General features: G+C 35.8%; 2 protein-coding genes across 2 annotated transcripts; one reads left to right on the plus strand and one right to left on the minus strand.

Moving 5' to 3' along the window:
* Positions 1–3064: 3064 nt before the first annotated feature.
* LOC149808351 (conserved oligomeric Golgi complex subunit 2-like) lies at positions 3065–76873 on the minus strand. The gene is made up of 18 exons (XM_089975975.1): positions 76673–76873; positions 70941–71102; positions 70281–70346; positions 66884–66964; positions 65545–65657; positions 62425–62530; positions 55398–55577; positions 49895–50019; positions 47855–47978; positions 44212–44351; positions 43822–43883; positions 40933–41099; positions 31967–32167; positions 25432–25504; positions 23840–23985; positions 19467–19603; positions 12646–12817; positions 3065–9728 (listed from the first exon to the last, which is right to left on the minus strand). The coding sequence occupies exons 1-18, from the start codon at positions 76760–76762 to the stop codon at positions 9627–9629; spliced, it is 2247 nt and encodes a 748-aa protein (XP_089832101.1). The 5' UTR covers positions 76763–76873; the 3' UTR covers positions 3065–9626.
* Positions 76874–125806: 48933 nt separating this feature from the next.
* On the plus strand, positions 125807–133429 carry LOC149808352 (uncharacterized). Its single transcript, XM_089967557.1, has 2 exons — positions 125807–127865; positions 132066–133429. The coding sequence occupies exons 1-2, from the start codon at positions 126225–126227 to the stop codon at positions 132390–132392; spliced, it is 1968 nt and encodes a 655-aa protein (XP_089823683.1). The 5' UTR covers positions 125807–126224; the 3' UTR covers positions 132393–133429.
* The last annotated feature ends 10750 nt before the right edge of the window (positions 133430–144179 follow it).

Here is a 144179-nt window from a genome sequence, read left to right on the forward strand (position 1 = left end):
TCTTTGCATTATACCTAAGATATACAAGGTCTTTTTTAAATAGCCAGTATAACCAGTGAGGAGAGCTGGGGAAATTCTTTTTCTTTAAAATCCTAACCCTATGCAAAATACGAAACTGTAGAGCGCCACCTAAGCTCTTGTAATGGTGCCTAATACAGGGAAAACAAGAAGCCTTCAGCATGAAATCATTTTTGACGAAAGAAGTGTGTCTGTGAACACAGAGATTCAAGTTTTAAAATAGAAACTGTGTATAGTCTTAATTTTGAATTGAGTGGAAATAGGACAGACGATAATTGCAATGAACACGATAAATCTAAATATATAGAATACAGATAAGCTGAGGGAAACATCAAAATAAATAGTTTAAAATATCCATATACTGTTTTTAAATAAGTGATAATATAAAAAAACAAATATCTTTACTTTTTTTTGTTTATGGGGATGAGTGAAGAAGAAAGGAAGGTACTGAAAAAGACATTGAGGCAATGACAGCTGCTGCTGCTGATTATGCATTGAAAGCAAACATCCATAGGAAAATTCCTTTATCATGACATCAAAATAATTTGAGGAAAAGTGAAAAGGACAAAGTTGCTAAACTTAGAGCTCTTGAAAAACAGCTTGATGACAAGCTATAAAAACTGAAAAATTCACTCTAAAATATTCTGGACTTTATAAATAGCGTAGTGTAGAGAGAGTAACATGAACTTTGTTCAGTGACTACATTATCCTAATGCCCAGATGTATGATGTTTAATATTAATGGGAAAGATATCAATGATCATACTACTGACTTCATGTTTTATTTTTGTTTTTAAAAAAATAAGTTTGCAAGAAATGTTCCTCGTATGGAGTAAAAGTATTAATTTGTGTTTACATACATTTTCATTTATGTATCCTTTAAAATGAATGTAATAATACACCTTGAAAAACATGATTTTTAACCTTGAAAATTTTGAAAGAAATGTGCTACTAACCCTGCATCACGTAAACGGTAAATGTTTACTTTAGAGGAGATACTGACTTGATGGCAGTAGGGACAGTTCAAGAGTTGTTGCCAAAATATTTTGATGTTGGAAAGACTCAAAAAATCATCACAGCAGAAAAAGCATCAAGAACCAATAACGTAAATTCACTTGAAATAAACATGTTCTTAAGCACCTTTTGACAATTAATGTTTACTTTTAAATAAAGATGTTGAATATTTTTAAGTTACATGTTGCTTTTTTTAACTTCATACATGTAAATATAATTCTCAGAAATATAGTCCGGCTCTGTAAAGGCTACCCCAGTTATAAATAAGGCCTTTTTCCTGGTGCAAAAGGAGTGGACTTATAAGAGAGGGACCAATGTTTAGAGTTCCTATGTTAAAATGATCCAACTTCCAATATGATTACCTTGATAGCCATCATGAAAATCTTTTTAGATCTGTTTATTAACAAATAGTTGTAGCAAGTTTAGAAAGAAATTGTTTTTCATAGTGGTAGTCTTGAAACTCCTGACTGTTAGTCAGCTTGCAAAAATGTTAATGACATGGCATTTTCTCTAAAAAGCTTATTGCAATAATGTAATTGGTTCAAAATAAAAATGGTGCAGATCGGAGCATGAACATATAAACACTTTTGTTAAGGATTTTCCGAACTAGACCTAATTTATCTTATGGGTCAAGTCAAAGGTCATAGCCTGTATTTTTTTTCTTCATGGAGCTTATGTATAGTGTGACTGGCACATATACAAATGATTTATGCATATCAGGTTCAAGGTCAGAACATACAGCTGTCCTTTTCAAGGATGTTGCCAAAGAAGTTTGAAAATACTGGATAAATTAACTATTATTTTACAAAGATAGTAACAACAGTGGGGCAATGCCAAGGTTGATATTTGCAGTTTTCTGTCAGCCCTAGGAAGAGTTATTGTCCTTCACCAACTTAAACACACTGCTTCTTCACTATAGTGCACCAAGATAACCCATGTACCCATTCACAACGCCGTAGTAGATCCCAATTTTTCTAACTGAAAATGTCAACAAAATTGGTCAATTTTGGTGATGTATTAAAAAAAGTGCAATCAAAATTGGTAAAGAAAAATTTACATATCACTCGTAGCAAAAAATGTCAGTGCCTGGAAATTCGAATCAACATTAAATGCATGACTTTTAATAAGTCATAGTTTGTTACATTTTCTGTATTAAAATCTGTACATTTTAAATAAGTATATGAAGAAATTTTCTATCAATTAAAATGTAAATAAATACTGGTGGCAACACTTGAAGCAATAAATACAAATTAAGTTTTGTCAAGTGAAATTTGTGTTTAAGTATTTGCTTTTACTTAGTTTCAGTGTGATGATCATAAATGTGATATGCCCTCTTGTATTCAGGTAATTGGAGTAATACAAAGTTGAAAAGTATGCAGATTCTCTCCCATGTAAGAGCTAGTGATCAGATTTAAGTAATTTCATTTGGTTATTTGAACATCAAGAACGAAAAGTATTTGTAACATAATTAAAGTATCTAACATTAATCAGTAGTTTATCATACTGATTCACAAATGTAATCAACAAATGGAAAGTAACCAAGCAACAGGTATACTAGTTGCATGAAAAGCCTAGTTTCACAGACAGGATTCATTATCCAGAAGCAAGTTCCAACATTTACAGTGACCTTAAAATTCCTGAACTGGCATTCATAGGTTTGCTCATGGATGATCTGAAATTTCACTCTAACCTGCAATAAGATCACAGTATTAGTAATTTACTAAAACAAATTAAAAAAAATATAGTTTTTATGTTGTTGTTTCTCTCAATTACTATCACTTTTTTTTAAAATAAAGAATCTTGTTTTATAATGAATGACAGTAATACTAAAGTGCATCCACATTCACATGCAAAAGGCATGATGTAATTATAGGTTATTGCATTTATATTAGAAAATATAAACAAGTTTTTTTTCTGAGCAGCATGGCACAACCTTGGAAGGGCAGTATTACAAATACAGTAACCTTTTTATTACATACTCATTTTCTTTCTCTGCCTACGAGTTAATAATAAAAAGAACACATTACAAGACACAAAGTAATTAAATTTATGCTATATTCCAACATAAATACACAACCGTAGATTCATCAATACGCTCAAACAATATTAATGCACATGTAGCACAGCCCACTGACCTATGAACTTATCTTGCGCTCCTCATTAAAAAAGAATTTTCAGTTTGGTCTACTAAACATTGAAAATTAGAGTCATGTTGTGAATGAATGCACATTGAAACAACTTTTTCAGTTGGTCTGGAATGGATGGATTTTGTCTTTCTGTAGATCCAACTCAATTCTATTTTTCTGCTTGTGATGGACTGGATTTATTAGCTCAATTCTGTACTATGTACTTTTGTGATTTGAGCAGATGAATCATCTAAGCCTGTGTTTCTGTTCTGCATTGTTTGGAATCATAATGTGGGGAAAATATGAATTCTTTTAATTGAAATTATAAAAAAAATCTATGGAATATCACATTCATTTTGTTTAGAGTGCAATAAGGAGAATGTGATTTCAGCTGGAAATGTAGTAGAAATTACTGTACAATTTCACTGTGTACAAGGTTTTCCATGACAAGGGTAATGTCTTTCAGATTTGCAGAACTAAGAAAGTACATTTTGAGGAAATTCACGATGCATAAATGCAAGTATATTACTATCCTTATAACCAGCTAAAGAAGACATGTTTATGCCCTGTCACATGCTCACTGTTGGAGGGAGCCCTGCTATGACCTGTATCATAGTGTATGGCTTCTATCGCTAGCCTAACACTGTATCAAAACAGTTAAATGGAGAAAATTGCAAAGCAGTTGTTGTGTACCAGTGATTTAGCTAGTGGAAATAATAGCTTTAAATCATCTTTGCTTACTGGCTCAAATGCTCTTAGTTTCCTATCAAAACCTTTGGTTGCATTATTTTCTCGAATTCAGTGTTTTGACTGACTTGCCAAATGGTATGTGTTAGATATGTGATAATCCTTGGCCTCTATATGCTTTTCTCTGCAATTTTTATAGAACCTAGACAGCACAGGTCATAGTCTGAACCATTGTATTTGTGAAAAGTTACGAATACTACTAAATGATCAGAATGGTCTCTCTCGTGTTCATTTTTGACATTGTGAATATCATGTTCATATGTTTGCTTACAGTGGTCCCTCTCTTATACGGCCACCCCTTCTGCACAGGGAAAGATGGGTGACCTTTCCAGAGGAGGACTACATTTGTAAGATGTGTGTGTGTGTGTGTGTGTTGGTATATATATATATATATATATATATATATATATATATATATATATATATATATATATATATATATACACACATGTGTATACAGTAAGAAATCTACATATACTTAAAGCAGTTAATATCTTCATTTAAAAGCAGCATTAATTATTAAAATATTCTTTTTGTCTTAAAAACAGACTTATTTCTACATACATTGTTTTGTATTTAAAATAATTATCTTTCCATTTACATCCAACTCCGCTTATATTATGCATAGCCTTGGGACCGGACCCAAGCTATGCATATAAACGGAGTATGCATTTAAGTGGAATTCATGTATATTTAAAATATAAAACAGGACCGTACTTTTGCTATGCACTTAAGCGATCTATGCAATTAAGCGATATGCATTTAAGTGGAGCTGACTGTACTCCATTTTCCTACTGCTACAGAATATTCTCCTTATCTGTTATGATGTCATTTATTTGTCTTCCCAACATGAAATTTATCAGCAAGTGAACTCTCCCCACTGTCGTCAAGTCAAATAACTTTTACTTTTCCTTGTAGAGTACTATTTCTTTATTTAGGTATTAAAGTTCATAACAATTTATTCCTATGTTGCTAAATGTATAGTATTTTGCGATTTAATTATGCAGACGAAACTTGTAGAGGAAACAAAATTCCTTGTTTATCAAGGATGTTTATACTGTCACATGATTTTACGGTCTTTGTCTAGCACCTGTCTTGTTCAAAGTTAATTAGTCTGTGTGTGTTAATTCACAAAATCTGTATGATATAATTATGTCCAGTCCTAATCATTTTTTTTTAAAAATACTGCTGTGTGAAGCCTCAAACTATCAAAACATTGCTGACCCCATTTACTCTAAAGTTGGCATTAATAATACTAACCTTAGTGGTACATGTACTTCCGCTACATTTCTTTGAGTAATGAAAAACTGACATCAGGAAACAGACGTCAGAAAGATAAATTACTTACGTTACCATAGGAATGAAATAATGGTTCTGGACACATTAATGATAAAATGTGACCACTTGTGAGGGGTACATTTTACATTTTTGCACTAATATGTTGTCAGCTGGTCACGTTAGAGGGGTGACCTTTTTTTGAGGGGTACTTTTGAACACAAGCTCGTTGGTGCCAAGGGATTCTGGCCATAAAAAGTGTGTGGTCGCTGGTCAGGGGGGCTGTTCATGAGGGGGACCACTGTATGTGAACGTTTCATTTGTGACTCGGTGAACATGTCCACATTGTGAACTTTATAATCTCCTCTTTCAATTTGGACGAAACAGATTGCTTAGTTCATCCACAAAGAAATGTAATAAACCAAAAGCTAAAGCGTCTACTACATGAGCGTACTATGTTTGTTTACAAAGCAGTTCCTAATACTCTATACTGTTTTGAGAAACATGTGTCAAGCAGTACAAAACCATGTAGTATGGAAAAATAATGCACAATTCTGATTTTGTAAAGTTAACAGATAAAAAAAAAAAATAAGCATATAACAGTACACGATATTTTCGATGGTACACATGATGTACTCAACCACTTAACCTGTAACCCCAATCACAACAGTGTAGATGTCGATCTCATTAATTTTTCAGTTTCTTTGGTAATTTGCACTCTTGCTTACACTATGGTCTATGTATTAGGATTCCATTATCTATGAGTTCTCAAGTATATTTCTATATGTATTAGGATTCCATTATTATCTATATATATGTTTAAATATGTCTGCTGAAAGTAATGTAAGCTATCAATAGTATGATGACCTCCACTACATCTTGCCATTCAACCTCCACTACATCTTGCCATTCAAACCTCCCCTACATCTTGCCATTCAAACCTCCACTACATCTTGTCATTCAAACCTCCACTACATCTTGCCATTCAAACTGTATATAGTGTCACTATGCAGCTATGGCAAAAACTGAGGATCCTTAAACCTTACTGCTCAACACTGATCTGGAACTTGAGACTTAGGGCTCTGTTCACTTTCACAGTAATAGAGAAAATATCACAGACAAAGTTGTTTTAAAGTAAAATCTCTTCTCAATATACACGGATTAAAGTCTCCAAAAATATGTCCATGTGGCTACATTCTATACTTTATTGGAAGTTGATACCATAAATTGTAAATCTACACAATAAACCATGCTTTTACAGTGTACCATTGGATAAGATATGACAGCTGAATAAATATGTAATGGTTGTTCCCCCATATTCTTGTACTATTAAATAGCACATTTAGAGTGACTGGGTTCCATGTAAAGTATGTTTAATGTATTGAGCCAATGACAAATTACTGCTCTCAACATACAACATAAAACTTTGCCTCTATCGTGTTCAGTTATCTCCAAGGATGTGGTTACTAACTGCAACTGACAATATGTACATATAAAGAGTTAAAACATTAAACATTATTAAATAGCCACTAAATATAAATAATTGCAACAAATATAAAGGGGACATGTCAATAATTTTATATGGCTGACCTCTGTACCCCATTCCCCTTCTTCTGGGCACAGCAAAAATGTTGGGATACTTAAGTCACTGCCAACTACTGTGCTACAATCTAATCATGATTTTCCTAGTAGTAATAAGCATATTATGGGTTATTAAGTTATACAGTATTCAACTACAGACGTTTCATGTTCTATTCCTTCTGTCATATAAAAATAGTTTTGGAATTTGTTTATAAATACACATTAAAGATGATAACTAGAATTTACTGATGATGTTTCCAGATGCATATGACAGAATCTTGTGTATTTTCATGGTTATTTATAATTAATAAATTTATTTGTAAAAATCTTACAGAAAAATTAAACTTAATTATGACAATCATTATGCTGTAATAACACGTCAGGTCCATCTGCAAACAACATACCACCTGATCTGCCATCATATACTGTACCAGAATATCAGGGTCTTTGTTTTTCTACTGACTAATCCTAAGAAACTGCATAGACTCTGATAGGGTTTGTGCAATTTGCAGTTGGATACAACCTGTAACAGAGTATAAATGGTAATCCTTGCTTTTTTAAAGTGCAAGACTTGAGTGATGGTATGGCTAAGGCAGAGATCTATAAATAAAGGGAAGTAATTCTTGTCTGTATCTGGATGCATGGAGATGTTACATATAAGCCATTATTTTCGAAACTATGAGCATTTGACTCAAAGTACTGTCAGGAACTTCATTAACTCATAAACAAAAGTTTAGGAATATGATCAAGTATCAAAATATAAAATCCAGTATTCTGTTAAATCAAGATCAAACGACTTAAAAGCAGGGTGCAAGTAAATCACATAACAGCTGGTAATACACAAAAAGGTAAAAACAAATGATTGACAAAAGTTAAAATCCAAATATCTAATTTATGATTCAAATATACTTTGATATTTATTATATAGATAAATTTGTTACTCTATGGTTTATCATTAGTGGAATTTATCTCCCAAAAGAAAGCTTGATTTTACTTCATCAGTTTCACAAGATTTGTATCGTTTTTTTTATGCAAGGGAGCTAACTGCTACTACTAGCAGATTGTTTGTAAACAACCTGCATAGCAAACAATGTCAGCTCAGAGATTCATGTGTTATTCTTTCAAGAAACAAGTGTATGTAGGTTTATGAGGTAATAAATATATGATGTCATAGTTTACTGTGGAGTATGAAATGTTATGCCTGTCTTGAACCCATACATCCTTCCTATGGATCAGGATTATGGAGTTCAAGAAGGTCATAACAGATGATGAACGGTGTAAGGAATTCAAGAAGGTCATAACATTTGGTGAACGGTGTAAGGAATTCAAGAAGGTCATAACATATGGTGAAGGGTCTATGGAGTTCAAGAAAGTCAGGACATATGGTGAAGGGTCTATGGAGTTCAAGGTCATAACGTATGGTGAAGGGTGTATTGAGTTCAAGAAGGTCATAGCATATGGTGAAAGGTGTATTGAGTTCAAGAAGGTCATAACATATGGGGAAGAGTGTATAGAGTTTAAGATGGCCGTTAACATATAGTGAATGGTCTCTGGGGTTCAAGAAGGTCATGTATGTTGAACAGTGTATGAAGTTCAAGATGGTTATAGCATATGGTGAGAGGTGTATCAAGTTCAAGAAGGTCATAACATATGGTGAAGAGTGTATGAGTTTAAGATAGTCATAACATATGGTGAAGAGTCTATGGGATTCAAGGTGGACATAACATATGGTGATGGGTGTAATGGATTCACAATGGACATGTGTGTGTGTGTGTGTGTGTTTGTGTGATTTGGATTTTTAATGTATCTTTAACAATTTTTCAGTCATGTCTACAGTGTGACAGTTTATAGTGATGACTAGCACTGGGGCATCATGCCGCAGACATGTAGCATGATGTCCCACCCAGTCACATTATCCTGATGCCAGGCCGACCAGTCCTAACACTAACCTCTTAATGATGAGCGCCAAGCGAGGCAGCTGTTTGTACCATTTTGTAAGACTTTGGCATGACTTGACCAGGGATCAAACCCACAACCTCCCACATCCAAGGTGGATGCTCTAACCACTAGGCCACCGGAGTGGTCCAGGCTGGACATAAGATTCTGTATACACCAAAAACTTACAGGTAACCAGTCATATCACGAATAACTATTTTCATTATTCAAACAAAAACATTTGGTTTGAAACTTGTACATTTAGCCCCTCTTGTGGACTTCATCCAATTTTGTCAAGTCTATATTAGGACTTGGCATTTTGAATCTGAAAGCATATATGTTCCACCCCCAGAGTTTGGAACTATATTTAAGTTACCTTTGGTAACTTTATCAAAAGCAGATTAATTTGACCTGTCCATAAGGTTTAAATGATGGGCAGACTAGATTCAATGTTGTGTATGGAATACTATGAGCAAACATACTGCAAATTCAATGTTATGCATGGAACACCAATGACCTGATGTATGGTTGATTCATTGTTATGGATTGAATACCATATTATGGATTTGTTGTTGTCATGAATTTTGAGACCAAACAAGTAACCGTCTGTGCAGTGAACACTCTTCTCTATCAGTAGTGCATCCATGACTATTAGTGCTAATGTAAATGCTCCTTTTTTTGCAAAGTCATGAAAATTTAACCTATAAAGATAAATGAATCCACAATACAGCATTTTACACAGAGAAACAATCATATCTTGGCAGATCAAAAAAAGAAAATCCACATAGAAAATGGATCCCACAAAGATTTCATCCTCTTGATATGTACACATTAATAACAATGGAAAAACAGCTGTTCTTTAAGCTTATCTTCTGTACATAACAAATGGGAATTTCATTGAATTAGATAAATCTATTCCGCTCTTTAACTCTCAGCTTTGTCTTGACGTCATAGAGGATTTTGCCTCATCTGATAGTTCTAGCAATTTCTGAAAAGATTCCAGTTCTTTCTTCTCCAGTCCAAAAGTGACCAACTGAAAACAAAATAAAAAAATTAGTACATTTGTGACATGCATATAAGCCAAAAATTGGCAAATAAGACATGCCTGGACAATTAGAATGCAAACTGTTATTCATTCTTACAGTGAAAAAGTTCATTTCCAATTGCATCTTTTATGTCAATCAAAACTTAAGGAATAAGCATAAAATTATTTTGATGCAAAAATGAAGTGAACCTTACCTGAAAAAAAATTATTTGATGTAAATCAGTGGTTCCCATCCTTTTTTGACCACAACCCTAAAAAACTGTTTTCTGAGCCCCACAACACTGTTTCAATGTTTGGATAAGTTTTACCACCTTAAAAAACAAATCCTGGTGACCCTCCAGAATGTCCTCTTGACTGTTTTGGGATGTGACCTGGAGGTTGGGAATCAATGATATAAACTAATACTTTATTTAAAAATTGAGTGCCTTTCTGTGTCAAAGGATAAGTATGATTTACATTCACTATATGGGCCATGGACTGCAAAATTAAACTTATTATTAAACATTTAATGGCAAGATAAGTTGAAGTGTATTAAACATTTAATGGAAAGATAAGTTGAAGTGTATTAAACATTTAATGGCAAGATAAGTTGAAGTGTATTAAACATTTAATGGAAAGATAAGTTGAAGTGTATTAAACATTTAATGGCAAGATAACTTGAAGTGTATTAAACATTTAATGGAAAGATAAGTTGAAGTGTATTAAACATTTAATGGAAAGATAAGTTGAAGTGTATTAAACATTTAATGGCAAGATAAGTTGAAGTGTATTAAACATTTAATGGCAAGATAAGTTGAAGTGTATTAAACTCGGATCATCAACATCAACAAATGGAAAGATGAATAATAATACACTGGGACTCTATTCAAAGAAAGATGAATAATAATACACTGGGACCCTATTCAAAGAACCCTCAGAAAAGAAGCCATCCCAAATGCAAGGCCAAATATTGTACCTTTCTGCTCCCACTGTGTGAAGCAACCCTTAATAAATTACACAATGTATCTATGTATGTACACATACCAGGGCTTTTATTTTGCTGTATCAAAGTTTGGCCCTTGCAGCTAAAATAACCATGACAAGCCATATGATTTCAAAGAAAAATATAAATTTAAGAAATGAGACAAAAATTAACTTGAAATAACAAAATGTCCAAGGAATTTCAGGAAGATAGTGAATACTTTGTTGTGGAATAGGACACAAGGGGCATACAAAATCACATGGAACATTGATTTAATTAATAGGTGCTGTATGCTTTATATCCTTTTCAACATATAAATTAGTGAAGGATCTTGGATGGTACTACAAATTCACACAAACAACTCCATATTTTCCCCTTCAGAAATGCTGGTATGTTAAATCATTGGACATATCAGAAAATGGCTGTGCTATGGAAATGTCCATTCCAGATCTTGTTCTCATTGCTATGGAAATGTCCATTCCAGATCTTGTTCTCATTGCTATGTAAATGTCCATTCCAGATCTTGTTCTCATTGCTATGGAAATGTCCATTCCAGAACTTGTTCTCATTGCTATGGAAATGTCCATTCCAGATCTTGTTCTCATTGCTATGGAAATGTCCATTCCAGATTTTGTTCTCATTGCTATGGAAATTTCCATTCCAGATCTTGTTCTCACTGCTATGGAAATTTCCATTTGAGATCTTGTTCTCATTGCTATGGAAATTGCCATTCCAGATCTTGTTCTCATTGCTATGGAAATGTCCATTCCAGATCTTGTTCTCATTGCTATGGAAATTTCCATTTGAGATCTTGTTCTCATTGCTATGGAAATGTCCATTCCAGATCTTGTTCTCATTGCGATGGAAATTTCCATTCCAGATCTTGTTCTCATTGCTATGGAAATGTCCATTCCAGATCTTGTTCTCATTGCTATGGAAATGTCCATTCCAGATCTTGTTCTCATTGCTATGGAAATTTCCATTTGAGATCTTGTTCTCATTGCTATGGAAATGTCCATTCCAGATCTTGTTCTCATTGCTATGGAAATGTCCATTCCAGATCTTGTTCTCATTTAATTCTTCTATTCACCCAATATCTGCTGGTGTCTTCTTCAACAATTTCACTTTTTTCCCCCCAACTTTTTCTTTAAAAACTAATATATCTTTATTGCAAAATTTTGCATTTTATGAATCTTCTTTTCTTAAGAAAAGAAGTTTCTATATTGTTTAGAAAGCCTAAAAATTATATTACACTCTAGGTTAACAGTTACTTTCCAAAGCAAAATTTATGGACAATAAAAGAATCAGTCAGAACTTATCTCATAAAATAATTTGTTCTCAATGAAATGAATAACCTTCTCAAAATTTTAATTTTATTTGACAATTTAACCAATCCCGAGTGCCAATATAGCAGGTTACCATAAAATACTGAAATAACAATGAAGTAGTGCACCTGATTCCCATAACAGAAGTACTGGTAGTGCACCTGATCCCCATAACAGAATTAGTGTACCTGATCCCCATAACTGAAGTAGTGTACCTGATCCCCGTAACAGAATTAGTGTACCTGATCCCCATAACTGAAGTAGTGTACCTGATCCCTATAACAGAATTAGTGTACCTGATCCCACAACAGAAGTAGTGTACCTGAACCCAATAACAGAATTAGTGTACCTGATCCCCATAACAGAAGTAGTATTCCTGATTCCAATAAAAAAAGTAGTGTACCTGATCCCCATAACAGAAGTAGTGTACCTGATCCCCATAACAGAATTAGTGTACCTGATCCCCATAACAGCAGTAGTGTCCCTGATCCCCATAATAAAAGTAGTATACCTGATCCCCATAACAGAATTAGTGTACCTGATCCCTTTAACAGAGGTAGTGTACCTGATCCCCATACAAGAAGTCGTGTACCTGATCCCCATAATAGAAGTAATGTACCTGATCCCCATAACTGTCAATATCTAGAATCAGCTGTTGTCTTATTTTGTCATCATCTGACATTCCCAGAGACCCAGAGGATTTATCTGTTCCCCGAACTTTCTTCAACCGCTTTAGGCTATCTTCCATTTTCTTTACAGATGTCAAAACATCAGATGTCACTGTGTAATATCTAAAATGGAATGAATATTTACAATTAAAAATGTAACAGACTTGCAAAAGACTCGGTAATGAAATAGTATTTTGTTTAAATAATCAAGTTGGTTCCTGTTGGATTAACAAGCACTTTTTGCGCTTCTCACTCATTTCAAATACAGTAAAATTATTTCTTCTTGAGGGATACCAATTTTATGAATTTTACAGCCGTCACAAGTCCCCCTCCCCATAGTGATCAATCTGCTAAAATAATAGCATCTTTTCCTTCAATCCATGTATATAAGTACCACTGAAAATGTCTTTCCATTTTGCAAACTATGAGATTCCATAACCTCACAATTAAAATCACAGTATTAGAATAGTACATACTGATTCATTTTTGTTTTTCCCCCATCTTGTAAATAGGGTGGCTAAATGGTCTGTCCCCTCTCTCCTAATGATATGGCACTGCATACATTTATGTCTGATATTTTTATAGGAAATTCCCAGACTTTGAGAACCACAACTGAATGTAATATTGTTTATCTTCATGGGTAATATGCCATTTATTTAAGGCTGCAATTATGTTGGTCCTGTGAATGCAAATATCCAATAGATCTCATCTGTGTGCATGTCCTATTGACACCCGTACAATGTTGTTGTTGTAGTTATGGGGTTTAATGCCATTTTTCAGCACAAGATAGGCTGTACATGGCAACCATTATAAATGGTGGAGGAAGAATCTGGGAAAACCCAGGAAAGAACCACCAACCCACGAGAAACCACTGGCAAGCTTTCTCATTTACCCACAGTGGCTGAGCCCGAGACTCGAAACCATGCAGGCAGAGGTGAGATGGCAGTGATCCATAACAATGAGCACTTTAGACCACTTGACCACTCAGGGCCCCAACACCCTTACAAAGGCTGAGTTGGAATGACATTGCATGCTCAACAACCTAATTCTTGACTTTCTTCAGTGGCCACCATATTTGTAGACTATTCATAAACTATTATGGCAATTAATCACGTGTAAATAACTATCATCATTATATTCAAATGTTTGCTGAAGATTTTGTAAAGGAGTTGAATCATCAAGCTTTGCCTTCTGACTCACATTTTTCCTTTGTGTTCTAGCAAACGTTGGAACTTGGCAAACTAGAATCACATTATCTGTATATTTAATAAATAATGAAGATGTTGATTAACAAACAGGCACTGGGGAAAAAACCCTGAAAATTGTTTGGTATTATGTGATAATAAAAAGCTATCCCTCACCCCTCTTTTCTAATTTATTTGTTCCTAGAGATCAACAAAGCTTGTTAATAAATTGTCATTTTTGTAATCTGGTAATAAAATATTATCGTTTACAAATTTGTTTACTTTTGCACGAGCCGCAGTTGTCCATTCAGCATGAATCACTTGACTGATGAAGTTTCAAGTAAAGTCTAGTGGCTGAAGTCAAACAAAGGAGTGATTACATTGTTTTTCAATTTAATCAGCATCTTTGCACTATGATGAGCTCTGAATACATCAAATGATGACAATGCTTGCTAATTTCCATGAGCAAAAGGGCAGTTGGCCACATGTTTCATTCATAGATCTATACCAGCCTCTTGGGTACTACAAACAGCCTGGAATAATATCCCAGAGATTTTGACACTCTTCCCACTGCCTGCTTATCAATAGTGATCAGATCTCCAGGAAAATATCTGCCTTCTCTGGATCAAGTGGAACGTTATGGAAGGAGAAAAAAAGTGGCAGGGCTGAATAAACAAAATTTGAAGCCCCTCCAAAACAAATTAGATCTATTCATTTTGCAGAGTAAGGTTAATCCAAATCTTCTGAAAACAAAGGAGTCTGGTACAGATAGGCAGCCTGTTGGAGGAGAGTGGGGCTGGCAATTCACTGGCAGTTGCTGGAAGACTTGGGAGGAAGGAGAAACCTTCTTATGCCCATTTGTTAAACTGGCTCCTTAACTGTGGAGCCTGCTGCTGCCTGAAATTAGACTGAGGCCAAAAACTATTTTCCCTCTTGCCATCAACAATGATCTTTCCACTGCTGTGTTCAGTAATCCGTCTTGCCATCAACAATGATCTTTCCACTGCTGTTAAGCCTTATTCAGCCTAAATGCTGGTGGAAGATTCTAGGGCCATAATGCAATGGTAGACTAAATAGTGTACACTGCACAGTGAAAGAATGATGCAAATAAAATAGATGAATGTAGGAAATCATCTCATCTCACCAGATCCAAATTCACTAAACCTGTCAGGACCTTTGCCAGAGAATGATGTATGGTCTTGCTAATTACTTTCACAAAGTGGGCTGTGGACACACACACACACATAATAATGTGAAATATTGCTAGAGACTCCAGATTGAGTACTGAGGAAATTATCACCATTATTTGACACACAACCTGTAGATGGAGTGAAAAACATTTTGACCATCCTTATAAAAAAAACAGTGGGGTGAACATGTTCATCATTGCAATGTATATATCTAAACTCTGGAAGTCTGAAATTAATGGGTTTGTGTGAGTGCATACTAACAGGATGGAAAAGATGCCATTAACTGAAAACTTTCTTTTCAGAAGGCCCTCATGTTCTCCAAGTCCCACATTTTGTCCAAAAGTTATTCAATCATCCCCCTGATCTTCAATGACTGTGGCAGAAGAATGAAGCATAGATGCAGGTCTTCATTTTCAACATGAACTTCAAGCCTTTACCTTACAGGCTAGGCTCAAAGACATAGCAGTGGCAAATCCAGGTGTGGTAAAACCCTGTAACTCTAGTCTGTACAAATCAGGCTGACAAATCATCATCATTATGCACACTATATGTACTATCAAACTATGTGTATAATGGTTGAATTTTATACATGTATGTATACATACAGAGTCAAGTTGTGTTTCATCAGCAAAGATAACATCATTTTAGAATGATACTATTCACCTAATTTTTTATTTGTGACAAGGATCAAACCTAGACGGAGGTGTGATTGCTATATTAATTGTTTCTATTGCTTGTTTATGATATGATCCTTAAATAAAAATGTCACTATTGGGAGAAGCTGCATGATGGAAAGTGGAGGCATTACCTCCCATATGCAGCTGCCTTCTGGTCATGTGACATGGGTAGAGTAAGTTAGCAGTATGCTATGGCACCACAAAGTTTTTCAGCTAATGCAGTCAGTTCAAATGATATTGTCATTTAATGCAGCCATGATCAAGCTGTCATCAGTGTTGTACAAGTTCCTGGTTGTTAATACTATACCATACAACTGTCATTAGTGTTGTACAAATTCCTGGTTGTTAATACTGTACCATACAACTGTCATTATTTTGTACAAGTTCCTGGTTGTTAATACTGTACCATACAACTGTCATTATTTTGTACAAGTTCCTGATTGTTAATACTGTACCATACAACTGTCATTGTGTTGTATAAGTTCCTGGTTGTTAATACTGTACCATACAACTGTCATTATGTTGTACAAATTCCTGGTTGTTAATACTGTACCATACAACTGTCATTATTTTGTACAAGTTCCTGGTTGTTAATACTAAACCATACAACTGTCATTATGTTGTATAAGTTCCTGGTTGTTAATACTGTACCATACAACTGTCATTGTTTTGTATAAGTTCCTGGTTGTTAAGACTGTACCATACAGCTGTCATTATGTTGTATAAGTTCCTAATTATTCTGTAATCAGCTGAGGCATTATGTTTACAATGGAGCTTGGTTCCTGGTTGGATTCTAATGCCATCTACTGGACTGATGTGTGGCATCACTGTTTCTGTCAGTTCGTGCTTATGTGGCTGGTTTAAAAGATTCCCAATATAAACTGTCATAGGTGAAACTGATTGTGGAGGTGGGGCAGGTCTGATTTGAATCCATTTGTATTTTATTACATTCTATTGGTTTAATGATATTCTTCAAATGAAATTCATTGATCCAAAATATTGATTACTTCATTATTCTACTAAACACCAACCCTCCCCCTGGCAGTTTGCATCCTCCTTCCTTTTTAAAAAATGAAAAGCCCAAACAATATTAAAAAATGTACATATCTCTGACATTTCAGTCATTAAATATCATTTATAACCTGACTGTTGCAGGGGGTAGGAAGTGGGGGGCATAACAGTGTCATCTTTGTGTTTCAAATCAAGTTTTCAATGTAAACAAAAAGAAAACAACCAGCTCATAGTCGTTTTCAGGTTCCTGGAAAATTCCATTTGCAATAAAGGGGTGGGATATATGGACTGCACATACAGTATATAGATGGTAAAAACTGTATTGTCTACATTATGTATTTTTAATGTGTGGTTCTAATATTTCCCAAAGAACTGAAAAAAATTTAAAGTGAAAGATATATCCTTTAATTTGAAAAAAAAAACATTCACAGTAAGTAGTTCGAAAAATTGTATCTGTATTGTACAAATTCATAATAGACTCGCCAACACAAATATGAATGTCACATTAATATAGAAATTCCCATGTGGTTTTGTGGTGGCACTCGACAGTTTCGTATATTGCATAGGGTTAGAATTTTAAAGAAAGAGAACTTCCCCTAGTGTCCTCATTGGTTATAATGGCTATTTAAAAAAGACCTTGTATATCTTAGGTATTGTTCAAAGAGCCTTTAATTCCCCAAATTTTTGTATATGATTGATGGGTGTAATATGAGTTATAGAGCATACAGCTTGGCCTTACTCCAGATGTGCACCTTTCAAAAAACTGCTAGCCCCATTTGGTCATTTTCACTTCCTGGACTTCAAAAGTAATTGTAAAAAAAAACAGAGCCAATAACTTTTTTAACATTTCATATATTCAGTAATTCATCCATTGCACTTTCAAAAGCTGGTTATGTCTAGCTTGGCAAAATTCATTTTCCCTATTTTAATAGGTGCTAAAGATAGTGTACTTAATACTAATTCAGGCTGATTTTTTTTGCACTATCAAGCAGTCATTTTAGTTACCAGTGTGTTTTGATCATGTACAATTTCCAATGAAATGTCAGCCACATTACATCAAAGTAGCATAGAGGTATGCCAACATTCTCTCCACTGTGCATGTTTTAAAAGCAGACAACTTCACCTTATACACGTCAAACTCTCAAAGAACATAATAACTGGTGGTGCCCTCTAAGAAGTGTAGAAAATGATGTTATAGACCCTCTAGCAATAATTGGGTTAGAAATTATAAATGAATTAATTAATGGCTAAGTATTTTGTACCTATTTTATCTAGTTTAGGGAGTTCATTTTCAAAATCAGAAGTAGGGTACAAATTGCCGCACAGGGAGGTTGGCTGGTGAATACTACAGAAGTATCTGTAACATCCAGAAAAAGTCCAATATGTATGAAAGAGTGTATTCTTTGTATTAACCGAATCATCAGTTGAATCAATACAAGATTACTATCAGAAAGAAGAAATCTGAATTTATAGGCAATATACATGTTGTCCTTTCCTCCCTGTTACTATAATGGACTTTACACTAATATCTAAGTAAGGTGCTCTTCTACATGTAGTTCCTTTTGCTGAGATCTTGCAGAACCATACATATCACATTAACATTTTTAGCACAGATCTTGGAGAACCATACATATTACATCAATATTTTAGCACAGATCTTGGAGAACCATACATATTACATTAACATTCAGCACAGATCTTGGAGAACCATACATATTACATTAACTTTTTTTTAGCACAGATCTTGGAGAACCAAACAGATTACATTAACATTTCAGCACAGATCTTGGAGAAGCATACACATTACATTTACAGTTCAGTACAGATCTTGGAGAACCATACATATTACATTTACATTTCAGCACAGATCTTGGAGAAGCATACACATTACATTTACAGTTCAGCACAGATCTTGCAGAACCATATATATTACATTAACATTTCAGCACAGATCTTGGAGAACAATCCACAGAACATTTAAAATTCCGCACAGATCTTGGAGAACCATAGACATTACATTTACAATTCAGAACAGATCTTGAAGAGCCTTTCATATTAATTTACATTAGAGCACATGTTTTTAAAACCATACACATTACATTTACAGACTATATGGGCAGAGCCAGCTTGAACACACTGTCATGCTGTGTACGTTGCATGGTTTAAGTCTACTGGATAATATTCCCATTTTAATGCTTGCAAATTTATACAGTTTTCTGCACTTTTAAATCAATTCTCTTACATTTTTTTGCATCACTATAAAGACACAAAAAACACGGCAAACATTATTAATTAACACTTATTAATGCACCTCCAACAGACCAACTACCCCGAGTGGCCATCTCACCTCTGTCTGTGTGGGTTCGAGTCTCGGATTCGGCCAGTGTGGGTATGTGAGAAAGCTTGCAAGTAGTTTCTCATGGGTCAGTGGTTCTTTCTGGAGTTTTCCTGGTTTCTTCCTCCACCAGTAATACTGGCCGCCATGTATAGCCTATCTTCTGCTGAAAAATGGCGTTAAACCCTACAACAACAACAACAGACCAACTAAAAATTCTTCATGGAACCTAAGTCCCCCTCCAAACAAGGACTAAGGTAATAGTGTCATGTGCCTTCAAAATTCATGGAAGTTTTTGTTCCAATTTTCATGGATTATACAAATGTTGTGTGAATAAATGTCTGGGTTATTTAAGCTTTCAACTTGTATACTTACTGTTGTGCAAGATTGGTAAACACTTGCTGACAGATGTCAAATTTCCGTTTTTCTCCAAGAATATCACCATGCTCTTCAACAAACATCCTGAGTGGCTTCACAAGGTTGCTAATATAAGCTGAAGGTTTACTTGGTACCTTAACAGTAGAATAAACAACTGATTAAACATATTCATTCCAAAGTGGATGAAAACTATATCTGCATATTTATCTTGATTACCATATGTGATGCAATAATTTAAAACAGGAGGGACTTGAGATATGTTTTATATCAGTGAATCTTTCCTGCTGAATCAGATCAGATCCTGAAATTCATAAAACATTTTGAGCAACCATAAATTAAATCATTAGAAATTAGCTACACTTGGGATATAAAAAAAAAAAAAATTTGAAGGGATATTACTTGAGCAAGTGAACAGCACAATGTATATCTGCCATGTATTTAATATTCCTCTATGTAGATAACTCAAATTTGTCTGCAGACACCACTTATCTTCCTTTAGCCACAATGACCTTGGCCTCTGACCCCAAAATCAACAGGCTTCTTCCTTACTCCAACTGCGTACCATCCAAACTAATGATGTAGAACTAATGTTTTTGTGCAGAAACCCATTTTTATTCTTTCATTAATAGTGACCTTGACATTCAGCATCTGCCCCCCCCCCATTATATAGTTCTTCCATAATCTAAGAGCAAGCCATCCACAAAGTTAGAAAACAACATATGATGGAGAACTTTAGCTATTGTGCATAAACCAATTTTTTTTCTTTTTCAGACAGTGACCTTGAAACGTTTTACCATGAAATTGACTGGCTTCTTCTTCCTTACCCCAAGTATAAGCCAACAAGTCTGATAACTGTAGATGGTGAAGAACTTTAGTTACAATGTTCAAGGGGCACAGAGTGTCCGAGTGGTCTAAAGTGCCCACCGTTATGGTTCATTGCCATCTCACCTCTATCTGTGTGGGTTCAAGTCTTGGGTTCGGCCAATGTGGGTATGTGAGAATGTTTGCCAGTAGCTTCTTATGGGTCACTGGTTTTTTTCTGGGGGTTTTCCAGGTTCTTCCTCCACCATTTATACTGGTTGCCATGTATAGCCTATCTTGTGCTGAAAAATGGCGTTAAACCCTACAACAAATACAACTAGAATGTTCAAATGATTTTTCTTCTCTCAGCCAGTGACCTTTGATCTTTTGACCTTGAAATCAATTCTCTTCACTTCAAGTGCAAGCCATCCACGAAGTATGGTAATTGTAAATGGTGTGCAACTTTTGTGCAGAAACAAAATTTGTAACAGACAGACAGATGGCTGCATGGATAACATCATAACAAAATACTTAATATTTAAGGTTGGCATATAAAGAAGTAGTTAGAGCTATATAAATTTACATATATTTTATCTTTAAATGCTTAGTAAAATCTACAGCTTAGTTTTATGACTTAAAGACCAGGTACTGTATTCTTGAAAATATTTTAATTAAAAAACTGAAGATATACATCAAAACAATTTTAACAAGAATAAAGTCACATGTCACTTTGCAATCACCTAACTTATCTAAACTTTGGTTCCTCTTCTGCCAAGCTAAATTTTAAGAAACTAGATTTATTCCAAACATGACACATTAGTGTTTTGAGCTTGAGCTAGAACTTTCACTCAAAATATTTAACAAGTATGGTGCCAGAAGATTGTCAGAACCCATATTATGCAACAGACATGTGAAGGTTCCTCCAAGGAATTAAAGCCACAACTTATCATGCAAACAAGTAAATAAAACCAGGTTACAAGCCATAGGTTGCACATGCCTGTCATACAAGAAAAGAGTACTCAGAGATGTATGCAAAAACCTGGCACAATTTCTTTCTTTCCCTAATCATTCTAAAAGTAAGTTTTAGCAAAAAATCACATAAAAATGTACTTGTTGGGAAAAAGAAAGGCTAACGCATGTCTTTTTTTGCTTGTAACTCCATGCATAAAGTAACTTGTTTACAAAAAGAAAGTTCTAAATGTTTATTTGACATTAATAACAGAATTCACAAAAAGTACATTTTTAAGTAAATTATGTTCCTCCTAATTACTTACCTGATGACATTACATTATAACTTTCTTTGCTACCTCTGAATCCAGCCCTCCCAGAAAGATGGAAAAAATGTATTTCTGTCTACATATTTTATAGACAAAGGGAAGCAACTCTTACAGGTTATCTTTCCTTTCTACCTGCATGGTGGATACTGATATATCTGATTCAAAATTTTGACTTGAGCGAGATCTTAAAGGATGCTCCCAAGATGAAGAAAGGTGGGAAGGATTATTTGGAATGTGATCAGGTAAGTATTATAGGAACAACACTGTTTACTATAAAATTTGCTTTCTCCTGCAAATACATTACCTGATCACATTACATTCAGAGAATAGATAAGAGGATGAGGAAATGCTGAGTATCTTGCCTCTACCAGTGTCACCCAGAAGGAACATGCATGCTCTACTACTGGATGAAATTCTCCTAATGTCAGTTTAGCACAACAGAAGACACTTAGTTCTAGACATGACGTGACACATATGATATTCTGCATCTAATTGGTCTCATCTTTAATATTTTTCCAAGGAAAATCCAGCAAAAGTGGTGAAGATCAACTGGTCACAAGACTGTACAGTCATAAGTTGGGAATGGTTACTGTCTGTGCAGCTACCACTGGTCAATGAGGTTCAGTTCTCTACCTGCAAGGCCATGTCCTGCAGATAATAGCTGCAGAAAGTGGTCTGGACATGCCATTCAACTGACTATATCTCAAATGGAGGCTAATTTCTTGGTTTCATTGAGAATGATAATGAAGTTAGCTAACTGAATAATGGAACCAGATAGTAGTGTGACATCACTGATGTGACAATAGTCATTAAAAAACCTCAATTTCCCTTCAAATGCCTTTAGAGTGAAGGGCATTCTATCTGTTGTGATCCTCTCCACAAGAGCCAGACATGAAGGAGGAGTTTCTCTGGACAGTGGCGATCTGGGCTGCTTGAGCTGGGTTGGGCTCATCATGACTTTCCTAAGTATGTTGGTCACCAGAAAGATCAATGCTCCAGGATTTGTCTCACACTGCAGGGGCCATCATAACTATCTGGCAGTTCATGTCCCTCACTTTCTGGGTTACTTTTGGTTTCAGGACTGATGTAGGGAAGGCCCAACAAATAAATGTGATGCAGAAATCCACTCCACCCGTGTTCTTAATGAGTCGGCTAAAATGCTAAGCCATCCTAGTACAGTGGAACCCCGCTATAACACGATAGCTGGGGTCCAAAAAACTGGATTGCATTAATAGCGGGGACGTGTTAATGTGGGGTTTTACAGTATTTTTCTTTTCTCAGAGAACAACGCATTGGCACACATATGTTTATTCATGTCTAATGTATATTATGAATAGAGCATCAACACCATTTACTATTGTGCCATCGTGGCACCCAATTCATCCAAAATGCAATTCCATTGAAAATTGGCACACAGATTTAAAATATTAAATAATTTTGTCACAGATCATTGTGTCTGAATTCAACATCTGATATATAACATTTGGATGCAGACAGGATATTATAGATTTCTTCTATTTCTGCCCTAATGTTAGATTCTGTCCATTCCATTGTCCGATTATTAGACTCAGTCATTTCCATTTCATTCCCTTTCTCTAGCTTGGAATTGTCCACATTTTGTGCACCTTGGGTCAATGGGTAATGCATTCCATATGGCAATGATGATGCCATATTGTCGACATGCATTATTTTTTCCGTAGGACATGCCAGTAGAAGTGGTGGTATGTAAGAATGAAGGTCCAACATGGCAATCACGTTATAAAAGAGTTATAATACCTAAAGACAGCACCCGAGAAATTCCACCAGTGAAAAATATGTTGTTGTTCAAAGTCAAATTTGACAAAAAACAAATGGTACAATAATTTAAAAATAGCAATAAATTCCCTGGATTTTACTAAAATGTTTTGTACACCATATACAACATCTTTACTTGATGTACCACTGAGAAAGTAAAGTGGATGATTCAACTTAATCTGGCAGAATTAACTGGATGTCTAGAGAAAATTGTAGCAAGTGTGACAAAAAGTGAAAAACCGGTTTAAACCAGATCTACTGGTAGCCACCTAGTGGATAGAAAGGGTAGATAACCTTTAAAAATTGTTTCCCTTTGTTTATATATTTAAAAAAGATGGGTTTTTTTCCACCTTTCAGGAAGGGCTGGAGTCAGAGGTAGCAGAGAAAGTTTTCTTAATGTAATGTGATCAGGTAATGCATTTGCAGGAGAAATTGAGCAACACATCAGACATTTTACTGGAAACAAATTTTTACTTTATCCCATTCTTACTGACTTACATCTCTATTTGTCCTTCTGTAAAGGCGTGGTATGTCACTGACTAGTTTGAGATGGACACTGCACAGATTTCTCACATCCTCAACAATGTATTCTCTAAACTGTGGCAATTTACTACTCACAGCTTCACAACAATCAGTAAAACAGTCTGCAGAAAGAGATACAATCCGTTTTCTCATATGTAGAAAAGATTTTATCCTGATATATAAGTAAAATACACAAAGTATATTAAAAGATTCAATATCCTTGAAAACTTTTTATTAAGAAAATAATTAAAAATATCCTTGAGATTTATTTTACTTATAACATGGTTGCAAATTATTTAAATTATAATACAAACATGTAATATTTTATATAAAAATTCCACTTTATATGACTTAAGTCATAAAATGAACTCATGTTGAGGCAATTTCACTTTTGCAACATACCTGACAATAGTGGCCACTATTGAAAAAAGCAAAACTGACCTTTGAATACAGGTGACCTCAGTACACATATTCACCATTCAAATTTGGCTCTTAACAAATATCGTGCACCAAATATTATTATAGAGTTATTATCATTATTATTATAATTATTGTTGTTGTTGTTTAATGTGAACTATTCAATGTAACCATAACATATGCATATATGTTGATGTCTCACAAATTTATGTTCGATACAAGATTACCTGCTGACTTTAATCCATCATATAAATTAAACCAACACTGACTTAAAATGGACTTAAAAGTTTGGCTTGGTAACAGCTGTGCATGCTTTAAAAATGGATTGCTGAACTCTTATGTGAGAAGCCTGTCATAAAAGGAAATCAAATGAAGCTATATATGGCTATTTGTTGCGAGCCATGAACCGAAACTTCGCCTTCTTTCAAAGACAAGTTTTAATTACTTCATGACTCCTGAGTCTAATGAAAAAGTATGTAACTCAGATATCTTCTCCAAAACAAATTTTATTCATTGATGATGACCCCAAAATATATCCATCACACTGCTACAAGAGGTATTTTACATTTCTGGTGTGATAGCATAACTACTTTTCCCACTATCCAGCAAACATTGCTTCAACCCTCTACCCCAAGGGTAAAAATGGTCTTGCTTTCAAATCCGACATATTGACACCTTTGTATAGAGTACACATGAGATAAGAAATATTTGCACATCGATTCACACTGATATTCCCCCTTTAAACAACCATTTCCTCATGAAGTAAATGTTTAGTCTGCATAGACTGATCAGTCAATATAGATATATGACAGTGGCCACTGAAGGCAGCGTGAAACCACTGTTTGGTTAAGAAACACCTAGCTACTGACTGTTGAAGGCTAGTAACCATACAGGACATTTACATCAGAAATTTGCCCTGTGGAAATTAGAATTGTCCATTGTAAACAGGTGACTGTTAGAAAAGGTTGGACTGTGTTTACTTATTAACAAGGAACAACATGATTTTCATTTAAAACAAAGATAATTTTACAGGAACTTCTCAAACTCTACATGAAAAATGTAAATACATATTATTATACATACATATTAGTGTACGGACAGAATAATGTACATATGAACTATGTTGCAAAGTCAATTATTTCTAGACATACCTCGATAGGTATCAGCATCACTTTCTTTAAACTGTAACCTAGGTTTTATTTCTTTATCAAACAGATCTGGAACCTGAAAAGGAAAAATTAAGGCAATAAAATGATGATGATGATGATGATAATGATGATGAAAAATGCTCTATGCAATTAATCTAGTCAATCAACAAAATAGTAAATAAACTAAGGTCATCTTCAAGGTTTAATTTGTTTTTACCACATTTGTATTATTTTAGGATACATCGAAGGATGGAAGTAATTAAAGCTTCTAGCAAATATTGTGCAAAAATAAAATAATTGTTGTTGTTGTGAGCTTATGCTATTTTGCAGCACATGATAGGGTATACATGTCAGCCAATATATCTGGTGGAGGAAAACCCTAGAAATATCCCACGAATAACCACTGACCCACAGGAAGATAGATCCATCTATCCTTGTGGGGTGCCAAGTGTCATGGATTTTTGTGGTTGCTACATACCACAAAACAGAAAGACCCAACAAATAAACTAGCTACATGTGATGCAGAAATCCACTCCACTCCTGTGTTCTTAATGATACATTCCTAATAATCAGAAGGATCTGTGTTCTGAGTGATACATTCCTAATGATCAGAGGGACCTGTGTTCTTAGTGATACATTCCTAATGATCAGAGGGACCTGTATTCTTAGTGATACATTCCTAATGATCAGAGGGACCTGTGTTCTTAGTGATACATTCCTAATGATTAAAGGGACCTGTGCCACATATAGTCTAAAATGTGCTGAAAAATGAGGTTAAACCTCACAAAACTAAACCAAATTCTAATGATCAGAACAAGCTAAGCTGTTTGTTAATTCAGCTTGATACCGTAACAAAGCATTATCTTTTACAAGTTATTTTAAACCTTTAAAAAAAACACTTAATTATAATGGATTTTATATTGTTCCAGTCTGCATGTATGTATACAGTATCAGGTAACTTTCAGAGCCTAAATTAATGTGTTGTGAGATAAGAATGGATAGAGGGGACCAGTGACATCATCATATGTGTTTGATCATGCTTTCCAATGTAGAACACTGGCGCATGATAACTCTGTCATCTCTTCAACATTCTTTCCCCTTGCTGCCACTAGCCATGGAAAGTTTAAAGCTGAGGTAAAATTCAGTGAGAATACACATAGCAGGGAGGCTGGAGGGTTTAAAAGTAATGTGATCAGGTAAGTATTCTCCAAGAAACATGGTTTACTGAAAAATTTGCTTTCTCCTTCAAATATGTTCCAGAATAAGATTACTGTCAGAATATCTAAAAACAGGTGGGAATGCTGGGCATCCTACCTACACCCATGGCATCCTTTGAGGAAAGAAAGACTGAATTCCCTTAATGAAAAATAACCTGCTCTCCTACCTTGAAAATAGCGTAACCAGCATTCAAGTGACCCATGACAACAATACCAGGCAAAGATGAAGATTACTTAACTCTTATTGGCAAATTTTTTAGTTTCATGGGCAAATCCAGGGAAGTGAGGAGGCTGTGTTGATGTCAACTGGGTCTCGTGATCATCTGGACAGCAGTCACTGAACCCACAAGATTCAAACATTGTCTGCACAGAGCTACATCTTGGAGATAAAAACTCATGAAGGTTGACTGTGCATGCCAACCAATAGTGTCTACTATCTCAGATTATATTTGACAGCAAGGTTCACAGAGATTGTTCTAATTTCATAAGTGAAATCTTCATGAGGTGACTGATCTTTTGAGACAGCAGAGTGTGCCAACTGTATTACTCACTCAGCCATGGTGATAGGGCTTGAGGAGTGATGTCCTCTTTCCCAGATTCATGACTTTTCTCTGTGCACTTCAAATAATGATTGAGGGCATGGACAGGATCATGCATGGTTGCTTCTCTCAACATCAAGAGGGTACACATGACAACTCTCTGAATGACTGCTGACAGTAGCCTATTCTTGGCTACAAAACCTGGTTGTATCATTTGAACTGCAGAACCATCTGATTTGAACTTGAAATAGTTCAGGTCCACTGAAAGAGCCTATAACTTGTTCAGCCTGCATAATGAAGTCAGAGCTGTCAGAAAACATGTTTTTAGTTAGTAGCTTCAGTGAGGTTCTGCCTAAAGGCTTGAATTATCTTAATTAAGCCATGTCAAAACCCATGGTTAGGAATTTTAGTCTATTCAAATCAAAATTGACTAGTAGGTCTAAAGGATCTTTATCATGACAATATCCCCTCTGCCTGAAAGTGTCTGTTATCATGGAATGACAGCTTTAGATGGTAACTGGGGCCAACTTTATCTCCCCATACAGCCAGAGAAAAAAGACAGAAAGCTGTGGGATTGAGGCACTCGAAGGGACAGTGTTGTTAACTATACACTAGTCCCTGAATACATGCCCTCATAAGCCTTTAAAGTGGACTCAGTACCAGTCCCTGAATACATGCCCTCATAAGCCTTTAAAGTGGACTCTGTACCAGTCTCTGAATACATGCCCTCATAAGCCTTTAAAGTGGACTCAGTACCAGTCCATGAATACATGCCCTCATAAGCCTATAAAGTGGACTCAGTACCAGTCCCTGAATACATGCTGTCATAAGCCTTTAAAGTAGACTCAGTACCAGTTCCTGAATACATGCTGTCATAAGCCTTTAAAGTGAAGGGCCTTTTTGCTCATCAAATTCTCTCCACAGTTAAAGGTTTAAATTGTTTGTTGGCAGCATTTACAAAAGCCAAGCATGATGGAAGGGTTGGTCTCGACAGGGACTGAATACCTGTTACCATGGTTGTTTGAGAAGATTTGGCTTGGCTGGAACTTTCCTGGACAGGTCTATCCCCAAACTGAGTACATCACTGAATCAGGACTTGTCCCATCTAAGAGGTGCTATCAGAATCAGTTCTGGCCGCTCAATTTATGGTACTAAGACCGGGGGGGGGGGGTTCCAAGTGGCTGAGTGATCTAAAACACTCGCCTTAACCAATCACTAACATCTCAACTCTATCCATGTGGATTCGAGTCTTGGGCTAGGCCAATGTGACATAGCATGCCAGTAGCTTCTTGTGGGTTGGTAGCTTTTATATTTTTCCTGGTTTCTTTCTCTATCAACTATACTGACCACTGTATAGCCAATCATGCGCTGAAATATGGCATTAACCACCAAACAACAACAACAACAACAACTAAGACCTTGAGAAAGTAGGCAACAACCCCTTCCAACTGAATGAAAGTGCATAAATGGCTCAAGCTTCTGGTTTCAAAACGTGGGCAGTTTGTTGCAAAAAGATTGATCATCAGATACCCCTAAATCTGAAGAATGAATGACGAATTGACAATTCAGTATACAAAATTTGATCCTTTCTTGAAAAACAGTTTACTGGGAGTTTGAGTCTGCAGGGAATGTGTCTGATTTATAAACTGATACTGAGTTATCAGCACCAACTCAGAAACTGCCAAACCAGAATGAAAAGGTTGAGTGATTTGCTTTCCCCGTTTATGGAGGTATATCACCACCATCAAGTTGTCTGACATGATTAGGACTATATTCCTGCAGAGGTGGTCCTTCCAAAAAAGAAAGACATTCATTATGGCCTTAATTACCAGAAGTTTATGTGAAGGGGCAGTTCCTGTGGCCCCCACATGCTGATGACACAATCGAAGCCCTGCAACATGTGGGCTCCTCAACCATGTGTAATGGCATCCATATATACTGAAACATCTGGCTGGGGCTTTTCCAGAAGAATTCCTGCCATGAGTCAACCATGGTTGTACCACTGGTACAGGAATGATACTAAAGTGTTCATAATACAGACCATTTGATCGAGTGGACTGGAAAAACCATCGAGGTCATTTATAAGAGCCACATGAAAAGACAGCTCAGAAGAATTCAATCTGCTACCACAATGAATAATCTGAGGAGTTGCAAAATCTCTCATGTTGTAGTTCATTTTCTGTTCGAGTTCACTTCCTGTTAGAAATGTCTCTGTCAGTTCGACAATCTGTACAATGTGAACATGAGGAAGTCATAAAAGATTGAGATGGGTGATTAACTCCATACCCAGACTGATAAAATGCTGGGATGGATGGAGATTAGACATTTCCCACTTTACTTCAATGCTGGGATGGATGGAGATTAGACATTTCCCACTTCACTGCAATGCTGGGATGGATGGAGATTAGACATTTCCCACTTCGTGGGAAAACCAAGATGAATCAAAACAGATGATTTCTGCCTATGACAAGAGGAGAACTTACCATATGTTTCTGGAGGATGTCCAAAATATGCTGCTGTTGTGGATGAAGTCGACTGGAACAGGGTGATAATGCAGCTCATATTCTTTGCAAATGCCCACGCGCTGATGTTTGGACCAAATGGAAGAGCTCAAAACTGGTGAGTACTCCCACAATATGCAAATCAAATGAATCTACACGTTCCAAGATAGACTGGGATGAGAATGCATGCATCGATCAGATTACAAACTTATCCTTCTGATTTAGATTCAGATCCATTGTGCTGTCTCCATCTTGAATTTTGGAAGAACTATGTATTGATTGATGCAGCTAAGGTTGATGATCAGCCTGAGCTTGCTGTTGGCCTTTTCACAAGGAAAATCCTATAATAAATCCCTGGACATTGCAGTTTTTGAACAAATTCTACTGCGTACTTGTTGATTAACAACCAGATCCCTTACTGCATAATTCTGTCCTTCTCCAAATCTGATGGTACATCCATCATGAGTGGAGAGGATGAAGGAAAAAGGGAACGGATAAAGGAAATTCAAAGCTCATACAAAACAACCTGGATCTCCCACTCATTCTCTGGAAATAGAGTTAACCAACAATAACTTAAATGCAGAAGTCAGGCACACACATACAGACTGACTGCAAACAGTCAGGGTGGTGAGTCAATGGCATGAGTTAGGAGGCTTGGTGAAGGAGGAACCCTGTTTCTTGCACCCTCCATAAGGCTGCCTTCTAAACTTGGTATGTTGTTGTCTCCTGACATATGATCAAGACCGATTCTGTGATTGGGCAGTAAACAATCCCTTATTTCCTGGTCTCCAATCATCTCTCCTCTGTGTTTGAGATTGACTGGGTTTATACGACTATAGAAGCTGAACTGCAATTTGGATGGCATTTCCTGAGCAGCATCTCTCCTCACTTCCTCGATTTTGCCTCCAAACAGCAATAGCGATCCAAAAGGTGTCTTCTTCATTGTCAGGGCATGATGCAGATTAAGTGATGTCAAACACAGATATGTGTCTTGTCACACCAAGTCCAAGTTAGTCAAAGCATTCACCATGGAATGATGTGTGACTCTGATGATGACTTTTGTAATTTGGGTCACTGACTCCCATGTCTGATCATACCCGAGTTTTCAGAAAGCTGGAAAATTGCCAATGATGCTAAGTCTAACAAACAATGACATGACTATATCATGTACCAGTTTCATTGAAGCATGAAAAACAGACGAATTAGAAGCAGTCATATTTACAGCTGTAAACTTCTCACTAAAGGTCAGAAGCACAGTAAGAAAGGTATCCAAGTGTTTTTTGTACCAGTGAGATGAAAAAGTCACTGGTGATTGACTTTCTGAGAATAAAGCTTTAGAACTGCCTGGATTGCATATTTTGTTAGATAGACATATCTCAATTTCTTTAATTTATCACAACTGTGAAAAAATACAAATGGAGGGACTCTCTCCCTCTCTCTCTCTCCTCATCTAAGACTAAAAATGCATTGACATTAAAAACCTGAGTGGTGGTATGGGGTGGAGGGCATTTTGAAGTCAGCATTACCCACAACCTTGAAACAAATCTCAGTTCTCTCCATTGTCAGATGAGTATATTATATCTTCAGCTCTAGCTCCATGCATTGATATCATCCCTGTACGTGTTTTTCTAATCTTATAACCATGATTACTGTTTTGCAAGCTACTCAGTTATCTACCTTATTATCATGCTTATCACCAGTGCAATGCAATGGTGAATGCCCAGGAATACTACTTAATAACAGTAAATCTGCTACAAATGGTCTCACAGTCTAATCTCATTTCTCTGGCTCAAATAGATCTCAAAATTATTGGATCAATCCAATTGTTCAATAAATGGAAAAATAAAAACACTGGATAATCTAAGCTGGCTCTAGAATTTCCCAAATAGTAACCCCATTTTCCCAGAAAAATACTGATATGTTCTATTATTTGTGAAATAAAAACAAGCTACACAATGGAATTTTCCATTCCAAATCCTGCTTTCATTTCAGTGTAGTCATCACACATAATCTGTTAAGTGTTTCTTTAACAATCTCCTGCTTTCTCTGAAATATTTTCCCCTTTTAAAATAACAAATATGCATTTCTCCCAGACAAGACTTGGAATCCAGCCTAATAAATTTGTCCAAAAGGGTGAGTTTATTATCAAAGATATCCTTATTGCCAAATTTGCCAAATTTTCTGTAAGGAAATGGCTTATTATCAAGCAAATGATTGTCAGCAGTTAAATATGGATTTTAAAAAAAACTGCAAAAGTGAAAGAAAAGAGAAAAACATGTACCAATGTGACCAATTTTTCTGCATCTGTGATCAAGCTAAGGATTTGACGAATAGTGACTGGTGGTGTAGCTGGTGGAGTGGGAGTGCTGCGGCCATCAATCTGAATATTACTAACAGAAGACATAATTTTCTCGTTTGGTGTGGAAGGTCTGTCATTCTGTGTCTTGGCCTTATGATCCTGGGAGTCTTTATGAATTGTTACCTAAGAAAAATTATCAAAGAGTAAAAGTTAGTACACTGCCTTACTATACACATAAATATTCATAAATTATTAAGGTATATACTTGTTTCCAAGTAAAGTCTAACAGTACTGACCCAGATCAGCCATTACTTAATACTTGGACAGACCTGAATCTATGCAGTTTGTTAAGAGTAATCAAACAAACAAGACAGATCCTGATCTGCCAATGCATTATGCAACAGCAGATCAGTGTCTATGTTGTTTGCAGTTGGACTTGACTCATAACTGTGTATACACAGTAATGAAAAATTTAAATGTACATGTCAACTTATCAAAGTGCTGCCTGACAAATTATGCTCATGTTAAGTTTGACTGTTTTCCTTAATCTTAAGTTTTATCAGCAAGGATGTGGCAAGGTACTGTATGTACCTCATCAATGTCTGTAATTTGAGTTGCTATACTTGTGACATAGTATAGAAACTGACCTAAATATCCAGACAATAACAAGTTATTTCTTTTCTCTATGTCTGGAAAATTTGTGCACAAATAAAAATTACAATTTTTCCTAAATATTTCACCTGGAAAATTAATATTTCTATTACCAAGATTTTGTTCTATTGTACATAGCAAATTCAATGCTTGTTAGAAGTGGTATAATGAAACAAGAATGCATTATATCCTTGCTTGTCTATAAAGAATACTCTCATGATGTTTCAGTGTTTTCTTTTACAAAAAAATAATCCTGGATGCATCTCTCATGTTTGCTTTTCTTTGTTTAAACTATGTCAGTTTGTTTATGTACCTGACAAATCTGACCATTATCCAATCAACACCACTGACTGGCAATCAATGAAAAACTTACATGTATCTTAATTTCTGTAAACTCTGGACATGTTCTCAAAGCAAGAAATTTATCTGCTTTATTTGTTAGAATGGACATATTACTAAAATTAATTAATTAAAACCTAACAAGCCCCAATCATTGCTGTTGTGACACAGATTATAATAATTAATGCCTGACTAAAATGATTTTAATACTGAGATTGTCTCATGATACAAAGATATTCTTTGACAATAGAATACATCTCTAAAATAATGTACATCTATTCATGTTATCTGAAAATGTGTTTTTTTGGGAGTGGGAGGGAGTAGGTAATGACTAATTTTAATAATGTAATACTTTCCTACCAATACTGCATTGCCACAGATTACACATGACCATACATGATTCCTTCCTCCTATTAGGATGGAAGGTTCTAGAAACTGAGAAAAGAACCTGGTCCCAGTCTGATGCCTGTGTCACTGCCCACTGCATGTTTAACTTCTTTACTTGGACCTAGACGAAGAGCATCTAAGTGGTGTAGGCGAAGAGAATCATTATAATACTGGTAGGTAAGTATTACATTAACGTTATTAAAATTAGTTTTACCCCTTTCCAAACTAAATTTTAATAGTACTAATACATTACCTACCAAGAGTGAACTGTGCTAATGAATATGTCAGTTAGGTAGGAGGCTGATGGCCTCAGAAGAACTAGGAGTATTCACTACCATAAGCTGGTAGGACGTTAAGCCACAAGTTGTGCTGTTATAGTAAGCTAAACTAATAAAAAAAATCATCTTCTTTCTGGTGCAGCAAAGATCTAAGATAATGAAGGTAGCATGAGCTCTCCTGAAGGTAGCTCGCAAATGATTCCAAGATAAGGATTCAGATTAGTCTAAGAAGTAGCAATTGCTTCATGGGCCAAATTCTCCTAAGAAGGTCAATTTGCATAAAGAAATACTGCGCAAGGAGTCCATTTTGGTATCACTGAGACTGGGAATCTTGACAGAATGTTGAGCTTCTGAAGGTAGCTAGTTCATGGTCTGGAACCAGGTTTGGCAAGGAAGCAAAACCAAGCCATAACCACAACTAAAGCATCAACCACCATTTGCTTCTCGAAAGGTAAGAAGCTAGCTCCTCCTCCTAGTCAAGGCTAAAATGACCAAAAGAACTGACTAAAGGGAGAGACTTGAAGGAAGCCTCACTCAGCAGTTTCTTAGTTTTTTTTAGTTTTTTTTTTAAAGGCACAAAGAACACATGACAGATTCCCTCTTTACATTAATTAGTGGGAAACGAGTTTCTGTAGTTCAAAGTATATGATGAGATCAGAAGGATGAGGATCTGGTCCAATGGCAGGACCTCTACAGAATTTAGTGTGCAGGGCTGCCCTATACCCTTTAACAGTGGGCACATCACTCTGCTCAAATGAAAGATAAGAGAGTTGGATATAGCACTCATGACAGACAGCTAGAATAAAGTGCTTCCTACTGTCCCAACAATAAAACTATTCTCCAGACTGTCATGGTTGATAGCATGCCAGTGATGAATCAAGTCTTCCATGAAATACAAGATTCCTAGGAAGGAAGGTAAAGACAGGTCAACAAAGATTCTTGTCTCTGATGGCCATTTTGAGAGGATCTTGTTGATCCTGACCAGGAGAACACAGACTCCTGAGGTTTGTAAGGAAATTCATCCTCAAATTCTGTAATGATAGTAAGTCTTGGGATAAGAAAAAATTATTATTTTTTGTGTCCCAAGACTTGTATGCACATAAAAAATCTTTTTCATGTCTCAACATTTACAGACACAAAAATGTCAAAAACAAAATCAAGACCAGTTATGTCACACAGCAGTGACCAGCTCTTTTTTCAATAACCATGTCAGCAACTACTAGCCTAGGATTGATTTTATGTTATTATTTTGCATGTGCATATTATCTCTCCAACATGAAAAAAAATAAAGCTAAATAATTAATTCATAACTCACATGCCACTTAGAGTTTACCAGGAGACCTGTACTACAGTGTACAGAACTTACACAGTACATATTGTACTTAGCATCACATATATCCTTGTTCATTCCTAAAGAAAATGATATGCTGAGTTTGCTTTTTTTTTGTTGCTTTTACCAAATTTCATTCTTCCACATCAGATTCTAGCTATACATCCATTTCTGTTTTATTGGCTTTGTTTCACATGTTCAAGAGTTACCTTTTACAATGATAAAAGCAATCCTATAAAGTAATGTAATATATATATGAAAAAAACATGTGTAATGAATATTTATCAATATATTAGGCACTTAACCACATAAATGTCATATGTTCATTGAAAAATTACCATAATATAGGTCAAAACTTGGCATACTGATTGACTAAATCATCATCAAACCATGTTAGTTTCCTTTTTGGCCTAACACAAAATCCTAATTTTCCACACATTATTAATTTCACTTACAATTTGTGGAAAGCTAATTGTTTTGGTATCCTTTCAATAATAATTGGTGGATTTGTCCTTTGTTTTTCAACAACATCCAGGCCAGTTAATTGTTTGAACCATGAAACTAGTGTTGGTATGGACTTCTGTTCACAGGCAATACCAGTAATCATTTGTTCTACGCAGATTAATTCTTGTATTGCCTTTAGTACATAATATTAGCACAATTACCATAACTGAGTAAACATATACTTATTTGAGGTTGCTTACATCAAAGCAAACGATTCCTGTGTTGTTAATGCAATAATGTTCAAAGCAATATTTCTGATACGGGTACAACATCCATGCTAATGCTCAATGCTTATCATCGTTCGATGGAATTATACATATCTGAAATACTAGTAGGTAGAAATGAAAAGAAAGCAGAGAACAATTTAAAATTTGTTTACACAAATTACATTAATTTTTAATATTTCAATCTAATAATTCATCATGATAGTTCCTTAATAAGTCTTTCTTTTTTATAAATAACTTTATGATTGATAAAATATGTTGAGTAATCTGAAGAAACAAATGTCAAAGTTGTTACAAGGCTTACAGTATAAGTGGGATCCTCTGAAGATGCTGAGCACCAGCAGTCGCCAAAGAATGGAAAATAAAAACCACAAGGGGCCTCAGGTGGGCTGCTTTGTAAATGCTGGGGGGTTCACCTATATGCAAAAAACCCTGAGTGAAAGTCCCAAGGGGTACTTGGGATTATCAAGCAGCTTGGCTTGCAATGGGCCAGGTGAAACTTTTTAGGAATCAGTGTTGCTGGTCCTCTAAATCCAGAGACACAATGAAGATGATGAGAACATCTCCACCTCCAATTATGCAGACCTTAAAAGGTTCTTGCTGTGGTCCAGCAAGAATGTGGAAGTCTCCAAGGCAACATCCCTGCAGAGGTATATCAGCTCCACAGGAAGTGCCATGGATATCGACACACACATGTCAAGAACTAGTAACCTGAGTCCTGGTCCCAAGCACCAATGCCTCTCAGGTTTATTGGAAGAAGGGGTGATCACAAACAAACATTAAAGTTGGCAGCCTAAACCAAATATCAAAGCATTAAGGGGGGGGGGGGCCTGTGCACCAATGCCTCTCACGTTTATTGAAAGAAGGGGTGATCACAAGCAAACATTAAAGTTGGCAGCCTAAACCAAACATCAAAGCACTAATGGTGGTGGTGGTGGGGGGGGCTGTGCACCCTTTCTGCTGCCTGGCAATCTCTTCCCTTCTTTGAAAACTTCTGTGAAAACTTCTGACCTTTACTTAATACTGAAACAGCAAAATATCTGGGCCCCCTTTCAAGTCAACTCCTCTCAGGAATGGATGGGACAGCCCAATTTACTAGCAGACCTTTTAGGAGGACGATAATGCCTCTCATCCTTCCTATGTCATCTAGATAGAAGATGAATGGCCCCTCTCCTTCAAGCTTCAACAAGAGGGAGTGTATTGGTCCTGATTCCTGTCCTCAGATTGATGATGGAATTCTACTGATTAGTACTAGAAGACCAGTCACCAATTCTGAAAGAATGGTGACCAGTGTCAGAAGACTGGTAACTGATGACCAGTGCCGGTGTCAGAATACTGGTGACTGGTGTTAGAAGACCCATGATCAGTGCCCAGTGATGGTGTTTGAAACACAAAGATAGTGCCTGGTTCCCAGTGATCAGCAGGTAACTGACAGACTTTTGGTTTTTGTGTGGTTTAAAAACTTTTTACAGCATATGTTAGGCTATACATGTCAGCCAGTATATTTTGGTGGAGGAAGAACCCTTGGAAAGAAGAACTCTTGGGAAGCTACTGAAAGCATTCTCACGTACCTGGTTGAAACACAGCATGAACTCATGTCGACAAAGGTCAGGTGTGTGAGTGATGTGTAAAGGTGAATGTCTTAGGAGATGCCCTCCTCAGAACTTAGAGAGTGTGATCACTGCTGTCCATTTCAGGTAGGTACAATCTGCTTGCCTTCTCCAGACTAAGGGTCTTGAGAAGGCACTATTCCTCCATATTCAGGGTTGTGACTCAACTTGGTTTTCTTTTTCTCCCTTGGTACTGACCCTGGATCAAACCCTGTCAAGCAGAGATTGTCTTGATACAACTATCAGGGATCCTTGGGCCATGCAATATGATTTTATTATTATTGCAGTGAAAGAAAGCGATCGCATACACCCCAGGGACCAAGGAGTTTTAGTCTGTATCCCACAGGACTCGAAATGATTCCACACCCTCCTGGGTTTGAGGAGTACTCATTCTCTTTAAAGAGAAAAAAATCCTCCTAAGAGTAAGGAATTTTCTTCCAGATCCTGATGGACTCAGAGAAAGATACCATCCCCTCATGGGATTGTGGAGACTTTTTCCAAGTCCTAATTGAGGAGTGCCTACCGTCATAGAGTTCTGCATCTATTCAAGAGCATTATGTCTCTTGACCTAACAAGAGACTAATCCAATATGCTCCTCAGACCAAGGTGTGCCTACCCTGATAGATTTCTCTTTTGAAGCAATATATCTCTTGACTTAACAAGAGATAGATCCCAGTTGCTCCTAGGATCAAAAAGTCTATTTTGAACCCGTCCAGAGCAGTATTTTCCAAACAAGAAAATTATATACCACTGAAGCAAGTACACTCTGAAACAAAAATCTTATAAATATATTCAAATTTAAATATGTACTGCTGAAGCAAGTACTTATAAAAAATAATTTTACAACATTAAATATACAGCCAAAGCAAGTACTCTGACAAATATTGTGATGTCATCTTGGGGGGTGGGTTAAAAAAAATGAAAAGAAATTTTTGGAATGACCAAAAAAAGGGTAGCAGTATGCAAGTACCTATCCAAATTTATATATAATCTCTTTCCAAATGGAATGGAATGGAAATACAACGAATTCTGTGTGTACTGCTGTAGAACATGCTTATACAATATTGCAATCTTATTTCAATTGGAAAAACATTTGGATTGCAATCAGGTTGCAACAATATTTGTGTAAGCACTGCCGGCAATATAACAATTTGTAAAACTATGAACAAAATCCCTCTACTAATTACATTAAATACCTGAAAGAGAACTGGAGATGCTCGATGGAAAAGAAACTTGGATAAATCAATCTGACATAGACAAAAGCAGCCCATGAAGCAGCAGACTCCTGGGTTGGAGAAAACTTGTGGATGCCTCATGTGCTACACATGGGCATGACAAGAACTGAGATTAATTAAATAATAGCGTTACTCATGCTGTCACCAAATATACTTACCTTGTCACCAAATATACTTACCCTGTCACCAAATATACTTACCTTGTCACCAAATATACTTACCTTGTTACCAAATATACTTACCCTGTCACCAAATATACTTACCCTGTCACCAAATATACTCATCCTGTCACTAAATATACTTACCCTTTCACCAAATATACTTACCTTGTCACCAAATATACTCACCCTGTCACCAAATATACTTATCCTGTCATCAAATATACTTACCCTGTCACCAAATAAGTGGAAAAGGATAATAATAAGTGCACCAACAACAAAATGTATAACTGTCCACAGCATGTAACCTGTACGAATGAAGCATGACGCTATCCTATATCTCCTCACTTACAAATTGCACACTGAAATAATTATATAAGGAACAAATGTCTGACTAAAAAATGGGTAAGAATGACTTACCCATGCTTAATAATATAAAGAGACACAGAGTAATTACCATCCCTCATAAAAAAGGGAAGATCTTGTTATGTTTTTCTAATTAAAAAAACTGAAGTAACAAACAGATGATAATAATCAACTGTAGCGATGACTATGGGACTGACGCTCAAACAAAATATACACACTGATTGTCATAAACACCTCAAGAAAACCAACAGTAAAAGCAAAACCACCAGGCCAAATAACACATTTGAAATCAATAGCATGTCCAAGAAGAGAGGACATTAAGCAAGATTTGGGCTGTGATGCAAGTGTCAGACTGGGACCAAGTTCTTTTATCAGTTCTAGAACCTTCCATCATATTAGGAGCAAGGAATCATGTATGATCATGTAAACTCTGTAGCTTGGACATGGGATTTAGCGTCCCTGATTTTAAAGCCACTTTTCAGCACACAACTGGCATACATGGCAGTCAGTGTAATTAGTGGAAGAACCCAGGAAAGCCCCCATAAGAATCACTGACCCATGGGAAGCTACTGGCAAGCTTTTTCACATACTCACATTGGCTGAGCCCGAGACTCAAACCCACATAGAAGAGGTAGCAGTGATCAGTAAACATGAAAGCTTTAGACCACTTGGCCAACTCGGGCCACTCCCTGAAATAATTTAAATATCACAAGAAAAGTATCACATTAATAAAATCAGTCTTACTCATTCCCATCCTCCCAAAAATAACTAGTGTCCTAGAAGGTAATGAAATCCAATATCACTAGGTATAATATATTACTACTATTAAAATCTTCAAAATAATCCACATCTTTCTTCCAAAATGTTTGAATTGATCTTAAAACTACAACTCCAAATAAATCAATAACTGATGTATATATGTAAATGAGCCAAATTACTTACAATGGTTCCAGAATTACAAATACCATCATCAGTAATGAGGTTATGAGGGAGAGATCTGTCACTGAATAAAACTGATGACAAGAACTTCAAGAATGTCATAATCTAGGCAGTTTGGAAAAATGGCTTATACTGAACTAATTAACTGAGTCATTTTAATGTATGAGTGACAACAACTGATAGTACAGTTATCAATGTGCTTCTGTAATTAATTCTGTCCACTGTCTTAATATGAAAGGTTTTTCCTTCATGAACACCCATAACAGCTTGCGACTCACTTTATTTAGGCAATGCTTGGTAAGAGTTGTGGAACATGTCAGCTGTTTTTATCTTTTTTACTGGTACCAACTGACAACATCAGCTAATCCACCTTATAATTTGGGTAATCAAAGCAGCTTCATGGCCTGATGGTCATCCATTCAAACACCTGTGTCTGAGTATGGGTAAAAATTTCCGTAGTTTACATTCCAACTTTTAAATTTGTCAGTTCCTAATGTTGAAAATTATTACAAAGTTTGAAAATGTCTGGAAAATTGGAAGGTATTGATATTTACAGCAGATATCTTTTGTGCCTCACCCAGTAGTGTACTGCATTTCATCTGCATTTTCATTGTTTCTTTAAATATCCAGAACTAGTGACATGACAGGACCAGAGAATATTGGTGTCTGTACAATATATTTGAAGGATGATTTTAAAAAGAGATCTTGGCACATCATCTTGGATGAAAAATAATCAGGTGGAAGATTTACAAGAGTAGATCCTAAACCTGAGAAATCTTCATGATTTACAATTTTTCTAAGATTGGAGCCTGTCTATATCGGGAATGTGGGCTGCTTTTAGTCCCCGAGAATCCCTATGAAAATTCTGGTCCTATATGTTATTTGTGTTTGTATGCATATATATTTTTTCTTTCTGTGTGTTTTTACCTCTTGTGTGTATGCTTCATCTAGCCAGGTACTGTATCTCATCAACATCTGTACTGAGAGTTTCCAGAACCTGTGACACAGTGGGAACAGGAATACATCTTCATCCCAACAGCGCCGTAAACTGGACCACAAGGTCTCCGTGGAATGTAACAAAAACTTTGATGAGTCTGTTAAAGATTTAAACTTTATCAAACTAGATGCAAATCATTTAAATTTCAAGCATGTTTAAACAATCCTGTATCAAAATTAAAATGACATATCCATTAAACCTTACATATCAGATTAGCATATATGTGACAATGAGCCTATAATGTTTAATTTTTGGTGGCTTTATTCGATAGAAAGATCAACTCTATTCATCACAAAATGTTTAAGGCCATTTTCAACATTGTACCATCATTGCTGTAATACAGGAATAAAAATTGTTGGTCAGGTCATCTGTTCTGGAGAAGTAGCTTTGACAAGGTTTGATGAATTATAGAATGTCACATTGGCATCATTGTCATCTAGGACCAAGTACATATAGAGACAAGTGTTTTAGTAAAGATCACATTCCAGTATTACCGTCTCTTAATGAGGACTAGTGGTAACAGGATCTTCAAGATGACCACTATGCTGGCCATACTGTAAGTCAGATCAACACCAACCAGTACAACCTGACATAACAAAAAGTTTCAAGATGGCCACTAGTAAAGATACTGTAAGTCAGATCAACACCAACTAGTACCAAATTGACATAACACAAAGTTTCAAGATGGCCACTATGCTGGCCATACTGCAAGTCAGATCAACACCAACTAGTACCAAACTGACATAACACAAAGTTTCAAGATGGCCACTATGCTGGCCATACTGCAAGTCAGATCAACACCAACTAGTACCAAACTGACATAACACAAAGTTTCAAGATGACCACTATGCTGGCCATACTGCAAGTCAGATCAACACCAACTAGTACCAACCTGACATAACACAAAGTTTCAAGATGGCCACGATGCTGGCCATACTGTAAGTCAGATCAACACCAACCAGTACCAACAGCACATCACACAAAGTTTTTTTTAGTGAAAAACTGAATGTAGTTATGGCCCTATGTTTAGAAGTCACAATAAAAATCTTGTGGCCACAATGGGGTCTGCATTGCACCATTTTCATTAAGTACCATGTACACACTATTGGTCTGTAATTAGATGTGATAAGTTTGTTAGTCAATATCCCTTGTAGATACAACTATCCATTCAGGACAATTAGTGATAACAATATTTTCAAGATGGCAGCCATTGTGGCCATATTAGATGTCAGATCAGTGCTATCTTCATTTAGGCCCAGCTAGACATTAAACAAAACCCTATCAAATCTCTTCATTTAGGCCCGGCTAGACCATAAACAAAACCCTATCAAATCTCTTCATTTGCGCCCAGCTAAACTATAAATAAAACCCTACCAAATCTCTTCATTTAGGCCCAGGTAGACCATAAACAAAACCCTATCAAATCTCTTCATTTAGGCCCAGCTAGACATTAAACAAAACCCTATCAAATCTCTTCATTTAGGCCCAGCTAGACCATAAACAAAACCCTATCAAATCTCTTCATTTAGGCCCAGCTAGACATTAAACAAAAGCCTATGTCAATATGACCATCAAATCTCTTCATTTAGGCCCAGCTAGACGTTAAACAAAACCCTATGTCGATATGACCATCAAATTTCTTCATTTAGGCCAAGCTAGACATTAAATAAAACCCTATGTTGATATGACCATCAAATCTCTTCATTTAGGCCCAGCTAGACATTAAACAAAACCCTATGTTGATATGACCATCAAATCTCTTCATTTAGGCCCAGCTAGACATTAAATAAAACCCTATGTCAATATGACAATCAAATCTCTTCATTTAGGCCCAGCTAGACATTAAACAAAACCCTATGTCAATATGACAATCAAATCTCTTCATTCAGGCCCACCTAGACATTAAAAAAAAACCCTATGTCAATATAACAATCAAATCTCTTCATTTAGGCCCAGGTAGACATTAAACAAAACCCTATGTCGATATGACCATCAAATCTCTTCATTTAGGCCCAGCTAGACATTAAATAAAACCCTACGTCAATATGACAATCAAATCTCTTCATTTAGGCCCAGGTAGACATTAAAAAAAACCATATGTCAATATGACCATCAAATCTTTTCATCTAGGCCCACCTAGACATTAAATAAAACCCTATGTTGATATGACCATCAAATCAGGAAGAGTACTGATAACAAGATTTTTAAGATTTGGTAGGCACCAGTTTAATTTGGACCAACTAAACAGCATTTAAAGACTTTCAGTAAAATAAAGTGATATGACCATCTGTTCTAGAGAAGCGGCACAAAAAAAGATTTTCATGATGGTCACTGTTTCAGCAATATTTGAAGTCTGCGTGGCACAATTTTCATTAAGACCCAAAAGACCCTAGAATGAATGTGTGAGTGTAAAATTTCATTGCAATCATCCAAGTGGTTAGGAAGAACAACAATAACAAATGTGTGCTAAGTGACAAACAAAAGTAATTCCATAGGCTCTTCTAGTATGAGTGGTAAAGCCATTAAACATTTAGTCAACAGAGATGAAAGAGCATTCTATTCACTTTTGACACTTAACCTGGAGTCGAAGAGAACTTTGGAAACCTTACTGCAAATCTGCACACCAGAAGTAAATTAAAGGTCAACTTTAACAGCTTTTATCATGAACAATAAAGAAGCTTTTACATTTACAAGAAATGTGATGGTTGTGATGGATGGACAAACATGCGTGCAACTAATATATCTACCTTTATCCAAAAATCAGTAATTATAAACCACACAAAAGTTCACAGCAGGTATTCCAATACTAGCTGACTTACCTGTTGATTTACTGAAAGCTGACGTCAAGGAACCTTCAAAGGCACCCGCTATTTCCTGGAATCTACAGAAACAAAAAACATAATATGACAACACCAAACTGAAAATAGTTGATTTATAGCTCTATACAGCATATCTGAACGTATTCATACAAAATGCCAAAAATAATTTTCTTAACAAATTTTAACCCATCTATGGCTGTTGTATCATATTATTGTTATTTCATAATGCACAAACTGACTGAAAAGACATCAACTATCATTGTTTTTCTAAAATATGTACCATACTTGACAAAATATACTCAAGTGAAAGTTATTAGTGATTCCAATATGCCAACTGATTTTAAAAAGTCAAATTACAAAACCTGATTTGGTAATTTTGTTATAATATACCTGATCTGGAAATATACTGGTAAACTCCATTTGGTCATAAAGGTGTGGTAACTGGGATGGTCTCTAAGTCTCTTTACACTGGCCTGAGACCCACACAGTCTCTCAAACTGATCCAAAAACTGCATACTTGTCAGAAATTTCTGAAAAAGAAAATATTTTTATCTTTTAAGGTAAAACATTGCACTAATTCTGCTTCTTGGAAAATCTGTCCAAAGGACTTTTAGGAGAAAAATTTTACTTTTGTCATTTATTTTTTGTTTTGTTTGAAAAATTGCATTTTTATGGAGAATAAGCGCCCAAAGCTCTATTGGCTGAAAGAATGTCCAGGAATTTATGATAAGACCATTTCTTCTTTTGACTGCTGAGTGTTGAAACCATCTCTGATATTACAAAAAGATAAGACTTTAAATAAGTCACTACTGCTGCCATATCAAATGTAAGATAAGCACCATTTTCATTTCAGACAAAGTGGACACCATCAGAAGACTTTCCATGAAAACACCATGTTGAAACGATAATCTTTTCATGAGAATTAATAACAAGATGTTCAACATTTTCATTGTGGCAGACTTACTGATATCAGATCAGCAACATGTTCAATGTGGCAGACTTAGTGATAACAGATCAGCAACATGTTTATTGTGGCAGACTTGCTGATATCAGATCAGCAACATGTTCATTGTGGCAGACTTATTGATATCAGATCAGCAACATGTTCATTGTGGCAGACTTACTGATATCAGATCAGCAACATGTTCATTGTGGCAGACTTAGTGATATCATACCAGCAACATGTTCATCGTGGCAGACTTATTGATATCAGATCAGCAACATGTTCATTGTGGCAGACTTACTGATATCAGATCAGCAACATGTTCATTGTGGCAGACTTACTGATATCAGATCAACAACATGTTCATTGTGGCAGACTTATTGATACCAGATCAGCAACATGTTCATTGTGGCAGACTTACTGATATCAGATCAGCAACATGTTCATTGTGGCAGACTTACTGATATCAGATCAGCAACATGTTCATTGTGGCAGACTTACTGATATCAGATCAGCAACATGTTCATTGTGGCAGACTTACTGATATCAGATCAGCAACATGTTCATTGTGGCAGACTTACTGATATCAGATCAGCAACATGTTCATTGTGGCAGACTTACTGATATCAGATCAGCAACATGTTCATTGTGGCAGACTTACTGATATCAGATCAGCAACATGTTCATTGTGGCAGACTTACTGATATCAGATCAGCAACATGTTCATTGTGGCAGACTTACTGATATCAGATCAGCAAATTTTCATTCAGGACCAACAAGTCTTCTGGTGAAAACCCCATGTCAAGATGACTTTTAATTTAAAGGTAGAAATAGCAAGAATTTCATACTAGATGTTAGATCAACAAAATACATTTTCACTAGGTGCCAACTAGACATCATTAGAAGTCTTCTTGTGACAACCCAATGTTGATATGACTTTCTGGTTTGGAGGAGTAGGGATAAGATTTTCAAAATGGCACTTTGACAGCCAAACTGGATATAAGATCAACACAATTTTATTTACAACCAACTAGACACCATAAGACTGCTGATGAAAACCCCATGCAGATGTGACATTTCATTCAGGAGAAGTAACAATAACAAGATTTTCAAGATGATCACTGTGATGGCCATACTGGATATAAGATCAACACAATTTTATTTACAACCAACTAGACACCATAAGAATTCTGAATGAAAACTCCATGCAGATGTGACATTCCATTCAGGAGGAGTAACAATTAAAAAATATTCAAAATGGCTACTATGGTCATCATAATGGTCATCAGTTTAGTACCATTTCCACTTAGAACCAACTAGACATCATAATGGTCATGAGTTTAGTACCATTTCCACTTAGAACCAACTAGACATCATAATGGTCATCAGTTTAGTACCATTTCCACTTAGAACCAACTATACATCATAATGGTCATGAGTTTAGTACCATTTCCACTTAAAACCAACCAGACATCATAATGGTCATCAGTTTAGTACCATTTCCACTTAGAACCAACTAGACATCATAATGGTCATGAGTTTTGTACCATTTCCACTTAGAACCAACTAGACATCATAATGGTCATGAGTTTTGTACCATTTCCACTTAGAACCAACTAGACATCATAATGGTCATCAGTTTAGTACCATTTCCACCTAGAACCAACTAGACATCATAATGGTCATCAGTTTAGTACCATTTCCACTTAGAACCAACTATACATCATAATGGTCATCAGTTTAGTACCATTTCCACTTAGAACCAACTAGACACCATAATGGTCATGAGTTTAGTACCATTTCCACTTAGAACCAACTATACATCATAATGGTCATGAGTTTAGTACCATTTCCACTTAGAACCAACTAGACATCATAATGGTCATGAGTTTAGTACCATTTCCACTTAGAACCAACTAGACATCATAATGGTCATCAGTTCAGTACCATTTCCACTTAGAACCAACTAGACATCATAATGGTCACGAGTTTTGTACCATTTCCACTTAGAACCAACTAGACATCATAATGGTCATGAGTTTAGTACCATTTCCACTTAGAACCAACTAGACATCATAATGGTCATCAGTTTAGTACCATTTCCACTTAGAACCAACTAGACACCATAATGGTCATCAGTTTAGTACCATTTCCACTTAGAACCAACTAGACATCATAATGGTCATCAGTTTAGTACCATTTCCACTTAAAACCAACCAGACCTCATAATGGTCACCAGTTTAGTACCATTTCCACTTAGAACCAACTAGACACCATAATGGTCATCAGTTTAGTACCATTTCCACTTAGAACCAACTAGACATCATAATGGTCATCAGTTTATTACCATTTCCATTTAGAACCAACTAGACATCATAATGGTCATTAGTTTAGTACCATTTCCACTTAAAACCAACTAGACATCATAATGGTAATCAGTTTATTACCATTTCCATTTAGAACCAACTAGACATCATAATGGTCATTAGTTTAGTACCATTTCCACTTATAACCAACTAGACATCATAATGGTAATCAGTTTAGTATTTTGGTTTAAAAACCATATTGATATGACTTTCTGTTTATAAAGGTGAAGCGATAGCATATTCTTCAAAATGGTTACTATGGTGGCCACATTGGACATCAGATCAGGACATTTTCATTTAGGAACAACTAGATATAAAAAGAAGTCTTTTAGTGAAAAACCCATGCTGATATAACATTCCATTCGGAAAGAATAGTGATAACTAGAATTTTCAAGATGGCTGTTATAGCTGCCATATTAGATGTCCAAGCAGCACCATCTTCATTTAGGACTAACCAGACCTTGGAGTGAATGTGTAAAGGTTTATGGCAATCGTCCAAGTGGTTTAGGAGGAGTAGCAATAAGAAACTTGTGCTAATTGGCCAACAAACTATGAAGGATGGAGAACAAGCCATCCCATAAGCTCTCTTGGTCTATGACCAGTCAAACTAAAAATGGTTTTATGCATTTATGATTCGAATCCTATTGCAATTTATATCAGAATTTAATAAAATTATCCATTATTATGTTCAATAAAGAGAAACATCTCAGACAAGTCTACTCACTGCATGGAATACATCTGGATTTCCTGGAGCAAATATAGATGGAGTTCTGGCTTCAATGTTGCTCACAACTTCCGGCCACACAGCATTCACTAGAAAATCAAAGCCTCTCACAACCTCTGTGCTTCTGAAGGCAAAATAATGATACAATATGAGAATAAGCCAGAAAGTCTAATTATATAAATGCATTTTGTGCACATATCGAAAGATGCACCCATAGAAATATAGTGACACCTCTTCTCTCTACCCTCTGCCCCAAAATTGCCTTTTCTGTATGGTTTACCTCTTCTTTTCCGAACCTAAACATGTGGGCACACTTAATGCCTATTATTATTATGATCAATTTGTTATAAATGTTAATTTTTGTGTTTTATGAAATTTACCCATAAAATAGATAACAAACAGTATGAAGTTTCAGCAATACTGTCCTTCCTTCCCCTCTTCCAAATAAATTTCATACTAGAAGCAATGTCACAGAATGGTATGCACAAAATTACAACTGTATAAATATATTGTATGGGTCATACTGTCATGTACACCATTACCAATGGTGCATGTCATAGTTCTGTCAAAGGACTGTAACATTTTTAGTTTTGCTTGCTAGGCTGACTGACATCCTGTGACACATGAAAAGTTCTGGTGGTAGATTGACTGACTTACCTTGACATATGCAAAGTTCTGGTGGTAAGATCTCATTTAAGTAATGTTTTCTGTCTATGATTCCCACCACGTACCAGTATAAAAAATTACAATTACATTGCATTTAGGCCATGTCAGGATGCTGTCTCTTTTACAATAGAATCATTCAGCTATGAAGCTGATTTCCAGAAATACTGGATGGAACCAGTGGTGCAGGAGAGAAAAAGTCTGGTAATGACATAGCTCAACATCGAAGGGATCAACATATCAAACTCCAGCCTTTATTTTTGCAAAAGTTTTCATGCAGGTTCTTGGGCAGACTGGAAGGAATACCATAATGGATCATTCCTTGTTTGTGTCATACTACTGTGCAAAAGAGCAACTTGATGCTCATTGTATGAATAAAAAGGTATTATAATTTCATGCCTGTTATATGAACATGTCATACCTTCATGTCCATTATTGAATTGTATATTGTCCCTAATTTATACAATGTTGTTGTTATGAAAAGCACAATACAATTCCATAACGGTCTGTTATGTGAATAGAATAGCTGTATAAGTTCATAATTTCAGCATAGACTCAAACATGTCATGTACATTAGGTGAAATGAATAGCTTAAGAACTTCATAATTTCAGCATAGACTCAAACTTTTCACATACATTAAGTGAACAGAACAGTTTCATATCTAAGAGAACAAAACAGCGAACAAAACAATGTCATACCCGTCAATGTGAACAAAACAATTTTGCATGTTAAGCTAACAGAATATTATTATAATCCAAATCTGTTATATGCACAAAACAATGAATATTGTCCAATAGGCAGTGTGTGGAAAACTTCTCAATACTTCATTTAGATATCAACATGACATCAGAATGACAGTATTTAGTGCATGTGTAAGACCATCTGTACAAAGGACCTGTTTCATCTAAATTGTGCACCAAGTCAAAATTTGATTGTGGAGGCTAAGATATCAGAGTAGATCTATATTTATTGCCGTATATATATATATATATATATATATAAACACTGTGTTCCATTGCTTCACTGATCTTAAAACAACTCTTTCTATATTCTTGTGACACAAAGAAGGCAATCATGCAGAAACAGGGCAATAATGTTTTTTTTTAAATATTCAGATCTTAAAACAAACTTAAAAATATTTCTGAAGATTTGTGTTCATAAATGGACACCCTGCACCCAATTTAAGCTAAAATTCATAAAATTACAAAACAGTACCTTTAACTTTTCTCCCAGAAAACTGATCGATAGCTTTACGGAAACTCTATCATTAATACTAGAACTGAAATTAACTTAAAATGAGACTTAGGATATAATATCTTTGTAATAACAAATACCTCACCCTGAGGTATGTTTTGAAGTTATAAAAAATTTCTCACCCTGAGGTATGTTTTGAAGTTACTTCTCGCAGCAGACGACAATGTGTAGGAATGAATTCAAGGATCTTTGCATACATTCCTTGTAGTCCTTGTTTGTTGGATTTCAAAAACTGTTCACTGACCACCTATTATGAAAAATAAAAGGTCTTCATTTATTCTAAGTTAATATGAAGTTTGTATACGAAGTTGAACCACTTCTTTTACCTGCTTGCTTGGCCTTATGGCCTGAAAGCATTATTTTCATATCAGACTTACTATCACCATGACCTCTGACCCTCAGATCCCAGAATCTATAGGTTTCTTTATTACACTAAGTGCAAACCATCTACAAAGTTTAGTCAAAGATCTTGCTCTAGTACAATAGTCAACCTTGATCTGTGACCTTGTCATCACTAAATTCATAGGCCTCTTCTGATCTAGAACAAAAGCTAAAATTCAGAAACTATTTTTTTTTCTTCAGTCATAATGAACCCCAAAATCAAACAGGCTTCTTTCTTACTAAATGTGCAAGTCATTCACAAACTTTGGTGAAAGTACATGGTTGATACTAAAAGTGTTTGGTGCAGAGACCATTTTGTTTCTTCTTCTTTCAGTCAAAGTGACCTTAACCACTGAGCTTTTGATACCAGTATTGACAGGCTTCTTCCCTGCCAAAAAGTACAAGCTATCCACAATGTCTTGGTACAGTTACAAGATGCTGAACTAATATTATGGTAAAGAAAAAAAAAGTTTTCTTCTTTCAGTTATAGTAATTTTGACCTCTTACCTTTTGACCCAAAATCAACAGGTTTCTTGATGAGAAAGTCAGTCAGAAATAAAGACATAATCAGGATACCCCAAAAAGGAGAGATTAAAATACAAAATGGGTTTATGAAACTACATATCAATGAAATCAAGTGATATAATGTACCATATATACTCCCATAAAAGCTTGTTCACCACAAACTGAACAGGTACACACTCTAAAAAGTGAATGGCCCATGTATATGCCAACCCACAAGTCTGGGACAACATCACAAGATGCACACGATAAGTTCTAAATGCATTTATTTAGGCAAACTTATATTAGCAAAAATTATGTGTATACCTCTCTCGGGGTTGGCAAGTTAGATTATTACATAGAAATGGTATAAGTTCATAAATTTGTTTGAAAAGTCAAGAAATGTATTTAATTTTCTGTTTTACTACTGTTTCTGCCTAATTCAGATTGGTACATAATTTGATCAGATGATGACAAGAATTGAGTATTTGTGGGTTGCTGTAACACTACCTCTCTCTTCTGGCTCAATTATTGTTTGTTTATGCGTTATTGCATATGACTTTTTATATCAATGCACCAATAATTACATTTTTATTCTGCCTTGAAATTGTAAATATCTAACTCATTAAAATGTGATCCGAGTATAACAATGAACAACAATAGGGTTTGGTTCAAAGCTTGCATTTAGGCTAGTGAGTATATTTACATAATGGTACCATCGTATGTACATTGTAGGTTTGAACATGCGATGAATGAAGTAGATTCCACTGAATGAAGTACATCCCCAGGATTCGAATCAAGGGCACCACTGCACCAAACTTTGATGATATCTCCAAAATACAACAATGAAGTTTCAGAAGTAATGCTGTAAAAACGGAGTTGCAGCTTGCTCTGATGTAAGCGACCTTACATCCCATTTTACCAAACTATGGTACTTGTGCTAATATTATGGAGTGAAAGGCAATTACACATCAAAGTACTGGTACAGTTGTCTGTCAAAATTCCCTCTTAACCAAAGCAAGTTTTCAGGGTTCTGTTGATTAACTGGCCTGTATTGGTGTTGGGACACATCCAGTTTTCCACTACAGGGAAAATTATGATTTTCTTCAGCCAAACACAAATTGAAAACAGACTGATGATGATCTTAGTTCCTCTACCTTTTCATCAAGTTTACCTCAATTTGAAGGATTGCTTATATCAATGAAAAAGAGTAACTCGTAAGCGCATGGATCCACATAAACGAAACAGCTATTAACGACTAGCTCAAATGTTATCTGGAAGAATATATTTGGTCGAAACAATGAATAAAGCAAAATCTGCATCTGTTTGGGAATAAAGATTTAAGTGATGCTGTGCAAGTACTGTACATTATAGTACAGCCTGATTTTCCTAGGTAAACTCAAACCGGCCCACGAATTATGAAGTCTTTATTTACCTTTAATTTAATTTTGTGTTTAGAAAATAGAAAATATGCACATGGAAAATAATAACAAAAGCAACAGTTTAATAAGTGTTTGGACACTGAAGATGTATTTTTTTAACATGCATATAAGTCCAAGGACACAGAACAAATTATGTCCCAAGATTTACAGCCATTACAGTAGTCAACAAAAAGAGCTGTCTACTTTAGACCTTGGCCTGTGGATAAACTGACCACCACTTCTTCCAGGGCTTTATTTTTTCCTAAATTGTATGCCTTATACACAAGTATATACAGTACATGTGTATGACAATGGTTAAGCAAGATAACTGTGTAACTGTAACCAACCAACCCTTCCATACCCCTTCATGTTTTCTACTGTACATTCTAACCAAACAACCACATCCACATTTGTTCATACTTTCTACTGTATATTCTAACCAACCAAACCTTCCATACATCATCATGCTTTCTACTGTGTATTCTATCCGACCAACCCCCTCCATACCCCTCATGCTTTCTACTGTGTATTCTAACCAACCAACGCACATTCTAACAACCTACATACTACGTCATGATGCAAAATCCATCATATATATTATTAATCTTTCTATGATTGAGTATGTATATATATACATGTATATATATATATATATATATATATATATATATATATATATATATATATATATATATATATATATATATACAGTGGAGCCTCGTTAATTCGGACTCTGTTTATCCGGAAACCACGCTATCCGGACATAATTCAACGGGAACGGAATTCCTAAATGTTAATTTGCTCCGTTAATCAAGCAATCCGTGTTCCAGATCCGGAAATCAAAATCGGGGACCAAAGTGTAAAATTACATTAAAACTTATCTCGATAATCCGGAAATAATCTGTCCAAAAATAAGAAAATTCAAAAAATCATATGTGAAAATACAATCAGAAGAATAATACATAAAACACAGCAGTGAAGCCCTTGAGAATCTATGGCCACTATCAATAACTAAGTAGCGTGACCATATTGTAACCAGCGATTGTATAAACAATGTCTGTTTTAGCTAGTCGCCGACCGGGTTTGTTTATAATTAAATAAACACACTGGGATCAAATCGTCTACCCTTTTTGACATAACATATGGTAAATAAATTAAAAGTGTCATTAAGCCTCTTTGTTGTTTACCAATTGTATGTAACAATCACAGTTTATTGTTTGCTGTGCAAATACAGTTGACATTTTTAAGCTGTGGACAGTATAGGGCTTCAAAGAATCCAGGCAAACAAAGGTTACAGACTTCTTCAGGAAATTGACATAATAAATGTATGTACACTACATGCATGTACATGAACATAGTGTGATGTGTTCGATGTGTTAATTGTCTAAACTTCTATTTACTGTATATGTACATACAAGCACATGTTATAATAATGTGAAATAAACACAAATTAATAGATGTATTCATTAATTTATTTCAACCATTATTGAATATACAGTACATTACATTTAAAGCTAGCATATACATGTACATATATACGGTGTGATGATATCGTAAAATAAAAAATGTGCATGATTCAATTATCCGGAAAACTCATTAATCCGGACATATTCACTGGGAACGAATGTGTCCGGATTAACGAGGCTCCACTGTATATATACATATAGTTTAATCAGCAAAAAATGTGAAAATTTCATTGTAATTAAAATGTTCACATATCAGACCACTGACCATTGACTCTAGGAGTGGGAGCCAAGGATGACACCTTTTTGAAGAAGGTAACCCGAGGGCAATATAATTAAAATGTTTTTGTGAATTTCCATCTAGCTATTTAGGAGATGTGACAAAAGACAGAATGTATGCATCAAAGTCCTTTATGGCACCTCAGCATACTAACAAACAAAAAGTGAAAACAACAAGCTTTAAAACATTTAACAAATAATTTATTTCCTTGGAAAAACAAAGCAAAAAGGAAAAAATAAGAACTTTTAAGAATCAAATCCAAAAATGATCCAAGAATAAGCCACAAATTAAATTTTAGAAGTCCTAGTAATGAAATGTTGTCATGAATTTGAGTTAAGAGTCCTGATGAAAAATCCACAATGGAAGGCGATGACATACTATAGCCAGTATAGCGCTGTTGTGTCTACAGTTCTTTCTTGTTCTAAAGACAATAGAATTCCAGTGTTTGAATTTCCGAATAAAATGTCAAGAAATGTCTTTGTCCAATAATTCTGTATGAGCACTCAAATATTTCCAGGAAAAAGAATTAATAATTCCAAAAAATAAAATTTGGACTCATCTGGTCACAAAGAAACAGTTTTCAGTGTCCAAGGTAAAAACCCCAACTAATTTCTCTATAGACAAAGGTTTTACAGTCAAGTAAGATGTGAAATTGACACCCATATGAGGGTCACGTGATCACTTTCCTGAACAGCTTAGAAGCTTATTACATGTCTAAGGGGGGCCCCGAGTGACCGAGTGGTCTAAAGCGCTCGCCATTACGGATCACTGCCATCTCACCTCTGTCTGAGTGAGTTCGAGTCTCAGCCTCGGCTAACATTGGTACGTGAGAAAGCCTGCCAGTAGCTTCTCGTGGGTGGGTGATTCTTCCCGGGTTTTCCAGGGTTCTTCCTCCACCAATTATACTGGCTGCCATGTATAGCCCCTCTTGTGCTGAAAAATGGGGTTAAACCCTACACCAACAACGACAACAACATGTCTAAGTCATGTATTCCAGTACAGCCACAATCTCACTCTATGTATCCCACAATAAAAAACAATAAAAAAAGAAGTTGTCTATTTGATTCTCAATCAAGGCCAGGAACTAGGTCAGCTTCTAGATACAAAGTTCTGTGTTTACGACAAAACAGTCAAGTCAAACTAATTTCTGGAAAGTATCAAATTCCAGTAAACAAAATTACATTACTTAACATGTAATGAAATAAAAAATAAAAAGATTTTGGAACTTACAAACTATTAAATTAAATCAAATATAAATTAAATCAAATATACATAACAGCATAAAAGTGTCTAAGTATTGCCAACCAAAGATAAAGTTTGAAAAAAGGGCAGTGAGTATCACAATATCCCAGACTCTCATTAAAGATGTGTGGGGATAATACAGGCACCTGACTCTCATTAAAGATGTGTGGGGATAATACAGGCACCTGACTCTCATTAAAGATGTGTGGGGATAATGCAGGCACCTGACTCTCATTAAAGATGTGTGGGGATAATACAGGCAGGGAAACCATATAAAATTTGGATATAAGCAAGAGAAGATTATACACTGTATCTTTCAAAATAAGTAACACCTTACCTCTTCCATATATGGCTTGACAACATGGTTGCGAAAGAGATTCTCTACATCCTTGATTTTATCAATCAATGCATAAGTTCTCAGGCACTGTCGTAGGACATCAATATTATTTTGCTCTACCCCATCCAGGAAAGACCCCTCCAAGCTATACTGTAGTGTGGTAGTAATATTAGCAATCCTCTGGAAAGAAATACATGATCAATATCACAATCTTTTTAAGTCTATTAAATATATTACCAAGGATTCTCTGATCCAGGTGTGGTTCTTTATAATTTCTCATTTTCAACAGAAATTTAAAATTTAAATGTACAGTGAAACTTCCTTAAACTGGCTCTTTTGTAGAATGGCTTTTTCTGCAGACTGGTCACATATTTTGGTCCCAAAACAACAATTTAACACAAAACAAATCAATGCATACTATCCAATTCTATAAAATAACCAACATTTATCTGGCCAAAAATCTGTTCGATTTAATAGTGTCTGTCTTGACCTTCCAAAAGAATAACTCTTTTTTATTCTGTTTGTCCTCTCAATAAATAATTTCATTTTTGTTAGAGTCTATGAAACCAAGGTGACCTTGTCACTTTCTAAAGGCACAGTTAAAATCTCAATAATCCATGTAAAACCATTACCAGTTAAGAAATCCAATGACAGATATGCTAACCCCTGAGCATGCTTGTGAGGAATTTTTGCATCAATTAATGTAGGCAGCATATTCAGAATGGAAAACATGTTCATTAACAGTCCTGCAGTGTAAGATGATTATGATGTAGGGAGTGCAACCTCTTGCTTCCAGCACAAATAGTGTTGTGAAGCATGTTCTCCGGTCAACTGTCCAAGGAACTAGAGGCCAAATTTTCTAGAATATTTCACACTAAACGTTAGATTATATATGAAGAAATGAAGAGCAGAAATTCACCACTTTCATGCACTCAAGCAGCAATGTCTGGGAAAAGTTTGGTATTGGCACCTTTGATGTGGACTGTTCCTCCAAATCAAGCAGGAAAAAAGTAACAGTCACAATGGGCACTGTACATGCCATCTTTGATAGGGAAAGGGAATTAACATGGTATCCCTCACCACACTTGCTACTGATGACATCCTTAGATGAATATGTCACACGGGAGGCAACATGTGCAAGTTTCTTCCCTTGGTCTACATCCTATAATGATGGGAACGAAAAAAAAGTTCATTTTATGGGATGATTTGAGAGGCAGAGGAGCTTATTTCCTAAATTTAACATGGTCAGTGAATGCATTCAATGGAGAACTTAGGCTTTTACTCTGTTTATAAAAATCTCACCTGCAGAATGCTGCCAAGATTTTATCCAAAGGGGGAAGTGCTCCCTCGTCACCAAAATATGGGGTGAGTAGAAAAAATGGAGGGGAAGGTAGAAATGCCTATAGTTAAATATTTATCTAACACTTCAATATCCTTCTATCTTTCTTCCTGCTCCTCCCTGTTATAGCTTCATTGAAATCAAAATCCTTATAAGTTGTCACCTTAAGTTGTATAAACATTAATCTGTTGATTATTGCTGAGCTTAACCTGTGTATGAATACTGTTCTATGCTGAGACACCCCACCCACCCACTTTTCATAGTCTGCTGTCTGATGGGGCACAAACATAGCTAGGATAGCCACCTTGAACAAGTTGGGAAACTATCTTTATGGTTGTAATTTACAACTTTCCACAGTTCATAGGTATTGCCTCTTTGGCTACTTCTACTCCAAAATAAGATTTTTCACTAAAATAAACTCTGCCAAAATTTCACTTTCTTGAATCAGTACTTTTCTGACTCCTATGCAAGATTTTTTATCTGTTTCATAATGCTGTATTGGAGTTTTAAGTCCAACAATGGCATAGTCTGCTGTTCAGACAGGTATTTTGATCAAATAAATATCTTTACTTCCTAATTTCATGTTTAGAATCTTATTTATTCCATTTATCTTAACCCTGATAGAACTACAAAGTTTGTAACACAAGATCCCGCAGGGCTAAATTGTTTGAGAAAATAGATGAAAATAGCACTCTTCTTTAAAAATGCCTATATTTTAATTAGGCCTGGAATTCTGCATTTTCTACATTTAATTTTGAAATGCCACTGAAAGGAGGATTGACTAGCATACTGTCTACTTTCATCCATCCAGCATGTACTGCTGCAGTGGCCTAAGTAGTTAGAGCATGCACTAAAGATGCAGGAGGTCATGGGTTCGAACCCTTGATAAATCATAACAAAGACTTCCAAAAATGGTACAAGCATCTGCCTCTCTTGTTGCTTAGTGTTAGGACTGGTAGGCTTGGTGTCACAATAATGTGAATGGGTGGGACATGGTGCTACATGTCAGCAGCATGATGCCCTAGAGCAGGGGTCTCGAACACATGGCCCACGGACCGCATGCGGCCTGCAAGGGCATATTGTGCGGCCCGCAAAGCATTTTGGGATTTTCAAAACATTGACTATTCATTTATTTCTTTTTCTCTCGCCGCCTTTTGAACTTTAATGTTAGCGCCATTTTAACCATAAGAAACTTTGACTTACTTATTTATTTGTAGTCTTTCTATTAATTGTCGCCCTTAATGCGGACTTCCGGTTCCGATTTTTTAGTAAAGTGATCGAGTTGATGTTGAATTATAAAGTTGATTTTGCTGCATTTTTATAAACATAAAAGCCCGTATAAATGTCTTTTGTTTCGAAAAAAAAAACAACTTGTGGACGAAAAGAGAGTTTTTCAAGTCAAATGGGAGGATTTATATTTTGTCACTGAGGTCAGCGATAAAATTCAATGTCTCGTTTGTCAACAAACGATAGCTGTTCCAAAGGAGTATAATGTGTGTCGGCACTATGAAACAATGCACCGTGAGAAATATGACGCTTACGCGGGCAAAATTAGAGAGGATAAAGTTATGCAACTTAAATCAGCATTATGCAAACAAAGAAGTTTCTTTACCAATGTTAGTCAGTGCAACGATGATTCAGTAAGAGCAAGTTTCGCTATAAAACTGTAGAGTAAGGATCTCAAACACGCGGCCCGCCAAGCCGTATCCTGTGGCCCGCAAAACGATTGGCGTCACAAGGTGTCATGAGAGATAACATAGGTGGTGCGGCGCTTGGGCCATTGAAAATCCCCTGATGTGGCCCTCAGGGTGGTTTGAGTTTGAGACCCCTGCCCTAGAGCTAGACAACACTGCCACAATGCAGTCATTGTAGTGATATGACTGGAGAATTGTTAAATCTACATAAAAAATCCAATACACACAGATACCATCCAGCATGTACAAGGGATGAAAATTCCTGAAAAGTTAGCTGGCAATTTGGAGGAAGCTTAGGTTCTAAATCAGGATCGAGGGATGAAGTCCTGGCGGGGGATCAACAGGCAAATCTCCCAGAATCTAATGCATTTTGAATACACGTAGCATTCAAAAAATCTATTAGTACCCTGACACCTTTGCCTCAGTAACTAATGAGGCATTCACATCATAAGCACAAAACCTTTCCTGCTATGTCTACTTCTGTTATAAACTCCAACAATTTGAATGACTTCACTTTGTGATTTATTAAGATATCAACATAATGATCCAACCAAGCCCAAGAAAACTTGTTTTTCACATTACTGTCCACTTCCTGAATGCTGGCATCACCTGATGCAATTAGTATTATTAGTTACATACTACATTTTTCCGACAAACACAATATAAATTGATGATTTTGTAACAAAAAACAAAGTGATTCCAATTACTTTAGATTGATATTAAATCTACATCATCATGAAACAACACATTTTTTAAATGCTTCAAGCCATTCATGCAACTAATATGTCTAAAACATCGAATAAAACAAAGTGATTCCAACTAGACTGACTGGTATCAGAAAATCACTACTAGGAACTGCACAACGGATAAAATGGCTAAAACTGTGACCCGGCACAGAACTGTCCAGTAAATTGGTGCTCAATTATTTGACCCTACCACCACCACCCCAATTTTCTCAATGAATTTACACTGATCTTATAAATGAACCAGATGACTATAAAAATCACAGAAATCCATGATTAGTCAGGAAATTCTCATCCTTGATGTATATTGGACTCATATTAACCATCATTTCAAAATCACTCACTGGAAGGGATGAAATGATTCATCGATATATCGATGCATTGATACTTTTGTTGAAACAATACACATATTGATACAAGAGAAAGTGAATTGATAGAAAATGATACTTACTGTATGCATGTTATTTTAGTCTTCAGCAGTCATGAATAATTATTATTAGTTGCTTTGTTATTCTATAAAATTATAATCCATCTGAAACAGTATTTGCATTCACAGGCACTCATGTTTATTAGTAAAAACGAAAAAGACTATTTGAGAATACCCATTCGCTGTCTACAAGTTAACCCAAGATGACATGGTTCGTAATCTGCCCCCCCCCCATTCTAATTATCTTAACCCAGAAGTGTGTTCAGCATACATTCCAAAAGTGTTCCACATTTATAACTAAATACTTTACTCGTCATTTAATAATTACTTTCATGAAAAGTTTCTACTTTGAATTTGTATCTTGACTCTTTCAGTTGATTTGAAAGTGCCACTACCAGTTTGTTGCAAGGTGAAATGTTACATTGAATTCTCATTTGTGGTTATTGCTTGTTCCAGTCCAGGTTAAACAACCACCAATCAGAGATCAATGTAACTTATTCTCAACGTGACAAATAGGAAGTACTGGCAGAGCAACAGTCTTTGCAGGAAAGTCATTAGATATGTCAAGTACTTACACGGATATGCTGTCAGGGTGTATCATTATGCAAATTGTGAAAAATTGGTATGAATTCATGCACTTGGAGAACAGTGAAACGCAAGAACTTCCGCAAATTCAATGAAAGTCCCACATGAAAATGTGCTCTGTGAAGTATACAATTTTTATTTAACCGTTCTTGTCACAACATCTGTTTTTCATATAGCAACTGTTCCACATCTGGGTTCTTCAAGCACAACATGAATGGCTGTGAAACTAAATTTGATTAGCACAACATGCCCAGGAATAAGCATTATGGTGTAGTTTGAAGCCATTCATGAAGAAAGTTTTACAAATGTATGTTTAAAATATGGGCTACCAAGTAAACCCAAAATGTCTGCTTCCTACTGAGGTTCGTTACGATTTCATTTGGCAAATAATCATTGATGATAGTGACGATGACAAATATTTTTAAAGATATGAAGTATATCAGATTAATGGAGCTGGGAAAGTGTTAATGGAGATACCAGTGAGTGATTTTGAGCCCAAAACGGTGTTAAATACAAGTCAGATGTATATGCTGGATGGACAAAAATAGCAGTGTATATGCCCCTTCAGAAAGAAGCACAGAACGATACTGATACAAAGAAAAGGAGCAGAGTATGCTCAGAAATAAACAGATTAATACTTATACAACTGGAGATGACATCTGCCAAAGATGTTGATTTCAGTAGAGCAATAAAAAAATGGAACAGGAAGAGAGACATATACTGAAGTTTCGATAAATATTGACCTATGACCATTTCTCCCCCCCCTCCTGTTTTCTTAGAGAAAGAGGGAGGTCTCCCTTAAAATAAAATGATGTCATTATCTCTCCTTAAATTGTACAAGGGGAACAAATTTGGAATTTCCCTTTTCAATGCAAAGATATTTAACCAGTGAATGAAGGTGCTGACCGAATAAATGAAATTAAATAGAATGAGCTATGGGGCAGATTTCAAACTGCTCAACCTTGTGTAAGTTTAAAAAATTTTTAGAAATAGGACTGGGTGTAGTCAATAGTTTTCATTCTTCACTAACAAATACACGTACCTGTGGCTGCAACAATTTTACGCATCTGGAGAAAGTAAAATGTGATAGATTTTGTTGGTATTCAACCTTATTCCAATACCTGAATTTGGTCTAGATGAGATTTTCTTTGCTGGAGGAAAAAAATTGCATTATTTCTTCTGTATTGAAGATAATATCGTAATGTCTTCCAAGCGTAACCGAGACATGAAACTGGTAATAAGATGTTTTTAAATTCATGTTGTACAAAAGAAAGGAGTTAAATGAAGCCACTATTAAATGGTCTAAAAAGTTGGATTAAATTCACCACAACCAACAGTCTGAAAGTACTGTTATCTTTCATCAATGAGAACTGCATGTAAATATATTACAACTTTACGTCTATCTGTAGTATGCATACTGAAAATAGGACCAGAATGTCAATATGCATGAAAGGGCACCACCTACCTTCAAAAGATGTAAAGACCAAGTTCTTATATGTATCCATATGTATGTGTATCAATATGTATTATATCTCAGGCTGTGTATTGTCAATCATATTGATACACAGCACATGGTGTATCATTTCACCTCTACTCAGTGGTATCTCCATTAGGCTAATACTTTCTCAGCTCCAAGAATCTGATATGCATCATAACTTTAAAAATCACTGTCATCATCACTATCATCAGCCAGAATCTGCTGAACAAGATTATCATATGAAGATGAATCACACTGGAAATCAGTCATTTTGGGTTTTCTAGGTAGCCCATATTTTAAACACACATCTGTAAAACATTCCTGGTGCAAGGATCAAACTATGACTTAAGTTTCTTCCAGGCCATAATGTGCAAATCAAATTTAGCTTAACAGCCTATCATGTCAAGCCAAAAAACAGTTGTCTAACTGAAAAAGACAGATGTCGCAACAAACGTTACGATACCTCTACCAGCAGTGTGACATATGGTGACAAGCACCTCTACCAGCTGTGACATATGGTGTGACATATGGTGGCAAGCACTTTAAGGGATTAAAAGTTAAATAAAAATGTCATACCATGCAGAGTACATTTTTAATGCGTGACATTAAATTAATTTGTGGGAGTTATTGTGCATTATGCTCTCCAAGTGTGTGAATTTGTGCAAATGTGCACAATTTGCATACCCAATCCAACATCTCTGCACTTGCTGACATGAAAATCTCCTACTTTTCTACATCATGAAAATATGAAGAAATACTCACAGGTTTGATGATTTCAACAAGAGGAAGCCCTTTACTTTTGGTAACATAGAACTGAAGCTTGTTGAACTCTGTAGCAACCCTTTCAATCAGCTGCCCATCCAGTTGACTGAAAAGTGTATATGATTCTTATATTGAAATCTTTTGGTGTGTCTCTCTGAATGCACAATTGAGAATTAATTAATTTAATTAATTAATTTGGGCAATAAAAGCTTTCAAAATTAGATGAGGCTTGTGCTGGCATAAGTTAAGTATTGATTTAGAATCTGTGCAAGATATAAATGCATTTTAAAGTATAGCATGTTTATCATGAAAGCTGAACCATTTCAAGTGTGTGTGTAATATCACTGACTCATGAGACGTGTATGTAACAGGATAGACCTAAATAGATGCTTGGATCAAATGACAACACAACACAATGTGATGAAAGATGGAAATTTATGAAAAGAATTAATAAAAATATACATATTCTACAAATACAGCAATTCTTTCATGCTCTAAACATATGTCTCATTCTATTACTTTATCCAAACATTCACAAATAGGAAAACAAAAAAAATGATTCATATATTCAAATGTATGATGGTAAGATTCATATAATCTTACGTAATGAAAGTAAGATTTAGATAATCTCATGTAATGAAAGTGAGATTCAAATATTCTCATGGAATGAAAATAAGATTCAAATAATCTCATGGAATGAAAATGACCCAATTGTGTTCAATTGAAACAACAATCAATTGAAACAATCATATGACTGGGTCAATTGTACAGCCAAATAATTCAAAAATATTTGTGCGTGTGTGTGATTTGGATTTTTAACCTAGCTTTAACAATTTTTCAGTCATATCGCTACGATGTCTGCAGTGTAGCAGTTTATAGTTATGTCTAGCACTGGGGCATTATAATGCAAACATGTAGCATGATGTCCCATCCAGTCATATTATCCTGACACCAGGCTGACCAGTCCTAACACTAACCTCTTAATGCTGAGCACCAAGCGAGGCAGCTGTTAGTACTATTTTGTAAGTCTTTGGTATGACTTGGCCGTGGATCGAACCCACAACCTCCCGCATACGAGGCGGACACTCTAACCACAAGGCCACCAGAGCGGTTCATAAATATTTGTAAAAACTTGCAAATGTGTCCACTGACAAATCACACAGTTCTCCCAAATTCTTGGGTTGGCCCACACTTGTATCAGCCACACTCACCTTCATGGATCCACGATGCACACAAGTTTACAAATTAGGGGTTACGTCTTTGTATTGTTTTGATGGTTACATTATCTTCCATGTCCATACAGACACACAGACACACATGTACAGACATCACACAGTTTTCCTGAATTGGGTTGACCCACTTGTATTGGCCACACACACCCTTCATGGATCCACCATGCACACAGACATACATACAGACATACGTATAGACAACCCTTTGGCTGGAGAACAAAAATGGAGAACGTTCACTCCTTGACAAGATCCAAAAGACCAGTGTCAGTTCGAAAAGAAACTTGACTTAAATCTATGTGAAAGTATTGGTAAGGGTAAAATAATGGTGCATACTGTGCTTTTAGTGTCTTTCACCACAAGCCATCTATGAGGAGATACATGCTAGTTCAGTTGCATACCCAGAAAAACAATTATCCACCCCAGGTAACGTTGTAAGCATGTATGACGAAATGAATCAAATCATTCTAAAGTGAAACCAAGTTATTTCTTGCCTTATTCTGTGACAATGTGGTGCTGAGTGTGATCCAGTAATGTCACATATGTACGTAAGATAATACAGCTTTCCTAATCAACATTCTATACTGATGATACATTAATTGATACTTTTAAAGAATAAACATTTCTTAAATGTAAAGACTAGAAGTGATGTGATTTGGATTTTTAACGTAGCTTTAACAATTTTTCAGTCATATCGCTATGATGTCTGCAGTGTGGCAGTTTATAGTGATGTCTAGCACTGGGGCATCATGCCGTAAACATGTAGCATGGTGTCTCACCCAGTCACATTATCCTGACACCAGGCCAACCAGTCCTAACACTAACCTCTTAATGCTGAATGCCAAGCGAGACAGCTGTTAGTACCATTTTTAGAAGTCTTTGGTATGACTCAGCCAGGGATGGAACCCACGACCTCCCGCATCCAAGGCGGACGCTCTAACCACTAGGCCACCAGAGCGGTTGTAAAGAACAGAACTATATTTTCAGGCATAAAAAGACAGTAGCTAATGATGCACCATATAATGCAGATCTATTATCCTATTTCTGGGTTAAAAAAACATGTATGTTATGTATATATTGACAACCACTCATGTCAATAATTGAAATCCATTTTTCGTTTTGGGGAATTCTGTAATGATGCATTTCACCGTAGCCTTTGATGCAGGCAATAAGGAACTCAAAGATGGTCTATGATATGTCACAAACGGTGGGAAGTGTAATATCTTTTTTTATATGGAAACAATGTCTTAGTTTTAGTTGCTGCATGAATTTTGAAAATATCCAGAATGGTTGAAAAACAAATTTGTTTGAAACCTATAACAAATGTTTACTCTCTTAAGAACTGGTGGAGGGGTATTCTTGTGATGTTATAAAATAGTTCCAGTTTTTCTAACTGTGTTGTTATGGAAAATGCTAGTAGGTGGTATAGAGGTTTATATCATCAAAAAGAATTAGTTACAGCAATGTTTGATTTATAGGTATACAATAAATTTTCATATCATTGATTTCCTGGATTATCTAGTCTCACATGCAAACCATACAGGACATATGATAATATGCCTTTCAAACCTATAGCACAACAATTTAAAAAAATTGTAATCTCGTTAATGCCTGTGCTGCCATCATTATGCTAAAAAAAAGGTGATACCTTTGTCTTTTTGTACCCTAATTATCCACTGTCTGAAACAAGCTGAGGACTGTCTCACTGGTAATAATGAGTTACAGAGCAATTATTATTTTCATTTTACAGGGTATTATATGATTTAAAACATTGACCTGTATCTATAACTACTCAATGCCAATTGCTGATAATCTTGATTTAGTGATACATGTGAACCGACGACTCTGAATCTATAAACATGCTGGATGCTCCTCACTGGTCTTTACTTACCCAGAGGTACCTGTTCCCGATTCAATCCCAGCATCACCATTTGTCTGAATACCTAAAAGTCGCTCAATTTTATCAACAGACTGGGTGATATTAATTAATCTCTGCAGGCAAACCTAAAAAAGATTTTACATAAATAAAGACTGCAGCTACTGATATGATAAAGAAATTATAAAACAGTCAACAAAACTGAGACTATAAAATAAACCTTGAATAGCCTATAGAGATTAAAGTAGTAAATAAATGGTTTCAATGTTCAGCTTTGAAACCCATAAAAAGATTACTATACACCTCTCCCTCATTAGCTTGTGCACAACAAAAACAAAGATTGCACTATAAGTGAGGACACGGTTTACCAAGGGACCTCAACAACATAAAAGTGATTCCATCTCCACCACAAGGAGTGGGTGGAGGTGGACTAAGTTTAATAAATGAATTCTCATTTTATAATCATGTTGAGAATAATTGTCAATTAAGTGCTTTTTCTAACAAAGTTTTCGTTATTCTACATAAATTACAATTATATTCGGGGGCCCATCATTGGAAAGATCATTAACATTATTCCAACTGGTTTCAATAACTTTAATGTGTATTCAAAAATGTTTATTTATTGTATCACTGCTTTTTATTGTTGTTGATTAGTCTGGTTCCCTGTTTGATATGTGATCGTGATTTTCTTAAAGTTCAACAAATAGGACTAACGTTTTGGTATTTTCTGGTTAAAAAATATGGCATTATAAGTGGGTTCATTAGTTATCTGGGAATGAGTTATTGAAGAAGTGGTGTGTAATGAATAATGTTAAAGAAAATAACAGAAAAGATGTCATTACATGAACTGTCAACATTAATGATATTGGAGAAATCTGGCAAAGGCCTAAGCTGTAGAAATTGAGGGCAATGTATCAAATTTCGGTACAATATACATAATCACACACACACACACAACACACACATCTTTCATAGACTACAGAAAGGAAAGTACCTTGCAAAAAACTTTCTTTTGATAAACTATCATGTACTGCATAAAAACCTTACAGGACAGATTACAATACATGAAGAGACATGTGGGTTAAATTTGTGCTGTATTGTGAAATATAAATACCACAGCAGAAATCTAAATTGTATGACATAACATTTTCCAACAAAGAAAAGGGATTTCTTAAAAGCAAGCATCCCCTGCCCTATTGCAGGTTTGTCAAGGAAATCTTCAATTACAATCTATGAAAAACTATGAACAATGCTGATGTTTCATTCAACATTTTACTGTGTATAACATAAAAGAATTAATTCAAGTAGCAGAAAGTTTTTCATTAAAAAAAATAAACAAAACTTAAATAAATACCTTTTTATCCTTGATCTGTTGTCGCTTTTTTAGTTTCTCCTCCGCTACTGCCTTTGCTACCTCCATTGCAGATCTCACTTTCTAAAACAAAAATTTGTTTTACATGTATATAATACACATCCAATTAAGAATTGGGAAGACCCAAATCTACTATTGCATAATGCAATGGCCTGACAGGGTCTACCATTGTAGCTCACAGTGTAGACTCAGATCTACTATCACATAATCAAAGTCTACCACTGTAGCTCACAGGGTAGACATAGAGTCTCTGTCACACAATATACCAGAATATCAATGTCTGCCATGTTAGCTAACAGCATTGACCTGATCTGCCATTACATAATGCACCTGCATATCAAAGTCTGCCATGATAGCTCACAATGAAGACCCAGATTTGCTATAAAATAATAACAATGTACGCCATGGTAGCTCTGAGGGTTGATTGAGTTCTACTATAGCATAATGCACTGGCAAATCAGAGTCTGCCATGTAAGCTCACAGTGTAGACCCAGATCTGCATTCACATAATGCATCAGTATATTAAGGTCTACCATGGTAGCTCCAAAGGGTGGACCTAAATTTACAAGCACATAATTACCAGCATATCACAATCTGCAAAGATAGCTAACAGAGTGGACCCAGACCCACTATCACATAATGCACCAGCATATCAAGCTCATATTATAGACTCAGATCTACAAACACATAATACACTCACATATCAAGATCTATTACAGGAGCTCACTCACAAGCACATGTGTCTCGATCCCAGCATACCACATGGGAGGCAAGCAGCTTCTATTATTAGCCTGGAACATCATAATTTTCACAGACCCTATAAACACGCATGCTAAGTGTACCGTTACCACTAACTTTGTGAACTAAATCAGTCTAAATATTGGAACTTGCGCATATTTTCTTGGAAGGCACCAAATTGGGAGAGATAATGATCCCCCAGGTTGAAGGCTTCCTAGCACAAAGGAAAATAAAACTCTTGCACAGACACAAGATGAGAACAATGTTTTTGACATCAATAGTCATATCTGTTATATTAAGCCTTACCCTCCAAATATAATAATAATTTTCAAGCACAGTGCAGGTATTACCTTAAATATGGTATACACTTATTGGGCATAAAATACTGGTCATGGAATTTATACCAAACTCCAGGGGCTTAGCCCCTGAGTCATAACAGGGGTTCCATTAATTTTCTTTTTTTATTTCCTGGACTCCCTTTCTGTTGTCCCACATCACAAGGCTATAAGTCCCATCAATGCACTTATCTAACAAAAGTCCTTTGAGGGACTGACATTCTTGTGACTTCCAGTGAGCAAATGGAATTTCCAGGATACACATACAATTCTGTCTCTTCTTTTTAACTGGTGAGTATTAAAACCATTACTGCTATCTCTGAGATACTCCAACAAACTGATAACAAAAATGTTTTCTTATGTATGAGTTAGTATGTTCATAAAATATCTGTGTCATTTAAAGGCAACTTGATATCATAATAAGTATTTTAGTGAAAACCCCATTTCACCAGAACTATCCATTCAGGAGTGGTTGCTATAATTAGATTTTCAAGATGGCCACTCAACTGGTCATACTGGATGCAAGATTTGCAACATTTTAATTTAGGACCAACCAGACATCATAAGTAGTCTTGCATGAAAAAACAATGGCATTATAACACATTGTTTCAAGTAGGCCACCATGTCAGTCATATTGTATTGTTAGTTTGGCAACATTTTCATTTAGGACCAATCAGATATAGTAAGATTTTTGGTTATAACTTCTGTAGCTATTGATATCCATTTCTGGGAAAGAATACATTTTCAAGATGGCCATCTTGGCTTCCATACAGCATGTCAGATTGATACTTTGTTCATTTAGGACCAGCTAGGCATCGTAAGAATTCAGCAAAACCCATGTCAATATGGCAATCCATTCAGAAGAAGTAGAAATAACAATATTTTCAAAAAGCCACCACTGCAGCCATATTGGATGTTGGACTGGCACCATTTTCCTTAGGAAATGCTAAACATCATATCTTTCAATGACAATACCATAGCAACCATTCTGGAGGAGTAGTGATAAGATTTTCTAAATGGCTGCCATGTATTTGTGTACTATATAGTATTTGTAAAGTTTGCACCTTGCTGGCACACAGGTCTCACTAGGATTTTAAAAACAGGAGTTCCACCAGCAAAAGTTACAGTCCCCTACCAGAACCATATTGGGCATACCTGAAGTAGCTAAATTTCCAGATGAGTAGAACCAGTGGTTGCCACTGAGTTTAATTTTATAACTTCTTTACACCACTGACATGTAGCTCTTGTTTGTTCATTAGAGTGAGAGTGAATTATGTCAGACCAAGGAATGGTCATATTCCAAGCACTAAGCTAGGCATCACACATAGTATTCCATGTGAAATATATTCCACGTGAAATATTAGTTCTAGCAAGTTTAACACTCTGCTGAATGTCATTACAATCTTCGTCAATTTGCCTGTTAACCCCAAAATGCTTGTCCAAATTTGCAAACAACATTTTGTCTAACTCTCAACATGTCGACTTCGAGGTCACATGCACTTCTTATTCGGTTACACTTGAAAACGAACACAATAATGAAAGCTAAAGTTGTTCATGTGATGTACTCTTGTGTATAACAAGTACATCACTCAGTCAATATGCCTCTGAATTCAGTCTTTGTCAATATCAGTATATTTCCCCACCACTCAGCCACTAGTCTTTGAACTTTCCGCCAAGCTAATGGGTCATGTTCTTCTGATGTACTTTTACAATGACAACATGTACTAATATGGGGGTCTTTTCAGCTACTGAACTCTGTCACTGTAAATATCAGCACTGCTAAAATGATCAAATCAACACATTTTCCCACTCACCAGGTAGTTGAAACAGGACTGGCAAGCCCTTGAATTTGCCATCCAGCAATTGAGTGCATATGGAGGTCTCCTGCATAAGTGATTTTCTGCATCCCAGATAAAAAAATTGCGTCCAAATACAAATGATGAGGCATTTTCGAGACCTCTGTGGCATTATGTGATTTGTACTGTAATCCTGAACATCAAAACTTGTACATTCCTTGACTAATGCAACCAAATTTCCTACATAAAATTGTTTGCCTTAGAAAAAAAAATATTTCATATAGACATCTGCCATTAAAATTATTTCTTTTTTAAAATCCAAAACTTCTTATTCATTCCAGATTAAGTCTGTGTCAAAACTCAACTTTTTACTTTTCTATGCCAATATCCTAATCTCCAGAAGAGCTGTGAAGTACTCATTCCATTCATAGCTTGGTAAAAAAAATATTGGCCTAAACTGAGAACCATAATCTTTTTTTAACCAAGGACACAAGAGAAGTATTTATTTACCAGGACTTCCTCTTTCAGTTGTTCCAGTGGCACTTTTAAACTTCCAATGGCTTTATCCATCCCAACCTGTATGACAAAACAGAATTATAAATTCAAATAAGAAACATATTGATATACCAAAAATGGACTGTGGCCAAATTTTACGATAAAATCATTACAGTCAAAACTATGCATTTCTCAACTACACATGCATATCACTGCATATGGCTGCACAAGCAAAAATGAAAAATATGTGTTGTACACATGAAAAGCAGGTCATTGTCTTCTAAGTTGGAAGCAATTGGTATTGTTTTTATTGAGATGAAAATCCTCAACAGCTGCTATACTTCTATCATAAACCGCGCTTTATGTCTAAAGTTTAACACAAAACTTAACAATCACTGAACCATACAATTTAGCTCACAGTACAAATAGTACAGGGATATGGGTGTTTAACTTATTGAAATGCATCTCAATAACAATGTATCTTAAATGTGGAAAATAATGCTATCTGTAGATACATAACATAATAACAGTAGGGATAAAACATCTTTTTTTTTATCAGTATATTTAGTTGATGATGGTGAAAATAATCATCAATAAAGCTGTGTCTATTACAAGTCCTCACAAACTTTTCAGGACTGTAAAATACAAATGTAAATATCAAGCACACAAATTTACCAGATTGGTGGAAAGATTGACAAAGTCAGCATAATCTTTGTTGATCAACTCAATCATAGCACTACGCAGAATCTTAAGGTACACATTGAGATCATCTCGCAGGTCCTCCAGTGGCACACGCCTGCGACACTCCATTATAAATCGGTCAATATCAAAATTGTCCTGTTCAAAGAAACATAAATGAGATAAAATTACTGTTTTACATATGAAGTTTTACATATATGTATGGTAAGAGTTCAAGAGATGGTCACAGATCTTATTTTGTATAAATATACTGCTGGTCATATAAACTGTATAAATACAAAACTTAACCAAGGGTGGCAGATAGGTGGATAAGGGTAACACTGTATGCCCCTACAACTATTGTTGTGAGGCATAACATTTCATCAAGTTCCTGTCTTTAAAATCCATTAAAACAACAACAACAAAAATACATTTAGCATCAACTTTCTATCATTTTGAGTTACGAATTATTTTAATTCTCAATTTTTCTTGAAGTTTGGCGTACAGCATTAATTTGTAGTTACAAACTTTGCTTTCCATGACTTTGCTGCTCTCAATAATTCAACCAACGGTTTGAAAGGAATGCAGGTTTTAGTGGCACTCTAAAAGCCTCACATTAAAAGCATGCAGTCCAATCATCTGACTCATATATTCAGTACAAAGTACAGTTAACCTGTTATGGGTAACCTGTAACAAACACAATGTATAGTCATTAAAATGTAAAGTTTACCACTGAATAAATATATTTAATTCTGCTGCCAACTATACACATCAGAAGGGCCTTTAGTGGGATGTGCGTAATATGGAATAATCTATGTGGTCATGAATTCATACAAATACAAAACCTATGTAAATTAATACCAAGTTAATAAAGCATAAAATATGGGCTATACTGACCTACTTCTAAAATGAGGGTGAAGTATTCATCAAGATGCACTCCTCAATGACTTTCACAATCACAAAAAGGATAGTATGGACACAACATGAAGAAAAAAAACCTTTGTGATTATGGGCTAAATGCAATAACTTTAAGTCAGTAAACTCTGAAATGCAGGTTTTTGCAGAGGTGTGATACAAGGAAAGATGTATACAGTCATCTAGTTTCAAAGTTAAATGCACAATTGACCCTTGTCAGTATTGTATGAAATATGGGTCACAGCGACCTACTGGTGTGCTGAGGGTGTAGTACAGGTGAATGTGCATCCTATCACCAAGTTTTATAATTCCAAGTGCAACAGGATGCATACAAGATGAAAAAACATATATGATCAAGAGCTAATGCAAAAACTTAACCTAAACCAGTAAAATGTCAAATGTAGGTCAAAGTGACTTTCTTTTGTTGTAAGGATGTGGTACTGAGATGCATACCATCATCAAGTTTGATTATTCTTAAAATAATAAGAAAAGAAAAAACAAATTGGTATGTGTGAAATATGGGTAAACAACGACCTACTATTCTGATGAGATTTGGTGCTCCTCAAGATGCATCTCATCACAACGTTTCACAATTCTGTGTATATCAGTTTGTATATAGGGTGCCAAAAAAATCTATGTGGTCAAGAGTTAAATGTAAAAACTTACCCTAAGCCAGTAAAATGTGAAATGTAGGTCACAGTGACCATCTTCTGCTGCTGTAATGCTTACAATCCTCTAGAGCTTAAGAAGGAGAAAAAACTTAAAATGCAAAATGTAATCATAAATTTGACCAAAGCCATGATAGCATGAAATATAAGTCACATTAATCTATTATTACAAAAAGGGTGTAGCAGGTCTCAGTTATTTTCCATGATTCCTTGAATACAACAATATGCCCACAAAATCCCTGACCTGAATGCAAAACCTTAACCAACAATATACAAATAGAGTACATTTATATACCAACTTAACCTCCTCAGCCCCCCCTCCCCATGGGATTGGTGGGATGAAACCTACTCTAAACTTTTGCCTAGGACCTAGAAAGTTGTTTTAGTTGTTGTTTTTAAAATGGTGGCCAGTAAAACTGGTGGTGGAAGCACACAGGAAAATAAGGGTAAAAACACCACTGGCTTATATATATATATATATATATATATATATATATATATATATATATATATATATATATATATATATAGACACTACTCACCCAGCATACATTGATCAAATGGCAGGCAGGACCAATTGTCAAAAGACATGCAGGTCAGGATAATTTCAAGCAATAGAAATAGTAATATCTAACATATTCTTTAACTTTTTACTTTGAATAATTACAGCTGGACAAGAGAGAGCATTTGCCATCTTTTCTGTATGAGTGTGAAAGACATTCAAGCTTGCATCCTACCTATTGCATCTGGTCTGATATTGTATAATCAGAGGTCATGGAAACGCTTAATCATGTATATTTTTGGATGCAAATGTTTTAGCTGGGATGCAGAAAGTCACTTAGGCAGGAGCTCTCCATAGTAATGCAATAGCTGGGCTTGAAATTCACTGGCTTGCAAGTCCTACTTCAACCACCTGTGAGCAGGGAAATGTGTTGATCAATTGATCATTTTAGCTGTGCTGATAGTTACAATGACAGAATTCAGTGGCTGAAAGACCCCTAGATGTACATGTTGTCATTATAAGACTACATCAACAACAAAAAATGAAACAATAGCTGGGTGGCAAGTTCAAAGTTTGAGACTAGCTGCTGAGTGGTGGGAAAATATGCTGATATTTACAATGACAGAATTCAGTGGCAGAAAGACCCAGTGATGTTCATGCGGTCATTATAAGAGTACATCAAACGAACAACTTTAGCTTTCATTATCTTGTTTATTTCCTAGTGTAGCTGAATAAATAGAAGTTCTAGGCTCCTAGTTGTAAAATCCTAGCGAGACTTCTGGTGACGCCTGGCATAGTGTTCGGAATAAGGCCTTTCCTTGAATTGACAAAATTCAGTCTGATTCTAATGGACAAACAAGAGCTATATGTCAGTGGCATAAAGAATTTGGAAAAATAAGCTCAATCACATCCACTGGTTCTTCTCATCTGGACATTTAGCCACTTCAGGTATGTCAAATATGCTTATGGGAGGGGACTGCCGCTTTTGCTGGTGAGGCTCCTATTTTTACAAAAATAGACGTCTTGGACTTCAAATTGTAAAATCCTGGCAAGACCTCTGATAATAGTTTTGGAGACAAAGTTGTCATAATAATCTACTTTTTTATATTAGTAGCAAGTCACCAAACTTCATGGGAGATAAGTACAATTATCATTTGTAGGTTTTCTACATGGTTTCTTTATAATCCATTACAACTGAAAACCAATTTCCTATTCAAACATTCATGGAATGTATTCAAATAGGAAATGAATATTCATCAATGTATCAAAACTCAAATCCATCCTCTGCTCTGCTCACTTTGATATTTATCAACTGCACCCCCTGCTAAATAAGCTGCATAAACAAATGTGAATTCAATCATTTAAATCTAATTCAGTCACATATCTGAATGTTGAGTAAATTTTATGATTGAAGCTAAAAATCATGAATGTAGGTGTTATTTATTTATGCTCAAACTCGTTCCTACCATATTTGTTCCTTCTGTACACAAATACCGTAAAGAGGGCAGCAACTCAATTATCTATCTAGTTAAATATAAGGATTATCTCATAAATTTTCTTGAAAAGTGATTTGTTCATAACCAAAATAACATAATTATTGGCCAAGTAATTTAATTAACTACAGATACATTGACTACAGGTCTATGGAAATGCGTCTTTTATGCTGATGGACTATCTTTTTGACAAGATTAAAAAATGCCAAAATCAGTCATTGGGTGCCTGCTAAACTATAACAAACTCTTATTCATACTTGTACATTTATAAAGCTCTGATTTCACACCTCTTGATTGGCGTCATCTAATAATATCCAAATACTTTAACAGTGATTGTGCCACATGTATTTCTTCAGTGGTTATATAATGATCCTTTAAGGAATACTGATCCGCATACAATGAAATAAAATGAATGTTCACCATTTATTGTCTGTGTAATCAAATTCTCAAAAATGATACCTAAAGCTGAGATAGTACAGAATGCCTAGATGACTTGTACGACTTGTACTTTAGTACATTATCAAATTGTATCATATGTATGATTAAAAAAATTACATTTTTCTTTCAAGTGGTATATTTAGGTACATTATACCCAGCTGAACATAAACTGTCTTCCTATCAACATTTATTTTTGTATGCTGACAGCCTCCATCATTGATGTCTAGGAATTAGGTGGCAGGGGATACTTTCATAAATTTGCCATCAAATTTCTTAAGGCTATAATGTCACCTTTTCAGATGTTTTTATTTAATAATTAAAGATATGAATAAATTTGTGAATTAGGTCTTTTGGGCTTATTGTTATTGTTGCTTTGGGTTTAACACCATTTACCAGCACAAGACAGGCTATACACAGTGGCCAGTATAACTGGTGGAAGAAGACAATGGGAAAACCCCTGTAAGAATCACTGACCCACAGGAAGCTACCGGTAAGCTTTCTCACATACCCACATTGGCTGAGCCCAACTCAAACTCATGCAGGCAAAGGTGAGATGGAAGTGATTGGGCTTGTGTTGTTTTATAAATTAATGTGAGGCAAGTGTACTGACCATAGTTACTCCACAGTATGTTGCCAGTGGAATTGCAAAACTTGGCTAGAAAGACGACTTAGCCACCTGAATGCAGGTATAAATTTGTGGTAATCCTAATGTAAGACCTCGACACTGATATTTATGTTGGAGGCATCAAGGTCTTACAGCCTAACTAACAGTTCTGTGTAGTGTGTTTTGATGTCGACTAACAACGTTATAAAAGTCAAATTTTCAGGAATATTTCACACAAATGACAACTAAAATAATGATGCTTTTCTACGAAGTAAAGTCACAATGTTTTAGTCAGACTTTACTTACTCTGATGTCTTTTCTCTAATAAATTCAAATTCTCACAAAAAATGGACCTGTTTTCAAGTTTCATTGGCCTACATTTCAGTTGGCTGGAAAGTGATGAATGACGGGAATGCCAAAATCGGGTTAAGTTGAAATATTATTCTTTAACGAAATGAATAAAAATATATTATGCCTATTGAAACTGTAAGCAATGGTTCGTTTTGTTCAAGAAACATATCCCCAACATGAACCTACTTCAACTTACTTTGGCATACCTCGACTACCGTCGCATTGGAACAAACTCAAATGTATGTCAGTGGAATGTGAAAATGCATTCATTTGCTAGTTTCATATTTTCATTCTGCCAGGATAAAGACAGCACAGTAAGTATATTAATTAAACATAAAGTAGTGGAAGAGTGTCGATATATGCTGCCAAGTGTGTGAGTTGTTCCTGAAACTTTGATTATGCATTCCGATGTCAATGACATCAGGACACAATATACAAGGCCGTTATTTGGATAGTAAGACATAGCACTAAAACAAAAACAATATGTGCTATGTCTTACATTTTAGGACTAAAATTTGTGGTTGGAATGCATAAACTTCTTTTGAACTGTAACTAACTTCTCAGGTCAAAGGAAGAATATTCGTATGCTTTGTTTTGTTACAGCAATCCAAAAATATATACCTTTGTGACCTCACTTATGCATTTTATTTTTTATGAATTTTTATATTAGATATGTGTATGTAGCATTACATCTGTATATAAAACTGGACCTTGCACCGATACGACTCCTCATAACCACTACCGCCTTTGCCGCGTACCTTCATGAAATCATCCTTGTCAAAGCAAAGGGACGTCGGTCCGCTAGGAAGCGGCAAGGTGGGAGCGGTCCGCACCGGATCCCCCGTCATCTTGGTGATCTGCACGCAAAATTAACGGACAGTTTAGCTTATACTGATATTTTCGGCGAAAGCATCTCCATTTACTTGTGGCAGGAAGTGAACACTACGACTGACTTTCAATATGAAGAGTGATCCAAGGGAAATAACTGAAGACGAATCTACACAATACGAAGTCAGCTATTTTACCGATGTTATTTATTATTATTATTATATTTGTTTATTATTATTATTTTTACTATTACTGTTTTACGGAGTTGGGATATTCAGTACCATAGAGATAAAGTTTACTGTCTGACTCAAAGGATATTTTTCATCAGCAGCATGAAAAGAAAATTGGGGAATGGGGTGTATTATAATACTTTTTTAAAAAGGATATGTTGTTGTTCGTCCTTCGAGTTAGAAGATGACCATAACATAACTAACTGGTTTGGTTTCTGTGAGTATGATGGTGGCTGATCAGTTCAATTTATGCTATGAACTGTCTGTCTCACACTTGACAGAAGCTGCCACGTGGATTGGCTTGATCAATAGAGGACGAGCTGCAGTTCTCATATTTACGCTTCTCGCGTTCTGCGATTCTACTCCGTTCAAAGCCTGTAGCTCGTGTATGGATGAGACTGCGCCAGGTGAAGCGATACCATGTGTCATCTTCCCAAGATTTGGGCCAAAGCTGAATGTTTCAATGATGACTTATTTTAATCTTTGAAGCGTTTATTCTGACCACCATGAGCTCGCCTTCCCTCCTTTAGATCGCCGTAGAATATCTTCTATAACGAAGAGTACTCATAGGCTTAAAATTTCGTTGCGTCAATGTAATTTTCATTAAAGTTTATGTTCTGATTTTAAATGCTGGGCATGTTTCGTAGTGTCATCTAACGTCTTAGTTTTTGGTTCCGTGATTCCGCCGGGGTATACACACGTGCCAACTGGGGCTGCTACGGTGGCGTGCTAGGAAGCCGTATAGTGTGAAGACGTCCCCTGAAAGTGTAGCAATATAACCACCCCACCAGAGCAAGCACATTTAGTCGTATTTCGTCGGACAGGCCATGGAATCTGAAAAGAATAGGGACAAGGTCATTCGAACTGTGCTGTTAAGGCTCGTCCAAGAAACGCAGATATCTTGCGGTAATAAACGTTTTGACAGAGGATAACTATTCTTTCATCATTTCATATAGTCGTTTCTCTCAGCCAATCTCGGTCATATCACGACGCGACTCTGCGACCAAGTTGGCGACTAGAAGAAGACCAGTCGGCGACCCTGCGACAAGTCTGAGACCCTGTAGGCGACTCTGGGACCAAGTATGCGACCAGAGGAAGACCAGTCGGCGACCTTGCGACAAGTCTGAGACCCAGTCGGCGACTCTCCAAATAAGTCGGCAACCAGAGGAAGACCAGTAGACGACCTGCGACACAGTCGGCGACAAGAAGCCAGGAATAAGACGGTATCCGCTGAGGAAGAAATCTATCACACTCAGAAGAGCCAGTCCTCAGACAGATTCAGCGAGGTATCACTCCAAACACAAGACCTATCCTAAAGAACTCGAGATAGCGAGACTCGGGGTAGTGTAGTCGAGAGAGTATTCTGCTACACTTCTTTGATGGTCGCTCTTCTGACATCCTGATGACGTGGCCTGTCCATCTCAACTGTGATTTCATCAGCAGAGCGTGTATGCTTGGAATGTCTGCCCGTGTGAGAATCCCAGTATCTATACCATCTTATCCATATCAGTTTCGTCAGGCAGCTCATGTGAAAATGGTTCAGCTTCAAGGCTTGGCGATGGACACGGTCCAGGTTTCGCAGTCACACATTAGGGTCAGCAATGCAGTGACATTGTAGACCTTTAGTTTTGCTTGTAGACAAATGCCTCTGGGTATCCACACATTTACCATATTCTGGTTATAGTTTCATCATCGATGTGGATTGCACACGACAACATGCTCCCGAGATAGATGTCCACTGCCACTAGGGTTTAGTCATTTACTATAAGGTTTTCCTGGTGCTAGATGGTGCCTCACTTCTGTCTTCTTGATATTGACAGTGATACCGAAATTGTCACGAGTTGAAGAGAAATGGCCCTTACACTGTTGCATGTCAGACTCATAATTTGGCATTCAGGGAACTATTGTCAGCAAATAGGAGATCACGGACAGTTATATCCTGCAACTTCGTCTTTGCCTGTAGTCTCCTCAGATTGAAGAGCTTGCTCTCCTTCCGGTTAATGAAGTCCATCCCAGTGTAATAGTCACGTAAGGTATCAATAAGCATGGCAGAGAAGATCGTGGGGTTGGGGCTAATACACAGCCTTGTTTGACTCAAGTGGTGACAGGGAATAGTTCAGATGTATCTAGTTCGTTACATAGTCCCTTCGCCACAGACTTTAATAACTGGTGGCGGCATGAGACTTATGTCATAATTTGCGCATGAGCTGGACTTAAGAGAGGTTACACAGAGTTGCCCTCACTCCCTCGTCCTGTCCTGTCTGAATGCAGTGGCACTACTGTGTCGAAACCTCTGGATACAAGTCCGTATGTGGTAGATAGCCAACCGTTCCTACTGCAGCTGACCTGTTACCATCCACTGTTCACAGCCTTGGGTTGAGCATATCTACTCGGCCACCTGATCCACCAGAAAGACTTTCTAGAGGGAGCCAGGTGTATCCGTCCACTCTGGCTCAACAGTCACAGACAGTAGTTGCCTTCTGTTTCTTAAGGTAGCAGGCACAGCATGACCTGACCACGTAACGATATGTTATTTCATGCAACTCTCACTCGGTTGTCTCCCTTAGAAAGGATACCACCACATATTCTGAAAATGGTAGCATATTAGTAGTGCCAGCAGTAGCATAGTTTAAGGGCACTTAAGCACAATGATGGCTATATGGTGCCTATTACAAGCATTTTCCTGCATTTGCCGCTCTTTCCTTCATATTTCTTCCTTCTGTATTTGCATTTTCAATTGCATATCTTCTGTTTCTCTTTCTTCTTTCCTAATATGAATTTGAATTTCTCTTTCTTCTTTTGGAATTTGCATTTGTGTTTGCCCCCCCCCCCCCTTTCTGATTTGGGATTTCTGTCATTTCGTTTTGAAGTTCTTAGTTCTATTTCATCTGGGTGTTTGGTTTATTATTATTATTATTATTAGTAGTAGTAGTAGTAGTAGTAGTAGTAGTATTGTAATTCTTTTACTTTCATTTTAGAGCTAGGTATAGGTTTCCTAATCAAGTGCAAGACACATGCATAAAAAATTCCTTTTCCATGTATATATATATATATATATATATATATATATATATATATATATATATATATATATATATATATATATAAAACCGGCCATTGCAATAGCTTATACCAGGCATGGACAACTTCCTCCAAGCGCGGGCCAGATAAGCGATTTTTAAAGCCACACCCTATGACATAAATTAACTGATAAAACCAGGTCACGGATCCAGACCACGGACCGTATTTTGCCCATCTTAATCTTATACTATTATCTTACACATCATTAAGTACAAGTCATACAAGCAGGGCCGTCGCAGGGGGCTGACTATATGGGAGACCGCTGGGGTGGGGCTAATTTACAAATCATGTTCTTTTATTCTATATTTTAATTAAACAAACGTACAGGTTTTTCACAAAAAATACCTACGTTTAGTTGTTATTCTCATAACTATTAATAGATTCACAGTCTCAGTGACAGTCTATACAGTTACAGTCTATATATATATATATATATATATATATAGAGAGAGAGAGAGAGAGAGAGAGAGAGAGAGAGAGAGAGAGAGAGAGAGATGTGTGATCCAGTGCAAACTGGATTGAATTTGCGTGCTGTGATGACACAACGAAAGCTTTCCTTTTTGAATTTTGTTATGATGAACCTGGCGTCGTCTTTTCTTGACACAGAATAGTACCTGGCCACGATTGTAAATGTCCATGGCAATAATTTTCGTCTGGAAGATTTTTTTTATGACATTTTGTAGCAATCAAGATTGACTAGACTTTGACAAAGCTACATTTATTTATAATTTAGAACAACAATGCATATTTAATTTCATTGGAGTAAACGCGCCAACGTGACTACGTTGACATACACTATAACGCTATCAGCTACATACATATTATAAAGACCTGACACATCCCGATGAATGAGTTCCAAAATTACAATATAATTACCAACATTATTGATGATATCTTTAGATTAATTTTCTGTCCTTATAACACCACTTGGAAGCATAGAGAAGTATGGGGTTGATAAGGTGTGCCAGCATCATAGAGGTGAATGTGGTTGATAAAGTGTACCAAACAACTTCGTACTCATTATCTGCAAAGCGTGATAAAAGCTGCTTTTGGCACACCGTTAGTACTCATTTAAAAGCTAGCTACAACTACAACAACAGAGACCCTTATCTACAATCGCATAATGCCCCGGCAGATCAGAATTTTTGCTGTTTCTTCTAGTCATTACTAATAGCAAACTGTATTGACACAGACGGCACATTATGGGACAACATATCTGGGTCTGAGCACTTTGCATTTTTGACTTATAAGCGAGTAAAGACGGTATCTGTTACAATCATTATTCCACTAGGGGAAAACAAGGATGTCATTTTTATTTGCGAACTATACCCTAACAAACATTGAGCATATTTTGACGTTGGCTTATTACGATTACAGCTTTGAATGTAATCTACGAATCCGTGCATAAAAAAATAAAACTATTATATAACGTAAAGTTGCAGAAATTAAAGGAATTATTTCTAATATGTACGTGGAAAATAATCATATTTACTAGCAATGCTGATCTCTAGATAAACTATTAATACTACTTCCTTTTAAATACGGGACGAAACAGTAGGAAGGTAATTATCAAGTCAGTTATATTTATAACATACAATGGCAAACAGTGAAAACAATTATGTGTATCACTGGTAGACATTGCAAGAAGATTGGTTGATATATCTTACAAGAACATCAGGTTACACACTTTTGTTTTCTTGTCTTTTTTTTTTGGAGGGGGGTACAAATATTAAGGTATACGCTGAATCATCGGGTTAAACACTTTTATTTCGGTGGCCGTCCGTTTAGTACGTACGCATGGAGGGGTGGGGGGGGGTTAACCCAAATGCATACGCTTGTGTGTGTGGGGTGGGCGGTCTACTGACAATGTCCGTGCGCATAGGAAACGGGGCTGGGGGTGGACCTCGATACTATTTTATCTAATACGTAACCTGTTCGCCTGGGTTCATTTGGTGTTTGAATTTTAGCGGACACTAGACAAACCTTTTAAAGTTACGCAACTTATTTCTTTGATGCAGCCAGACATTCATCGTCAGTGGACTATCTGTTTTATTAAACAGGTTAATAGCATTAATCCTTGATAGTTTCTGTGTGGATTAAATATAGGTCTTTCTATAGAATTCGGAGGGGGGGGGGCGTCAAGCGTACATACGCAGGTGTGTGTGTGTGTGTGTGTGTGTAAAAGTATGCATGTGTACAGGGAGGGTGGTCAAGCTTTGCCAGATTTTTGCGTACGTACTAAATGAATGGACTTTTACGAGACGTCATGGTAAAGCATGTTGCTAGCTCTGCTTGCTTGATAGTAATATGCATGACCCAGAAACGTGACGTTTCTTCACACAACGACATCATAGCCATTTTCGAGCATAATTACATCGACACGTGCTATTGCTGAAATTACATTAATTTATTAATTTATTTACTAAATTTACATGTAGCCAACTTTAACTCTATTTGCTTCTTGACATTCTAGTATAACCCCTTTTTCAGTTATTCCAGTTATTTTAAAAAATATTTGTGTCATTTTTTTTTCAAAATTAATTATGGAGAAATGCAATAAATTACGACTATTGATTAATTTTGATTATGGAATAAAGAGAATGTTGCTCTAATCTATTATAAACAACAACAAAAATCATTGAATTCCGTGTTTTAACTTTTATACCACTAAATCGTAAATTACCATTGTGCTGTCTCATAGGTTCCCAAAATATTTACAGAGTTTCTTGAAAAATGCCAAAGTTTTATTAGCACTTGACAAAACAAGATAGTAAAAAAAAGTAGTCCTATCTGTCAGTGCGTGTGCCCGTGCATCCTTCCGTCTGTTTATTCGCAAGTCCGCTCATACAGAGTGTTTGTACAAATACTAAGGTATACGCTGAATCATAAAAGAATGCGAAATTTAAATTCGTTTACTTTCCGTCTAGAATAGCAAAGACGAAATCTAAATGAAAACAGAGCAAAATAAAAAAATAAAGCCGAGTTTTGGTTGGTATGGCTTCAACGTGAAAGTGAAAAACTAAATATGTAGCAAAACTCAACAGAAAAGAAATCGTAGGAGAGAGAGAGAGACGGACAGACACAGACAGACAGAGATAGAATGCACATGCAGCGTCGTAAAAGGTGCACAATACAAGATATAGAAACAGAAGAGGCGGTGGATTTTACACCTAGCTGCAGCTGAAAAAATGATTTGTCCTCACACTCTCGTTGTATATTTACAAGTCCCCTTATTGTTAAACCAAATATAAACGCCAACTCGCATCTCAGGAGCAGTTTGGCGAAAGTCAAAAAGTCATTGAAAAATGAATTGCGATAGAGAGACCAAGATTACTGAGGATTTTTTAAGAATTTTATACAAATTCTGTAAGGAACATTAGTACAAAGAGTACACGGCCGAGTGAAAACAATGATGTATCTGTATACCATAAAGTTAATATAAATCTTACGCAGATCGAGATTTATGGAAAAATTCGCATCATGATATAAAAAACAGCTACCTAATATTTAAGCTTGTAAGAATTTAAAATACAACTATTTAAATGGGCAATCTTAATTTTGTGACTGTATAGGTTTTATGTAAAGATACATACATACATACATACATACATACATACTGTTGGTGTGGTGGCCGTGGGTATGACACCAGTAGGTTTACTTTGTATTACCTGTATTAACCTATTTTATTTGTTGTTTTTTATGCAGTAGATGTTAACATTGTAGATGGTTTGTTAATTATACGCATATTTATTGTATGTTTGTTTTAATTGTAGGGCCGTAATGTAAACTAGCTGTTATCTAATTAGATCACCCTGGAAAATTATTATTATTATTATTATTATTATTATTATTATTGATGTTGTTGTTGTTGTTGTTGTTAGTATTTTTGGTGGTGGCGGCATTTCTTCTATCATTAAATGTAGACCGGGTGGATAAAACTCAGTGAACGTGAAGTAAATGCTGAACATGTAATTGGGGCAAAGCCGACAAATTAGAACGCAGAGAAATTTCACTTATTTCACGTATTTTCCTCAATAAAGCATAAGCAGATCTGTTTCCATGTAGTTATTTTTAGGAGTACTCAGTCCAACAAGCAACATAGACCCTGCACTAGTGGCGCATTATGCGACCCTAAATCAGAGCCTTTGATGTTTGTAGTTGGACTCGGCTTTAAGCGAGTATACACTAAAGAGTATGTTTTTACATTTTATTTTTCAGTTTCCATTTATTTTAGTCAGAAATAAAGCATGTTTGCATCAGTGCAATATATTTTCTTGTTCACTTGATATTTATGTCTTAGTAAAGTACACTAATACTTAGTTTGTATTAAATAACACTGGACATGTCCTTCAGCTGGCTTGTAAAGTGATTTGAAAGGGGTCTATGAATAACAAGGACCTTCTGTGCAGTTATTGTTTCTCTTGTAATTAAGAAATTTAGAAGAACTTCATTTTATAATTTACGATGCTGTATAATTTGTAGGGGTTTAAAACTTTTTGAAGCACATGTTTATCTGCACTAGATACAGAAAATAATTAAAATCGTATGTTAATTCTTATCTTATATTATTTAAAAACTGAACCTATTAAATTAGTCAATCTTGAACTTAAAATGGCTCTATATATGCTTAGACCCAGTATTGCCTTCACTAACTGATGTTATTAATATCTCTCTCTCATCCGGGGAATTCCCATCATTTTTCAAAACTGCCATTGTAAAGCCTCTGCTGAAGAAACCAACACTAGACCATAACGATTTAAAGAACTACCGCCCAGTTTCTAATCTCCCATTCATATCAAAAATCTTAGAAAAGGTTGTTCTATCCCAGCTTGTATCTCATCTAAATCAAACAGTCTTTTTAGCAATGTACAATCTGCATATCGCCCTTACCACAGTACTGAAAGTACTCTTTTAAAAGTAGTTAATGACATTCTCTCTGCGTTGGATAGCGGAAAGATTACAGTCCTCACCCTCCTTGATTTGTCTGCAGCATTTGACACAATAGACCATGATATATTACTTCACCGTCTCCATCATGTGTTTGGCATTCATGATACAACCTTACTGTGGTTCAAGTCCTACTTGGTCAACAGGACACAAATTGTAGCTGCAAATGGAATACGCTCCAGCCCAGTTGATCTGTGTTGTGGTGTTCCACAGGGGTCTGTTCTTGGACCTGTTCTCTTCATTCTGTACACTCAGCCGCTCTCAAGTGTTATAGATCATCATCCAGTGTCTCACCAATTGTACGCTGATGACACCCAAATATACAAATCTAGCCACCCAACTGAAGTTGATGCTACCATCCAAGGAGTAGAGAGGTGCATTTCTGATGTGAAATCGTGGATGACATGTAACAAGCTGCAGATGAATGATGATAAAACCGAGGCCATTCTGATCACAACACAGAGACTTTCTCATTCACATCCTTTACCTTAAACGATACATATCAACAACGCCAACATTAAATTCACACAATCAGTACGAAACCTAGGTGTTACTCTGGACAGTACTCTCACATTGCACCAACATGTCATGAACATATGCAAGGCTGCATATCTTGAGTTGAGACGCATCATCTCAATTCGTAAATATCTTTCAGTTGATGCCACTAAAACACTTGTGTGTTCATTAGTCCTTTCAAGACTGGACTATTGTAAATCAATTATGTCTGGTTCATCTCATTATATACTTCAGAAACTTCAAAAAGTTCAAAACACAGCTGCTTGGATCATACTTAAGAGTATCACGATCAGAGCACACCTCCCCGCTGCTCTGTACGCTACACTGGCTATCCATTCGATCCAGAATCAAACACAAAATGTGTTTTCTGTGCTACGTTTCACTGTCAGACTCTAGTCCAACATACGTTTCCGACCTCACTCATGTGTACACACCAGCAAGATACTTACGCTCCTCCTCTGACAATTGTGTACTTATTATTCCCACTATGAAAACAAAGTCATATGGACAGCGTTCTTTTGCATACCAAGGCCCAGCAACGTGGAATGAATTGCCCACTGAACTTAGACACAAAGACACAGTGATGACATTCAAGAGGGCTCTCAAAACTCACTTATTTCGACTGCAAGAACAAACTTAAAGATCTAATAATGTTTCCTACCTGAAATATTCTCAGCATGTTTTTTTATTTTTTAATGTTTTTTTCTAATTTCATGGTGTTTGTTTTTGTAATAATATTATTATATGTTTTTTATCTTATAGATGTTGTCTAATGTTGTAAAGCGCTTAGAGCTTCTAAAGATTAGGCGCTATACAAAGTCCTTATTATTATTATTATTATTATTATTATTAATATTATTATTATTATTATAACGGCTAGTTTATAATTCTATCGTGCCTAAGTTGTTTTTGTTAAATCCTTGTACACGTAAGCAATATTATGATTATTTCCTGATGTATTAAAAGTTGTGGATAGAATTGTCAATTACAAAATGATGATGTACAGATTGTCAGTTAAACACTCACAAAATAAAGAGAAAACCACAGTGCCTATCCATGCTTATTCTACTTTGGACATAATGGTTGTTGTTGTTGTTGTTGTTGTGGGGTTTAACGCCATTTTTCAACACGCGATAGGCTATACACGGCGGCCAGTATTAACGATGGAGGAAGAACCCGGGAAAACCCCGGAAAGAACCACCGACCCACGAGAAGTTACTGGCAAGCTTTCTCACATACCCACATTGGCTGAATCCGAGACTCGAACCGCCGGAGACAGAGGTGAGATGGCAGTGATCCGTAACGAAGAGCGCTTTAGACCACTCGGGGCCCCCGGACATAATGGAGAAACTGAAAAATAATTGGAAACGTAAATATTAAGTCTTCTGTTTTTTCTTCATATATTGGGCGAGAACGCGTTAAATGCCATTTTTGGCAGTAGGAAGCCGGGCTTTCATATAAATTTCTTCGTGAGAATTAAAGCTTTATATCGCTTGACTGAAAAGTCTTTAAACTGCTTGAGACAAATTTAATCTACCAAAATATATGTTAACATAGTCATGTAGGCGCGTTTATTCATCTTAAATTCAATATTAATTGCTGTTCCAAAATGTAATACTTAAAATTTAACCAAAGTCAATTCGATCATGTTTGTTTAATATTCCGCACCTTAAATGTCATCAAACAACTTCCAGACGAAATTTATTGAATTGATTATTATGGACTTTTACAATTGTCATGACTCTGTAATCTTAAAATGTGTCAAAGAAAGGAATTGACACCAACAATTTGAGTAAACTCCAACAAACAATTTATTTCTCTAAGGTACAAAGATAAAATTGAAGAGCAAAGTAAAGTAAAGTATTGTTAGTTCAGTCCCAAATAGTCCTAAATGTCCTATCACAACTCCAAAATTAGAATGTTCCGAATGAATTCAAATAGTCTTGAATGTCTTGATGTATCAAAATGGTATAATCCAGAACATCTTTAAATATTCTTCAATAATCTCAAAGTATTGTTTTAGTCCAAAAAGCCAATGAGTACTTTGTAATTCCTATTAATAATTTAAACAAAAAATAATTTCTCTAAAATTAAATCTGAACACAGCTACAAACTTTTATCATAGATTCCCGAAGACTGTTAGGAAACAGGAATGAATATTTGTTTACAAAGTTCTGTATATACTAATTTCACTTGACATAAGACACAACAGAAGTAAACAACTTGTTTACTTCTTAGATTCATGACAAAAATCAGGTAGACATTAAATTTACAACCCTCAATCACACACGAATATTAAGCACACAATGTAGCTACACTTAATACAATGGTCACCAGGTACCATACTGAGCCAAGAAAAGAGGACGTGGGTGTTATCATAATAAAAAACGGATTTTTTTTCCACATGGAAATCTTTCCTTGTGCCATCACATCTGGTTAGTACTGGATCACACATTTAGGTAGAAACATCTCAAAGTGTTTTAATATTGATTTTGCGGTATGTATTTATCGGGCGTATATATAATGATCTACTAAGGGGAATGGATGTATGATGATAGAAATAAACTTAGTAATTGCCATTCAAAGATGTGTAATCAAATTCTAAAACAAATTACATCCATTACTCATATAGTCGGTACTGAACGCATACATGGCCTGTATGACTGGTACTTTAGAAAATATAACCCCCAAATAGTTGTAATAAGTTGTGAAGTTTATGTCTGTATTAAAGCTGGTCCAGCTCGAATTTTTCTTAACACCACCGCCATTCAAAACAATGATCATATTAGTTTCATTAATGTTTATCACAAGACACGATTATTATTTTTTTGCAGAAAAGATTTGTGTGTAGATCATCAAAAAACGCACAAATCAACAGCATAAAGCAATATACGACTATTTGTAATTCTTCATTAACCAAATATAATTTCCACCCCTTCAAGTTCTTTCAGAAACAAAGAGAAATGGGCTCAGTATCATCATTGCCGTATCCCAAATTTGATTTAAAAATATCAATTCGGATATCTGTACAGCTGATTCAATACCTGAGGAAATTTTTATTAATATATCAAGCACCTTAAAATGAACAAGGGTACAATGGACTATCTCTATCGTCTGGATATAATTCCTTCTTGAAATCTATATTTTAAAAAAATCCTTCTCTTTCTAAGATTATTTCTAAACCAAGAATTGCATTAGAAATATATTATCTATTGTCAAATATCCAGGGGAAAACCCTGCTTGCTTCTCTAGTATCTTATCAAAGAACTGACCCCATGATGTTACTATTTAATTTAATATCGTAGTAAAATGTTTGTGCTGCAAGTATCTAACAGAGATATCCCGCCATAATTATTTACATCGAAAGGGCTGCCTTTGTTGCAAAGTAGCGTAATTATTAATTTTCCCCATCTGTCGGGAAAGCAGTCATTGTTAAAGATTGACTTATAAAGGAGCATTAAACAATCTTTAAACAATTTCTAAAGAAGCCCATCTTTACCAGGGCACATACTTAAGCAAATAAGATGCTTTAGAATTTTCACTTTTTGTACTAAGTGGAGGATATGTAACACCATCGCTGCATACATAAGCAAATTCCTTAAATACATATATTTTTCAAACGTTCTGCGAAACAGGTCTAGAAAAGTGTATTTTCAACCTTTTAGATCATAGCATACATTATCATATGAATGCATTAAATCAGATTTACTTGTATCTGCTTTCAAGGCATTGGAATACAGATAATATTTTTTTAAAAAAAAAACATTGCTAGGGACTGATTAGAGATCAGTCCTGACCGTATTAAAATAAGCATAAAAAGAAATCTGTATTTCATGATCCTAAATTATCTATAATGCATACTTTATATTGGCATTAAATTTTCAGCCATTATAAGACTCAGCACTGCAATTTGTGTTCGCAGCTTTCCAGAAGCTTATTATTGGCATAATAATTAACGGATTCTGTCCTCGTTAAGACAGACACCTGGTCAACATGGTGATGTAGATTTGATGATACTGTAACATAATCAATACTAATCAATTAAAGCGAGTAAAATTCCCATGCTCATCGCCATATACTCGACTGAATGCCAAATATACAACATAGATGAATCAAAGTTTTACAGTAAATGAACACTAAATATGCAACATGGTTGAACCAAAGTTGAGATAAATCAATTAAGCTTGATGTCTAGGTTTTCTTGAAATCTCCAGATAATATTTCAGTACTACTTAATATATGAATGATATTAATTTCTAACATGTCGATGTTATTAGACGACAAACCATCATCACAAATCAAAAAACATCATAGTCAGACTCAAATTATTGGTTCTCGAGATATATACAAAAAAAAAACACAATCGCTATGTTTCGAGTAAACCTCCCTCACTCGTGATTGGCAATCGTGTTATGCACGAGGACGAATACGCAGCCGCGATTATTTACGTGTCATTAACAACGGTACTAAAGCCTTGAAAAATGTTAGAAACATATCCGATTCACATTTCCATATTTATGTAAGACAAATGCACCTATTGCTGGAGAACTCGCTCATAACGGAGTCCAAAAACAGATTTAGCATAAGAGAGGACGGCAGTTACTGAAGCAGCTCTGAAAGCTAAGAAAGAAGGGGGAGGGGGCGGTTGAATGGTTGACAATTCGTGTGATATTTTCGTTCAAAATAATTGTCAATAAATAACCTTTTCAAGCGAAGTTGTCGCACGTCTGTATTAAATACCTTTCTTTTCAAGTTAACAAATTGTTGAAATATCGTTAGAAACATTACTAGATGCTTCAAAAACGTAACATGCATACCTGCGAAAACATTGTGTATCACGTTAATGACTTTGTATGTGAATGTGGATATATTCTATTGTTGATTCAGAACAGAACTTGATTATTTTTGTTTAAAAAAGATGGACATTCATTTCCAGCAAAAACAATGTTGACACTCGAACTTTTTATTGCTCTATCCTTAAAACCACCTATTCGCAATTCAATGATCGTCGATCCACTTCGTTCCCTTTGCATATTTAGCTAACTGAAAGAGTGGTTTGAGCAAGTGCCATCTTGCGGATAAAAGAGTCCGTGTCCATAGCGAGCGACAGTGATTAACCATTGAGAGCGCTCATTGCATGATATGTTGGGTATTTAATAAAGCGATTTCTACAATGTATGCTGGCATTGGCAAATATTTAAAAACTGCTCAGAATTTTTTAATCGGAGAAACGTACGCGTGACATGTGTCCTTGAATAATAAGATTATGCATATTCCTAACAATTTTTCGATTTAAATGTAACAAGGGATACAATTGGATTAGTTTCTTTCAGCTGCATCCACTCAGATACAGGAGCAGTGAATACCTTTCAGCAAAGCTTGATGAGGAACGTAGTGGATGAACGACCCTTGACTAATTAAGTAGATAAACTGCTGACTAATGTTATATACTTTAATAATGTTACATAATAATATTTAAAACATCGATTGATTAGGCAGTTTAAATGAGTTGACTTTACACATGACTGTGACTGCTAGCCTTTACGCATGTAGGATATGCGTGCCTTTTAGCTTTCTGTTTAATTCTTTCCCTTTACTTGATTGATGATAAAGACGTAACAAACAATACACAGCAGGTCTGCCTTTAATTGAATATAATATTGCAACACACACTTCTGTGTCGAAGATCAAAACAATGTCAGCACTTATTGTAATCTCGCGTAAACTTTCGTGTGCATCGCTTGACGATCGATTGACACGTTTTCAGGTTTGAATATGAGACGACAAATCAGATTTATAATGATTACACTGAAACGGAATTAAAAAGATCAAACTGAAGTACGAATATCGCTTGACAAGACTTATTATTTTTTTTTTAATTTTGTCACCAGTAGGCATTACCAACATTTTCAATCATCTATGTTTTGTCGTATTGTTATTCACAGCGTACTGAGATTTTTAAAAAGAAAATGTAGCAGGATATGTTACTTAATGTAAGTTGCGAATTTCATAATGCTAATTTAAAATTCCTGGCACTAAAATCTTTTCGATGATAGAACGAGCGATATGTAAACATTTTATATACCAATTTCGACCACTGTTTGTTTTTAATTCCTGCAAAGTGATTCCTATTTTGTGTTTGCTTTATTTTATCATTTTGAAAAAATGTGTCCCACGACTTCGACCGCGTTATAAACGGGTTCGCGAGTTATCGGAGTGTTCTAAACAAGGAATCGGTATGGTGTTAAACTTTCTAAAAGAGAAAAGCAGAGTTATACAACTTATAAATAAGCTGTTGTACGGTACTGCATAATAAACAAAGACACTGGCTTTCATTCTATTTGGTGATTAGGCGAAAAAACAGTGTCATTGGTAAGAAATTGAATATGTGTATTACCTTGTGTTGCAGCCAATAAAATCAGTATAAAACATATTTACATGTTTAAATTCAAACGTTTGAAGACCACTTGATTACCGGACCGGACATTTTCCTAACCTTTACTGCATTCCATAACACGTTGTCCCATAGTCATTCGGCACGTCTTGTCTTTAGTATATGCCTGGTCATATTTTACTTTTCCAGCTATGCTTTACTTCTTCAAGTCATATTGGAGTTTTTCAGCTTTTTGCAACCGTCTTTAACGGTGACCGAGAAGTGCTCTGTTATTAAAATTCCCAAGCCCTTTAAGTGTGTGTGACGGACATCACAGGATTTATATCCTTGTAGCGCGGTTCTTTCGCCAAAATGTTATTTTCTTTCGTCCAGATCAGAAATGTTGGCCGTCATGGTACCATTCTCGTCCTCGAGATCCCTTATCCTCAGGCCGATAAAGCAGCCCCTCGCCCATGATGATACTGATTGGCATTTTTTGGGGATAATATCAACTATTCGTTAAAACCTGCAAAAGTCTGCAGCAAAATCTTGGCTTCACATATATATTTACGTTTTATACACTTACAGGTAATTTTTGCCGCTGTAGGGCAACCGTCAGCTGAAGGGTTCTTTTGGCGACATGTACATTATATTTCCGGAGAAAATCCTATGTTTGCTGACTTGTAAATCCACGTGGAATAGCGCAACCCTCTGTCCTATGGCCATTTTAAATTTTGCGCTTGATATGGCTGTTATCATTACCGGTATGTGTTTAAAGTGTACGCTGGTTTGTTCCGGAAAGCTTTGCATGCAGCAAATTTGCACGTTTTAATGAACAGGTAACACCATGCCCATCAGTATCAACGCAGATTTGGGGCATTGATTTATCGAACTGCTTTATCCTGGTTGACAAATTAACACACTGCGTTCTGAACATCGTTGATCTGGGGACGTCCTTTAATTATGTCAACAATTTTTAGGCAATTTTTTAACACCCCCCCCCCCTTGTCAACAACTGTCAAACTTTCAGTGACCCCCCTAATAAAATTTTACCCACCCCCTACAAACTAACAATATTTTATACGGCTGGCTTTTATGCTAAAAATAGAATTATGGAAATTAAAAGGTCTACAAATAAATTTTAATACATTTTTTTTTACTTGTTTAACAGATTTCAAATTGACTATAACACTTTGAATTCATGAAAAAATCGAGAGTTTATATTCTAGCTTCTATCATCTTTCCATGGGGAAGCCAAATGTTCCTCAATTGTTATAATGGGCATAGTGGCTGATTCATTAATTTCTTGTGGAACCGATACACCCGACAAGTCAACAGCATCTTCATCTAACCATTCTGCGCTTAACACCACTCCATGAGCAATAATTGCCATCAGTTCTCTCTGTCTTTTGGCAGCCACTCGTATTGGCCGAATTCTTTGCGGTTGAGGAGCATGTGGTAATCGCCTAGGCCCAAGATCGCGTTGTCGGTGCTGTTGAACATGCTTCTTCAACATGACTTGTGAAGCAACATAGAGGTGATAGATTTTGCAGATCCGTTCAAGCAACGACAACTGAATGGAAGGACAATATAGATCATATGGAAGAATTTTGAATGCCTTTGCCGATCGAGGTAGCATGTTATCAACTTTCAAAGACTGATTGAAGAAAAGAGATGGAAATCTGTGCAAGTCGCTCTCAGATGCATCTGGTGCTTTAAGGCCTGTCTACAGTCTACAATCTACATTGAATAAAAACAAAATATGATGATGCAAGACTATGACTTCCTTGGCAAGAGCTCAACCGGTTTAGGATTAAAATGGTGGGCGGTTGACGGGCGAGCGAGTGTGTGCCATACCAACGCACCGACTAATTTCCTATCTGTTTTGATTTATTAAATTTATTGTGAAAAATAACATTGTTGACGTCAATTTATCTTGAACTCCCCCCTCCCCCATGTCAACAATTGTCAAACTTCTTCAAACCCCCTCCCCCTATTTTGTCGACATAATTAATGGACGACCCCTGACTGCTGCTGACTAATATTAAATCTGTCATCAAATCGTTTCTCGGGTTTCTCCATGTCAGACTTCGTGATTTTCGTCATTATTTCAGACGGGTCCTTTTCCGATTCTTTAGATATTCTCAGCTGTCAGATTTTGGTACTTTACTGAGTCTCCAGTACTGAAGTTTGCTTAACTCCCGCCATGAAAATTCTTAAAGTAACATCGTCACAATATTCAACTCGAGGGGAAGGTCACTTAAAATAGGTGTGGTCAGCCTCACTTCCAGGTACTACTGCGCCCTTCAATGTAACAAGAATGAGAAGGCAAACATAAACGTGCCGATTGATAACCTATACTGGATAATGCTGACACTCATTACAAGGGCGGATCCAGAGGTTGGGGGTTGAACCAGCACGCCCCCCCCCCCTTAAAATTCGCGCGAAACAACCGGAACGTTTACTATAGAAAGTTTTCTTTCAAATTATGCCATGTAAACGCTAATTATGCAAGAGTAACTTCAGTGGAATTAGTCCCCTGGACCTCCACTGTTGGTTTTCCGTCTTTAAATACATCACGCATGCTTGTTTACCCCCGCCCAGGATCCGCCACTGCATTGACACTATAATGAGTATAACATGTTTTAAACTGTGTCCGACAGTATGCCTAACGCCGTCCGACAGTATGCCTAACGCCGTCCGACAGTATTCCTAACGCCGTATGAGCTGCCTAATTTCTTGTAGCTTCTCCTCCAGTATTGTAAATTACTGATTGAACGTTGAATATAGTTCATTTTTTACAACTTTATGTACATTAAAACAGATCCTTACCGAATGTCAAATGTATCCTATACTATATGATTGTCTCCTGCCACAAACTTAGAGCATGCGTAAAACTCTCATATGCTTTTCAAAGCTAATTATTGACTCGACATCCACAGCTTTTCTTGATATATAGTTTGTTATTTACAGGATGAAATGCGCAACTAATTGTTTGTACTTAGTTTTATTTTTCTTCCCGTTTTGTTTTTGAAAGTCGTTCGTGTAGAAAGTCAGTGCAATTACATTAGGATTGAAACAGCTATAACGACAAAACAATTCAGTCCATAATTCACTTAAAATTATTATAAATATATGATTCGCGATAGTAGCATAAAAGTGACGTTAGTCTATTTGTGATAGTGGCATAAAAGTGATGTTAGTCCATCTGTGATAGTGGCCTAACAGTGATATTAGTCCATCCGTGATAGTGGCCTAAAAGTGGTCTTGCGGTACCTTTATACTACATGCCACTGGAAATTACAATGAACATGTTGTAAAAGATGTTCACGTCGTTTGTGGTTATTGACAACGCTTCTACAAACTATTAAAGGAGAAGGACTGTATGTGTTAAACGAAATCTCCCATCTCCCATTCCACACAAATTTTCAAACACTTTGTATCGGTTTACCCCAACCCACATCGCTTTTTGTAGTATGCTTCTGTATAAAGTATGTTTATAACCGAACCTGTCGAATCACTCAATCATGATATAAGTTACTGTTATAAGATACATTTTCGGAATTCAATTTTAGTCGAAAGAAAGGATTTTTTAAAAAGAAAAATCTGAAGAAGCACACAAGGACGCCTCAATCGGAACTTCATCAACCTTTTCTGTCAATTCGAGAAATAAACCAAGGTTGAAGAAGCATTCGCCGTCATTGAGAACTAATTTCAGAACTATTTTGTTCATAGAACAAAATATAGTGGCAGAAGGAGACAAATTCACAATTGGAACATAATCGACCTTTGCTTTCACAACATATATTGTGCATTCCACCAGAGGCGATTCACCAAACCCATCATCTTATCGGTTATTTCTCGACTTTACGGAGATAGCAGAGCGATGTATCGATCCAAGTAAGCCTTTGTAACTGGCAGCCTATCCAGGGACGTTTAATCATTTGTGTGCAATTGTTTGCATTTAGTTAGAAAAAGAAACAGAAAATTGTTATGCATTTTAATATCTGCAATTCACAATACGGGTATCGACTGACCCGGATTTTGCTGAAAGAGATACGTAACCCTCGTACACAGCTACTATTTGTTAACCTGCCATGTATCATATTTTTAAGTTAACATCTTCCATTAAACATTCCACCCTAATTACTTCCCATTCACTCGGTTGCTAGCTTCTTTCTTAAGAGTGTACTCTAAGTATAGTCTCTAAGACTTGGTGAAGCCAACAGTGTACGTCATAAGAAACGAATATTGTACTGTATGTATGGTGGGGCCCCGAGTGGCCGAGTGGTCTAAAGCGCTCTCCGTTACGGATCACTGCCATCTCACCTCTGTCTGCGTGGGTTCGAGTCTAGGATTCGGCCGATGTGGGTATGTCAGAAAGCTTGCCAGTAGCTTCTCGTGGGTCGGTGGTTCTTCCCTGGGTTTTCCAGGGTTCTTCCTCCACCATTAATACTGGCCGCCATGCATAGCCTATCGTGTGCTGAAAAATGGCGTTAAACCCAACAATAACCGTATATATTTAGTACGAAACTATGTGCGAAACTTATTTCACAGATGCTAACTGTAGGGAAATTGTCAGTTTTATGACATCAGCCGAGGAAATCCCAAATTTTCAATCTATACATTTACTGCACGTTTTTTTTTAATAGTATTTTTTTGAAAGTCGACGTTTCTGTCAAGAAAATATATAGCACACTTCATACTGTATGTACATATTTGTTCTAACCCGCAGTACAACTGAACGTTGCATACAATTTTATATGTAAATATTTCACGTGCAGATGACACGTTTACATTTCCATAGTCGGAGTGGTCCATCTGGCAATCAATTCGAGGGCAGATGGGCTGCGTGTTTTAAGGTAATGTTATAAGGAAAAGTGTCATATTGGGTGGCCGCCTGATCTAAGGACAGATCAAGATGTTTGGTCCAGTCCGACACTTTTCATTTAAAGATAACAACATATTGTACATGTACCCATTTTACTAGAAGGGACAAAAATTCAGTATAAGTGTTTATCCACATCACATTTTTGTTAATTATAATTTTGCAAAAATTGTGGCCTATGACTTTCATCTGACTTATATGGAACAATTGCAATGAATTAGAGATAGTACGTTACTTTTGCAATAATAAACAATAATAATAACACTAATTAAACTTGATTATAAGCGATTATATAATATTATAAGACATGTAGATGATGATGATGATGATGATGATGATGACGATGATGACTACTAATCATTTCCTCATTTGCTTACTTGAATTTGTTTTGTTCATTAACTTAATTAACAACAACAACAACGACAATAATAATAATAATAATAATAATAATAATATTATTATTATTATTATTATTATTACTGGGTTTTTTGTTGTTTGTTGTTGTTGTATTTATCTACCTCCCTCACAGCTGTGCTTATGAGCTTGTTCAGTTATTACAGAAAGGAACCTGTGTTGATGGTTACCTCCAAGTAATGCTTACCCCTTTACAGGTATCAAATTCATTCTCTCACAATACATTTTTTTAATCTATAAATATATATTATATAGTTATTACCTGCTCAACACGGCTAATGACCAGTGTCGATATGCTCTCTGCATAAGGTCACTTTGACTTTCATGGGAGTTATTTTTCTGATTTGCTATATCATTGTAAATAAGGAGACAGGACCGTTTACGTGTTTATCATCTCCAGAGAGACACACGTGCAAGGATATATCTAGCAGTTAAAAGTCGGTGACTTTTTACGGTAATGCAAATATATCTGTATTTATTGGCGTTTACCAACGCAGCTTTTTGGAGCAAGGCGTCAAAATGATACGAACAATTAATGTCTGACTGCCATGCTATCGAAGAGCAGGGTGGCAAGTGTTCGGACACCATTGTTCAAACGCGATACTGGCAGTCATCTACTTACACTTTAATGCTTTAATCGATTCAGGCGTTAATTGTTTTCACCATTTCGACTTTCGTTGTATGTTTTAATAAGCTGAGTGTTCATGTTTGTTTTTTTTATAAAACTATTAAACAGGACACCCACGCGGTACTGAAACTGTTCATCTTCCTCTTACCAGCTTCAAGCTTATACAAGACCTGTTGACATGGTAATTTTAGTTGAAAGGTGTTTATCACCCAGTTGTCAAGGAGGCCAAACAATTAGCAGTGAGAGAGGCTTATAAAAGCTAACTGCTCAACAACATTGGTAAAAACTTTGAGGAAATGAAAATAAAACATTTTCCACCACGTTATTGTTGATTTGAAGCAACTGAGGCCACCAGAAATAACATTTTGGTAGCGTGTGTTAAATTAAACTTTTCTAGAATGTTTAGAAAATGCAATCAAATCACAGGCGTGTTTTCCTCTCTTTGCTCTGGAAGCAACAAGATTGCTTGGGAAGAGACCACAAAATAAACACTGGCATCACATATCCCCAAAAAATGTTGGTTCATCACTATCAACTTTTTGGAGTTCTCAGCAAAAAATTTCTTTTATCTGATTGCCATGGAAGCCAAACAGTTGCTAGGAAAGCCAATCACACACACGAATCCGACTGAGTATGCTTTAAAGAAGAAAAGAAAAAAACGCATTTCAGAAAACAAATTATAAAATTTTGGCTATGTAGTTTCCATCTGGCATCTAGAAAAGAAAATAAAATACCCAAACCACAAATTTGAAAGAGGGTGTCTTGATAAAAATGTCTGGAAAATCTGATTAAACAGTGACTGCAGTTTCTAAATGACTGATATGAGATGATTACTGCATCATTTCAATTTTTTTTGTCCACCATATCCATCACAGAGATTTGTAAAATGTGTACATGTAAGAAATTGTGTTATCTTGAATTTTAGACATGTCATGTACACACTGTAACAAAAAGGTGGACATGTAAAAAGTTGCAACTTTTAGAAGACTGGTATTGCCACGGTTTATGAAAATTCGTACATGTACAAATTTACGTTCCTTTAGTGTTGTAATCTGTCGGCCGAAATTGGACATCGTAGTTGAGTGAATATTTAAAAAGAATGATCATGACAAAGAATAACAAACGTCAGTATTGTTGACATTTCCTATCTTCGAATTCATCCTACCTATTTAGAAATAAGCACCATTGACATTAGACTGTAAAAGGACAGAAAATTACGCGAAATCTTGTATTAAAGTGCACAAACAATGCAGTACACTTATATATTGGTGTTTTCAATCTGATGGCACTAAGGCTTTATAGGATTTTACATTTTTTACCCTTATTATCACCTTTATTATCACCCTTATTATCACCTTTATTATCACCTTTATTCCTTTTGAAGAATTTCTACATCATCTTAATCTTTTATCGAAGAGGAGTATATAAAAGGCTTCTAGAATTTTCCTTTAACTTCGCTTTTTCTGCGTAACATTTACTCGGCATTCCATGATTGTGTTTATGTGCCATCTTACACACATCAACCTTCATTTCACACATGCATTGCTGTATCTTCGCTAGGTGGAACGAAGTTGATCGGCATCCATTTGCTAGCCAAAGCTGTTGCTGATACGAAATGTCCAAAAGGGCCAAGTAATCCAAACTTGATGAACTAGGTCACTGTCGTTATTGTTGTTCATCGAATTATTTTAACATGAAAAGCACGAAAGAGATTAATATTATTATTATTATTATTTGCTGGTCCTAGTTTAAGATTTATTTATCGTCGTCATTAAAACATCCTTTCCCATTACGTTTGTAATATTTGGACAGTTGTGCTATACCCCATCTTAAGAAAATTCAAACTAATATTTTTGGGCGATGTTAGGTCTCCTCACGTATTCAAGTACATACGATTTCAAACGAAGCCGTCGATATAGGGTCTTAGCATCTAATAACCATAAACGTCTGATTTACGTAAATGCATCACATGACTAATCAGCCTGGCTTAAGACACATAATAAGTTTTTGATTTCAATTTCTACTAAGCTTATCGGTCTACTTCAGATGCCCAGAGTCGCCGAATCTCTACTTGACATTTCCTTTTTGCTCATTGATTCATTACACCGAATTTATTGATGTATATAGCCTGGAACTGAAGTACTGCTAATCCCAAATGCACTAAAGTGGGAGATCGTGTTCAAAATACTTAAATTTAGTTCCATTTATACTGAGGCTTGCGTTGATATACATACATATATATTGAGTCAAACTATATTCACAATTCTACAATTCATGATTGTAACATGTATTGTTTATAACACGAATCCTTTAGTACAGTTCAGTAGTTCATTATAGCCGTCTATTGAACACACTCCAACAATTCTGCTTGATTTATTCAGTTGGTGTTCGTTACAGGGCTACACAGTACATGTATCAGTACTGGTTGTTTGATATACCTGTAGGCGGGAGGAAACTAAAGTTTATTACCTTTGCATTCACAATACATATCGTATTTGAGCATTGTCATGGCTGCTTAAGACAAGCAATATCAAAGCTTCACCTCAGTAAAGTTTAACGGCTCTCTCCTTCTACCTCAACAATGTAATCGAGAATGTTCAAAGTTAACCTAATACAGCTGCGATGTCGAAAGCTTCAGAAGCAATTAAAAGTACAGTAGGACCAAGAACATTAGAACTAGACCACTGATAGTGGGGTTACTAACATTACCTGCTCGCATCGAAAATATCTGGCACCGACATACAGGTACAGGCAGTAGATGGGAGCAAAGAATGTGAGTTGTTCAGGCATTTGCACTGATACACTTACTGAATGGCGGATGTAGATAGAAGGTTAAACCCCATACCTATACAAATTAGTAAAAATGCAACTGAAAGAAAAGACTCGCAGAATGCCCATAAAAGGATGGATACTATTTTACAAGTGGTTTTGGACGGCAGTTCTAATACACGTGAAAATACTGGAGACAAGCAAGACATAAAGGATGAACATCCCCGTATCATAAGAGGATTATCACTAGATTCCAACTGTCCAGAATCGGAAAGATGTGATGGAAAAGAATTGGAGAGAAAGTCCAGTCTCGTCCGTAAATCTTCTGTCATCCGGGTGAGTATAACGTTCCTTATTAACAACCACACTGATACATAGATTTTAAAATAATAGGATTGACTATAATGTACAACAGATACGTAAACAAACAACTATTCCTATGTTATGTAATATGCACCTCTTTATATCTCTCCCGCCAATACAAACACGGAAGGCTGTGCGGTCTTTAGGTGAAGCACAATGCTCTCTTTGCATTGGTACTAAGTAAGTGGTCATCCGTTTGTTGACTTACCGTTTTACTGGTTAACACCTCTCTCTCTCTCTCTCTCGCTCTCTCTCTTGAAATCGTACTCCTAGCACTCATAATATTTATGCTTAATAAATTCTAATGGCTGCATACTCTCGCACATTTTGGGGGAAAGATCATGATAACGGCTTTGCAGAAGGTGAATGTTTCTTTCCACTTGTTTCCCATTGCCGTGACTCTTAATGGTACCTTTCACTGCTTTTTGAAGGCACAGAATGCATCTCATACCAATGATTACGCTTTTAATCTCAGAGAACCAGCATTTTTAATCTCAGACCAAACAGTACACTTTTAATCTCAGAAAAACAGTACACATTTAATCTCAGAATACCAGTACACTTTTAATCTTAGAAAACCAAGCACAGTACACTAATCTCAGAAAATCATTACACTTTTAATCTCAGAAAACCAGCACACTTTTAATTGGGGAAAAGTTTGGTAGTTTTAAGATACTCCTTTTATTCTGTTGGTGTTTTAAAATTAATGTTTGAATGCTTTTAAACTTGAACTCAGTGCAGATGGAAGTATGGATGTTGATGTTTTAAAATTAATGTTTGAATGCTGTTAAACTTGAACTCAGTGCAGATGGAAGTATGGCTGTTGGTGTTTTAAAATAATGTTTGAATGCTGTTAAACTTGAACTCAGTGCAGATGGAAGTATGGCTGTTGGTGTTTTAAAATAATGTTTGAATGCTGTTAAACTTGAACTCAGTGCAGATGGAAGTATGGCTGTTGGTGTTTTAAAATAATGTTTGAATGCTGTTAAACTTGAACTCAGTGCAGATGGAAGTATGGCTGTTGGTGTTTTAAAATAATGTTTGAATGCTGTTAAACTTGAACTCAGTGCAGATGGAAGTATGGCTGTTGGTGTTTTAAAATAATGTTTGAATGCTGTTAAACTTGAACTCAGTGCAGATGGAAGTATGGCTGTTGGTGTTTTAAAATAATGTTTGAATGCTGTTAAACTTGAACTCAGTGCAGATGGAAGTATGGCTGTTGGTGTTTTAAAATAATGTTTGAATGCTGTTAAACTTGAACTCAGTGCAGATGGAAGTATGGCTGTTGGTGTTTTTAAAATAATGTTTGAATGCTGTTAAACTTGAACTCAGTGCAGATGGAAGTATGGCTGTTGGTGTTTTAAAATAATGTTTGAATGCTGTTAAACTTGAACTCAGTGCAGATGGAAGTATGGCTGTTGGTGTTTTAAAATAATGTTTGAATACTGTTAAACTTGAACTCAGTGCAGATGGAAGTATGGCTGTTGGTGTTTTAAAATAATGTTTGAATGCTGTTAAACTTGAACTCAGTGCAGATGGAAGTATGGCTGTTGGTGTTTTAAAATAATGTTTGAATGCTGTTAAACTTGAACTCAGTGCAGATGGAAGTATGGCTGTTGGTGTTTTAAAATAATGTTTGAATGCTGTTAAACTTGAACTCAGTGCAGATGGAAGTATGGCTGTTGGTGTTTTAAAATAATGTTTGAATGTTGTTAAACCTTAACTCAGTGCAGATGGAAGTATGGCTGCTACTCATTATCTTAAATAATATTGGAATCTTTAAGTAAAAAAAATACCGACCTTAAGGTATTTCATTAAACCTGTACGGAAGAGTAAAGCTGCCTTGGAAAGAACGAGATGTACCCATTTGTTGTCATATTTACGTTATCATGTCGACATGCTGCAATTTGTTACCGCCTTGGCTGACGTTAAACACGTTGTCTTGATCGTATATTTAGTCAAAATGCCTCATCTCATTGATCACATATTAGCCAAAATGTTTCGTCATCTCATTGATCGCATATTCAGTCAAAATGTGTCATGTCATTGATCGTGTATTCCGTCAAAATGTATTGTCATCTCATTGATCACATATTAGGCAAAATGTGTCATGTCATTGAACGCATATTCAAGCAGAATGTCTAGTAATGTCATTGATCGCATATTCTGTCAAAATTTATCGTCATGTCATTGATCGCATATTCAGTCAAAATGTCTCGACATGTCGTTGACAGCATAGAAATCTCTCTCGATAACGTCATGATTTTATCTCTTTGTAGATATGAATAGTAACCTCATATATATATATATATATATATATATATATATATATATATATATATATATATATATATATATATATATATATATATATATTGTAATCGGTGCAACTTTATTGGTATATTACTTCATATATCCTGGATATCAGGCTTGTCCTGTTGAATCTCAGGTGGTCAGTTAATCTCTATATCTATTTTTATATCTTTTGTTTAAATCTTTTTTGGACAATCTTCTTACATTTGCATTTCCCGCAACCTAACGTCGAAATTAGCATATTGTTTAACGATTTAATTTGAATCCAAAGTAGATATACTTTTCATTTCAAAGTCGAAAATGTATCACATTTATCGCACCCTTCAGAAGATCAAACGTTTCACCACTCTTGACTTTCCAAAGCAGAAGTTATCTGCATTATTCACACAAGTGCGAGGCATCTCTGCTCACTTAGGCTAAACAGAAATGTGTCTCTGCAAAATCAAACACGGACAAATAAGCTAGCACGATACTGTATGATTCCTAGAGCTGATATAGCGAAAATTTTTCAGCAGAGTATGATCGCGTCATCCACGACTTCTAGTAATAACATGATGAACTTCACATCCTGTATGACGCAAACCAGCTTCAGATTGCATCATTCATTGTTTGGCCTAAAAAGCAATACTGTCCAAACCCAGTCATAGATTTATTCATAGATCCAGTCAAAGATGTATTTTAGTCATTTCTGGTTTAAATTGAGATCCTTTCTCTTTATAACTCACCTATCCTCCACCATCCCAAAGTCAAGGGTTGAATCATTTTTTTAAAACTAGAGCCAATCAGTAATTCTGAGCATTATTTTCGTTCTCAGTGACCCAGGATTAGTCAAGTTTGACTACATTTATCTCGGAAGGATTTTGTCTGTAGACCCGTGTAATAATAATAGCGCCATACTATGTATAACTATCGTGCAGTTTATAAATGTATTCAGAGTATAAGTCAGTAGTGTCTTTTGCAATGATCAGTAAAATCTAATGACAATGACAACACTGCGACAATCGTCAACATATAAACGAGCGAAATCATTGTTGTACTGCATATGCCACAAAATATCCACAACCTCTTTGCCACGAATCTTTTGCAATGTCCTTTGGATGTGAAGTGTGTGTGTGTGTTTAATGAAAATAAGCATTTCACATTAAGCATAAACTGCATAAAGTGTACGTTCTGTACAGTTGAAAGGGTACGTTATGGAATCATTAGGAGACATTTAATTTTTTTTTTCGCCAGTCCATAAGGGAAATATATACCGCCCTAGTTAGTCCTAGTTTTATCTGGCCTTTCCCACCAGGTGTTTGATCTCACCCCGCCATGTATGTTTCCTGTTTCAAAGTAATTATTTCTTATGTTTAAACTATCAAATGAACAAGTGTATGTGAAAACCACTGTTTAAACTGTCCACAGTTCTGTGCTACTGGCGAACAAGTATCTTTCTTTCTTTCTTTAAAATGTTATTCATAGTAAAATTGATGGCAATTTATCTTTTGACTATGAAACCATCTGAAGAACAGTTTTCGTAACTGAATATAATAAAATTTTATTGTCATCATATTTCAGTCGTATAGACAAACCATTTAACCCACCCACGCCCCACCCCAACTTCTGTCACTCTTATAAGCCACTCACTGACACACATTCCCAGTACAAGAAATATAGCATATTAACATACTCAACGATAAACCGAGAAGTTAATGGGTCTTCAGAGTTACATTGTACATATGTCATTTATGTTTTTCCTGTTAAGTTTGTGTACTAAAGAACGCGAAAAACTGAGCACATTTCTAATGTTACTGACACTTTTTTATTTTTATTATTTACGACGATTATTTAGTATTTTAAATATGAAGAAATCTGATTGACAATAAAGTACTTTGACTAATTTACACTTTCAAGTGCAACATGATAAAAAACATGCATTACCTGTGGAAAAAGAAGTTTTAAATCAAATCGAAACTGCCGACGATGCGTTGTCTTGTGTAACGGTGTTTATGTTAGTTATCGTTATCAAGAGGATGATCGACCTCGGCTTTATAGTCCGGATAGAGTTAATAATGGAAGTATTAAATGATATTTATAGATGAAATAAATGGAGATCTGGGCAGAGATATATAAAAGAACAACACGAGCTGCTGTATACAGAATATAACTAATTAATTATATAAACAAAATAAAACTGAACATGACATTTAGGAATTCACTTCTCTTTTCTTCAAAAATAACTACTAAGTTTATAAAATAGCCGTTCTGTTTATACCGGTAAGATAAACTTCGTCTTAAAATCGAAAGAGCGATCGAGCTCAATTGTTGAGCATGCCTACATAACCTGATTGCCTACCGGTCACTCTAAAACGTTTGTGACAGGTTAGAGTCGACATATTCTTTTTTTACCTCTCTCTCTCCAGCCTCCTTCGGGTCATTATCCGTAATTTAGTTGTTGCCTCTGTGCCATCTCTGGATATGAGTATATATGAAGCTATTTCCCTTTGAAAATAGTACATAGGCAGCAGTAAAAAAAAAAATCGGTTTTCACTTCTGGGATAGAACATTATCCCCTCTCTAGTTACTTCCGATATCGTCATATCGTAATTCAAACAGATACTAAAGGCGAATATGGGTCTCCAGGTTGCAGCCTGACAGTTGATAACCCTACTACAAGAAGATTAACGTATCTTCCTAACGGGTTTTTTAGCATCCTAGACTAGACATAGACTAGACACAATAAACCCTTATACCCTGTCGTGAACTATACACCATTTACTGGGTTAACTGTTGGCCGTCAGGCACTCGATTTCTCGGCTAAAATAATTCACATCTTAATTATACAAATGACTCAGTGAAATTCACTTGTTATCTTAAATACATTATTTGCTAACCAACGATCCATCGGTCGTAACATACTATGAATACTCGGTTCTTAGCATAGATTATTCATATCGTTTGAGACAAATAAATTCTCTCAGTTGTCTCAGACTCGTATCAAATAAAAGTAATTGCATGAAATTCGTAGAATATAAAACTCATATAACAATCAAGACAACACATTCAAGCAATTGACCATACGCCTGAAGGTAGATCGCTCCGCCTACCGAACACGTGACTTGACAACGTCTTAACCTCCGACAAACATTCTGTGAAAATGGCGTGCGTGGTAACATAAAAAGATATACCAGACGATATTGGTGAGCAATATTTGCCATATGAAACAACATTGAGACAGAGACAAAAAGCGAGAGCATTTATCCATCGCTTGCACTTCTCTAAGTTACGTCGGTATCCGGAGAACTCGTCCCCACGTATCTGGAGAAGTCGCCCCAATTGGTTGGAGAAGTCATCCCAAAACTTGTCAACCAAATAACCTTTTTATAACACAATTAAGTCATCTTTTTACGTGATTCATATATATATATATATATATATATATATATATATATATATATATATATATATATATATATATATATATATATATATATATATATATGTATGTATGTAAATACAATGAAGACTTAAACTAGACCAAGAGAGGAGCCATGAAAATTAATAATAATACTTTTTTTTTCTGGTAATTTCATGTAGAGTTCAAATCATACTTTTACTAGAATGAGTCGACCATCGAGCTGATCTTGTGGTATTTTATTTAACCGCATGACAGACTATACAATATAACGTTGGAGGAAGAACCAGGGACCCCCCCCCCCGGTAAGTACCATCAACCTATACGCATAGCGTTTTTCAACCTCGATACTCGCGTTTCTGGATTCAATACTCCTCGTTTTGAACTAGCGTTTCCTGACTAGATGCCCATTTTTATTTACTGGATACCAGCTTTTCTGTACTCGATACTAACTTTACTGTACTCGATACTCTTTTCTGTACTCGATACTCGCTTTTCAGATCCCGATGTGGCTGAACATTTTGTGACGATAGATCTGGGTCTATGCCTTTCGCAGTTGTGCTCATTAACTTTAAACACAAATAAAGACTACTACTGGCGCAGACTATACCACCTATAGGACGGTGCCTATACTGGAGGTATAACAACATACACTAAAACATTGTATATCATATTATAATTACATATCTGCATGATGACCTTGCTGGAAATGAGGGCGAATTAATTTTTTTACAAACAATCAAATGATGGTACCCCCATAGTCTATTCGTGTTGCAGTAATTGGCCGTTTAAGTGTGTTGTATAATTAGGTACGAAATGATTTAAGAACAATAGTGTCAAGTAATTCTGTATCCTTCTCAACTGGAAGTTTTGAAGCAAAATGACTGAAAAGAAACTGTAATCTGATATGTTAAAAGTTGGCCATAAGAGCATCAAATGGCTGAAATTAATAAGCAATTTTAAGTTTGAGAGACAAAAACATTTTATATTTATGCATGATATACATATTGAGAATACTTTATTTCCTTTAGTTCTAAAACAAAGTGATAGAATGATATGATATATGTCAGTTGTACTAATACTAATTTCTAATACAATGTGTGAATATTGCATAAATAATTTCGTGTTATTACTTGACCGATGCAACTTCTTCAGTATCAAAATGACATAATTCGCCATTGTGAGCGTGATCAGCTGAATATCCAAACTGCCACATTTTGCATCCTGTCAGAACATACAAACATTGAATCAATAATACAAACCTCAGCACAGAGTTGTTTATACATGTCATTTTCAAGAAATATTACTAGCTATTCAAAGATCCAATAAAAATCATCAAACTTCGGGAACTAAAAGCATAGTATTTCTGCATTATTAGATGTTGTTTAGTTCATCTCGTGAAAAGGCTGATGTATATACACACCCTACAGTTGAAGTCAATATAGTCTCCAAACTGCATTAAGGGGCTGGGGTGGGGGTGGGGGCGGGGCAATTGGAACATATACCGAAGACTCCAAAGCCATAATCACACTCTTTTGACATTAGAACACATTTACAAATACATTAATGTTCTTGTTATGGGATGATGTGGTTTAACGCCATTTTTCAGCACAAGATAGGCTATAAATAGCGCCAGTGTAAATAGTGGAGAAAGAACCCGGGAAAACCCCTGAAAGCACAGCCTACCCACGGGAAGCAACAGGTAAGCTTTCTCACCTACCTACACTGGCCGAGCCCGAGACTCGAATCCACACAGTAAGAGCTGAGATGGCAGTGATCCGTAACGGTGAGTGCTTTAGACTACTCAGCCACTCGGGACTACTACAAATACGTACAGCCGACATATTAAGCTGATCTCTACAATTTTTTTTTAAATATTTGCTTTAGCCAGAGGAAAAATCGGATTTTTCGTTCAAGAAGTTTCATAGGTAATTGGCGTTTGTATTTTTCGGAAGTTTATCATGTGCAGCTGTCTCCACAGATTTCATACATTACTGCAGTCGCAAACATTGTTATTCCAGTTGTTCTAATGCAACAGGCAATGGTTGATGTTGTTGTAGTGTTTAACGCCATTTTTCAGCACACGATAGGCTATGCATGGCGGCCAATTTTAATGATGGAGGAAGAACCCGGGAAAACCCCCGGAAAGAACCACCGACCCACGAGAAGCTACTGGCAAGCTTTCTCAGATACCCACATTGGCTGAATCTGAGACTCGAACCCACGCAGACAGAGGTGAGACGGCAGTGATCCGTAACGGAGAGCGCTTTAGTCCACTCGGCCACTCGGAGCCCCAACAGGCAATGGCTTTTTCATTCTGTGCCGAAGTCTTATGGAATCTTTAAACGTCTTAAAGACGGCATCGGCAGATGGTGGAGGGGGAATAGTTATGGAATGACCAACATTATGCTATATAGAAGCTGGCACCGTGAACGAACGACTTGCATTTGGAAACCTCATATTATTTATGTAAAAAAGCTTCTTTAGCTGAGATTTGATATCCGCCTTCTGACATTTAAATTGGTTCAAAGAGCTACGATTACTTTGGCATAAAGAATACTCGTACGGTTGTGCTCGGTCCCGATAACACTTACATCAGATTACGAAACCAATGATGAGTAAACGTCTTATCTTTTTACTCAGGAGGGGAGATGGCAGGAAACTCGAACACTTAATTTCTTTTCAGCCATAACACAAGATGGTTCATTTATTTTAAAAAAAATTGATCAAGTTGCAGATCATATTAATAAAAATCCTCTTGTCTTTATACAATGAGCAGAATACTATCATTTCTTCTAATGTATTGGTTCATATTTGATAATGGTAACTATTTATATTAGAACCATTTATTAATTCATGATAATAAAACGATATTTTATAATGAAAATTTTGTAAAATTTACTCTGTTTAGATTCAATTTTAACTAAGTTTATTATGAAAGAATGATTGATTGTGATTTGCTAAATATTAAATCCTCAAGGAAAATACTTACTTGACTTGACACTTAAACAGTATAGTACTTGTTTAAACTGAGGTTATATACACAGTAGTATTTAAATGAATTGGCAGAATATTTAAATTGAACTGATATAAAGTGGAATTCAAATAAGCGTATCAAGTCGGTGAGAGTAACACTCACAAAAAAAAAAAAAAAAAAAAAAAAAAAAAAAATTCCTGCGGGTCTCGTTGGAACAACACGAGGTAAAGATCTTACTAAACAAATCAGAAACTCAACGAAGATATTTATGTTGCGGGAAACGAACTTAACGATAAAAATGAAAAATGTAATGAAATATGTGAATCAGTTTTCGAAAAAACTGAAACAGCATTAATTGATTAAAAAAATAAATACGTATAAAAAAATTATATGATAAATTGAAAACCAAAAATAAAAACTTGATGAAAAAATTAACGCGACAAGAAAAAAACTTGAAGAAAAAACAAATCTTGAAGCTGAATTAGATTTCGCTTAAAATAAAACAAAAAATTAACAACTCGAAGGAAACAAACTTGACTAACTTGCCGACAATGCAAAAAAACGAACTTGAAGCTGAATTAGATTTCGCTTACAATAAAATAAAAAACGATCTTAAATACAATGACAAATCGTTCGGGGATATTATTGCTGATCTGGCTCGACGTTAAATTCGTCGCCGTTGGTCACAGTCCCTAGCATAAATGCACGATCACTAAATATTCTGGGGGGTTTTTTTGCGTAAATTTATGACATTTTTAATCATACAAGCTAGTAGTTTAAATTTAGGAAGATCTTCCATTGATATGTACGCAAGTGATTCTTTCATCGCATCATTAAGAACATTAATAATACGATATTCATTCGATAATGCTTTTTTAATTGTTATTTCTGTATATTTCTAACGTTAAATTCACCTCTGATGAAAACAGAATCAAGTATTTCATGTGTTTTTTACCATTATTTTTCTTGGACATAGGCTGCAATAATTTTTCAGAACTTAATTTGTCAACTTCGACAATTTTAACATCGATGTTGATACGATTCTTTATATATATTTTCAAATATCTAATATCTAAACTTAATGAAATGATATCCACGTGTTGTTTTTGTTTTTAAATGTCGAATAAATCATACCATCAGCGACACGTTTCACCGAGATTGAATTAATATTAAAATATTTAGCGGCTAAATATATCGAATGAAATTAAATTTCGTTTGCGTCAATACCTGCAGTAACTTGTTTATTAACTCTAATTCCGACAGCATTACCGTATCTAAAATTTTGACTCTGAGTACCAGCTCTCAGATTACATAAATTGTTGTCTAATTTGTTTGAGTTAATATGATCAATAACGAGATTTTTATCGATTAAACCATTAAAACATTCATCAACAAATCTATGAGAAATATATATATTTTATCAAAACAAACTACAAAATAACCAGTATTAATGATGTGACCAATTTTTTGCTTTAATTTACAATGCCTGATAGTCCCATCACTAGATGCTTCGTAATTGTTAAATATGGGATGTTTTACGAATTCTTTTTCTTCCATATTTTAAAAGCAAAATATTAAATTGTAAAATCTATTTACGTAGTCGCTAGCAGTCATATCGAGGCCGTATCTGTTTTTGTAATATCGCGTTAATTCTTGGCATTTTTTTACCTCGGCAATTTTCACATAATTGTGTTTTTCCTCGCACTCCATGTTTACAACAAATACACGAAAATTAGTCCCGTACTTCCGCGTTTTATGTATTGTGCGTGAGACGCACAGAACTCGTTTTTAACAGTTACGATGACAAGAATCTTTCGAGCCAATTAAGAACCATTTACATTTATTTTGTGCGGTCATTATGAAAATAAAAAACGTTTAATTAGATGTATAAATTTGCTTAAGTACTCTGTCAACAATTTTTCGTTCATACTTGAAAATGATCTTTCATATAAATTTGATCTTACCCGATTAAATCTTGATCCGAAGAGAAGAATTCTCGCTAGTCCATTGATCAACGTTATTACCGACGCTAAGAAAGAATTTAGCATAAAGGAAATGACTCATACGTAGACAACGCTTAAAATTATCGACGATAAAATCGCCGATGCAACGATGAATGACGATTGGGCGGCAAAAATTACTGATTATCTTGACGATCGAAATTATCTTATCCAAATAAAATTTATTGAAAAAATAATACTTTGATTACTATCGACAAACGTGATCCTGTTCTTGCTGGAGGAAAATTTGTTGTGTTAAATAAAAATCCAAACCAGGAATGTTGACAGGAATTGATAAGCTGTACTAGGAAAGAGCGTATCCTGTAACTGTGGTTGTTTATGCGATATTTCCGATGAATGATAATCCTAGCGTTGATGATCTTGCGCCGATGAAATTTTCAAAAATAAATTGTGCAGCCGAACATGTTACAAACGCGATACGTGGAAATGGTTTAACGGATAAAAGGCTTAAAATAATAAATAAGTGGGGAGAATCAGTTACGGATACCATAGCGTCTGTCAAAGATGTTGCTGAATTAGGAAAGAAGTTAAAATTCCCAATAACGGTAAGAACAATAGCTGGAGAGATTTTGTACGAATCAAAGTATAAATCGAAAGGAGCTTCAATTGAAGTTATTGATCATACTGCGCATGCGTGGACTAATGCAGTAGCAATATTTCCATCAAATCGAACTGTTAAATTCTATAACGGTAATATATTTAATTTTATTGAAGAAATAACTAACACGGATCCTGTATCTGTATGGTTGTTTCAAAGCTCTGAAGATGATAGTGATCTGGTAAGGCTTGTTGGAAGTATCTGTATTGAAGAAAAAAAGCAGATTTGATCAGTTTGTAAGACCAAATGGTGAGATTTATCAAACAGAATTTCTTCATATAAAAATGATAAACCTTGCGTTGAAGTATACCCATGACGATGAAATGTTAAGCAATTGTTTTACGATTCCATCAGTCACAGCTCATTTTGCTAGAGAGAAAAATTCGTGGAAGCCTACCCGGTTTGATTTTCTGAATGATATAATATCGAGTTGTGTTGAATAAGGACACGATGGATTATGGAATATCAGATACGATTACAACGATGTTATTTCGGTTGATATGGTTGCATGTTATCCGGGAAGTTTTCTTGGTATGGGAGAGTGTTCTAAGTATTTTGAGCGTTTTGGACATCCAACACACGAGATGACGAGAGTAACGATAAACAGACCACTGCCCTTTGATTTGACTAGATTCGCTTGTATCGAGTCATTTAAGTTTGCTGAAAATAAATCTTCATCCGATTTGCTACGTCTGGTTTGTAAACATTCTTAGAAAAAATGTGGCCACCAACAGTATTATTACGATATATGATCGATATAAAAATAATATTATCTTTGATCGTATGTGAAGCAATTATATCATATGTCCGCAGAAAGAAATTTGGTTATGGCCACAAAAGAAATATTCTGATGATGAAAATCCGGATATATAAATGATTTTGAGAATAAAATCGCAAAAAATCTTGGCAGAAAAATAATCGGTAAATTCACACAAGGATGATCATATGACCATGAACGACATTGTACAAGATTGATTATGGATGATGCTGAACTAGATTTTATAATTACTGATACAACGAATAGAAATATGTTTATAAGTCAAGAAACATTTTTCTTGCCAGATGGAACTAAATTAGGTACAATTGTGAGTTCTATCCATGGTGAGTCACCGCAATTTACTCATTAAAGATCTTCAGTGCTTGCGTATGTTTCAATAAATCTATTATCGATGATAAATAGAGTTTCTGAGTTTGCTGTCAGAGTCGCTACGGATTCATTTTATATCAATAAGAATACAAAATTGCTAGAACAACTACATATCGGCGTTGTTGCATCATGGGGCGAATGGAGAATTAAACAAGAAAATATACTCGATTATTCCGAATCCGCCGACGTTGAAATTAAGGATATTTATTACCCATAAAATCAAATATTAAAATTGTCATCGGCACCATCTGTATTTGACCCCCTAGCTAGACACAAACAGTTTATATCAATGGACCTGATGGTTCTGGTAAAACAAATCGTGTGATTAAATTATTCTTGAACAGTTGTTCAGATATAGTTATATTAACACCTACACACAGACTCGCAAGAGAAATGAGAGAAAGAAATATTAAGTCATGCACTTATGATAAATTATTTCGATGGAAAGGAGATAAATGGACTTCCGAACAAATGGGGGGAAAATATATTCCAAAGATTATTGTTTGGCATGAAATATGTAATTGTTGGAAATATTAAAAATATTCCTCGAGTGGTTATTGCCAAAAGATACCGATGTAATTATGTGCGGCGATCATGGTCAACCACCACTTTTTATTGGATTGTCTCCACACGAATGGTTAAAAGATTGTGTCGATTACTGCGATGTAAATGGTGATCACAGAGCGCTCGATTTAGTTTTAAGAGAATTTAAAAAGTTAATCAGATTACAATCGAATGAAGTTCATTGTGAAGTATTACGTGAAGTAATTTCAGAAACTCCTATCGACAACTTCTGGAATACGTGGAAACCAGATGATTTAATAGTTGTGAGTAGAAAAATAGTTCGTGATAAGCATCAACAACAATTATTTCAGTTACACAAAGAAAAATTTCCAGAACTGTTTGTACCATTGTATTATCGACCTGAGGATACTCGACGACAAAATATTGAAGTTGAAATTCCAGGATCATCAGAAAAACAAAATCTTGTATTCATTGATATTGTTTTAGTTCCTATCCGTGTAGCTGAAAATGTATAAACGATGAAAAAATTTCCGTGGAAATTAGGATATGCTATAACGATTCATTCATCGCAAGGACTAACTATTTCTGAAACGCCAGTTTGGATTGTTGATGATCGTATCGAATGGTTAAATTTAGTTTATCTTGCAGTGTCTTGAGTCAGAAGAAAATCTCAGTTACGGAGAATTGTTATAAATTTTACAGAAAGTAATGATAATTCAGAAAACGATGAAGATATAGTAAGAAAAATTAATCAGTTATAAACAATGTGACAAGAAAGCGTGACTTTGATCTCGATGTTGAATTTATCATGGCATTAAAACAACAGAATAATCATTGGCAAGCTGTAACACAGTCATGTTGTGGCAGTATTTAAATAACAATCCAAGACAACTTACCGTTGACAGTATGAAAAGTAATCTTGGTCATACACGTGAAAATGTGACGCTGACCTGCCATGAATGTATTCGACGTCGAGGTGCTAGTTTACAAAAGTGATTGCGGTGGTAATTGTGTGTCTTCAGGAATTACTTGTAATTGGTCACGTACAAATCCACGTTGAGGAGCAGTTGAATCTAATCTGTAGATTGCAGGTCTACCCGTATATTTTACCACGTTTGAAATTGTATGTGCTGTAATACTCCCAATTGGATCAGTCGCTCTTTTTTACCACCTTCAAGTTCACCAGGTTCATATAAATATCTAACAGTCACATTACCTAGTATTGGTTGTTTTGAAAAGCCACGTTGTTGTATTGGTATATGTTTTTTGTCTGATTGCATTGATGGGTTTCGAGTAATTTCATTATTTAATGCAGCTATCACACTTGGTAATTTTGCAACACATTCGCGACATCTCTTGTCTTTCTGAATTATTTCCTTTGTGTATTGATATCCAAATAACCGATCGGCAAGTGTTCGATTAAATCGTTCAACAATTGCCTGATCACGACGAATTGCGGCATGTCCTCGTATGATTTTGACATTGTGTTGCTTCATCAACGACGATACTGCACCGAGAAATTCTTTGCCAGGATCAACCTGTAATAGACGTGGCCATCGTTGACCACCTTGTGGTCCAGATCCTCGTTGATAAATTCGTTCAAGCGCAGATGCAACTTCAGTTGCTGTTTTAGTTGATAACAGCTCTGCTTCTTTATATCTATTTGCAACGTCAATGACAGTTAACGCGTATTAGTATAGTTGATGTCTACGTGTTTTAATAGTATCGTGTGGTAAAAACAGTATCTGCTTGATAAACTTTATTAGGAACGCTGACATCAAAATGTGAGTATCGAATTCGTTTAGGTGGTGGTAGGTAAATTTGCCATATTGCTTGTCGTGCTAACCAATTTGCAGCAACAGAACGTGTAACATTTGCTGCATCAGCGAGTTTATTAATTGCAGATTTACCTATCCAATATCCTTTTGGGCTATAATAAATTGATTTTATTATAATAATCGGTTGATTAATTACCGGCTCCTACTACTAGTTTACCTTTCATCGCAGATTTTACCAACCAATTAGCTAATGATTCTCGGAAAGATTTATTTTTTAAGGAATTCAACGAATGAATCAACTTCACATCTGCAATATGTCGTTGAAGTAAATCTGGATTTTTATAAGCGACATCATGAACGTGACATGCTTGATAAATCGCATTTACTGGATACTTTCCAGGTCTTGGTTGATCTCTCCCGTCAAGCCGGATATCAAGTCGGGTTCCAGGACCACAATAAGTATATCCTGGAAAATGTTTTTATCCTGGGTATTTAGCCCATGGAGTTCCTGGAAATTTTCCCAGCGAAGCAGCGATATCACCACCCGTTTTCCTTGATTTGTCAAGGGAGATACATTTGTATTTGCTTGTGCCGCACTTTACACATTCGCCTGTAAGTGCAAGCTTACTGTTTTTTGTTATTCTTGTTGTTAATCCACTTTTACGAGTGGGCATTCTGCATCGAACACAATATAGATTCATATTATTTATTATATTTGTATAACATGGATGTCATTGATTTCTCAGCGACACGAAGACAAGAACCAGTCAGACATCATCCAGCGCTAAAAAATTATACCAGAATGATAATAACCGGCCCATCTGGATCAGGTAAAACACAATTACTGCTTAATTTAATAATGAGATGACTTAAATGGGATAAATTATATCTAGTGGCTCCGTCAGTTGATGATCAACGATGCTACAGTGTACTTAAAGATTTTAATGAAAATACGAAATTGTTGGATGAGAAGGTTGTTGAATTTATTACTGATATTGATGAAGCTCCATCTGTAGATGAACTAGATGGATTGATTAATAATCTCGTAGTGTATGACGACGTAATGCTGGACAAACAATTAAATCCAGCAAGAATATTCTCCAGAGGAAGGCATACAAATACAGATATTATTTATATTACTCAGCGATATACACAAATACCGAAAGTGATCAAAGATAATTGTAATATTTTAGTTGTGTTTACTGGAGTTGATACACATTCTCTGCGAAATATTCATGAAACTTGGTGTAGTGGGGATATGGACATGATTAAATTAAAAAATTTCTTTACGAATGCACAGTCAACTCTACACGGATTTATTACGATAAATTTACACGATCATCGGTCAAGATATAGTAAAATCTTCGGATAAATAGCAGCAGAGAGGGTGACGACCACAAATAAGTGTCCGGCGAATAAACAAAACACACATACTTGTTGGAAACAAACGAGAAAAAAAGATAAAATAACAAAATAAGCTAAGCCAATATGAGAAAATCTCAAAGTTAGAGGCTTCTGTTTGACATTATTGACCTTGTGTTTTCATTTTCGTAGGAAGTATTATTTTATGGTCTGTTCACCCTCTCTGCTACTCGAGTCGGTGATGATAACCTGACCTGCATAGTGCAGAACTGAATTGAGATGGTCGAGTCGCTGATGATGACATGACCTGCATAGTGAAGAACTGAACTGAGATGGTCGAGTCGGTGATGATAACATGACCTGCATAGTGTAGAAATGAATTGAGATGGTCGAGTCGGTGATGATAACATGACCTGCATAGTGTAGCTTCTTATGAAAATTCTGGAACGATATTCATGAAGAGCTGGATTAATCATTTATTGAATTGAATTGAGAATGTCAAGTTGGCGAGGATATCTCTCATAGAAGATTGAACATTCAAGCTTATTTTAATGAAAATATTAAAATTATATTTATGAAATATTGAATCAAGCTCGAATAGAATTTACAGTGCCAATCGTGGAAAACATCGAATCCATAACTGAAAAAAATAAATTACCTATCTGCATCATAATGAAAATTCTCAAATCTAGAAATGAAACAACAATATATCTAATTTAGCAGAGTCATAAAGATGAATGTAGCGTCAGGAAAATAATTGGATAGCACTCACTTCGACCTTATAACTGATTTGTTATAACAAATGGTTTAAAAACATACTGTCTGCTTATAAAATAAGTTAGTAAAGAATATAATTCATATAATGTGGAAGAGAAAAAAAAACATGGAAATTTCAGGTAATAAGTATAGCTTTATAATTAAATAAACTTTGTACAAAAATATATTGTCCAAAATATTGCCTAAAGTGACAATATTTTTTTAAAAAAATAATAAACTTGAAAAATATTTTAAAAAATTAGAACCATACGCGCACAATGTAACTGTACTGTGAATCGTTTGTAAGCTACTGAGCTGAATTCCCAAGTAACCAACACTGCCTTATATACTCTTGTATAATTTCCACGAAACCCACACATTTTGCTAGCAGTACGTTCTTGTAAATTTCCACGAAACCCACACAGTTTGCTAGCAGTACGTTCTTGTATAATTTCCACGAAACCCACACAGTTTGCTAGCAGTACGTTCTTGTAAATTTCCACGAAGAGCCTGGATATTTACGGACTATTGCCGTAACATTATATATCAGATCTGGTAAAACAAAAGCACAGTGTTTACCGATGTTGCTAACAGCGATAGTTTGGAACAGGTATTACGTCGTACACGTTTTAAACGTTACCGAAGTAGACCGCATGACGGGATGTCATTTTCATGGGGTGCAAGGGACAGTTTGTATGCACAAATTTAATGTTGCATACACCTCTTAATATAAAAAGTCATTAAAAAAGTAGAATACGCCAGTGAGGTCAAAAACGTCCATATTTTTTAATAGGTATAATAAAGACAAACATAAGAATATCATTCACTTGACCTAACAAGTCAGTGGGAATTCGTATAATTAAAAAGTTCATTCACTCCACACCCAAAGTTATACATGCATTTGTCAAGTCCAAAGGCCTATTTTGAGAATGCGTGGTGCTTACAGTACAAACACAAGCCCTTTTCATGGGTGATAACTTTGAAAAACATCGTGTACTTAATAGCTTGATGTCTTCAAATAGTTGTCATCCAGTCAGGTTTTGAGCTATTTTACTTGCCTTGAACCAACGTGTCTACTGCTATAAGTGGCTAACTCTGCTTCCTAGCCGACTATTAGTATTTCACTGGCTACATAATGTGTAGAGACTACATGAACATGCCTCGCGTCAGTTTCAAGAACAACACAAGCCGGAAAGACCAAATTCACAAATATATCGACATTTTTAAGTTTTACACAATAATAGCTCAAAAAGTAACACCATAACCGGACAAATTACGAAACTGTCCGCTGACACCTGATCATGTACATAAATGCATTGGCACATCAACCCCTTACACGGGGTGATATGATTTGTTGTTGTTGTTCTAGGGTTTAACGCCATTTTTCAGCACAAGATAGGCTATACATAGCGGCCAGTATAACTGGTGGAGGAAGAACCCTGGAAAACCCAGGGAAGAACCACCGACCCACGAGAAGCTACTGGCAGGCTTTCCCACATACCCACGCTAGCCGAGCCGTAGACTCGAACCCACGCAGACAGAGGTGAGATGTCAGTGATCCGGAACGGTGAGCGCTTTAGACCACTCGGCCACTCGGGGCCCCCGGGGTGAAATGAACACATTGATTAGATATATTGTACACAAAAATGATTATGTCAAATCAGGTATTGGTCAAATTATCAAGGATGCCCGCTTCTGGCTTGGACACTCGCTATTTTTGCTAACTGTTGAAACTCGAGGGAAAAAGAAAAGCATATAATCAGACGAAATAATAATATCGACTTGTGTGAGAAATTCATCATTAATGTTTGCTTTTAAAAAATGGAAAACAGAGTTTGGAGGCTTGTATACATGCCAGTATTTTATATACATACATGTATACTGCAATAAGAAATGCAGGTTATTAAAATACCAAGAAAATGGGTGAAAACTTTTGCAGGTGTGAAATGTATAGAAACTTAGGATGTTTTGTATCATTATTTTTGGGATGACAATTACATTCAAATGCTCCCAAAGTATCTTAACCTAGCACACATTGCTGGGTAATTTACAAAATGTATGATGCGATATTACTGCACTGCGAAACTGGAAGATATTGTGTAGAGCATACTAGATAGATAAGATTGAAAATTTCTCATGAATATTTGTGCGTAATAGAAGATCCGACAAGTCTGGGTCAGGACTGCACAAAACAATTTGATTGGTTCCAATGTGCACAGCAAGAGCTGCTTGGAGGATGCTCCATGCATAGGTCGCTACAGGAGAATGAGAGTCCATTGTAGTTTCCTTTAGCTCACACACAAGCGCTTGTATTGAATTAGTATTTTACACACTTATCATTGTTTTCGCCTCGAAAAAAGAAAATTCTTAATCTTTTTGCCTAAAGGACGTATCAGTCTAGACGGGACTCCTGTAATCAGGTACATTATCTTTTCTCTTGTGGCGGATATAGATTAGGGATAGTTTATCTGGGTATCAGTTACAACATGTTTTGTTTTAAGAAAGTAACTGGTAATGCAAGACTTGACGGCAGTGTAACGAAGAATTAAACCATATCCGTAAACATGGTTTCAGAAAATGTTAATGAGACGCACAATATTTGAACCACTGAAATAATACATTTGGATTTCACTTTATAATTAGACAGGGCTATTGCTTCTTCAAGCAGGCAATCTAGATTGTGTGTGAAGTGTATAAATAAAAGTACAGACATGCAAACAATTTATAATGAACAGGTACACATTTTAAAAACACCTCAGTTTTTAGAGAATGAATGGAAAGCAGTCTTAAGACGTGATTCGCGATTTTTTGTTGCTTTTTCATCTTCACATCTTTAGCATCGTAGGCATTTTCTAAATTATTACAATAAAAAATAAACGTAGCCATGACGCTTCTAGCCAGACATATAACTGACGTCCTATGGCGAATAACAGTCCTTTTAAGTACGGATCCAGCAAAGGGATCGTATGTGTCAGCCATTGATTAACAGATTAGTATCTTCACTATTTCCAAGAAACCCCCCCAAAAATAAAAATACACAGATGACAAGAAGCTGGACAGAAGCAAAGTAGTAGAACACGTCTCTTCCTACGGCCATGCTTTCAGTGATATTATACTGGTGTTACGAAACCATGAAGGTAATCTTACTGGTCACGCCGCCTAAGAACAGTGGCACCAAAACAGCGTAAACCTACAATTCACACGGAAAGAAATCATTATTTCTTTAGAGCCCACAGTAAAAAAATATTCGTTCAATTAGGTCATTATTGATTTACTTGCCTGTAATTACCACTATAAATGCAGCACACTTTGATATTATTATTATTATTATTATTAGTAGTAGTAGTAGTCATTGTGGTGGTGGTGGTGGTGATTATTGTCATTACAGAAACACGAAGTATCAGGAATATAATCTACGTTTAAAACACTTTATATTAGGAAAATAGATAGAGTTGTTCCTCGTTGACTAGTAGGACAGTGCCAACTAGGTTGTAATTTTGTCACTTATGTTTCAACCAATAAGTTGCGACATCCACACAGCACTTATATTAGACATGCTACATGGTAAATGCAGTTAAATCCTTCTCCGCGAGTTAATAAAGATTGAGAACCCGTCAGAAGTACCTAATATGCTTTAACAAATTATTGTAAGACACGGGAGCTGTGGTATTCCAGTTGGAAGAGCGCTAGACTCGTAACACAAGGGTCATGGGTTCGATACTGGTTCAGACATGCCCAAGTCGGCTGCCCAGTGTTCTTATGAAAGTCACTTAGTTCCCATTTCCTTGACATGATATCGTTAATGTTTTGTTGAAAGTGCCGTTAAAAAAAAACCAGCTAGCTAATCATCCCTCAGGCTGGGACACTGAATATAGTGAAGTTTCTGCAGATCAGAGCTTAAAAGAATTTGATACTATCAATCATTTCTCCAATTGCAATTGTACTTATCTCCGATATGTGGTACTATGTTTGCGAGTTTGCCATCAAAGTCGTCCTGCATTGCGACAATGTCGGCATTTATTGTAGTTTTTTTTTGGTCTATGGTGATATTTGTAATACATTATGGTATGTATGGTAAATTGTCTACAGCATAACGTTCTACATCTTACCCAATGTGTGTATGCAAAGATACAGCTGCCTATCTTCCCTCCTACACAGTCATCACAGTATATTTATTTTTAGCTTCCCTCTCTCATAAAGGAACCATTTATCATCAGACTGTTTTTTTTCTACTTCTAGATTCGCGTGATATTATTTATGATGGCTGGAACTTTCATAATACTGCCGAGCCAAGTACAAATCAAAGTACTGGAAGTACTGGACTTAAGTTGGCTTACAAGTCAGGTCCAGTTCACCCCCCTACAAGTATTCTTTTTTATCATTCAATTCAACCACGCACTCACAATATCCATTTACCCAAAATGATTTCATATTCAGATATACAATTTAAGCTGAAATCAATGTAGCACTCGTTTCATCTTTTGAATCTCTTTAGGTCAGGGTAATGTTTACATTCTTCTCTATGAGCTAAACAAACAAAAGCATGCATACTACATAGTTGTAGTCACGCAAATAAATAACATACATTATAAAATTTATGAATGGAATTCACTTAAAATAAACAGTTTGTTTAAAAACAAATGGTCATAATTTCTGTAACTTTCTATGTAAAAAATTTAGTTACTACGTGGTACTTTGTAAAGCGAAATTTGTATCTTTCTCTGTATCTTCTGCATGACAAAAGGTTTGTTTAGTCAGGGACCCCTTATGGCTGAGTGGTCTAAAGCGCTCGCATTGTACAGATCACGTATATACCTCACATCTGTCCGCATGAGTTCCAGTCTCAGGTCAACCAACGTGGGTATGTGGGAAAGTCTGCCAGAAGGTTCCCGTGGGTCGGTGCTTCTTCTCAGGGTCTTCCCTTGGGTTCATCCTCCACCAAAATATACTGGCCGCCATGCGCTGAAATATGGCGTTAAACCCCATCAGACCAGTCGAATTCGGCATAGATGCTTGATATGACAGATACATTATGAATAGCATTTGAAATACTGATGTAAATAGGTCTATGCACTGGATTAACTGAGCCAAATTTCAGACCTACACCACCCTTTAATATATCACTTTGAAGTATTAGAGAAAATGTTGACTCTGTAAGGTTACAAGTCTGTACACGGGGAACAAAGACCCAAATTAGAGAAATTGGAGAATAGAAAAAGAAACAGTTTACAATAATAATTTCTAGAACACACACACACACGCACAAATATATATATATATATATATATATATATATATATATATATATATATATATATATATATATATATATATATATATATATATATATATGAGACTATGCCCTTACAATGAGTAGCAGAAAAAAGTGCAAGACAACAAGCTTTGTAAAATTTAACAACTAATTTATTTCCCTAGAATACAAAGTGAAAAAGACATTTTTGTTATGGCATTACGAATTAAATCCCAAAACAATCCAAGAATTACAGACACAAATCCTTGTAATTTAAAGTCCTGAATAAAATTCAGTAAAAGTTCGGAAAAAACTGAAGGCGTTGACGTGTCTGTTATATATTATGAGGTGCTGAGGTGTCAACAGTCCTTTGTTGAATCACAATAATATAATTCCAGGATTTAATTCATTATAAAGTCTAGTGAATGTCTCTATCCAAGAATTTTGTTAAAGCACTTTTGAATTTCCAGAGAAAATGATCGTTTCAATTCAATAATTTGAACAAGAAAGATTCCAGCCAAAAACTACTGGTCACAACATAATATACAACTTGAAAGTGCTCGATGTAAAGCACAAATAACCAGGTTCTCACAATTACAAGATTATGTAGTTCTGTACTTAACCATAGGTCACAATGAGCATTTTCTATATAAAAAAGCATTACCTAATGGAAACCAACCTTCTAGAATGATCCTGATGTTTACAAAATCAAAACCATGACCTTTAAAATTCACTTAGGAAAGTCAAAAAAAATGACCTAAATAAACTAATTTACTTCTTCTATTAATAATAAGTCTGATATTAAGCTTATAAGCATAGAGAATAATTTAGCTATGCATTAGTTGTTGACATAAAATCAAATTTTTAAAAAAATTAAAAAGTCAGTCAGGTCAAGCAGAAATGAACTCAGTTTTGGACAAGGTCAAGTCCAACATACAATGTTATATTACAATAGCATGTAATGAAATAAAATTTTTTAAAGCTAACAAACAAATAATCCTATTAAATATACATAACAATATACGTCCTGGTGTACAAAAAAAATCACATATGCATACGTTAACATAAACATATTCTTGTATGCAAATACATATATGCGTATATCTACATATATACACATGGTAGAAAGAGAGTAAGAGAGAAAGAGTTATTTTGTCAAGGTCAACACTTCATTCAGTGATCACGGTTATCAACTACTTCACTTTCATAGCCATGTCTTCACGTGATTTCATTAAGTAAATAACTCTTGTAAACTTAGATTCCTTATGTCAGCCTTAATAGTGTCAAATTTAAAATGAAATATCAAATTAAAGTAGAGCTCTTGTAGATTCTATTTTGTTGTCTTTAAATTTTTATTTATTTTGTAATATATTTTATTAGTAATAGTACTAGATTTATACAATTTGACGGTACGGTTCATCTAAATCTCCAAATCAAATACGATTTTCGGAATTCTCGAAATCCACTCCAACCTCAGTTGTACAAAAATTTAAAACATTTCAGAAGAACATAGTTGTAAAATAAATGTTTCATCCTTTACTTCATCACGATTACAGAAAGAACAGCCTTTATCAGCTACAAAACCAGTTTTGAATAAGAAACTATTTGTAGTCAATATGTTGAGGTTAATTTTAAACTGGATCCACCATAGTTTGCATCTAAAGTAATTTTATACGGAATCGAATATACCTTGTTCCAACAATCTCTGTGTTTTGAAATGTTGAATTTAATTGTAATTTTTTTAAATTTAGTTTTGGGGCTACTGAAAAAATTACTTTATTAAACTATTTTATATCTGTCTACATCAATTTCGATTCCTGGGTAGAACTTCAATATTCTTCGGGAGAAAAGGGTGCAGAATTTTCTCATGTTGCAAATGTCATCTTTATAATACTATAATGTTGTGTGAAACATCATATAACTCACAAAACCCTTCATACGACAAAATATAAATATTGCTCGTCCAAGGAATGGTATGTATGAATTAAAGTTCTATAACCTGTATGATAGTACGAAACTAGTTTCTAACTAGCCTAAGCGATTTTTAAAGGCATATACAACACAGAGACAAGACAAATAAACAAACAAAACAAGAACAAACAAAAAAGAATCGAAGCGTTGAGGTTACAAAATTTTACATAACCATTTCTACATGAATGAAAGCTTGAAAAAAATTATTTTTCAACTTGTTGTCTTCAACGGGCTTCCTCTGTAAATATACATAATTTAGTATACTTGTATTATTTACGACCTGTTAACATTTATAATTAGCATATAATTGAAAATATTTAATTTAATTAGTAATCCAGTTATAAGGCATCAACGATTATTGTTGGTTATGTTCTTGTTTGAATTTAACCTGTCCAAATAGCGTTCGCATTGCATATTCCTCATATTCACGCTCATTTACTACATTTGATACTATCTTTTCCGTAAAGTATATAACTCAGCAAGATTCTTAAAATACCCAGCATGCTTCTCAAAAAAGCATCGAAAGGGAATACAAAGACGTGAAATATATTTGTGTAAGTATCCTTTACAGATACGGTATGTGTATCTTTTACAGATACGGTATGCGTATCCTTTACAGATGCGGTGTGTGTATCATTTACAGATACGTCAATAAGTACATGAAGAAACCTAATGCTGCATAACACTGGTCAACAGTGAAATCATTACTGACTTGAAAAGGCCCTAATCTGTAGTATTTTGGTGTGCCGAACACGAATATAACCGTGAAAAATTTGTATTGGCTCTCGTTTTGAAGATATTCATATACCTCATTTTCTATGTTTCACTGTGTAAATTTCTCCAGTAGGACTGCAGCAACATCCGGAATAATGATGTAACATTGCATAATACCATCATGCTCACATCATCCACAGTTGATTGCATCATTTTCTGATGCAATGCAATACTAATGCCATGCGGCTGCTGAAGTAAGTTGACGTCAGCAGTGTACTATACATGTGTAGGCCTATTATACTACTGCCAGGCGGCTGCTGAAGCTGACGTAAGCAGTGTACTATATAAAGCCCAATCAGATAGGTTCAGCATTTAAAATATTTTAGACGTTGTGCGAGACAGTTCAAGCTACTGTTACATAAAACTTATTATTTTATCCATTTACGTACAATAAAGAACAGTAATGCCTCGAAAGTGTGTTAATACCGCGGACAATTTTTGCTATATTTGTGGGGAAGTGACATTTGCCAACCAGAAGAAAAGTATCAATTCTCAAGTGAAGAAGGCATATCATCTTTACTTCGGATGCAAGGTTGGTGACCAAGACAAGCCTTGGGCTCCGCATATATGCTGTGCTACATGTACAACACAGCTTTCACAGTGGTTGAATTGCAAAAGGTCATCAATGCCGTTTGCAGTCCCAATGGTGTGGAGAGAGCCAAGCAACCACCTAAATGACTGTTACTTCTGCTTGGTTCCTCCTCTTTCCGGCGGAATAACGAAGCGAAAGAAGTCGAGAATAGTCTACCCAAACATTCCGTCTGCATTGAGACCAGTTCCACATGGTGAGGGACTTCCTATTCCAGAACCTCCAGCAGAATATTCTCTTGATTCATCTGACGAAGACAAAGATGAGTCGACCTGTTCTTCTCCTGGTCCATCAGCATGCAGTGATCCAGATTTTCACTGTGGTGCATCATCAACCCCACACAGAATAACACAGGAAGAACTAAATGACCTGATTCGTGATTTGGACTTATCAAAGAACAAGGCAGAATTGCTAGGATCAAGACTCCAACAATGGAATCTTCTAGAAGAAGATGTCACAACTACTGCATATCGAAAGCGCCACCAGCAATTGGAGCCTTTCTTCAGAAAGGAAAGTAATCTGATATTCTGTTCCGATATTGAGGGCCTCATGAATGCTTTAAAAATCACTCATGACCCACAAGAATGGAGACTATTTGTGGACTCTTCGAAACTGAGTCTCAAGGCTGTGCTTTTGCACAATGGAAACATTCTTCCATCTATTCCAGTAGCGTATGCTGTCCACATGAAAGAGACATACGATAACTTAAGGCAGCTACTGAATTCCATTGAGTATAACAAGTACAGCTGGCACCTCTGTGGTGATTTGAAGGTAGTTGCCCTTTTAATGGGACTGCAGCAAGGATATACAAAATACATGTGTTTCTTATGCGAGTGGGATAGCCGAGCAAGGGAAATGCACTACATGAGGAAGGAATGGACTCACAGGCAGAATGTAGCCATTGGAGAGAAGAATATCCAACACCCAGCTCTGGTTGAGGCTCAGAAAATCTTGCTACCACCCCTTCACATCAAACTAGGTTTGATGAAGAACTTCGTGAAAGCCATTGACCGGACTTTGCCAGCATTCCGATACCTGCATGAAAAATTCCCTCGACTCAGCGAAGCAAAGATTAAAGAGGGAGTTTTTGTGGGTCCTCAGATTCGAGAGCTTTTCAAAGATGACCGGTTCAACAACTTGCTGGAAGGTGACGCGAAACAAGCATGGAATGCTTTTCGCCTAGTTTCTACAAACTTCCTCGGAAATGTTAGGGCAGAAAACTATAAGGAACTAGTAGAAGACATGTTGATGAAGTATAAGAAACTTGGCTGCAATATGTCTCTAAAGATTCACTTCCTTCATTCCCATTTGGATTTCTTTCCTAGCAACTGTGGTATTGTTAGTGATGAACACGGCGAACGTTTTCATCAAGATATCGCAACAATGGAACAAAGATACCAGGGAAAATGGTCCACTACAATGCTGGCTGACTACTGCTGGACACTCCTCAGAGATGCTCCCGAACAGCTGTACAAGAGACAGGCGAAGAAATCTAAGATGTAGTCAATGACTTGATTTTTTATAGGTAGGCTATTACAGTTGACCTTTTACTATTGGAATGCATTTCGTTATGTAAACATTAATTTCTTGCAGATTACAAAAAAACTAGAGCCAATTTTGCAATTTGACTGTCATATTCGTGTTCAGCACATAAAAATTGATAAGAATTGACTAATTTTATTTCAGTAACATGACTTTTGTAAAACTTTGTTGTCCAGTGTAATTTAACTCCTTTACACAACTTACTTCCTAACAATAAATTTCCTGATTACATAAAAAATTATGATCAAGGAAATTTATTTGTACAGTTCGATGTATCTGGAACGGGCACGTGTAGGCCTCATTTAAAAAATGAAATCCCACTTTTATCATAAACGTATCACCTCGCAGAATATTGTGTACAATATCCGTGTGAAAGACACTAACTTGTTCCGTGCAACAAAACAGATCGTATAGTTCCACAATTTTACAGTTATATACCCATATCCTCTTCTGCTGCTGCTGATACTTTTAAGTGGTCGAAATAGGAGATCATGATATACCCTAAAAACTGTTTCATCAGTTGCTATGAAGTCTTCATATCGACACCCCACCCCTAATCCTTTCAAGCAAGAAGAGAGTCAGTTGCACTTCATGTACTTGCTGTCTATTTATCATTAGAACAGCATTCCTTAAATCAATATACAGTTATCTTCCTTACTCTTTCGTGAAGCTTAATATGCAATGCGCATAAAGTGCCTCGTTCAGGCATTATTTATTTATTTACTTTACATATTAACTATTGTTGTAAATGTCATCTAGCATATATTCGAAATCACTTCAGTTATTTCTTTGCCGCAGAGTGGCTAAATCGGTTTCAGTGGTTACTCGTAGTTTTCTTCCATTCTGCAATTTTGCAAGTACCTTGCAATCATATACCTATGTACTTTCCACGGAGTTTTTTCCCCACTTTCTCTACGAATTCCAATGTTACTTTGATAATATCCTCTCTTACAAGGATTTCGGAACCTTTCAATGTTTTCCTTTTCTGTACTACCTTCAATTTAAGTATAAGCCTCATGACTCGGTAAAGTATCGGTCTATTTGCATTGTTATCAAATCAAGCCAGTCCGTATGTTACATTCATGTCTTGGGGGTACAATATTGATCTTGAGTTTACTTTTTACAAAAAGATATGACCTTCCCCATACTCTGTTGAGGGGTTTCATTCTTGTTTCTAGTCATACATCACGTAACATTTAATATTTTCTTTCAGGCTTCACTAGTTCAAGTCATCAATGTCTTCTTCGGTGAAGCATTCACAACACGTATTCCATTATCTTTTTCCCTGATTATTTTATTTTCTGTCTCGAGCTTATCGATAATCTTTGTTAAGGACTTATCCTCCTACCTTGCTTCCAAAATTTCTCCACGCAAATTTTCAAAATCGTTTCGCAGATCCTCAGTCCTATTTGAAATGTTCCGTTTTAGTTCTTTCATGTCTTCATCCCAACTTGAGTGGTAATTACTTTAGTTTTTGGTCTATACTTTCCTTTGATGCCACTTTTTCTAGGGCCTTGTTGATATCCTATTTTTATCTATCTTCTCTATTCTTGTAGTATCTTGCTCCTTGATTAAGAATTGACCGATCTGAGTCGGGGTGGGCGTTGGCGATTAGGAGTTTGAGGGTAAGCTCTGATATTGCTCAGTCTGACGTTGATTTTGGTGACATGCTTTCTGGGCCTGCCAAGGTCGTGCAGTATTACTCAGAACAACGTGTTCCCATACATATGCAGTAACCTATAAATACCAATTATCAAATAATTAACATGATGCACAATTATATTGATTGGATCAGAGGTTAGGGAAAGGTCTGGCTAGAAATTATTGTAAGTACTGTTATCACTCATCTTGTAAACGTTGCTTCAAATTCTTGCATTTATAGATCGATCAACACATATGTCTTTATTAGTAAGATGTTACAGTATTATAGGAAATCGTTGATTTACTGTAGGCATAATAGAGTGTACTTCTACCACACAAGCAATGTCCACATTAGCAAATACACCAGATAGTTCACAGGAACATGTCATCATATGGGTTCGCTTGTTGAATGCTGCTACAGGCCTCCCCAATGCCCGACCAATCACAAATGCCACACCATAATGCCATTCACCAAGCCATCTGAACCAATAAAAGCATCGACATCTTCAAGAGGTTTGGAATGTCAGCTAAATACAACAGACTCATGCGAGTGGAAGGAAGGACAGCTGATGGAGCAATCCTACACTGCCAAATGAAAGGTAGCACGATGGCCATCATTGCATAGCCGCAGAAGTGGGAAGACGGTGCCTGACACGAATAAGCATGCAGAAGGAGAAGGCAGAAACGGCAATAACACCGAATATATGGCAGGCAATCCTGCTGAAGTCAAGGGAGAACTTGAGGATGCAATTGCAGAAGTTCGCTCCCTGGAAAGCCATATTGCATAAAGAACGCCGGCCAACTCGCTGATCATTTCACCAACCGTATACTGGGGATATACACAAACATGGACGAAGTGCGCCCCAAAATTAACCGCTGCAATCTGACTATATCATTGAAAACAACCACTTATGACAAGTGGCAAGCAAACTAGCCAGTAATATCATATAACTTAATATCACTTAACGGACGCAACAAATATAGCAAAGGTAACCATGAAGCGATTCCTGTCAAATGTGAAGACGAGGAAAGAACTCACCTACTACCTGGCTCAGAAGATGCTGGAGAAGGTACACGCAACTGAGAAGCACATGGTGGAGGTATGGTGATCTCAGTACAAAGCAACTCACGGGGCTATGAGCCACCTTCACGGTGATCAAGAGGAAACTGATACAAAGTTTCTTCTGCTTGCCGTTAATGCAATAGCCTGTGGTACTTCCAACATCATCACTCACTTACCATATACCAACGTCTTGTGCTGTCTATCAGACGGTATCCATAAGTATGCAAGGACACCAAATTTGTAACCGTAACCAATCAGAGGAACTGCGTGATCCCACTGACAATCATCTATGAAGCCCTTAGACCTAGCAAGGCTACCGCCTTGCAAGGATACGATACAACATGAATTGTCGACAATAATGCAGTTTTGCTGGAAAGGTAAAGCTAGCAGTTTGGAAAGGCTTCCAGATGCTAGTGTTGACAGCATAGCTGCATTTGCAAGTCTCCGCACAACTCAGTGCCTATTGCTGACACCTTTACAGCTATCAATCAGTTCATTATGCAAGGTTTATTTCCATCAAACTCAGATCTCAAAGTGGAGAAACTGAGGTGGTGGCTGATAACAAAGAACCAGGCACAATTGGAAAGGCTATCACCTACATAAAATGCACTGCAACAAGCAATTCTATGTGTTCACTACCAGTCTATGATCTGGAGCAATGATACGACGACAGTCGTTACGATCCTGTCACCACAAGAATATGACAGGAAGTTAGAAGGGGAATAGTCGATTCCAGACATGACCATGCATATTCCAGCACCAAATTCTGTACTCCATTTTTTTCAGAGTAATTTAGTACAAACTACTACGCAAATGGTTACAAATAAAATGTTTTCAGCACTAACACATCACCATGACCAGAACAGATTTCCAGATTGCCACCAAGTCTTTTATTCTTATTTGGGGTCTCCTGAAGACATCTGGACTAGTGGTTAACTGGTTAACTGTCATCACAAAATTCACACATGAAAAGGTCGGGGGGGGGGAGTAGTGTCACTGAAAAAGTGAGGTAGGTTTATCATAGGACATTGCTGTCTTAACAGAAACAATTGTTATGGAGGGATTGGTCTTATCAAGCTTGGGATTATAATGGGTAAAATAAGGTAAATTCCGTTACTTTACAGCTTATATGTTGATGATAGTTAAGGAAAACTGAAGTATGTGTGCATGTGTTTGACATGAAACCTATGGCAAGGAAAAATTCACTTTGTTCAGGGAGAATTCATGGAATATTGATTTCTAGCAATCTTTTGGACCCTTTTATTTGCTATTATTTATTTTTACACCAGTTCCAAGATACGCTGGATTGTTCTTTTTATTATAAACTAAAATTTCTGCTTAGCCATATTAATGTATCGCGTGAAGAGACAAACTTTCCTTGACTATGTTATTCTTCTCGTCTGTTTTAGCGAAAGTTGTCAAGAGATGGAAGCCGGAAGGGAGAACGTCCAGAGGAGAGGAATTATGGGAATAACTTGGAGGATTACAAGAAGATCGAAGAGCGCGTGCTGTCAGAGAAGGCAGTCGTGAACGCTATCGAGGCTCTTCAGGAACGTTGGCGGATGTTAATATACATGTACGAGGACTGTATGGACTTAGTGAAGGAGAAGAAGACGAGAGAGCTGTATAATAAGAAAATTAGGCGACAAGAAGAGATCGTCATTATTATGTTTTATGCTGCAGTTGTTTGCTTTCCTATTTCTCTGGTTATTCTATTTTGGTTGTGTAGAAGATAACCGTGTTTAACATCAGGCAGAAATGCTTTTAAGGAGAAGACTAGGCAAGAGAACACGTCGGTAATATCTAAGGATGTTTATTACTTATTTGCCTTATAATGGGTTTTTTAATGTAGCGCATTGATGCAACATTAAATTTCCGGAAACAGTATCAACTTTTTGTTTCACAGGGAAAAGAAACATTGTTGTTGAGCCAATCTTGGCTGTTTCTTCGTGTGCCTTTAAAATATACTGTATATTAGATAACTAAAGAAATGGATAAAAGAGGAGTCATTGGAGAAACAAATATCTTGATTACCACGAAAACAAAAGAATCTCCTTAAAAACTACCATCGTGTGGCACAAACGTTTTAAAACTTTAATAATCATATTGAAAATAACGAGTTCTGCCATTAGGTGATGTGTTACGTGTTTATGCTCGAATAAACAGCAAAACAAGAGAGAGAGAGAGAGAGAGAGAGAGAGAGAGAGATTTGGATTTTTAATATTGCTTTAACAATTTTTCAGTTACATTGCTACGATGTCTTCAGTGTGGCAGTTTATAGTGGTGTCTAGCACTGGGGCATCATGCCGCAGACATGCAGCACGATGTTCCACCCAGTCACATTATCCTGACACCAGGCCGGCCAGTCCTAACATTAACCTCTTAATGCTGAGCGCCAAGCGAGGCAGCTGTTAGTACCATTTTTGTAAGTCTTTGGTATGACTCGGCCGGGAATATATGAAAGAGTGAAAACAACAAGCTTCGAGAAATATAATAATTTATTTCCCTGGAAAAATTATGTAAAAATGAAAAAAATATGAACTTACGGTATTAAGAACCAAATCCAAAATAATCCAAGAGTAATCCACGAATAAAATTTTAGAAGTCGTAATAATAAAATGTTCTATTGATTTCAAGTTCGAGTCCCGACGAAGAATCCAAGATGGAAGACGATAACGTATGCTGTAACATGTAGTGTTGAAGTCTACAGTTCCTTGTAGAAACAAGAAATATCACTCGGGTTTTGGAAATCTGAATAAATTTTTATAAGAGCTGTGTTTGTTCAAGAATTTCATATGAACACACGTATTTTCCAGGAAAAAAAGAATTAATCCTTTTGAATCCAAGTAATCTGAAAGTTAAAGAAAGAAAAAGATTTTCAAACTTACAAGCAAAAAATCAGATATAATTAAATCAAATATACATAACACTTTCCCCATTAAGAAAAGAAAGTTTTATATGATAAAGCTTTCTTTTTACCACAGACAAATTATACATTTGGTTAAAAAGAACTTATATAATTTACACTCAGTGTACATGAAATAATACATTGTTATACACGGGAAAGTGCGTCTGCTATTAAATTATCTTTTCCCTTGATGTGCCTGATGTCAAGATTATATTCCTGTAACAACACACTCTACCTTAGTAGTTTCTGATTTTTAATTTTCATCTTGCCAATGAAAGTATGGGGGTTGTGGTCACTAAACACAATAATCGAAGAAGGAGCTGAATTAAGGTAAACTTCCAAATGTTGTAATGCCAATATCAAAGTCAAACATTCCTTATCAATTGTTCAATAATTTCTTTGGTGCTTATTTAATTTCTTAGAAAATAGCACACTGGATGATCAATATCATTTTCATCTTCTTGAATCAAAACTGCTCCAAACCCAACATCACTTACATCAACAGACATTTTAAAATATTGGCTGAAATGTGGAGCTGTAAGAACTGGCGCCCTTTTAAATATGGCTTTCAACTTGTCAAAAACCTCCTGATATTTTTCAGTCCAAAGGAACTTGCTTTTCTTACTCAATAAATTTGTCAGGGGTTCAGCAATTATAGAAAAATTGGAACAAAATTTTCAGTAGTATCAGGCCATACCTAAAAATCGCATCAGTTGCTTTTTATTTACAGGCACGGGAAATTCAGAGATACCCCTGACTTTAGTATCTATAGTTTTAACTTGTCAATGTCCAACGATATGTCCCAGAAAAGTTACACTAGCACGACAGAACCCACTGTTAGATAAATTAATTGTCAAACATGCATCTGTCAGTCTGTCAAAGAATTGCCGAATTGGTGCTAAATGTTCTTTCCAGGAGTCGTTGTAGATTATGACAACATCGATGTAAGCATCACAATTTCCTAGACCAGAGGTAATCATATCCATGAGACGTTGAAATGTACTTGGCGACCCTTTCATCACAAACGGCATTACTTTATATTGGTAAAGTTCATCTGGAGTCACGAATGCCGACATTTCCTTTGTTCTTTCCGTTAATGGAACTCGCCAAAGTCCTTTCAGAAGGTCAAATTTGGTGACATACTTAGCATTCCCGATCTTATCAATACAGTCATCGATTCTTGTTAATGGAAATGAATCTGTTTTTATCCACTATTCACCTTCCTATAATCAGTACACATAAGGAAAGTTTTATCTGGTTTTGGAAAAAGTATTCATGGTGAACTCAGTCACTTTTACTGGGCTCTGTAAAATAATTCTCCAGCAAATATTGAATTTCTTTTTTCAAGTATTCCTGTTTGAGAGGGTTCATCCTGTACGGGTGTTGTTTCACAGGTTTGGAATTTACATTTATTTTCAATGTCATGAAAAATTGATTTCGTTCTTGTAGGAACATCTGGAAATAAGTGCTCATATTCAAATAATAACTGTTTAATTTCATTTCTTTCTTGCTCTTGCAAACGTGAAAGTTTCTGGTCCAGGTTTTTCATAATTTCTGAATTCCGAAGATTTGTCACTCCAATATCAGCAGAATCCGATGATATTCCTTCACTTAAATCTTCAATGAGTGGGGCAGGTACACTTAAATTAATTGCATGGCTTAACCTCTCTTTCAATATACTGGTACTCCTATAATTTATTTAGATCTCAAGAGCACTAATATTATTTAACTCGTTCATTTTCTTCCTAACTTTATAAGGGCCGTAATATCTAAACTGAAGAAAAATTTGAAGAATGAGCAAGAGAGACAGAACCCCATTATTACCAGACTCAAAAGTTCTCTCCATAAATGTTCTGTCAAACCATAATTTCACTTTTAACTTGAATTGCTGAATGCCAAATTCAAGCAATATAAGTTGGAACGTTCCAGACCTAAAATTTGACTCTTGACCCGATTGGACAGATTTGGTAAGGCCAAATTGAGCAAAAATGTTTATCAAAGGTTTTACTATTGTTTTAGATTTTATATTCCTCAAAGGAATTGCCTCTGGAAACCTTGTTGACGCACACATAATGGTCAACATGTATGGGTTACCTGACCTCGTCTTGGGTAATGAACCAAAAACAATCTACCATAATTTTACTAAATGGTTCGTCAAAGGCAGGAATAGGTTGTAGATGAGCCTTAGGTATTTTCTGATTGGGTTTTCCTGCCAATTGACTGGTATGACAAGATCTATAGTATTTACCAACATCAAGTTTGATTTTTGGCCAGTAGAAGTGAGTTTAGATCTTGTGATAACTTTTATTGATCCCTAAATGACCATCCAATGGAGTTTCATATGCCAGACTAAGTATTTCCTGTCTGTAAGGTTTTGAACTACAATTTGATAGTTCACAGACCATTCATTATCAGCAGATACCTCGGGAGGTCTCCATTTTCTCATAAGAATTCTATTTTTAATGAAATAACAGACAGGAACTTCAGTAGCTTCAATTTCACTATTGGCCCTTTGAAACAAACAGGAGATCTCGGGATCTTTTCCCTGTTCAACGACAAGTGATTGTCGTTTATCACTCTGGTTAGAATAAAGAGAATGAGTCGTTAAAAGAGGATCACTGTGATCAATACCTTCTGATTTATCCAAACAAGGAGTGAAAGTGACCTCATCAAAAGCCTGACCAATACATGTGTCAGCTAAAGGAAAACTTTCCTTATCAACATCATTCTCAAGAGCTTTCTTTGCCATATCTCTGTAACTGAACAAGCTGGGGAAAATCAGACGATTCTTTTTCAATTGGATCGACTTTCTGATTTAAGCAAGGCTTGTCAGTTACAAGTGGATTAACCATAACCTTGTCTCCAGCTAGGTCGTTGTCTAGTAATAAATGAATGCCCTCAACGGGTAAAACAGACTGTCACGGGTCCTAAGACTGTCTGATGACAAATTTACACAATGGAGAGGAACAGTAACAAAGCCGCACTCTACTCCCTGAATAAAAATACTCTCATTAGAAGAAGACTTTTCAGAAAAAGACAAAGTACCTGACAATTAGAGATTCTGAAAAGCTCCTGTGTCCCTTAAAATTGTAATAGTATAGGATTGGTCGAATCACCCAAGATTGATATAGAACCCTTCCGTATGAATAGTTCATAATTCTCCATAATAACATCACACTGGGGTTTGTTAGACCCAACAAATGTATTGCTTTCAGTACATGACCGTGACCTTGACCTCTTAGAAATAAGACCATTTGGAATAGGTCTGTCTAGATTATGATGCCTATTTTTAACTTTGTAGCAATCAAAAATAACGTGTCCTTTTTTCTTGCAATAGGCACACGTGAGAAGAGACAAGGATCTTCAATCAAGCATCTCCGAATTTGATTTTTAGAAGTTGTGCCAGTTTGAGTTTAGAAGGGCTTTTATTATTTTTTTGGCCAATAGACTGTTGTGTAGAAGTCTTATTTACAATAGGAAATTTATGAGTTAAAGAATACTCATCAGCAGCACGAGCAGCTTTTTCCAAGGTTTCAAAATAATGCTCGACAAGATAAGACTTAATGTCACTATGGACATAGTTTTTGAACTCTTCAAGTAATATAAGTTGTTTGAGACTTTCATAATCTTGTTCAACTTTCTTGGCTAAGCACCTTCTATCAAATAACTGCTCTTTTTCTCTAGTAAATTAGACGTGAGTTTGCCCAGCTTCTTTTCTATAGTTTCTGAACTTTTGCCGAGAAGCTTCAGGGACTAACTCATAACCCCTTAAAATACATTCTTTAACCGTATCATAGTCACCACTTTGTTGAACTAAAAGTGAACGGTAATTATAACTAGCTTTACCAGTGGTAATAATTGAGTCCAATGCTCCCTTGGCCATTTCAAATTTTCAGCAACTTTTTCAAAATAAGGAAAATATTTGTCTACATCTTTTTCTTTGAAAGGGGGCACTAATCGAATTTTATTTGCAATATCAAAACTTAAATTTGAACTTGAAGTGTGAATATGCTTTTCACTTGCCAGCTCCATTTCTTTTATTCTAAATTGATATTCCCTCTCTTTCTCTTGTTCTTCCTCGTCTAATTGCATTTGCATTTGTTCTTTTTGTAATTGCATTTGCTTTTCATTTTCTCTTTCTTCCGCTTGTAAATACATTTGTTCTTTTTGTAACTGCATTTGTCTTTCTTCTCTCTTTCTTCCTTATCTAACTGCATTTGCATCTGTTTTTCTTTCTTTCCTATCTCTCTCTCCTCTTTTTCAAATTGTAACTTTATTTGTTCTTTTTGTAATAAGATTTGTTCTTTTTCTTACTCCAATTTCATTTGTTCTTTTTCTTTTTCCAATTGCAATTGCATTTGCATGTTTTTCTTCTTTATCATTCTGATGTTCCAGCTTCCTCAACTCTAATTCCATCTTATATTTTAAGTCTTATTCCTGTACTCTTCTGTTAGAGTCCGATACAGACTTACTGATCAAAACCAAAGCACTTTTATCCAAAACATTCTTTTCTATCAAATACTGAACCAAAATAGTTATTATTTCCTGTTTCGTTAAGGAAACCTTTACCGCAGAAAGTTCGTATTTTCTGGCAAGTTGAATCAATTCATCTTTTTTAAAAAGATCTAATTGTTCCTGGATAGGATTTGAAAGAATTTCCACTTTTAATGACATTTTAGGAAAAGCTTGCCGATTTCACTAAAAATTGCAAAAACACGGGGAATTCAAATTTCAAAAAACAAAGTTTTCTGAAATATTCTAGCCAAAATTCAAAATAATCCCAGACGAGACTCCCATTGTTATGTTACGTGCTTAGGTTCGAATACACGTAAGAAAAGAAAGAGTGAAAACAACAAGCTTTGAAAAATATAATAATTTATTTCCCTGGAAAAATTCTGTAAAAATGAAAAAATATAAACCGACGGTATTAAGAACCAAATCCAAATATAATCCAAGAATAATCCATGAATACAATTTTAGAAGTTCTAATTAGAAAATGTTCTAATGATTTCAAGTTCGAGTCCCGACGAAGAATCCAAGATGGAAGACGATGACTATGCTGTAACCTGTAGTGTCGAAGTCTACAGTTCCTTGTAGAAACAAGAAATATCACTCGGGTTTTGGAAATCTGAATAAAATTTTATAAGAGCTGTCTTTGTTCAAGAATCTCGTATGAGCACACGTATTTTCCAGGAAAAAAGAATTAATCCTTTTGAATCCAAGTAATTTAAAACAACTCCAAACGACACAACATCTTCCAGTGTAAAGAAAGAAAGCCCAACTAACAGAATATTTCTCTAAAACACAGGTTATATCGTATTCTAAAACGCAGTTTCGAAAATCTCCAAGTTGCGAAATCAAAATGCGTATATCACGTAAGCCTAACATGACCCTGACGCAAATCAATCATTTTACTCTAAGAAATAAAATGAAAAATCATGACCTCGACAACAACCAATCATTTTCAAATAAAAATAGCACTTATTTACGTGGCTGCTACTAATTTTGAACCAAAGTCAGGATCTAGGTCAACACCTGTGTTTACTAAAACGAAAAGTCAGGGTCAAACTATTTTCTGGAAAAAAGTATAAGTTCCTAGCAAACAGAACTACATTATTTTGACAGATAATTAAGTTTTTTAAACAAAAGATTTTAAAACTTACAAACAATTAAATCAGATATAATTAAATCAAATATACATAACAGATGCTTCGATATTTTTCCAACGCGGTCATTCAGTATTCACTTAAGAATATCAGAAAACGCATGTAGATCTCATGTTAACACATCACGTAAAAGCTGACACACACTTTTCGGCTTCATGCTAAGACCTTATTAGTACCATGTGAACTCCATTTTATGAGAATCGATTTGTTTTGTTTATACGACATATGTTTCGTATTAATAAACAAAAGCAGACACTTTAAAACATTTTGTCCTTGGGCCCTTGCATCATTGTCGATTAACCTTGGACACATAATAGTTTTCAAGACATGAGGTTTAAGGACATGGCTTCTGGATTCCCCAAGACTTTTTCCCACTTAAGATTGTTTTAGACACGAGTACATATGTCACTGTAGCCCACGCGAATCCACAAGGAAGATTATATTGGGCTGGGAGCTGCAATGTTGTGAGCCCGCATGTAGATCGATATACACAGGTAATACATACGTGATTCAATAAAAAAAAGAATTGCAGTGATCTATTATATAATTCCGTTAGAAACCACACAGTTTACTGCATAGCATTATAAATCAATTCACAACTGCGGCTAATGCAGGAATCCAATTACCAGACCTATGGGTATGTTTGTGCCTTTACAGAAAATATTAAAACACTAGTTTGCTTCAATGCGTCATATTGTTAAAAAGGCTAACACGATGCTTTATTATTTTTCATGCACGTACTCGAAGTTTCTTGATAAACTAACTCTGTTACGTTTTGAGTTTAGTGAAGAATATAATAAAACGCCAGTAAAATCGTTATATGATATTTTGCAATAATACTTATAGTCGTTTACGTTAACCGTGTCACCTGCCGAAGACAGCGAAAAGTCCAACTTCTAGGCGAAACGACCAGGGAAGATATCGAAGATTTTGAAACGACATGAGGAGATAAAGAAGAATCTCCACAATTAGAGAATACCTTCAGCATTATTGATTAAACGGCATCCACACTCACGTACCTTGATAAGAAATTTTAAAAATATTCATAAAGGATGCAGAAGAAAGACAGATGGATGGCTTTATGTGATGATTACCAGGACAAACTCGATAATGAAGAACTAAAAACAATAGCTAACATGCATGAAAGTGACAAGCCTTTCAAAATTTTGAGATACAAATGTACAAGGGGTTGTCGTATACGTGTTGGTGTGATATTTAGTAACTGGATATTAGGGCTAATTTGGCCTGATGGTTTCTTGGAGAATATTTCATCCAAACAGGGATATCACACATTCGGTTGGGATTGGGACAATGAGCATGATTATTTAACAAAGCCTGAAATAACAGCATACATTACCATCAATATTAAGCACTGAACAATTCATGGCCGTAAAATAATATACTATTCTCTGGATTATACTGAGTTTTCTCCGATACCCAATCAGTAAAACGTTCAAAGTAGTGGGATGCACTCGATGCAAAAGTGTATGCCTAGGAAAACAAACATTTTTGCAGGAGAACATGTCATAACGAATAGCGTAAATCACACTTACCAGCGTTACGTGTAGGTCCTGGTGTCTTAACTCTGGTATTGTAGTCAAGTCGCGTAATCAACTTTTCCGGTCACATGGATTTATTGCCAAGTATTATGGTGAGTGGCGGCTTAGGCTTGCCAACGTAACCGTAACGGAAAAATGTTGAGGAGGTTGTCATAGATTGAAACAGTTGCTGTTTATAAGAAAGCTTATTGGTAAATAATCAGTCAGACACATTTTTCTCTTATAATAAGGCATACGGACTGTGATTCAACAGCAGAATAAGGATTCCAAATGGTATGAGAAAGGCTAAAATATATTTGTACTATTAGGACTCATAGATGAGCCACAACCGCTTACGAGACAACTTTCTCCAGATGAACCATGGCGGGCTGTAAATTAATTCAAACAGTCAGCATGAATAAGTGAAATAAAAAAGAAAAACCGACATACTTGAACCATTGGGACGCGCAGACGAGCCGATTCATACTGTGAGACAACTTCCTGAAAAAGCAGCACAGTTATATATATATATATAAAGAGTTCCCCATGAGCCATGCGGGCCGAAAGTTCCAAATTTTACGCTGTACAAGTTGGCGCTCTAAAATAATTTACAAGAATATCGGATAATTATTTCAATCGAACAAGAGTCAGGCAAAGACGACGTAAAGCTTCTCTTGAACACGCTTTCGTCAGTCATTTCAATATTAAAGCACGCTGGCACCTCTAGGTTCAAGGAGAGCATCGTTCTCTGTGTGCACTTGATTATACTGTTTAACCCAACAAAAAGACCCTACCCGCTAGGACAATGACGTGCTAAAAATTGTTAACCCATGATTTTAGAGTAATGCCCGTACAATCTTGAACCGTGACTGCACCAAGGCCGTTAAAGATAAATGAAAATCATCGAAGCAATTGCATGAATCCTCGAGAAGTTGGAAAAATACACTGATATCGTTTTAGGATGAACTATTGGCAGATGCGTGCAAGCTGCACTCAATATTTTCCCTTACAAGTCTCTCACGTATCGAGTTACATACCAACACCCGTACGTCTTCCACTGCAGGCAACGATAAATGTGATCAATGACTATAATCGACATTGTCAATGGGCAACTGTATCCCGCGTACGATCACACATACCAGCCTAAAAATATAAAGAATACTTGCGCGAAGTCAAGCTTGTTAACAATGGATTTCCTATGTAAGTTGCAGACATCAATAAGTTTGAACGACTCAACAGTGATATCGCTGTTTATGTATTTGTTTGCAAGAAAGGATTCTGAACTGATTCGACAAACAACCGTGAGAAGTGTGCGGTTCAGCGTTGATCTGTTATCGTTGAGCATCATGTGCGGACCAGTGACGCCGTATCATTATGCGCTGACTAAGGATTTGTCATGAATGGTATACTGGCACAACAAACCAAACAGTAAAATATTTCCATGTTGACTCCAATGTTGCACCGTGGCAAGGATTCTGTTGAGGTGTTTATTACATCGCTCCAAGTTACCGTGAAATGGATCCGACAATAGCTTGCCCGCAGTCATGAGTATAACCCGTGATAACATTCATGAGTTTTCTACAGCCACTCATTGCTGGATCTATCAAGATGCATTCAGCTCCGTTGATGATATACATTTGCATATAGCAAAGTACCTGTATGCTACTTTCTCTGAGTCTGTTTTTTTTCTTCATCTTTGACTACAGAGAAAAACGCTTTATTTTTTTTCTTGGAAGTCAAGTATGTACAAGCCTGATAACCTTCTGACACAACATAGTGATCATGTAGCATCGTTCATCTAGAGGACCTGCCAATAACAATATTGTATAACCTTGTGATTTTTTTGTTTGTTTTTGCTGCAGGGCCTCCTAAAAGATATTAAATTCTAACACTTTTTGCTGGTTGGTGTCAAATATCCAACTCTTGCTAAAGATTTGGTTTGTATGAGATCTGATATTGTGACCTCGCATCTTCATATAAAACCCAAATATACTCGGCATCTTTGTATTTTCTTGCCGATGGTAAGTGTAAAAATGATGACAATTCGCTCCATTTATATTACCATATTACATATTTACATTAACGTCCTACTTTAATCCCTGAGTTAGAGTTAAATTTCTCAGCAATAAAGCGTGATGGACCTTTTGGAACAGACCTTTTCTATACGATCTTGGACTGTTTGTTACAGATGTACAACCACACCGTCTAGACAGGGAATAGTTACTTTGCAGGCTTTTTGTGCTACTTAAAATTATTTGGCAGAAAATGCCAACACTTTCATTTGTGATAAGAGAATACTATCATTTTTGTACAGTTCGGATCTGTACAGTTCATTCATCGGAGGCGGTTCATTCCGAAAATGTTTTGTTTTTCTAATGTATGATTTCAGCAATCTCAAGCACAAAGAACATTTCTCTTCACAAATCTGTAGTTAGTGGACCCATTCAAAATTTAAAGATTCTTTTTTTTAAAAAATGTCTATTTATGACAGGTCTCAGTTTAAGGGATGTCTATTCGAATTAAAATGAAACCTCAAAAGATTCGTTTTTTTTTACCTTAATTTGTTGAGACATTAGTTCACAATTATCAACTGAGATTTGCCAATCGTGGAAATGCATATATATATATATATATATATATATATATATATATATATATATATATATATATATATATATATATATATATACATACGGACTGTTAGTTATCTTGTGTTGGAATGGGGTGGTATTGAATGAATCGCTGTCATGGGGTTTGCACTTAAAAAATCGACATGCAGGAATCTTAAAAGAGAAATGAATAATAAGACTAGCTATATTGTAAGCAACTTTTCATGTTGGCTCACAAAGTCATACATAAATAAGAGCATGGCTTTTCCATTCCCTAAACAAAGGAGAGTTATATGTTGAGTCCTCCATAAAGGGCTTTAATGACAACAGATTTTCTGACACCATTTCCTCCATTCCAAAAAGCATATTGTAAGCAACCTCTATTTTCTGTCTCCTAAGGAGAGTTTATTGAAGAACTTCCACTCAAGAATAAAGTGAAGAAATTCCAATCGAGTAAAGAGTCAACAAAAGTGTTCAATGAAAAGTTACAGAAGTAAGGAGACGGAAACGTATCACCAGTACAACATATTAATTTGGTCTAAGCACACACATATGACTCCAACAAAGGAATACTCTTGGCTTTGACTCTTGTGTAGTAAGAACTAGAGACTATCTTAATTTCAAATGTTTTTGACGAAATCATTTGAATAAACGTTTCTGAACAAAATAATATTTTCAGTGTTTGAAACAAAGAGAAATAGTTTTAAAATGATGAAGAGGTCCTAACAGACAAAGGTTGAATATTTGCTTTTTATTCGTTTTAACCTAAGGTACCAATGTAGTGGAGATGACTGCAAGAAAA

Source organism: Sinohyriopsis cumingii, chromosome 1, assembly GCF_028554795.1.
Source record: "Sinohyriopsis cumingii isolate HCF-2022 chromosome 1, ASM2855479v2, whole genome shotgun sequence".
Lineage (NCBI taxonomy): Eukaryota > Metazoa > Mollusca > Bivalvia > Unionida > Unionidae > Sinohyriopsis > Sinohyriopsis cumingii.

Excerpts from the sequence above, each read along its gene's own strand:
- LOC149808351 (XM_089975975.1), bottom strand. The coding sequence starts at position 76,762 with ATGACGGGGGATCCGGTGCGGACCGCTCCCACCTTGCCGCTTCCTAGC. Across the intron at positions 43,884-44,211 it reads CCAGTATATTTCCAGATCAG|ATTCCAGGAAATAGCGGGTG; the intron begins GTATATTATAAC and ends TTGTTTCTGTAG. Across the intron at positions 9,729-12,645 it reads TTGACAGTTATGGGGATCAG|TTGGTCACTTTTGGACTGGA; the intron begins GTACATTACTTC and ends TTTTGTTTTCAG.
- LOC149808352 (XM_089967557.1), top strand. The coding sequence starts at position 126,225 with ATGCCTCGAAAGTGTGTTAATACCGCGGACAATTTTTGCTATATTTGT. Across the intron at positions 127,866-132,065 it reads GCTGGACACTCCTCAGAGAT|CGAAAGTTGTCAAGAGATGG; the intron begins GCTCCCGAACAG and ends CGTCTGTTTTAG.